This window comes from Mercenaria mercenaria, chromosome 13, assembly GCF_021730395.1.
Source record: "Mercenaria mercenaria strain notata chromosome 13, MADL_Memer_1, whole genome shotgun sequence".
Lineage (NCBI taxonomy): Eukaryota > Metazoa > Mollusca > Bivalvia > Venerida > Veneridae > Mercenaria > Mercenaria mercenaria.
Genome location: NC_069373.1, coordinates 74,993,025 through 75,117,441, shown reverse-complemented (window position 1 = coordinate 75,117,441; position 124,417 = coordinate 74,993,025). Strand labels below are relative to the sequence as shown.

Here is a 124,417-nt window from a genome sequence, read left to right as displayed (position 1 = left end):
CAATATTCCAAGTTTGAAGTCAATACCTTTAATAGTTTTTTAAGTTATGTTCAGGACACAAAATATAATGGACAGATTTGACCATTGAAATTTGTTACCTATCCTCTGACCTACCCACCCATTTCATGCGCTACAGTGAAAACGGCTATTGATTCAACGATCAACATACCCTATAATCCAAGATTTGAACCAATGACCTCCTGGTGAGGACACTCTTTCCCTGCGCCGCAAGAGGTTTACCTACTTTAGCTCAGGCGACCCCTATGCATAGGGGATTACAGCAACATATGTTACAAGTTATTATTTATTATAATAATGGAACATTTGGTATCAAAGAATGTATGTAGTATATATGGAAACATGGAGTTCGTATTACTGCACTCGCGACGCTGAACTGGACTCACACTCATCGGTATCCGGTGAAAACAACATGGCGGTTTTTTCCCGATCAACAAAGAAAATGTAAATTTTTCGTTGTATAATCCGTCAAAGACGAGGGCCGGTATTATTCAATAGTGATGTACTGATGACAAACACTTTACTCAATTAATGGAGTGATAAATGTTGGTAAAATCTTATTGACTGTAACTTTATGGCCATTTGTGATATTCGGGCAATCCGCCATTCAATCACCATAACTGACAAAAAACAGAAACCTGCATCTCCAAGTGCTAGTGAAGAGTGAATATTTTGAACCCTACGATATATCTGAATCTTACACTCAAGCTCCATGATGGATTAAAATCTCTCCGCTCAACCAACATTACACTTAATAACGATCTACAATAAACTAAATGGGAGCTTGACGAACAATTCCTGATTTAAATTAACCCAGGTTCATTATTATATTAAACTGAAATCTATTGTGTTTGGTCACTAAAAGAAAAACCTGTTCAGAGTACACAAATACTTTATTGTTCTTATAATGTTTTACTGTACTTTACTAATAATAATTATCTGAAATACAGTCAAAATAAAATCTGAATTATAAATTTAGTGAAAGGAAAGAAGGATAAAGGGAGAAATGACCAACCTGGCGACAACAGGTAAACGTTACCTTGAGCGTCTGTAGATCTGGCCAAAAGTACATGGAGAAAATTCAGTATATATAGTCAAATGTTCCCGCCAAAATTGGAAAAATCATACTTTGCATGAAATACTACATACTGATAAAGTTATCTGAAAAATGTGCCCTCATCCAAGCGTTAGTGATGGATGAGGGGCATTATTTGAGTAAAGCCGGAGGCCGAGCATGTATGAACAGCAAGATGTTCTGCCGATACGGTTGAGAAGCGCGCTTTAAAGTTATTGAAAAACTGTATCACGTGACCGCTCCATGCACCGGAAGCGGTGAACAGCTGTAATCATAGTTTAAAGCAAATTTTTGTTGACGATTACAATACAAGAATACAAGGGTTGGGAATCATACTTTACCATTATAATATATACACATATATATGAGCAAAAAAGGGAGGGTTCATACATGTTCGGCCTCCGGCTTTACTCAAATAATGCCCCTCATCCATCACTAACGCTTGGATTAGGGCACATTTTTTTTCATAAAGCCTTCAGCTCTCGCATGTATGAACAGCATCTTTAAAGTATCGTCAACAAAAGTACAATAACAAAGAGAAATAAGTATACTTTTACTCCAAGTAATATATATCAATCACTACATATAAAGGGCACAACACCTACTTTTTGCTCAAAACTGCTTCAGCGAAAGATAATTCTGATGGAATAACATTTCTAAAATAGAATTTATGAAAAAAAAATTTGCAAAGAGCATGTACTATATGTTGCTGACACTGAAGCTGAACGAAAGGAATGTGCCTTAAAGAAATCACTGTTTATCCCTGCTAATTCAAGCACTGTCTTAAGCCATCTGGCTATAGTACTTGTAGATACGGCTTTATAAGTCACGTAAGAAACAAGGAGTTGTCTAGAATTTCTCAAATTTTCAGTCTGTTTTACATAATAAGTTAAAGTATGCATAACACACAAAGATTCATCTGGGTAATGTTCCAGTTTCAATACAAAATTATTAGGTCTACCTGACCTTGTAGTTTTCAATAAATATGGAAAGAAGAACTGAATCTTACTGTCACCAAAATGTACATGATCTAAATTCAAGGACACCAAAGTTTGAGCTCTGGGAGCTGTTGTCAAAGCAATAAGTGCAGTGAGTTTAAAAGTCAACATTCTTAGATTTAAATCCTCTAAAGGAAAAAGGCTTTTAAGATATCTTAACACTACTGAAACATCCCATGTGAATTTATACCGACAACCAGGTGGTTTTAAATTAAATACTCCCTTCATGAATCTGGGTATCAGAATACTTGAAGAACACCAGGAGTTTCCAAAGAAAGGCAATGTCTGCAGTAACATACTTTTATGTGTGTTGATTTTACTGTAAGAAGAACCACTTTTCAGAAGAAAACAAAGATAATTTACTACCTTACTTTCAGTTGTTTGAAATGGATTGCAATGTTGTTTACGACACCAAATATACCAGAATCTGAAGGCCAAATCATACTGTTTCCTGGTTCCTTTTCGCCAGCCCTCGAGGATGATTCCAATAGCTTGTGATGAAATTCTTGCACTTTGCAGCGATTCCCTGATATGACTGCACCGATCAAGGTGATCTGCTTTGCCAGAGGATGAACCTCTCCACTGTGTGTCAGTCGCAACAAATCTTGATGTCTTGGTAGCCTGACAGGATAATCAATCAAAGTTGATAATATCAAAGGAAAATAAGCTTGTGATTTCCAATGAGGAAAAACAATAATTGCTTTATCTACTTCATCTTGTATGATTTTATTTACCACTTTTCCCAACAAATTAAAAGGTGGGAAAATGTAGGGCGAAAACTCTTTCCAAGACAAAGTAAAAGCATTGTTATGAAAGGCTCCTGGTTCAGGAAACCATGTGACAAATGTTCCCAACTGTTTATTCAATCTGGATGCAAACAAATCTATATCAGGTTGAAAGAAATGTTTACATAAACGGACAAAAATGTCTTTTTTCAACATCCATTCTGTTGAATTTGAGAAGTTTCTAGAATAGAAATCTGCCATAGAATTGTTTGAACCAGCGACATGAACTGCAGAAATAAAATACTTCTTTCTAGACACCAAATCCAAATCTGACATGCAAGTCTATCTAGTGATTCTGATGCAATACCACCCATGTCATTGATATAAGTAACTGCTGTGACATTATCACACTGGAAGAGTATATGAACATTCCTTTTATTGGAATACAAAGACTGCAAAGCATGGAAGATTGCTAATAATTCTAAAAAATTTATATGCTTTACACATTCAACACTATTCCATCTTCCACTTGCGACTTCACCAGAAAAAACATCATAACAACCCCAGCCTAAATTCGAGGCATCTGTGCTACATTGTATAGAAACTTTATCTGGCCTAACTGGCTTTCCATTTTTGAGGTGTATGTTATTTATCCACCAAAGCAACTCCTGTTTTCCAACAACTGGAAGGTACACTTTATTCTGGAAATTGAACCCAAACCTACAAGTTTGTCTCTCTCTAAGGCTCTATAGTGCATAGGAGCTTCTAAAACTGCATGAAAGGCATTAATGATCATGCCAATGAAGGATGCTAAATCTTGTACAACAACTTTTTCCCCTTTTAATAAATTATTTGCTTTCATCAAGATTTTCTGAACCTTATCTTCTGTTAAGAAGACTTTAAATTGAACTGAATCTAAAATAAAGCCAAAAAAGACAATTCTCTGTGTAGGAACAAGAACAGATTTTGATTCATTCAAAACAAAACCTAGAGAGGTCAATGTAGAACAAATTTTCAATGTGTTACCATGACACATTTCATAGATTTGATGCATATTCAAAGAGTCATCTATATAAAATGAACACCTGACACCTTGATGTCTCAGCCAAGCATAGATTGGTTTTAATATTTTGGTAAAAACCCTAGGGGCTGAAGATAAACCAAATGGGAGTACAGTGAACATCCATAGGATATCATCCCATTCAAATTTTAAATATTTTTGGAAATCATCGTGTATGGGAACAGTAAAATATGCATCAGTTAAATCTACTGAAGTAAAATAATCATTTCTCTGCACAAGATCCAAAACAATTTTGAAATGTTCTTGTTTAAAATGCTCATATACCACGAATTTATTTAAATGTTTCAAGTTAATAATTGGCCTAAACTTTCCATTTGGCTTTGGAACAACAAAAATATTAGAAACATATTGTCCTGGTTCCCATTCTGATTTTACAATTGCACCTTTCTCAGCCAAATTTTTAATTTCATTTGAAATAACTTATTTCTCTGTTAATGAAAAGGAAATCACATTTGGAACTGAATACTGGACTGGCTCTTGAATAAATTCTATTTCATAACCTGTTATTGTTTGAAGAATCCAAGGATCATTTGTAAACTTTTCCCATGTGTTCAGAAAAAATTTTAGTCTACCTACCTTAGGTAAACTGTTCAATTCTGTTCGTTTGGGGATGTGACTGTTGCACTTGGCCTTCCCCGACCTCTAGCACCACGCCTATACATAGCTCTAGACTGCCACGGCTGGTAGTATGTATCTGTACTCTGTGGCTGGTTAGAGGCATAGCCGCCATAAGGGTGAAAACGACGACCCTGTTTCCTCTGAAGGAGCCTCTACCCCTAATAAAAGGTCTACTAAACTGATCTATACGAGAAGAAATAGAAATACCAGCATCACAATTTTAATTTCTTTAGCTATGTCGTCTCCGAACAATTGCGATGAGATAGGCGTACTCTGACTGCACAGATTTCTATATTTTTTCTTTAAATTTGGTCTCAATAGATACCTTCTACGAAGTGATAAGTGATACTGAACCTGACCAAATAAGGTCAATGCATCAGATACAGTTCGTTTTGCATCATCATTTTTCGACATAACCTCTTTCAGTAAATCTACCAACTTTATAATAGAGGTAACACCTGTCGCAACCAGATTTTGTATCTCAACTAGCATTCTATCATAACTTTTGGGCTTCTTATCGAGAATTTTCCAAATTTCAGAATTTATCAAAGGTGGACACAACTTGTCACAATTTTGAGGGACGTTATATTTCAACATCGTATCCTCTACATCACACTGTGAGGTACAAGCAGTATTGATTAAAGAGGCTAACGATGAAACAATTGGGTCACCCTTGACCACAGATTTTAGTTTTGGCATGGACCATTCAGTATCAGAAGGATCAGTGTTTTCTTTTGAATCACCGCCAAACATTGCATTTAACATATTTTGTGACATGTTTTTATCTTGTACAAAATTATCTTGGTTTTGCCTGTAAGACAAATCAGAGTCTGAAACATCCTCCGCATCTATTTGTACCCTTAAATTTGGTCTAGGTTGATTATAACTGTCAAAATCGTCATAATCTGGCTGAAAAAAAGCTTCATCATCATAGTTTTCTGGGTGCATACCCGTGGACAAGCCCAGACCTAATTTTTTCTTCAAATTTGCAACGTCCTCAAAGGACAAATTATCTAAATCTATCATATTACTTTTCTTAGATTTTTTCTTTGGGGGTTTGCTTTGGGTTTTGGATTTTGGTTTTTTCTGTTTTTGAACACCTTTCTGATTTTGAACACCTTTCTGACTTTTACCACTACGAGTGGGTTGAACAACCTCTTTATTTTTATTTTTGCTACTTTTTGACACGGGTTCATCAACCTCGCATCCAATTTCTACATTAGCACCCACGGGCGGGATATCCTTATCTTCACAGCCCGAAACTTCCCTCTCGGATTCTGAGGGACTTTGGTCATGGCGGGGATCTACGTCCTCGCTTGAGCTCATATTTACAAGCTAAATGATATCACTCGGGATACTACGTCCTCGAGTAGCTCAAATAGATATTTATAAATGGAAATACTTACGATAGAAACCAATAAAACAACCGGAAAAATAAGAATTTTAGCAAAACACGTGAACGCGATGCTTCTCTCGCCAGCGCAAAACATCGAATGATTACAGCTGTTCACCGCTTCCGGTGCATGGAGCGGTCACGTGATACAGTTTTTCAATAACTTTAAAGCGCGCTTCTCAACCGTATCGGCAGAACATCTTGCTGTTCATACATGCGAGAGCTGAAGGCTTTATGAAAAATAATGGATAATACAAAAATACCTCTATACTGTATCAAATGACATAGATTTCAAAAATGCCAAAGAATAAAATAGCTGTATGATAGCTTACTGAACTGCCCTTCTTGTATTTACTAATTCAAACAAAATGAAGTAAAGGAAAAAAAGCATGAAATGCATGCTCTTTTCACTATAAAGATACTAAAATAGGTAGAAAAGTCCCAGGTGACTGAACATGAATTAAGCCAGGCTAACAATATCTTTGTTTTCGGCCTTAAAATTTACATAAGCTCAAAGTAACCTAATATGATTACATGTATTTAATAAATGATAACAGGTAGACTTGTTGGTAATTATTTCTGAAAATGAGCATATCCGTATGTGCGTGAAATTAGCCAGAGCAGCCAGAGTAGCCAGAGTTCAGCCAGAGTTCGGCCAGAGTTCAGCCAGAGTAGCCAGAGTTCAGCCAGAGTTCAGCCAGAGTTTAGCCAGAGTAGCCAGAGAAGTCAAAACTATGGTTACTCTGGCTAGCCAGAGTAGCCAGAGTTCAGCCAGAGAAGTCAAAACTCTGGTTACTCTGGCTGGCCAGAGTAGCCAGAGTTCAGCCAGAGAAGTCATAACTCTGGTTACTCTGGCTGGCCAGAGTAGCCAGAGTTCAGCCAGAGTTCAGCCAGAGAAGTCATAACTCAGGTTACTCTGGCTGGCCAGAGTAGTCAGAGTTCAGTCAGAGTAGCCATAATTCTGGTTACTCTGGCTAGCCAGAGTAGCCAGAGTTCAGCTGGAGTAGCCAGAACTCTGGTTAGTTACTCTGGCTGGCCAGAGTAGCCAGAGTTAAGCAAGAGTTCATCCAGTATCCAGAACTCTGGTTACTCTGGCTGGCCAGAGTAGCCATAATTCAACCAGAGTAGGCAGAGTTTCTAGATTTTTAACATGTTCTGGCTACTCTGTTCAGCCAAAGTAGCAACAGTAGCCCGAGTCACCAGGATATCATTTGCTCTGGTCACTCTGACTGTTCTAACATAGTAGCCAGAGTTCAGCCAGAGAAGCTAGAGTTTCTAGGATTTTAACATGTTCTGGCTACTCTGATCAGCCAGACTAGCCAGTGTAGCCAGAGTAACCAGGTACCATGTATTTTCAGTCTTAGCTAAGTTTAATTATGAAACTTAATATGTCATTTCTATCTAAATAGCGTATTTAGAACTGAATTTCAAGTTAATAACTATTTTCAAGTGGTTAATTAAAGTAGCTCTGGTTACTCTGGCTAGCCAGAGTTTCTAGGGTTTTAACATGTTCTGGCTACTCTGGTCAGCAAGAGTAGCCAGAGTAATCAGGTCCCGTGTTCGCAAAACATTTTCAGTCTTAGCTGAATTCGATCTTGAAACTTAGTATGTTATTTCTTTCTAAATAGCATTTTTAAAACTGAATTTCAAGTTAATAACTATTTTCAGTTAGCTATTTATAGTAGCCAGAGAAGCCAGAACTCTGGTTACTCTGGCTGGCAAGAGTAGGCAGAGTTCAGCCAGAGTAGCCAGAAGTCTGATTACTCTGGCTGGCCAGAGTAACCAGAGTTCAGCCAGAGTAACACGACTTTATTAGGATTTTAACATGTTCTGGCTACTCATACCAAAGCAGCGTAACATCAATGTTTGAAACTTAATGGCAGACACTAGAACATAGAAGAATACATGCATCCCGATTAATGTTATACAAATAACCATTAATCAAATCATTCACTTTCAGTTTTAATATTGCATATGCCATGTTTTTATGATTTACCTACATATCTGCGATATGTCACATGTTTAATTGTTAAGCGCCCTTGAACGTATATTTTATATTAAATGGGCGCTCAACAAATTTGGATTAGTAATAATAATAATAATAATAATAATAATAATAATGATGATGATAATAATCTCATATACTAAGTTTTTTCTGCAATGGATGCAATATGGTGTTACAGTATTCTAATTGTGGGCGAACGTATGTTTTTAGGCAGTTTCTTTAATATTATTGTTATAAAATTGTACACATTTTTGTATAAATCTGAGAGTGTTACTAGCTTTTGAAGATGTAATATTTCAGTAAGTGTTTCAAAGTTAAGACATCACTAAGATATGAAGCATTTTCTGTAGTTTTTAGGTCTTGATTAAGTAATATATATGGTAAGATGATATTTTTTTTTTTTTGAGATTCCTATTACTTCGCATTTATCAGGATTGAATTCCATAGACCAGTTACGTTCCCATTATTCTAATTTTGTCAAATCATCTTGAACTTTGTAAGAGTCTATTAACGAGTCTATGTTGAGGTATATGATAGTGTCATCAGCAAATAAGCGTATTCTGCCTTTAACAGAGTCAGGAAGGTCATTGATAAAATAAAGAAAGAGACAAGGACCCAACACTGAACCTTGAGGAATCCCCTGAAAGAACGGTAAAGTGTGTGAGCCTTCAATTACTACAGATTGAGAACGGTTACTAAGGAAATTGAATCAAGGATAGAGAGATTCTATCGACACAAAGTTTCACGATTTTATAGAGAATCTTGTCGAAAGTTTTCTAGAAATCCATTACAATGAGACCTGTTTGTTTCCAGATTGGATATTGTCAAAAGTTCCTTCTTTAAAGGATAATAGGTGAGCCTCACAGCTATGTTTGGAACGGAAGCTATATTGGAAAGGTGTGAGAAGATTGTTGACTATTTGGGTTCTCTCAGGGTTGGTTTTTTTTTTGTGTTTTATGTATCAAGTGATTCATAAAACGGACTTCTGCCAGAGTAGCCAGAGTTTCTAAGGCTTTAACATGTTGCGAAATGACCCTTTTTTGTACCCTCAGGGTTTTTTAGTGTTTCATGTATCAAGTGTTTCATCAAACGGACTTCAAAGAATAGTCTTATCATTTAGCAGTCCTATAACTGTTTAATCCGAACACAGTGAGTATCGTTTCATACTCATACACAAGTGATACCGAGTTAATACAACATGGAATGTTGATTGTCTGATGGCATAAGGTGACCACAATCAATTTTTGAATGGCATTTTGCGTTTTGATTTCATGCCACAGGTACCTACCTTTTTCCAAGGGTTTAGATGAAATACCGTTATTAAGCTGCTTTAAGTGTATGTGTTCACATGTCAACATTTCGTCAACTTCCACAACTTTAATATGCAAATTTCAGGAATTGGTTGTTGTCAACATGTATGAAAAATTTATTCTTCAATTTCTTTATATTATCGTTATGTCTTCAAGTTAATTTATTTGGTACAAATTCAAGGCAAACACTGAAGTTAAATAAATACAAAACAAGAAGCCTTCAAAAAATATTCTTTATTTTTACACTCAAAGTTATATGGAATTCACTGAAATTGTTTATGATATCAGTATAAACTACAGGACATTTGTGGTCCTGAATCGCTTACCTGGACTTTGTGGGATATGACAGTCATAGTAAAAATTCACAATTTGTAATTGTCAACTCTAAATTCTGGGTATTCTGGAAATTTTAAACTTATATTGTATAAGATTAAAAGTATACTTGATAATCCACAGAGAGAGACTTATATTGCCCCGGGGGTGGTGATTCAATCAAGTTTGAAAGAACTCCATTATAAATTTTGCTAATTTACATGCAAACTATTTCAGCTCTTACTAGTACCCTTGTGGCTCTGAAAGATGTTTGCTATGTAAGTATATCATGTTTTTTTCTATGTAAAACTTATGTAGGATCCATTTTGACTCTGGGGTATTGGTTTGAACATGTAAAATATCTTTACTCTTGTCATTGCAATTCTTATGAGAAGATTTTAAAAGATTTTCCTGAAAGACTTTGCAAGCTCATTAGCACAAGCGGGGGCAATTTTGATATCAGGGGACATGATTTGCTCAATTTTAAGAGAGGCATTCACTAGGCCATGCTACATACAAAATATATATAGTCTGGGCCTAAAGGAAAATAAGACTATTTTTATAGGATTTAATATATTACTCTATATGAAACTTATAGCCCCAAGGCAGATCCAATATGACCCCGAAGTCCATGATTTGAATAATTTTGAAAGAGATGTACTTGCCAATGCTTCTTGCAAAATACCTAAGCTCTGGATCTTGCGATACTTGAGAAGATTTTTAAGGTTTCACAATACAAAATGGAATAAGTACCGAGTTCAGTCAAAGAGCCTGACTCAATCTGATAGACAAGACAATAGTTGATCTTAAAACCTCACACAGTGACAAGAGCTAAAAAATTTAAGTATAGTGTATGAGGGTCACTCAATATATAATGGTAACTATTAAATATCATTTAATCTGACTTAGTCTTACCTATTAATTTTGTTCAGTAATGTAAATTGACTTTTCACCATTTTCACACTGTTACGTACGGCGTTCCGTTTGGACAATCGTGACTTTTTATTTAATACTAAACCGCAATGCACGATGGTACGATGACGAAAACGCGATGGCGCGATGACACGATTGATGAAACAACGATGGTACGATTGTAAAAACGCGATGGTACGATGCTGCAATCGCGATTTTGCGATGTCGATGTAATATCGCGTTTCAATCATCGTACCATCGCGTTTTCAACATCGTACCATCGCGTTTTCACCATCATATCATCGCGTTTTCACCATCGTGCCATCGCGTTATCATCACCGTACCATCGTGGTTTCACCATCGTGCCATCGCGTTATCATCATCGTACCATCGTGGTTTCACCATCGTACCATAGCCTTCCAGTTAGAAATGCGTAGTCCCGTACACATTTTTTGTCAACAATAGATGAATGTATCTAAATGTATTTTGAGAGAAGAAATTTACCATTTAGGTTGTTTTCCAAAATGTTCAGTGCTCTGTTCAATAAAACTGTAAAATTGCAATGTGAAAATGAGATTGTATCAAGCCTGTATTTTACTGAAACATGTATTGTACCACTGCGCATGACCTCCGGATGGTGACAATGCGATGGTACGATGATGAAAACACGACGGTACGATGACGAAAACACGACGGTGAAAACGCGATATTACATCGACATTTCACCATCGCGCCAGTGTTTTCACCATCATACAACCGTTGTTTCATCATCGTGCCATCGCGTTTTCGTCATTGTACCATTGTGCATCACGATTTAGTATTAGATAAAAAGTCATGACTGTCCAAACGGAACATCGTACTTATGGGTAAATATCTGTACTGTTTGTATGACAACGCTATTTACAAGGCATGCTCAAAACTGGACATTGACAAAAAAATTTAAAAAATTGTGCTCCATTAATCGTCGTGCCGTGCCGGGCTTAGCCTTTATTCGCCATGATGTAATTTTGACCCCAACATGGCAGGCACATATATGTCCGTTTCCGCCAGGGCTCAAACTCGCGACGGTCGGATTAGATGACAGACGCTCTAGTCACTGAGCTATGGAGGCGGAATTATTTAAACAAGGTTTCTCAAAAAGGTGCAACATCATACAAAATGGTATTTGCAATATATCAATTAGTAACTTGGTTTTAGCCATGGGCAACCGAAATGTAGCTATCGTGTGGATGGTTGACATCGTGTGTAATAAATAAGTTGCCAGGACCTGTATAAACTGTTAAAGGATATTCTAAGAACTTGTATCGAAAAATACCTTTTGACATGATACAGGCATATTACTAGTATAGAATAGCCTTGAATATCCGGACTCGCAATGTTTTTACGACTTCTTAGTTTTACATTAAGAGTCCTGAGAACAATGAATTTGGAAATGCATTGTATAAGCTTATAGAAAACTGTACAACCCGATTTGAGGTACGTTGAAACTAAAGTCATTTTTGAAGAAATTTGAAGGAATATCAAAATTTTGTTTTTGTATCTTAGTAGTCAATTTAATATTTTGTTAAAATTTTCAAAAGTAGTGGATTGAAAACGTCCAAAATCCTGGACGCCTACCAGTTCAAAATAAATTAGATGTGGGCTGTAATATCAAATATCAATGCTGATATATTCTGCCACAGACCTTGCAGGTTACTTTGTATAATTACAATTATAGAAAAAGAAAACATACCTAAGCATTATTTACAATGTATACTCGGCGTCACTGAAAAGTTACCACCTAATATATACCTCTTTACTTATTTATACAATATCGACGTCACTTTTTCATGGCCTGTGCGCGGTTTATTACTCATAGACCCTGTCTGATCATGTCTCCTAACCCATTTCATGACTGTCAGGTGAGAACAGCATATACGACGTGCAATTTCGCGACATGAAAGTTCGGCGTCAACCATGCCAATGGCCTGATGGCGTTGATCGTGCCTTAAACGTGGCATTCTTAGCAAGGATATTCTGGGTTTTTTGACGTATTCCTTTTAGTCTGTCGACTAACTGTTAAGTGCGATGAATGATTTGCGATAGAAAATTCGTACATGTCAACATTGCTGGAAAAAGTCATTTTGCAAGTGCAGCCCGTGCCTCAAATGGAGTTAATCGAATTTGACAAATATTTACACCAGTGACGTCTCAGCTGCGTCAAAAATGTAGTCGTGTTATACCTTTAACACAGTCCAGTGCGATTTTTAAAATATAAGGGTCATTATGGTGGTAACTTTTCAGTGACGCTGAGTATATATAAACAAACAGCCTTTGCATATACCCTGTTACTTTTTTTTTGGAAAGTGTCATTTTCTGTTTCGTGTTACTCTTAACTTTGTTCGAAAATCATGCCGTCTTACAGTTTCTTTGTTGTTGTTGTTGTTATTTTATATTTTTAGGCGTGTTTTAAAGACTTTCAATCTACCATAAATATATAGACCTGTCCGCTTTAATCTTTGTGAATTTCAGCCTTCATATACCACACACACAAAACGCAACAGGTCTAACTTTTTATTTACATTATAATTATATACAACAGTTAGTGCAGCCTAATCATGTATAATATGATTTTTATGAAAAAGGGTCATACATTTTAAAAATGGCTCTAGTTTACATGTTTGTCTGTATTTTCTCTGGCTTTTCTGGCCAGCCAGAGTAACCAGAACCCGTGCGCATTTCAGTTATTCCTGGTTACTCTGGCCAGCCAGAGTAGCCAGACTATGTGAAAATTATTAAACAGACTGTCCTGGTCAGCAACAGTAACCAGAGTTCTGATTAATCTGGCTACTCTGGCAACAGGTTTTACTGTATTTTCTTTGGCTATTTCTGATTAGCAGGGTAGCTTGTACCAATGGCCATCTCGAAAATTCTGGCTGTTCTGGCTAGCCAGAGTAGCCAGACCAAATGAAATCATGGTCACTCTGACTACTCTGGCTTACCAGACTAGCTAGAACATATTAAAATCCTAGAACGTCTGGCTACTCTGACTGCAGTCTAAAAGATAAGACAATTCTTTGAAGTCCGTTTTATGAATCACTTGATATATATAAAACACTCAAAATCAAACCTGAGAGAACCAAAAGGGTCATTTCGCAATAGGTATTACAGTATTTTCTCTGGCTATTCGGGCTAGCCTAGGTAGCTAGAACCAATGGACATTTCGGAAATTCTGGCTGTTCTGCCTAACCAAAGTAGCCAGAGCAATTGACATCCTGGTTACTCGGCCACTCTGACCAGCCAGAGCAACAGGTTTCTGGCTACTCTGGCTGAACTCTGGATATTCTGGCCAGCCAGAGTAACCAGGACTGGCTACTCTGGCTAAACTCTGGCTGAACTCTGGCCAGCTATAGTGACCAGAGTCCTGGCTACTCTGGCTACTCTAAATAGCCACTTGAAGATAGTTATTAACTTAAAATTCAGTTCTGAACATGCTATTTAGATAGAAATGACATATGAGTCGTGCCATGAGAAAACCAACATAGTGGGTTTGAGACCATAATGGATCCAGACCAGCCTGAGCGTTAGGATCCATACTGTTCGCTAACAGTTTCTCAAAGTCCAATACGCTTTAAAAGCAAACAACATGGAAGCTGACAAAACTGCACGTATGCGCAGCCTGGTCTGGATCCATGCTGGTCCCAAAGCCACTATGTTTGTTTTCTTATGGCACGGCTCAATTATTAAATTTCATAATCAAATCCAGCTAAGACTGAAAAACTTTTGTGAACATGGGACCTGGTTACTCTGGCTACTCTGGCTGACCAGATTTGCAAAAACATGTTAAAATCTTACAAACTCTGACTTCTCTGGCCAGCCAAAGTAACCAGAGCAAAAGGAATCCTGGTGACTCGGGCTACTCTGGATACTCTGGCTGACCAGAGTAGTCAGAACATGTTAAAATCCTAGAAACTCTTCCTACTATGGCTGAACTTTGGCTGAACTCTGGCTACTCTGGCTGAACTCTGGCTACTCTGGCCAGCCTGAGTAACAAGGGTTCTGGCTACTCTGGCTACTCTAGATTAACCAGATTTCTAGCTTCTCTGGCTACTCTAAATAGCCACTTAAAAATAGTAATTAACTTGAAATTCAGTTTAAACATGCTATTTAGATAGAAATTACATATTAAGTTTCATAATCAAATTCAGCTAAGACGGAAAATGTTTTGTGAACCAGGTTACTCTGCCTGCTCTTTAAATCATAGAAACTCTGGCTACTCTGGCCAGACTAACCAAAGCAAATAAAATCCAGGTGACTCGGGCTATTCTGGATACTATGGCTGACCAGAGTAGCCAGAACATTTTAACATCCTACAAACTCTGGCTTTTCTTGCTGAACTCTGGCTACTCTGGCCAGCCAGAGTAACCACAGTTATGACTTCTCTGGCTGAACTCTGGCTACTCTGGCTAGCCAGAGTAACCAGAGTTTTGACTTCTCTGGCTACTCTGGCTAAACTCTGGCTGAACTCTGGCTACTCTGGCTGAACTCTGGCCGAACTCTGGCTACTCTGGCTGAACTCTGGCCGAACTCTGGCTGAACTCTGGCTACTCTGGCTGCTCTGGCTAATTTCACGCACATCATATCCGTTACAAAACCAATATAGACCTTGAGTTTTCATGAGTTTAAATCTTTGTTCAAGTTCCCTGAAGCAGAGTTTCCACACATACCACATATGCATATGTTCGAAAAGATACTCGACTAAAAAGGCTTTGTCAATAATGATAAAAGGCTAGTCTCGACTACTAAGCTGGTTGTATACACACAAAATTGCTCAAATGGCGTCATTTAAGTTGACTAAGTCAATAATATAATTTCGTTGACAATTATATGCATGTACTGGTCATAAAACATTTTTGGAATATGATCTAAACTTTGATCTTGGACGCGTCCCAGGCCCTTTCTTCACAAAACAATTTTCGGTCTCAACTGGGTTTTAGATTGAATTTTTACAACTAGTTTTAACGGTACTTAAAGATTAAATTCCAGGTGAGACACAACAATCCTTACTAAATAGTTACTTGAAAATAGTCATGAATTTTGATATCAATGAAAATGTTTCATTATCAATCTCAGCTGAAACTCAAAATGTTTTGAAAACAGAAGTCTAGGAATTCAATCTTTGCGTGACCTCAGTCATTAAGACCGAGCTTGTCTTGATCATTTTTCAAAATCTGATATCAGATTATGTTTATACGAAGTGGCTCTTCTTTTTATCATTATTATTATTTTCAAGCATGCTGATAGGTAACTTATTCAGGATGTTGTTGCTAAATTATGGTAATGTATCAGATATGCTATTCTTTTTACCATTTTCAAAAATACATGCTGATACATAACAAATTCAGGATGTTGTCGCTAAATTATGGTAATGGTTCAGATCTCGTATCGACGGGGATGAAAGATGACTGTTTGAGAACTTCCTGTATGTTTAGACAAAATGTTGAACAAAATCCTTCAAGATATTTCATTAAAACTTCTATTTGATGGAACATTCTACAATTATCAAAATAAATGAAAGACAATGACCTTTTCCGTACAGAAGTCCACGAGACACTGATTTAAACTATGCAACAAAAATAAAACGGACGTTCATTTTATTCAGAATGTTTATTTTTTCACAATAATAGTTCGTACTGCTTTTTTCTTATCTTGTTGCTAGGAAAAACAAGTGTAGGAATCGTATTGACGAACACAAATTAAAACCAAACTGTTTTTATAGGAATCACCGTTATCTTCACATCCATTTTTCAAGTTGTTATTTAGATGACATCTGAAAATTGCGATTACGTGTGTTAAATGTAGCCTGATTACTATCCATATATTTTCAAACGCATGTATTGTATAATAGCAGATTATTATATCCCAATACACTAATTTCTACCATGAAGGCAAATTTTACTACACATATAGGTAAAAGAAACCATATCATAGGTATGTTATTTTGAGAAAACCCCTACTGTAAATACGCAGTCCGCTTACCGCAGTCCGCGTCGAAGTAAGTTGAAAATCTCTAAAATTATGGCGACTAAAATGGTAACATAGTTCGAATACATCAGCGGAGAATTCTATAACTTTAGATTGGTATCAACTTATATTGTTTTCTTTCTTTTTGATTTTAGCTTCTTACAAAATATTTCTGTTTAAAAAAATGTTTATTGGTGGATGTGTAGTCAAACTGAAAATGTGAATTTTTCATATTTAATGGGATATAAGTATAAAATGTTTTATAAAACCAATCTACATATTTTTAGTTTTATAGCGCGTAAGTTAACCGAGTAAAATTCACTTCAAAAGATGTTTTAAACGTGGGAAGAATTATACAGATGTAATATTTTGATAATTTACTGTTTCAATGTTTTTAAATATTCGTCTACATATTTCTTAAATATCATATATTGACACTTAAATTTCACAAAGGTAAAATAAGTGCGTGCTTTCTCCAAATCAAAACACGATTATTATGTACGCGGTTTACAAACTGGAGTTACGTAGCGTATTAATTAAACTGTTATTAAGACATTATCAGTTTTTTTTTCTTTTCTTTTAAGATAAAAAGTGAATAGAGAAGTAATGTTGCAGGCATTTTGTCACAAGAATATATCTTATATATATATCAATATCAAATTCACACAGAATAATTTACCCCGACCTCATATTGAAGATATCGAAGCACATTTTTTATTAACTCACCTCAAGCTTTATTCGGTAATCGGCATGTATATACATACAATGCCATCGGCTATTTAAATATGAAACAAAAGTGAATAAAACAAACTGACAAATAAGGCACAGAACATAATCATGTCCGTGGATGATTTGCTAGAGAAAAAAGTAACATTCGTGCCGATTTGTAAGTCGTTTGGCTAATTATTATAATGCAATTTTATCGACGAACATGATAAATAAGTGTTGCACATTTTTCTGAAAGCGTCCTAGTGCTAGCAGTGACATTTTAGTAAGTCCTACGTAGGACTTTCCGCCTACGAACTATTTCGCAAGCTAACATGCTATCCTTATTTCGCGAAATGAACACATTGCGTATTTATTCTCATAAGTCCTATTTTTAAACTTTCAGAATGCAAGTGATGGCATTTGGCCCTTAATTTTATCTTCTTTTTTTAAATTAAAAGTAAAGCCCGAATTTAGCTGAACATGTGGACCATCGATAAGCGCGGGCTTTTATGTTGCTCCATTACTTTGATCGCCGGAAATAGGTTTTAAATACTTTCAAATTAAGGTTTGGTTCATGAGGGTATTATACAATTTCATGAATACCGGATATACATTTCTGATAGGGATACAGCTCTATTCAATTTTAATATTTCCCAAATGATGTTATATCTTAGGATAAAAGGTTCTTTACATGAAGCTAGATCACTATTAGAAATTAATACCTTACTAACTGTTATGCAGTTGAAAAGCTGAGAATTTCTTGATTTGAAAACATTTTCTAGTTTTACATTTCCAATTAAAAAATGTCGCAATATTTTAGCAATCTGAATCAAAGGACAAGTTTTAACAATTCAAATTACTGACTTCAAACTTGGCATATAGGTAGGTGGCGACAAAACGATGTGTACATTACATAATCCAGGTTAGTAAGCCGAAGGTCAAGGTCACAAGTAGAGCTCTAAGATCATATTTGTCCCTCAGACTTCATGTCCAGGACATAACTTAATGACTTTCAAGATATTGATGTTTTGAACATGGCATAAAACTAGGTTGCGATGAGATGATGTGCAGGGCATATCCAGTATAAAATAGGTTGGTAAAATAAATGTCAAAGAACAAGATGCAATAATACAAACTTAGATTTTCAATGTATTTCGGCTATACGTGTTATTAAAGAGGCTCATTTTGACCAGTGTAACACAATCGACCTTAAATTGGTATCATTCGTGGCGCTTAGTATGTATATCAAATTAACACTGATGCCAAAAACCTTAGTTGGGCAATCAGCATAGAAAAATCAAATTTTGAAAGCACCACTAAAGACATTCAGCATTCAGCGAGTATAGAGAAGTGCAAATGATCAAATTTCGAACAAATTACTAACATGATCAAAAGCATATTAACTACCTATTAATGTGATTGACGACATTTAAATGAGAAATCAAGGAAAATCTTGTTACTGAATACGTGAAATTGTAAGATTACTTCTGTGATGGGTGTGTCTTTGATCCTGTGGTCTCCCCATTTCTTCCAGAGGTTTTTCGTTACCTGAAAATTATATATTAATGGTTTGCAAGTTTTATGTACATGTTACCTTTATAAAAAGCAAGGCAGATCGTTTCTATTGGCCTAGTAACAAACTCGAAGTTTTGGGAAAGAGGGGCAATGGGGACAGGCCAGCTAAACCTCCCCAAATTTCCCAAATATTTTATTACAACCAAGTTTTTGGGTGAAAAAAATGTGGAAGGGGTGGGGGAGGAACGACACCATATGCATCCCCCTCTCAAAAATTGGGAGACCCCCTCCCCACTGTCCCCTCCCTTCCAACTTGCTCCTATGCCTATGTGATCTTTCGAATTTTGATCTAAGTAGATTTTCCCGATATGCCTTATTTTGTCTGTCTTTCAATAGTTGCCACTTTCTGCGGTTTTCTGTTCAGTAAAAACTTCTAGCAGCGATTATCTTCACTAACGGCCGCCACCAATACTACATGACAATAAAAATCAAATTACCGTTGAAAAGAAAATTCAAATATTATTTTTGCTTCCGATTTATCGTATCGTTAAGATCACCTACAATAAAATTAATTCTCTGAAAACAATAAAAAATCAATAATTTAATATAATTACAAATGATAGAAATGATTTATCAAGGTCTTTTTATTATAAGGGGAGACAAATGCGTGGAATATTTATAAATTTCGATTCCAAGAATTTGTAAGGAAGAAAAGCATACGTTATATATGATATTTTGGCTTAGTATGCTAGATGCTCCACCAGCTTAACAATAACAACTTTCATTTGATTTACCTTTTAAAAGAAGGCAAGGATAAACGTCCAAGAAGCAGACTACAAGGATCTTACCTGCCCGTCTATGTAAGATAGTGTTTTCCCAAACCGAATGCGTGGAATAGAAATCCAAGCGCAAGCATGAAAATTAGGGAAACACTTGTCTTAATCAGGCAGACATGTCAGATCATTTGTCTCACATACTATCACTGCAACATTTTCAAGGATATTAAAAAACACTCAAAAACATGCATTGACGTCATAATATGCAAGAAGCCCAATTGTAGTTTATACCTGTCTAAACGCACAAAAACACCATTTAATTTCTTAAGTAGATATCCAGATCATTTGCTTTTGTTTACTATTGATAAACTATGTGACAATGATAAAAGCTATTGATTGTCAACAAATTCAAATTAACGAATTTTCACTATAATACTGCCCGATTACGAATTGCTGTCGTTTGAGAATGAGCGGTGTCGCCTTATTTTGAATATCGTCTGGGCCCGAATACTTTAAGCCAGTCGCAAGGATTTATACAACTCTAAGTAAGTTCGTCATACCATGTGTACGTGCAGAAAGTGTGGGTTTCGGAAGTTACAAAATTAATCCCGTGATGTTTGAAAATATTTGACGAATTGTCAGTGTGGTGAATCACATGATTAGAATGGCCATGTGCGACATTTCTCTCGCTTCGGATGAAAAATCGAGGTGTTTTGTGCTGAAAAACGTTGTTTTAAAATATCGTTAAATAGCTTACACGTGCCTCTTACCATCTGATTTAGTCTGGTGACCGTACTGTGCTCCATTAATTGATACTTTCTGAAAACACTTGTTATTTTGGAAAGGCAGTTTTCACGGACCTACAGTATTTATTGAAGAAAAACACATTATAAAGCATTTAAGAAAATACATTGCTGTGCAAAGACACGAATATTTGACTGAATATATAGATATAACATTTGTTTACATACATAAGAATTTATTGTATGAAAAGACTATACTGAAATTAATAAAATGGAGATAACCAGGTACATTGAATTTCCAACGGCAGCTTATCATTAATGAAAATATTTTAGGACCATTGCACATGTACACCGAACCGATCCAAAACGATGCGTGTTTTTCTTTCGTTTCAGAATCGGCTAGGGCTTTTATCTATATACGCTTAATTTTGATGCGAATCTCTGTTTGGAAATAATTACGCCACGTGCCGGACTAATTTTAACTCACCGAGTTGTAAACTGAGACAGACATAATCTGATTCAACCTCATGGTTGAAAATTTGAACCGAAATTGAGGCAACAAGACAACTGATAACTAAATATTGAATATCCTTAGCACAACATCGATGTTTACTTAACGGCATGATATTGGTAGAATAACCACCAAATCACAACAAAACACGCAACTCGACCGCGAATATGATTTAGATCTAACTGCAAGGAGAGCTTCAATAATTATGTATTTACGGTTGGTTTCTCTTGACTCTCTTGTAACCCATTTATGTATTTTTTGTATGTTTCCATAAATAAAAATAACTAAATAACTAAATAAATAAAATAACAAAAAAAAAAGAAATTTATCTTAGAGACTTACACAAATTGATTCATTTGATAAACACAATAAATCGAATTGACCATTGACAAATTTCAGAAGGTATGGACACAGAAATGCAGAAAGTTGGCCGATTCGTCAGGGCATGTATGGAAGGTCGTACAAGAATATGAGGCACATACGTTAGCAGAATATTTCGACGAGAGAAGAAAATTCAGGCAGACCGCAAATCGACAGGAACGTCGAGTAAAGTCTAGATGTTACGCACCATACACAGCGATAAAAACATTTCCTGCAAGTGCAAAAGAAAGCCGTCCCAAGACAGAAAACTAGGCCTATGTTTCAAGTTAGCCTGCAGAGAGCCACGAAAAGGCGCAGACAGATAAGTATGTACAGAAAAGTACACAACAACTTGAATAAATCTGTTATATCTGAAAATAAAAGTACTTCAGATATAAGAGAGTCTCCATATGGGAGTTTACAGTTGGCAAGAGGCTGAGCCAGGAACCTTCATTTTAAATGTAGTTTCGGAAGGTTGAAAGTTGCCATTGGTTTTGGATTGCACGCATATCAAGAAAAATGTCAGTGGAAATCTACACATCAGTCCTTTTGGGCAAGCTATTATTTGGGACACAATGGATGGTATACGGAAAGTTAGAAAAGATCGAGTGTGTAGGACAGAGCTATTGTTAGAGATTTTGAAAAAAAAATGTATGAAAGGGTGTAGTTTTATTTCCCGTGAAATTTTACATGTTTAACGGAACATTTAAACTCGATGACGACTGTTTTCGGGTTTGTTGCAAGGCTCAGAACCAGATATTTATATGATTGTGTCAATAGAAGAGCAAGCTGCTATGCGCCAGTCAAAATAAGCAGTGGTGCCTTTGAAGAACTAATCTTTTGGCGAGAAAATCACAAAAATGTAAGAGTGCCCGTCAGAGTCTGAATCAAGTGACACGGCGTACGTCTTTGTTGGCGCAGGTGGATCTGGAAATTGTAACTATGTCAATGTCTTTGTTGGCGAAACTAATTTGGATATCGGTGGTTATATACAAGGTAACACTGAAAGCGACATAATAGTTTCTTGGTTAGAATTCGAGAGCTACTTAAGTTCCACATAGCGTGAGCTAGAATCAGTGTACAGGGTAATACATTCTTTTGCTCCAAAGCTGCAAGGGAAAGCAGTCAGTTTTTATTAACACAGAAAATACAAATGTATGTACAGGTAGAGACAAGTCCCATTAACAGGAGATTGCTTTAAAGATAGATCAATTGTGCACCGATAATCACAGACGTTTGCACTCACGTTAGTTGCCAAGGAAATAGAAAAATTGATGCCGATTTTTCCAGCAGGTGTACAGACAGTGACGATTACTCAGTTGTTGAGTGGGTTTTCAAAGTTTTAAATGACAAATCGGAAACGTATTATTATGATCGTTTCGCCTGTCATTATAACACTAAATGTAAAAAGTTAAGTTCTAGATACTGGTGTCCTTGTCCTGCAGTAATAGACGTTTTTGAGCACAATTGGGTAGGCGAAAACAATTGGCTGGTTCCACCTCCAAGATTGATAGTGCGGAGCGTCAGTAAAATAAAGCATGTCAAATGCAGTGACACTTTGGTATTACCTCCTTGTTGGCACTCAGCATCTTTTTTGCCTTGCCTGTTTCCCGCAGGAACTCGAGCGAATTTCATTAAATATGTTTTAAATTTTCAGTTTCAGTCGTTCTTACCAAACGTGGTTGTGGCAGAAACGGCATTTTCGACGGAAGGTCGTTGAGTTTTAGTCAGATTTCTGTAAGATTTGGACAAGATTTGCATTTTGCTATATTTGTCATGTTACTTCAGGCTTAAATCTGATACAGCGCATAGAGGATGAAGCACTGAAGACAGTAGCGTTGTAAACAGTTCTTTTACAGACACCACATGGAAGTAGGCAGAAAAGTGACAGTAATTTGAAAAAGTATTATTCTTATTTTATTAAATGGGAATCTTATGTCAAATCAAAGGGAGGCAATAGTGTTCCAGCCTCATCAATCTTTATTTCAACGTATCAAACCGATTAAATTGTACTTAAATCTTATGCCGTTGTTTCAACTACAGTATACGGAATTAAAATAGCTTATTCACTTTGAAATCTTCCGGATCCTACTGACAATATGTTTATAAAAGATTGCTTGAAACTTCAAAACATCTTCATTCTAAACAAATCAACAAAAAGGAACCCGTTTCCCCAGAAATACTCACTTAACTATGTATAAAGTATGCAAATAGTAATGACAGTCAAAAGTTTGTTATTAGAGATCTTTGCATGATTGTATTGGGTTATGTTGTATTTTTAAGGTACGTCGAGATAAGAAATCTCCGTTGCAATGACATTACTTTTCATGAAGATTATTTTTCATTAAGAATTGAAAGAAACATGACTGACCAATATCGCTTAATCAAAGAAACCGTTATTGCCAAAGGGATGTCTTTAGCGCGCATGTCCATATGTAATGCTACAGAGATATTTAAGCGTATTGACACAAAGTGAAATTAAAGGTAAACGATATCAGCAGAAAATCAGTATGCAGTTAAATTATTTCATCCCCAATTGATACCTCGACAAGTTAAAACTACTGCCATGCGCAATGCTATCTTCATGCCCCGTTAAGACCAAATGTTGTTTGTAAGCATAGGTAAGGTATCATCATAAAACCTTGCATTATACAGCCTTGTGAAATAGTGAAGAACCAAGTATCCATATCATCCAGATGAGAAAATTGCGTGAATAACGACCAAAAAAGCGGTTATTTTATGTGTCCGGTAAAAGGTCTTGTCCGGATACTGGTTCCCAACCAGTATTGTTATACAATGCAGTTTAAGATAATTGCTTTTATAGTTTGTACTTCCGGCTGCAACATTGGGCAAATAAACGTTCATCTGGCCTTGCATACGGTGATATTAAACTCAGTTGATCGTATTAAGGCCATTGGAGTGTTATCTCATAATCCCATACTAAAGACTACGAAAAGGTTGTAGGTTCGAACCATACATGATTACATTCTTCCTGTATATTCTACTTATCTGACAGTGTTCAGTTAAGATACATTTTTTGCTAAAATCCAGTATGTCATAAAGATATGCCTAATAAAAGAATGTGAATTACCAATAAATCTGTATACATTATTTACTTATGTGTGCGTTATAAATGCCTCTGCTTCTTTTTATATACAGCACACTACCTTCGTAGTAAACGTTATGAGCAAAAATATAACACAGATATATCAATTTTAAAACCTAATGAAGAAAACAATAATCAGAGAAGAATTAAATATTAAAATAGCGAAACAAATGCAAAGAGTAAGTACGCACGCGACATCCATATGATATCTAAAAAGGTGAATATCGAAATTACTTAAATTACGTTATCTATTACACTCAAGAGTCACCACACAAAAATAATAGTTCATACTTCAGCGTAAGTCAGGCGATATCTTGAAGGGTGTTCATCTTTTGTCAAAAGAAAACAAATCCTTTACCCCTGATAGAAAGCAAGTCTCGTTACATCATGTTACTATATACTAGTATCAAAACATAAATGGGCTTTAAATACATGCATTCAAGGACGCTCTTAATAACGGAAGTAGGAAAACAATTTCAAGTACTTCGACTAAATACGTGTAGTAACATCATGTATCTAGGTATCATAACATAAACAAGCCCGGCCATCAATGGTTTTGTAAGAAGGAAGGTTGGTTCTAGGTGTCTAAATTTAAATCTGGCATATTTGATATGACTTTAATTGATAAATAAATGGACTAATATGCAACACAAAGTTCATATGTTCTATGTCATGTGTTTTTTTAATGTTTTTAAAAATGCATTTTCTTTCAAAAATATTATCAGTCCCTGGAAAACACCTTTAAAAATGACAAATGTTTTTGAAACTTTCCGAGTGTTCTAAGAAAACATGGCGCACATTACGGGTATCCAAATAAATTGTAAGGTAAGGGGCATATGATAGGGTATGTAACAATATCTAACACAATGTTAATCAATATAAAATAACTTGATTTTCATGCTGAAGCGAGAGAAAGTGTATGACATTTTTCCGTGCATGTCGTCATTTTAAGTCACGTGATTCCTCACACTGAGTACCTAGAACAATGATATTTCACAAGGTACATGGCAAGTATTCCAGGGGCCTACACAGTTCTGTTATCATTGGACGAGAAGAGGATCGCCGCATGGTTGGTACATATGTCGAAGATGTGATACAGGTGAAAGAAGCCTGAAGCCTTTCGAAAACTGTCGTAAAAATCACCAAAGCTGATGGAAGTCCGAATCCTTCTAAAATGACGTTTCTTGTATGAGTTCATGCGCTGTCACCCAGAAATAGATCTTAGGTCTCATGAGCAGTTTGGGTTTAAAGAGCGTGTGGTAATCCCAAAAGGGAAAGTAAAAGGGTTTTCGATATTTTGAACATTTTCAAAAAAGTTTTCCCAGCAGAAGCCAAAACAATATTGCGGGACACACCCCATGTACAATCCGGGGAAATCAAGTTTCTTTTTGGTTTAGGGAAAAGGGTAGGGTTTTGGTTTGAAAGTTCCCAAAATAGAAAACCCAATCGTCTGTTTCCCAAAAAGATCAAAAAAAAAAGTACTAGTATTTTTTTGCGGTCTATTTTAAAGGTCTTTGGCGTTTTTTCCCGGCCGGCGGTTCCCCCAGAAACATGCTGGGGGGTTTTTTGAAAAGGCAGGCCTGGCCGAATTGAAAGTTTTTTTGATGGCCAAGTACAATCTTCAACCCAACATTGAACAGGGGCAGGTTTAAAAAACCAAAACACTCTTTGCCCGGGGAAATAAAACACCTTACACTTGACGCATCGGGCCCATCCGCAAAAGGAAAATAAAATTTTCTTTTGTACTCCCTCCTTGAACAGAGTCATTTTTTAAATGCAGCCTTGTACCTACCCCTATTGGGAATTGATTTTATTAGCCTAATTATAAATGTTTACAAAAGGGCCCAGGGCCCTTTTTTTAAACCCTAGGGCAATAATTTGAACTTTTAAACGGTAGAAGTAAAACCCCTGAAAAACTTTTTAAAATTTTTCCACGGAATAAAAAATTGGGGAAAATGACCAGCCCTCTGGGGGCCAAATTGTTTTTTTTTTTTTGACGAATGGGAAAAAATTTTGAACAGTCTTTGAAAGAGGGTCACACAAGAAGCTTTTGTCCCAACAGTTTAATCCCAAGCCCAATTTTTACTGTAAAATAAAAGGGAAAAGTGCCCGCCCCCTGGGGGGCCAAATTTTTTTTGACAAAAAAAAAATTTGAACCATGGGGGTAGGGGGTTTACACGGGGGCCCAAATTTGTCCCAAAATTTAAATTTTAAAATGGGGCCAGCATTTTAAAACAAGAAAAATTTTTTAAATTGGTTTGGGGGGGATGTTTTTTTTAAAGAAATTTTTCGCGAGGGACGCACGCACCATTTCCGACGGACTTTGACGACGGAAGCAGCGTGACCCAATATTTCCCTTTGGCATTACTTGTGAGTTGGGCTAAAAACAGAAAAAATTTTTTTAAACCCTAGTAAGAAAAGTAAAAAAAATTTAAACTTTTTTAAAAAAAAATGGGGTGTTTTTTTGACCCAAATTTTAAAATTGTTCGTGACTTTCTTTTTTTTACCCCATTTTTACAATTTTTTCCCTTTATTAAAAAATGTTTTTAACCTTTTCCTTTAAACACGAAAAAAAAATTTTTTTTCCGGGCCCGAAAACACACGGATAATATTCCTTTGTGCCCGACGATGATGAAAAATGCCCAAATATAATAAATAAAAGCCCCATGAAATGCCAAAAAGAATTTTTTATAGTAAGGGAAAAAAAATAAATATTCAGATAAATTATTACCGCAATTTTTTTTAAATGATTTTTACAAAAAGTTAAATTTTTGATTCTTTTTTTGTTTCTTTTTCATTTTTTTTTTAAACACTTATTCTTTCTCTTATAAAAACAAAAAAAAAAAACCCATTATTTTTTTTAAACCCTATTTTTTTTCCATAATCGCGTCTTTAGCTATGCCCTTTCTAAAAAAGTATATATTTTTTGGACTGCGATTTCTCCAACTTTTTTTTCCTATGGGTCTTAAAAAGTGGAAATTTTTTTTGCTCAAAAAATAACACTGCTGCTAAATATGTCTTGAAGGAAAAAACTAAAATTTTCCCGCCCAATGGTGCGTTAGGATACTTTGAGCTTGTGAGTATCCCAACGTAATTCTGTAGTGGGTGTGGGGGGGGGTTAAAAAAAAAGGGGTATGACAGAAGTGAAAAATTTTGTTATGGTTCTTTTAAAATTTAAACAATCACAGAGAGTTTTCACACAAGAAAAACCCAAAAAAATAATTAAATAATTACTAACCTTTTTGTTTAAAATCCCTTTATAAACCAAAAAAAGAATCAAACAAGAAAAGTCCCCCTAAGAAAAAGTTTTTTGTCTACAGAAAAACAAAGGAAACTTCCCCAAAACTGGCATGTAAAATTTTGGCTGAGAAACATGTTCTTTAAGGGTTTGTCCAAAATTTATAAACTAAAAAACTCCTCGGAAGGGTTCCATAGATACAAAGTAAAAGATAAAAAACGAAAAAAAGCGTACACTGTTTTTACAAAACAAATAAAAAATATCATTTAACCCGGGAAAATATGATTTTTTTCTCTTACCGCAGTTATCGGCTAGCCCTAAGGTGCTGTTTGGGTTTATTTAAATTTTTACTTTTATACCTATGTTTTTTCTCAATACAGGCTGTATTTCATTCCCTTTTGAAAACTCCCCCCGTATCTGCCAATATCTTCCCCTTTATCAGAAAAATTTTAAAGGGTTTCTCTCCCCAGTTCTCATCCCAAGGCTGTTTTTTAAAGCGCACTTTCAGACTTGTCTAAAAAAAAAATAGTCCCATATCAGTATAGATGTCTTTTATATTTGAAAATTTAAAACAAACTGCACGGGAAACTTAACCTCTTTTCTAAATTGCCTCTATGTGATCTTTTAAACCCCTCCCGGGGAAAAGCCCAAGTGTAGGGAATTGAGTTTGTATATCCAAAAATACAGATTATTTAACTCTTCGTATATCTACGGAATCCTGTTTACCCTCATGTCTGGGGCGCGTATTGTTTTAGGTCAAAGCCCGACGCACAACACAAAAGCACCACCTTTGGGATGTCGCGTTGGGGATATCTATTGTCGCCGTCTTATCGGGTTTCAGTGGCCCGTCGCTTTTTTGCATAAAACTTTTGGGTTTTGTAATTTTTGTGGGTGAGATTTTCGCCCTCACGTGCTGTTTTGTTTCTTTTTGTTTATGCGCGTTCCGTGGAAAAACGTAAACGTATTGCGTCCCAAAAACGGATAATTAAAAAAGGGAAAAAACGTCATCCCTGAAAAAAAAATCAGATTTCCCCCGCATTTCATGAAAATTTAATTTTATGGGGAGGGGTAAGTATTCAATTTTTTAGGGCTTTTTTTTTGGGTTTTAAAGCTTGAATAGGGTTTGCGCATGCTCATTTCGTGTTAAAACATTTCAGAACCCTCGGGATACTTTGGTTCCCTCGCCCCCGTCTTCGGGCATAACCAAACCCCCCGGTTTTTCCCACAGTTTTTATCACGAAAAAAATGCGTTACCCCCACAATTTTCGGGGTCGTGTTGGTGTTTAAAAACCCTCTTCTTTTTCATGGCGGGGCACGACTTTTTGGTGATACGACGCGCGAACCCCCGACGCACGACTCTCCACACACGATACGGGCGCGCCCAAAACGACGCAAAGACGCTCCCCACACGTTCGACGCGCACACGAGCAAAACGCTCCACACACGAAAACGGGCACGACGGACGACACCGACATGAGCTTAACAGGGGTTCCGATCTTTCTCTTTGTGAATCAATCCTGTCCGTCGATAACATTAATATGAAAGGAAATGCATTCAACGTAAGTTTCTTGATTTTGTTCAGTATAACTTTAACTAAGTACTATGAAATAATTTGTCCTCAGACTGCAAAACTTAGAACGTTTGTTCTATTTTTAATCTGCAACTGCAACTATAATGAAGTCGTTCTTTTCAGTGTTCAGCGAGTCGTAAATATTCTTAAATATTCATCTTGTCCCGAAGTGCTGACTTGGCACTCCTGAATATTTCATTTATTTCCGTAAAATAATTGCCAGTGTCCTAACCTAAATAGCGATGTAACTATTGAAAATTCTAACATGGCTCGATTTGATTTCCGTTTAAAAAGTAGAAAAAACAAGCTCTGTAAAAATTCTGCGATAAACAAAGGTTTACGCGCGGGCCGTTAGAGAGATTATGACGTCAATTAAGATCCAAAATTTCCCGCTGACGTCCCATACATTTTCTCCTCGGGAAAGGAAGTCCAGTGTAATAATTTTTTAAAAATCTATCAAAAGGCATTTCAGAATGAAAAAAAATCAAGGCCCCCTTTTTGTGGGTTTATTGTCTTTTTTTCAACGGTTTTATCCTTTTAAGGGTTCAGTACTTAACCACTGGGCAAAAGCCCTCGTGGTTCAATTCCCCACCATCTGAATCCGAACCCTTTTTAAATTTTAGACGGGTAAACAACTCGAAGGCCTTGATTTTTGTTAAACAAAATAAGATATTTTTAAATTTACATTTTTTGTCCTTTTTGTGCAGATTTCTGTAACCCAATTTTTGCTGCCAACTTCGGGGGTTCCCCTTTCTGACCCTATTTTTTTTTCAAATCTTTCTTCAAATTAACAGGGAGGAACATTATTTTTGTTTTCGTTTGGTTTTAAAAAAACCAAAAAATCATTAATTTTTCATTTTCTCAAACATGTTAGTTACCCGTTCAAAGCCACCATGAGGGAAAATTTTTAAGACGTTCACTCTTTAAGATATTTATAATAATAATAATAAAAATAATAATAATAATAATTGTCTTACACTTTAAAAAAAAAAAAAATTTGACATTTATATTTTTCCCCTATATATTATAATGCAATTTACCTTAGCGCTGTAAATTTCCCCAAAATGATTTTCTCAGTTTTGTGTCTTCTGAAGAACTATAAAGACTGTCCGAACATCCTGCTTACATTGGAAACGTCGTAGTCTCTTTACAGATTAAAATCTTATTTCCCAAAAAACCAAAAAGCTAAATGCTTTACCCGCAAATCCGAGATGCCGCGAGAACCCACAATTTTTCAATAGGGTTTCCCCCCGCCGCTTCAACACTTTTTCTTTTAATTTTTTTGCTGACTTTTTTAATTTTTTTTTTTGTACAAATTATTTTTCACCCAAAAAAAAAAATTTTGAAATAGAAAACCCCAGCTTAAAAAAAAAACACTTTTCCCCTGGCTTGGGGGAACATACAGCGTCTGTATGGGACCCGTCTGTTTTATGAATATGCTGTATATAAAGGGGGGGAAATAAAAAAAGAAATTCTTTTTAAATTTGAGTTTTCAGGGCCCCCCAAAAAGAAAAATTTACTGGGAAATATTCTACCCGACCAGGGCCCAGTTTTTTCAAACTTTAACGGGGGTTAAGCCCAACGGGTTTATTAACTTTTTTGGGTTAAATTTTCGCCCTTTTAGAAAAATTAGAAAAAAAAAAAAGTATGGTTAAAAAATTAAAATTTGAAAAAACTTTAAAAAAACATCATACTGGTGTTTTCCCAAACCAAACTAGTGTTTTTTAATCAAAATTTTAAACCCGCATTTTGTTTAACACCGGGTTTAAAATTTTGAACAACTGGCCTCAGGCAGAAAAATATCAAGGCTGAATTTGGGCCCCCAAGTGTGACATTTTACCTTTAAACTAGGGGTCTTGACATTGTAAATGACAAAAGGGCCTTATAGGGATTTTTAAAAACCCTTTTATAGATGACGGAGTTATTAAAACCCGGGCAAGAACAAAAATATTGACCTTTGAAATTTGCGGGCCCGTTGGTTTTTGACACTTTTTGTTATGTGGAACATTTGTGCTAAAAATAATTTTAAATCCCTTAATGGAAAACAGGTTAGGGCCGGGAAAATGAAAAAAAACCCAAAAATTTTTGACCCCTTTTACCTCTTTAAATGTCACTTTTTAGCTAGGGTTCTTCGCAAAAGCCAAAAAGTTTTTTCATTATTGAAAATTCTGCCCGGGAAGGTTTTAAAATTTTCTGAAAGGCCCCAGCGTTATGGACCTGTTCAAAAACAAAAACTTACTGAAATTTGACCCCCAAAGTGTGACCTTGACCTTTGGGTAGGAATCTGTGTGTTTCACAAGTAATTGTTTTCATTGTGGGAACTTTGTGTGATATTAAAATCTCGTGATAGAAAGTTGGGCCGGACTGGGAAAAAAGCATACTGAAATTGACAAATAGAGTAACCTAGAAAAAAGTTATGGGCCCGGGAAAATAAAACAATTTAAATTTACCCTTTGACCTCCCGGTGTCATGACCTTTTAGCTTGGGGGACTGGAAAAGCCCCTTTACACGTGTCTATGGGGTGGGGAAAAATTTTTTTCCCAAGTAATTTTTATAATTAAAAGTTCTTGACCGGACACAAACAAACCCGATAATTTCCAATTAAAAAATTTTAAACAAAAAGTTGGGGCCCCTTAAACTAGGGGCTGAAAATTTGTGCACGGGGGAAACGCTTTCCCCATTGGAAAAAAATTTTTTTGCTAAGTTTATTAAAATCTATAAATGGATTTGTTGAGGGACGACCCAAAAGAAAAAAGTATCTGTTGAAACCCTTTTACCTCCCAAATGTGACCTTTATTTTCTTAAAATTATGGTCCCGGGGTTTTTCATTCAACCGTTTCACTATGGGGGAAAACCCTTGGGGGATGACCCAAATTATAGAACCGGGGACAAAACGCGAGGAAAAACGGAAAAAGGGGAGTCTATTGCCCCGAAATTGGCGCTTTCAAGAGCAAGAAAAGATAGCCCGGGGGGGGATTACAATCAGATTTTCTTTTCAATCTTTTTAAAAAAAAGCCCTTTAAAATTTTTATGTTGTTTCTGTATATTTATCATCATTCAAAATGTTTTACGATTTTATGGGCAACTGTTGTAGTATAAATGTTACATTATTATGGGCATTTTTAAATGAAAGATGAAAAACAATTTTAAGGGAAAAAATTTAAACCCCCGGCCAAAAAAAGGGTTGATACTTATAGTGAAATTCAAATACTCACTTTTTGTTCCAAAAAAATTTTCCAATCTTTTGTTTGTGCAAAACCCAATTTAACCTTTTTAAGCCTGCTGGCGGCAAGTTTACGTTTTTGTGATCAAAAAACCCAAATATCAGCTTGCAAATCCGGGCGGGGCCTGAGCAGGGTTTGAAATTTTTTCGTTTTCCGTAAAGAAAATTTTTCAGTGCCCCACCTTTCAAATAAAAAATGGCACCCCCCAAATTAAATTGAGGGACCAGTCCATTATAGTAATTGTCAAAAGAAAAGGGGTAAAGGTACTGCATGAATGCTTTTAGATTTCATGGGACCCACTCCGTAACTTTGGGAAAGTCCTTTTCCCAAAAAGAAAACAACTTTCCCAGATTTTAACAAATTTAATTTTCATACAGCTGTAAAATCTTTTATTTACAGAATTTTGAAAAAGACATGAAATAATTCTGTTTTTTTTCATTTTGGTCCTGACCATTAATCACGTCAGAATAATTTACTAAATAAATAGGGCAGGAATTTTGTTGGTGGCGGCGTTCTGTTGTTGTGGGGGGGGGGGGGGGAGGGGGGGGGCGGGGAAACCGGAATTTTATAAACACCAACGTACAGGGGGTGCCCCCAAAGAACCCGGGGGAAATTCCCCCCGTTTTAATTTTAACAATTTCCCCCGGGAAACCTTTCATTGAAAATTTGTCATCTTTTGAATTTGAGCCCATTCCCAAGGCCCACCCCGGGAGGGGAGGTTCTTTGTCTACACATCTCAAAAAAGAATTTTACCCCGGTGTTTATCCTTTTTGCCTTTTTTTTAAAATATTCCCCCCTCAAACCCTTTTAAAAAAACTCGTTAATTTCATAAAAACACCCAATGTTTTATTTTAGTATCAAAAAATATAACTAGTTTTTGGGGCATTTTTAGCCAATTGGTGAAAAAAAAATGTTAAAACCTAATTAATTAAAACAATTTAAAGATAAATTTTCAAAATTTTGCAAAATTTTCCCCCCCCTTTTTTGTTTCACCCATTTCGCTTTTTTTGGGTATGTTAAATAAAATTTTTTTTGAAATTTGGGGAAAAATTTAAAATTTAGATTTTTATAATATTTAAGGGGCATTTACTCAAATATACAGTTTATTTTTGAATATCAATGGATAAAATTTTTTCAAACTTTTAAATTAACGCCCACTTATTTTATTTATAAAGAAAAAACTTCAAAACTTTCACAAGGTTAGTGCAATATGTTTTAAAGATACACCACTGCCCTTACAATTAATTGTTATAAAATACGCGTTGTTACAGGCTGCGGTTTTTTTAAAAACTGTTAAACGTGCAAAATTAAAAGAAAATTCTAATTCCTCTCAAATTACTGTTTCTGCATTTGGGAAAAACGGGTGCAATTTTTTTTGACATTACCCCCTACGATGGTTTTAAAAAATAAGCTGTCACTTGTTTAAAGCCCAAAAATTTACTTAAATTTTAACGTTTAAAAAGACTTTGGGAAAAACCGAGATATTTTAAAAACCCGTTTTTTTTTTTTTGTATTTGTCCCAAAATTTTGAGATACAATTAAATACATTATCTGACTGATTTTATTATAAAACATCAAAAAAAATGAAAACAAAAACGTTGTTTTTTAAAAATGTTTAAACCCCGTGGGGAAAAAATTTTAAAAAACCTTTGGTCAACCTAAAAGGTTTCATTTATCTTAACACGGGATTTTTCCTTTCTATTCTTGTGCGGTTTTTTTTCAAAACCCCCCAAAGTTTAGAAATTTTTTTGGGAAAAAAAAGGGTTTCGAAAAAAGCATTTGGGCTATTTTGTGGGTTTTTTACATTTTCCCAAATTTAAATTTTAGTTAAATTTTAGGGTTTTTAAAAAAATTTTGGAAAGTTCGGCCCCCGGGTTCAAAGGGGTTTTGATCAAAATTTTTCAAAATAAAGGAAACCATTGGGCAAAAACTAAACACAATCACAGCCCAAAAAAAAATTCCCCATGCAAAATAAAAACCTTTAAAAAAATTAGATAACGGGCAGATGTACTTGAAAAAAAAAATTGGGCCCGCAGAATTTGCAAAACCAAGCAGACACTTTAAAATTTTTTAGTTTTACAGACCGTCACGAAATTTTCTATATTTTAAAAAAAGGCCCCTTTAGCTTTATAAAAATAAAACGCTTTTTAGCATTATAAAAATTAATTAATTTTTTTACACAAAAACGAAAATTTCAGTTTGCTGGGTCATTGGGTATATCAACTCTTATCATTTACGGGTTTTTCGTAATTTTTGTGTCCAAAATTTTTTAAAGCTCAAAGTCTCAGGGGGTTACTAAAATACAAAGGGTAAATTTTTAAAAAATTCAAATGCCATTTAAAAAAAAGGAGGGTTTTTTTTCTGTCACTGACATTTTCCATCTTTCAACAGTAAGGGATGAATATGACATACCTTTTTCTGCACATGATATTTTTTTTAAAATTCAGGGGCTGTAAAAAAAAGGTTTTTAAATTTTATCAAAAACAACGTTTTTTAGAAATTTTGTTTTTATTGGGGGGGGTTAGGAAAGAACTCATTTCATTTTTTATCTTTTTTGTTCTTTTAATGATTTTAATTTTAAAACCGACGTATATTGCGGTGGGATTTTTAAAGTGGGTATTTTTTGGGAAACAAAGGGGCGAAATTGGGGGTTTTGGGGCGTTTAAATTGAAAAAAAACAATTTAAAAATAACTAAAGTAGTAATTTTTATCCCAAGGGGTTGTCAGAAAAACAATATGTAAAAGCATTGTATTAAATTTCCATATTTTCAATAACTTTTCATTCATTTTTAAATAGATTTTAAATTATCATTTCTTTAATAGGTAATCGTTTAAATTTTTCTTGAAACGAAAATTTTATTGCCGTTGGTTTTTGAAGGATTTTTAAATTTAATATAAACCCCTTTTTAAAAAACCCTAAAAGACATTAATTTGTTTACAAAAGTTTCGATTTATTCATATTCCATTCATTTAAATGACCCAACACAAAATAAGACATTTCCCATTTGGGTGAACACTAAAAACAGTTTTTTTATGGGTTTCCCAAAACATTTATCTTTAGTTTTTTTAAGTGGGATACATTCTTTACGGGGATTATTAGCATTTAGGGGGGAAACACAAATATAAAATTTAAACATAAAATACTTACCATTTAAATTTTTTTTTTTACCTTCCTTGATCAGAATTTAATTTTTAAAACAAACTTCCGTTTTCCATTTTTACTTTTTTTTTTGGGAAAAGGGAACTTAAAAACTTCGATTGCCTAAATTCAGGTTTGCTCTTTTTTTTTCTTTCCCAAACCCTTTTTAATGTTTTTTTTATTTCAGGGGATATAAATTTTTCCCCCCCCCCATCCCCCAAATCCAGATAGTGTAGTGTTTTCAAATTTTAAAACATGTTCAGTTTTTAAAAGGAAAAATCATCACAACAAATTTGGGGAAAAAAAAAACCCTTTTTAAGTGTTTTGGGCTTCGAAAAACACGGCACTCAAAAATTTTTGAAAAATTTAAATTTTGTAAAGTAAAAATTCTAGTGCGCCTGTTTTCAAAAAGGATAAAAACAAAACCTTTTTAATTAAAGAAAAATATTGGTCAAAGGGTAAATTTTACTGGAAAAGCTGGGGTTTTAAATTTGTTTAAGTCTTTGTTTTTTTTTAATTTTGGGTTTTTTTTAGGGAAGAAAAAAACCCGAACTTCATGCCAAAAATTTAAAAAAAAAAAGTCAGGGGCTGCGTATAAATTTTCCCGGGGTTTTTTTAAAAGGAAGTTTTCCCCCATTTTTAATTCCTGGTTTTTTTAAAATACTGAACCTGAAAATTTATTTTCCCAATTTCGCAAAAAATTTTTTTTCTAAAAAAACGGTTTTTGTTGCCTATTTTCAGGGGGGAAAAAGCTCAAATAAAAAATAAAAACTTTGTCACTGTTTTTTCTTTTCCCGAATTTTTGGGGTGTTTGCCTCATTTTTATTTTAGTCAAATTTAAATTTCTTAGATACTTTTATTGGTTTTTGTCTTAACTTTTAACAATTTTTTTTGCCAAACACTCTCAGTTTTAGTCTCCTAACTTTGGAACGTCTTTTTTCCCCTTTTGTAAAACCCTTTTCTTTTTGAAACTTATCGTGGTTAAATAGCAAACGGTTTCACCGTTTTTAAAAAATGATAATGATTTCAATTTTAAAAATATTAAAAATACACGTTCAAAGTAGGGGGAAAAACCAAAATGAAAAATATAAAAAATGCTGAATTTTTAAACCCCGATTAAAGAGATAAACCCCCGTTTAAATTTTTCTGTTTTTTGTTGTATGCATGCTTTCCTTTAAACCCAATGGGGGTTTTTTTAAAAGGGGTATTTTTAAAGTTTTTGCTTTAAAAATGTGCTTTGGAACGAGTTTGAAATTTAAAAGGGAAAAAAAAACTGTCTGCTTAGCCCAAACCCTTTTCGAAAACCTAATGAAAAAATTTTTGTAAGGAAAATTTAAATTTCCCTTTTTTTCTTTTTAATATCGAAGTTCAACAGTTGCTGTAGGCAATTAAAAGTGACTTAAACATAAAATTGATACAACCAGATACTGTTTTGTGCTTTATTATGTCTCTGCACCATGTGTCTGGTTTGTTCTTCGATTGTTCTATGTCTTTTCACAAACAGTTATTTTAATGTAAACATTTGACATAGACAACTTTGATTGACTGTCGAATGATTGACGTACTACATGTTCTTACATACATAATATAGAACTTCCTCTATTAACTGACTGCCTCTGTGTTCGGGTGGTTAGAATCGCCGACTTAAAATCACTCTAATCTTACTGATTCGGGGGCATGGGTTCGATCCCTGCTACCGACCATGCCTCTTTATGTAATAAAGATGACAGTTTCTCACGGAGGATGAGTACTAGTGCTTGATCTTTCCAGGAACGATTTTTGGGTAAACTGTCCACCTGACATAACTGAAATACTGTTTAAAAATGGCGTAAAACCCATCAAATCAAATCCCTCGAATAACCTTTCTCATAATTATATATGGTATGTAACAGGAGCTTCCGCATACACCATTTTAATAGCTAGTTCCTCGTTTCAACTTTACACACGCACCCGTTTAGTTATACACTTGTACCTCATTTAGTCTTTACACTAACTCCCCGTTTTGTTGAAACACACAATTCCACATTCTGTCTATACACAAATAGCGGTTTGTTACACATTCACCTCAGTTGGTTTGAACACAAAATTCCCCGTTTTGATTGTGAAAAATCTCATTGCTTAACAATTGAAGATAGCTTTAACCTAAAGCCTCGGATAATTTAAAGATGATAAGAATAAGAGTTGATAGAAATATGACAACTGTAGCTTTATTCTAAAATTGGGCCTGCTGTTTCTGACAAGGTTTTTAGTTTCGAATATATACTTGTAGGGCAAAATGACCATGTCCCCTGGCGGCCATATTTTTTGACAATTCAAAATAATTTGAACAATCATGGAAAGGGTCACACAGGATCATTTGAGTGAAATCATTTTACAATCATGCCAGAAATGTTTCATACAAGACTTTTTTTTAAGTTTCCCAAATACACATATAGGGAAAAGTGACCATCCCCTGTGGCAGCCATGTTTTTTGACAAATCAGAAAAATTTGAACAATCTTGGAAGTGGGTCACACAAGGACGATTTGTGTGAAATAATTTTAAAATCGGGTCAAAAGTTTCTGACTAGATCTTATATGTATAAAAGTGACCACACAGCCACCAATCCCCTCTGCCCCTGGGGGCAGCCATGTTCATTGACAAACAAGAATAATTTGTACAATTTTCAAAAGGGCCACCAAAGGGACATTTATGTGAAATTATTTTAAAATTGGTGGCCATGTTTCTTGACATATCAGAATGATTTGAATAATCTTGGTAGAGAGTCACACAAGGACTGTCTGTGAGAAATTATTTTAAAATTGGGCCAGCAGTTTCATACAAGAATTTTTTTTACAATTTCCACTAGAGACATATAGGGAAAAGTGACCATGGTGCCCATGTTTTTTGTAGAATCAGAGTAATTTAAATAAAATTGGTAGCAGATTACATATTAAGGACTATTTGTGTGAAATTATTTCAAATTTGGACTAGCTGTTAAGGGAGATGTTGTTTGAAGATTTTTCTATTTTTAGCACTAGCAGCCTCTATATGCAGCCAAGCCGAACCGTTTCAACAATTTTGGAAGAGGATCACCAAAGGAACATCCAGGCCAAATTTCATCAACTTTCACCACACAGTTCTAAAGGAGATGTCGTCTGAAGGAAAGTGTGGACAGGCCACAGATGAAGGCCAGAATGAGTGATCACAACAGCCACTGAGCACTTTGTCTTCAGGTGAGCTAACAAAGCGCTGGCAGACTGAAGGAAGCATGTAAAGAAAGATACTGTATCTTCTACATACCTAACTTTAGGGGCATAAAGAGACAAACAAAAATAAATTAACGTTTCATCAATGTCTTGTTAATAACAGTATGTTCTTGTAAAACAAAATACATTTATGTAAAACCATGAACATAATCTCATGTTATGTTAAAATAAGATAAATATAAGTCTGAATCCTAACACTTGTTTATCTGTTCTAACAAAATCCTCTTTCCAAATTTTAGATTTTTCTCCACTGAAAATAAATTTCATAAACCTACTTATTTCCGTTTATAAAACTATGCTATCAGCTGCAGAGATAGCTAGAAGTATTTCATGAATAGTTTTTCAAATTTTTGTCCAAAACTATTTATAAATCATCAAAAATTTAAGCCAAGCCATATCAAAAACATATAGATTAAGAATACAGCTACAAAATCATTTGTTGTTTTGATGATAAATGTACTAAACCAACTAGAGTTTATAGAGGACCCTCTGCAGTTTATCAATTTATTAGAGCAGTACTGAAATAAACTTATTGTAAGAAAATAATTATGTCAGTAGAGAACAATGACCATTCCAAACATTCTAGCATCTGACTGGCTATTTCAGAGCATGCTCAGAACACTGACCAATGGCAAGAATTTATTTTAAGACAATTCTCAAGACAGTCTGAACAATCCTGAAATTGGCCAATGACAAGGTTCCCACAGACTATTTTAGGCAAAGGAAGTACTGCTATAATGTTCCTATACGCTTTTTCCAATAAATTTTAATATTACTGGAAGGGAAACTTTAGAAACACTAGGCTGACAGACATTACTCAAACTGACCTACATCTCCGGGTAACTATGCAAGTTTTATTTTATCAGGCAAAACCAAGTCAAAGTTCTACAAATATAAATCTGAGAACAAAGATTTAAGTATAAATTCACCACTAACCAGCTAACAATGGCTTTATAATAAGACTTGGAGGGATAAAAAGTTTCCGATTGTGTACCCGCAGTTACCAGTCTATCTGCCAGCTGGCGGTGGTTTCATCTTATTCTCATAGCATATTCAAACACAAAAATCTAGAAATTATACATTATCAACTTAATCAATCCTTTAATGACAGTACATGTACCTAAATTTCCATGTATAACAATACATTTTGTATCAATATTGCTTCCCTCAATTTCATCAGAAAGTGCAACTGCCACAGTAACAACCATAAAACAGTAATCTTACTTAAATCCATATTAAGACTGATAGAATTTGTAAATAAATGTGAACTCATTCGCTTTCGAGATAAAAGAAATAGGTAACTTTCTATCTGTCTTCTCAGATACCAATGAAAACTGACAAAATTCATATATACAAAAGTCCGCATTTGAACACTATGACAAAACTTTTTCAGTAATGCATTAATCCTGGTGTGGTCTTTTTTTATAAGTTTAAGATAAGCAAACAATAGTTTGTGTAAATAGACTTAATGTTTTAAAATACATGCAAATGTTTCACTAGCAAAATTTTAAAACTTCTTGAAATAAATAACAATGAGAAAATAATTTCCATGGTCATCTAAAGCAAAAATACACAGACAAAAATTATTCTTGTTCATATACATAGTTATATAATAAGCAAAATGTGTCTTAACACACTGACATTTAGAAGTCCCAAATGGTTCAATTAAATGAAAATTGTGCACAAAAAAATAATGATATATGTGACAGAAAATTCTTCCAGAAATAACATTACAAAAGCTGTTCCACAGAAAGATCTGTTCAACAGTAAATTAACACTCTAGCATAAAACTGCTGCTTTTATTGTTTTCAGAGGGTGTGTTAGCAGCAGATTATAGGTGTATTAACAGACAGATTCTTGTACTTACATGCTGTCAATAAAGCTTTTTAAATATGCACATTTCAGGGCAGAGTAATGTATTACCACTCTACAACAGTTAATTCAAAATGAAATGATGTAAACGTGATCAAACAACATCGACATTCCTGAATATTTCATGAACATTTAATGATGCTGACCTACAATATTTTCATTTTCTTTACTTTTCTATGTTTCAAGCAACAATAGTGGTAAGTCATGTTTATTTCATGTTATTATCCGGAAAGGCTACCAACATACCCCCGAGGGCTTCTGCTGATATTACAACATGAAAAAGCATGTATTAATACCTAACTTATTAATACCATGCAAAAGCAAACTGGAGAGATAGCTTATGTTTCAACAGTATTTTTACCATATTACAGGCACCCGCGAGAAATATTCATAAGCTAAAACCCGGTACAATGTCTAAACTACATCTACAACAATCCTTAACATCTCAACAATAATAACACACAACATCCATACTGTAAATCAGTAATATTTATGGGTGACTAATTTTCGTTAATTTCATCAATCCCAACAAACATGTAAAATTCTCATATAATTTATCTTGATAAATGGGAATCCACAAATTCATATCCATACAAGTTATTCATTTTTTGGGGAAAAAACACAAAAGCCTATGCCCACTAAATTAAATGATTTTACACTAATACAAAATATCACACTTGCTGTAAAAGCACATTGCATGAAATAAACAAACTTTTCATGTACAGTTGTATTATAGCTTTCAATTTCTAAATTGCGTTCAAGTCCTTGTCTGTACATGTTATTTTCAATATACAACAATTTCTTATTTAAGAGTACTTTTAACGAAACAGTGTACAAGGTAAACTTTGTAAGGTTATTTAGATGTGTTAAAAACTTAACCAGCAAAATTAAAGCAAAGTTAAAGCATTTTAATATGTACAGGGTTGTCCCCAGTGCTTAACAAACCCAGCCCACACATTTTGGGGATTCTAGCACACATTCAACACTTTTGTGCACCTTGAGTTTTTATATGAAACTTGACTTTCATAAGCCTAACAAGAACACAGATTCAAATAAAAAAAACCCTGTACCCTGCACTCATTGTGAACTATTGCATTTCTCCTACCATACATCAATTTTCCTGCTGTAAGCTTTTCCTTTGTTCTAGATAAGTGAGGTAATGAGGCCCCAAGTTAGTTTTTGAGGCCTTTAGTGAGTTTATGAAAGCTATTCCCAAAATTCCAGTTTAGCAAACTTGTTAAACTTATCTATCATTATATAATTGTCTAGTTTTCAGCTACATGTTCCAGGTTATTAACTGTATCAATGCTAAATATAGTTTAAACTCATCTATGTTAACACAGCACTGAACAATTCTAACACGACAACATAACTCTTATAAAATCATGTATAAATGCACAATAACATGCAATATTGTAATAAGATTCTATTAAGTAATTAAGATTCTATTAAGTTTAAGGGACCACTTAACACCTAGCATAAATGACATGTAGACAGTAAAACATTTACTTTATGAATGTGTTTCAAACTATAAATTAACAAAAAAAATATCTTTCAAAACATAAAATAAGTATAATCACATTTATCAATCCTTTTAACACAAATGCAAACACAACTATAATATTGTCTTTTAATTTCTCGTAAAATGCTAATTTTTCTTTAGCGCCTAATGAATAATAAGAGTGGCAAAAATGGTAAACTAAATTAGTATTAAACTTACTGAGATATCTATGTCATGTCGAACAAAAAGTAGTGCTGCAAACTAATACTGAAAAAAAATCTTAAACCATTCACTTTGAAACACTTTTTAAAAGACTATTTTACTGTGAAATCTCAGCAGGCATAGCCATTTTGAAATTTCGAATCCATTTACTTCCATTCCAAATTCCATTTATTTCGTTTCCAAGATCCATCTATTTCCTTCCAAAATCTATTGAATATTTCCATCTATTACTTTCTAAAATCTGTTTATTTCCTTTCCATTACAACCTTAATATAAGTTCAAATCTATCAAGTCTACTGATCAGTATGTTGCTGCCAGTTTTATCATAATGGAAAGTTATTAAATGGAAATAAAACTATATACTCAAAATAATGTGAGTGTATGTAAAAATTCATTCTATATCTTGAATTTATGTTATAACTTATAGCACTTAAGCTTCGTCCTAACTTCGGATGTCGCTGGAACGAGGTTCAAAAGTTCTTAAGAGTGCAAAAGTAAATTCTTCTCTAAAATTTTCTTAAAGAAATCAAACAGGATTTTCCAACCAATCAGTAACGAAATTCTACTAAACCTTCAGTTCTTCATATTTTTAAAAATCTCCACAAGACATACACAACACAGGCAGTTTCTTTCACAATAAACCATCAGAATTTTTAATTTTTCAGTCCAAAATCTACCATTCTGTCTAAGTCTAATTTGCTGCCAAAATTTTACTTAATATTGAGGACTTTTTTCACAGATCTTATTACATTAACATTTTGTGGTAGAGCATTTTCTTCTAAAGTTTTATTATACGGCATTGGAACATCCGCGCCTGTAACTCTGAGGATTGGAGCGTCTAAGAAATTAAAGGCTGGACCTGAAAATATGAAACGAAAATAGTAGTGTCAATAAACTTCTTATCTTGTAAATAGGTGACTACAAAGCACAATGTGATATTATTCTAAACACATTCTAAACAGGGAAATTTTTCCCATGGAAATAGCCTGTAAAAATAATGACCTCATTTGGAAAGCTGAGCAGCTCCCTCACATGATTTAATCCTAGCAAAACTTGAACCAAAAGTTACTAAACATTTTTTCATCCCTTTAGCTTTAATAATCTATAATATATAGAAAGATCATTAAAACTACAAATAAACTCCCCATACAAACAAGCAAGATAAAAGTTCTTTATGTCTTGAACAGATTCCCTCACATTTTTTCGATGGGTAACATTAAACCCTTAAAATTTGTTAACTTTGTATTTTATCATTGTGAACACAGGTCCTATGATTTTTTGCACAAATATCCCTGTAAAAAGCAAAAACAATGTTTTGAAAAAAGGTAAAGCACCTTAAAATGCTTTAGAATTGATGAACTTTCTTCTGTTTGGCTTTGAGTCATTTCAACTCGTGTCATATCATGATTTTTTCCAGCTTTTGACAGAGGAATACCCTAGCTTCCCCTCTCAGTCTGAGCACCTGGGTAGAACCAATGACCTTTTCTTAACCAGTGGGATGACTTCCTATATATGAAAGAATTTCTACTCCCAAGAAAAGAAAGTAGAAGAATTTTGATTTTATTTACCTTCTATAACTCTGGCACATACTTCTGCACCAACACCAAACTGCGGCCAGCCTCCTTCTACAGTCACAAGATGGTTTGTTTTCATCACTGATTTATTAATGGTCTCCCTCATCCATTGGACGAATTGTCCGCATATTGATTACCTTCAAAGAATTGAAAACAATATATTGTTTTCTAAGTCCAAACTATGAAAAAATAAAACTGCTGAAACTTATTCAATTTAATGTCAAATGCCCATGAACATTTTGGTTTGTTATGTTTGCACTGGGTTTGGAGTAACATCAACGCAATTTAGGTAATATGTTGAGTTTTCCTGATTTTGATTGTGAAGGAAAGCCCCAGGTGTCCTGTCCCTAGTCAACTTTTTCAGGCGTAACTGGGTAGAACGACTGACTTTCTATATGCCAGCTGGATGGTTTTCTCACATAAAGATTTCTACATCCAAGTGAGGTAAGGGGCTAGTGATTCAAAGTCAGCAATCTGAACCTTTAGCCTGCTGGCGGCAAGTGATTCTGCCTTTACGACCAGTGCAGACCAAGGCTGATCATAGTCTGCACTGTTGGCTATTCAGTCAGTAAATTTTCAGTGAACACCCCTTTGAATAATAAGTGGTATGGCCCAAACTGAATGATGGACAAGTCCATTTTAGAAATTTAGCAGGCTAAGGGTTAAGGGTAAACCACTCTAGCAGAGACGTCCCCTTGAATATTTTGGAAGGTTTGAATCTGCAGCATTTGATTTTTGTTCAGGTGGATATAATCATCATGCAAGCAAACAATAAAATAGTGATTAAGTCTTCTTTAATTTTATAAGATTTACATTCCCAACATGCTCTGAAAGATAGCAAAATACAACCTAGCAATTTTACATAAAGTGTTTTAGAATAAAAGTGGTTCATCAGCACAACATTAACACTTTCAGTACTTCTAAGTTTTATTACTGTAGGATAGAAAATATTTCTATGATGTTAATGGCTCATTGACAAGTAGTTTGTCCATCATAGAGACATTTGTCAAAGAATGCCTATTAAAATTATCTATTAATTTTGTGTATCATTTCATTTATTTGATTTCCTGTAACAACAGTTAAGGTCACATGACATCCTTTCAGCTTCAGTGATGGAGATTACTTGACATTATTTCAGATAAAGCCATGCTTTACATTAGTCATAAACCCTCCCAAAGACACTCAATTCCTTAGAAAAATATGAACCTAGTGACCTTTACTGCTTATCAGCAGAGGTCTCCAGGTAGTTTCTGAAGAATAAATAAATACATACCTCACATTCTACACCAATACCTGCCAGTTCATCTGAAGCACTTAGCGCTGTACCAACAAACTTTGAGTGGGCCACTATTGTACAATGTTTGCCTGTTCAAAAACATATCCAACATTATCTACTGACATACATTTATATAATATTGTACCAATCAAATCCTAAAACAACAATAAAAATAATGTAAACATAAATTATACTAGCTTTTGCATGTAAAAGATGATAATGTATTAAAAACTTGCTGAGTTCATTTTTTTACATTATAATTTTTTTCTGCAATTGTTGACTGAAAGGAAAGCTAAAACCTTTGACCTACTGATCCCCAAAATAATACATGCCACCTACTGACCACAGGCAATCATCCTATAAAGTTTGGCCACTGTGAGACTAAACATTCTCTCGTTATTGGTTGGAAACCAAATGTTCTACAAACAAACAGACCAGCAATAAGCAAAATAATATAAAACCTCTTCTTCAAAGAGGGCCACAGAAAGTTTCACTCAACGTATACAGGCTGTAAACATATCAAGTTTTATTGCTTAAATATTTCATCTACCAACAGGTAAGCCAGAAAATCTACACAGCTTCATCTGACCCATCAAACCTACACCATACATAATTGCAGAATAAAATTCTATCATTCTTACCTTGTCTTTCTACTTTGGCTTTTCCAATTGGAACTAGAAAATCTTTACTCATTGCTTCGTCGGACATTTCAAAACCTGCACCATACAGAATCTCGTTTTCTAAAACTATCACTGCAAACAAAAATATATAGTTCAATCATCATTAATCATAACTTATACATAAAAGCATCAATCTATAGGAAATGTCTTCCAACTATTTTAAAACTAGTGTTTTTCATACCAAAACTTTACTAACACAATCAATTAATAACTCAACTTTGGTAGCAATTTATCTGTAGCATGATTATTAGAAAAAAAGAGAAAAACAACAACCTAGATATGGCAATATCAAGTTAAAGGAGACTTTGTTAAGACATGTAGTATATTGCTGGATAAACAGATGAAAAGTAAGATTTTTTTGTTTTGTTGGGTTTTAAGTTACATGGTGGTGTTCCAGCTTTATATGGCAAAGGAAGAAAACCACATGCCTTTTCACACAATACTTCAGGCATAGATTTACACCTGAATCCTCAACAGTAGGGGTAAAGAATCTTGAGCGATGAGGGGTAAAGTACACTAAACAATGAGGGGCGAAGAACCCCGAGTGATGAAAGGTAAAGAACCCATAATAATAAGTGGTAAAGAACTGTGTGCAATGATGGGTAAATAACTCCAAGCAATGAGGGTTAAGATACAGTGTGATGAGGGGTAATTAATGTGTATAAGAATGCTTGTATGCCCACGGGCAGAATGTTGAGCCCGCCAGCTGTCAAGTGTGACCTTGACCTTGGATCTAGGGACCTGGTTCTTGTGCATAACACTCAGTCTCATAATGATAAACATTCATGCCAAGTTACATCAAAATCCCACAATGCATGAAGAAGAAATGCTCCGGACAAACTTCAGTTTGGCCTTTGACCTCCAACTGTGACCTTGACCTTTGAGATAGGAACATGGGGTTTGCACATGACATGCTTCTCATTGAGGTAAACATTCATGCCAATTATAAACAAGATTGGTCCATGCATGTCAAAGTTATGGTTCTGAAAAAATCAGACGAACACGCATGCACGGACGCACACACATCGAAAGTGGCGCGACTATATCGAGCTCACCGCAAGCGGGTTCGACAAAAACTAATCCAAAGTAAAACAATTTGTTCAACAAATAGTCTGTAATTATACCTGGGTTTGGATCTCTAATGGCAGATTTCAGCAGACCTTTGCTGTCTTCAGAGGAGTAAGGGGAGACAACCTTGAGTCCGGGACAGCTACCATACCATGCAGCGAAACACTGAGAATGCTGGGCTGCCACACCAGCTGACGCACCATTTGGTCCTCGAAATACTATTGGTACTGGAACCTGACAAATAATATCATAAGATTGAAATAAAGTATTTTAGCCAGAATAAGAAATGCTACATTCAGTCATCAAAATAACATCACTGTCTAGCAATAAGTAGATTTCCAAATGTACATTTGAAAACTCTCATTAAAGCTTTATATATAAAGCAATATAACATATACTTCCAGATCAATTATGTAACAACCTGACTTCAAGACTATCAAATAAGCAGGACTACCTTCAGAAAATCTGCTTACAAAACACTTTAAAGATCCTGTCACTTGTTGTTTAGGTCTAGCATCGTATTTTAATCATGTAATGGTGGGCAGTTAAATCTAACTAGTGTTCCTGTTCTCTGCATCTGTACAAGTCTGTTTGCCATAAGTAGCTGCCAGCTTCTCCACATGGATCAGAGGTGCAGGACGAATGAATTCAGGCACAATGTCATCTAAGAAATGGTTACAGAGAACATACCCCTCACTCATGACTGACCTCATGACCCTATGATCCCTATCATATACATATAATGTAGAACAGTGATCAAATAGCTAAAGAAAGTACACTTACTTTTCCAGCCGACATGTAGTATGTCTTTGCAGCAGAATTTATAACCTGAAACAATGAAAATTATTAATATCATACTGGTAATAACAAAACTTGTGAAATATGGAAGTAGTTAAACAAGAGGACCATGATGGTCCTGAATCGCTCACCTCTTCCCACATGACCCAGTTTTGAGTATGACGTCGTTTTTTCTATTATTTGACATAGTGACCTAGTTTTTGAGCTCATGTGACCCAGTTTTGAACTTGACCTAGATATTATCAAGATAAAAATTCTGACCAATTTTCATGAAGATCCATTGAAAAATATGGTCTCTAGGTTTTTCTATTATTTGACCAATTGACCTAGTTTTCGAAGGTACGTGACCCTGTTTTGAATTTTACCTAGATATCATCAAGGTGAACATTCTCACTAATTTTTATGAAGATCTCATGAAAAATATGGCCTCTAGAGAGGTCACAAGGATTTTCTATTTTTATATCTACTGGCCTAGTTTTTGACCGCACATGACCCAGTTTCGAAACTGACCTAGATATCATCAAGGTGAACATTCAGATCAATTTTCATGAAGATCCATTGAAAAATATGGCCTCTAGAGAGGTCAAAAGATTTTGATAATTTTAGACCTACTGACCTAGTTTTTGACCGCAGTTGACTCAGTTTCAAACTTGACCTAGATATCATCAAGATGAACATTCAGACCAACTTTCATACAGATCCCATGAAAAGTATGGCCTCTCGAGAGGTCACAAGGTTTTTATTATTTGACCTACTGACCTAGTTTTTTATGGCACGTGACCCAGTTTCAAACTTGACCTAGATATCATCAAGGTGAACATTCTGACCAATTTTTATGGAGATCCATTCACAAGTATGGCCTCTAGAGAGGTCACAAGGTTTTTCTATTTTTAGACCTACTGACCTAGTTTTTCACCGCACATGACCCTGTTATGAACTTGATCTTGACATCATCAAGATGAACGTTCAGACCAATTTTCATACAGATCCAATGAAAAATATGGCCTTTAGAGAGGTCACAAGGTTTTTCTATTATCTGACCTACTGACCTAGTTTTAGATGGCATGTGACCCACTTTCGAACTTGACCTAGATATCATCAAGGTGAACGTTCTGACCAATTTTCATGAAGATGTCATGAAATATATGGCCTCTAGAGAGGTCACAAGGTTTTTCTATTTTTAGACCTACTGACCTAGTTTTTGACAGCACGTGACCCACTTTCGGACTTGACCTAGATATCATCGAGATGAACATTCAGACCAACTTTCATACAAATCCCATGAAAAATATGGCCTTTAGAGAGGTCACAAGGTTTTTCTATTATTTGACCTACTGACCTAGTTTCTGACAGCACGTGACCCACTTTCGAACTTGACCTAGATATCATCAAGGTGAACATTCTGACCAATTTTCATGAAGATGTCGTGAAATATATGGCCTCTAGAGAGGTCACAAGGTTTTTCTATTTTTAGACCTACTGACCTAGTTTTTGACAGCACGTGACCCAGTTTCGAACTTGACCTAGATATCATCAAGATGAACATTCAGACCATCTTTCATACAGATCCCATGAAAAATATGGCCTTTAGAGAGGTCACAAGGTTATTCTATTATTTGACCTACTGACCTAGTTTTTGATGGCACGTGACCGAGTTTCGAACTTGACCTAGATATCATCAAGGTGAACGTTCTGACCAATTTTCATGAAGATCTTTCAAAATATATGGCCTCTAGAGAGGTCACAAGGTTTTTCTATTTTTAGACCTACTGACCTAGTTTTTGACGGCACGTGACCCAGTTTCGAACCTGACCTAGATATCATCAAGATGAACATTCTGACTAACTTTCATAAAGATCCCATGAAAAATGTGACCTCTAGAGTGGTCACAAGGTTTTTCTATTTTTAGACCTACTGACATAGTTTTTGACCACACGTGACCCAGTTTCGAACTTGACTTAGATATCATCAAGATGAACATTCTGACCAACTTTCATGAAGATCCCATGAAAAATGTGACCTCTAGAGTGGTCACAAGGTTTTTCTATTTTTAGACCTACTGACCTAGTTTTTGACCGCACGTGACCCAGTTTCGAACTTGACCTAGATATCATCAAGATGAACATTCTGACCAATTTTCATAAAGATCCCATGAAAAATGTGACCTCTAGAGTGGTCACAAGCAAAAGTTTATGGACGCAGGCACGGACGGACGGATGGACGACCGACGGACACTGCGCGATCACAAAAGCTCACCTTGTCACTTTGTGACAGGTGAGCTAAAAAGAGATCAGAATATCTGTCTGGAAAGCATAAATAAAACACTGATGAGACAGACCCGGAAAAGTTTCAGATACTAACAGAAAATGAGAACCAAATAATTCAATACAATGTGTAATCATTTACATTAGTAGGTAAACTTTTTTCCGGTTTTGCCTAAAAATGGCTATTTCGTTGGCATGTTATTGTGTTGATTTCCACTTACCAAAATAATACAATGGAAACTTTGCTAGTTTGTTGGAATTTCATTTCGTGGATTGATGCAATCACAAAACCCACAAAAAGTTGTCCAGAGAATGCCACTAATTTCACAGTACTTATTTTTTAGAACCCTTAAAGCAGAAAAAAACACAAAACCTACAATGCAATAGTATAATTTACCCTACCTGGTCTATAGCTTGCATTGAGAAGTTGAAGGTCATGAATTCACAGATTGGCTTTAGACCTGCCTGAAAAATGTCAAAGAAAAATCATACACTGATTATTTCACATTTAATTTCTGCATTTCTTCTCTAGCAAAACTATCTATAAAATATTAAACATAAATCAAATGTTGCTTTCAGGAAGAAATGTGTCAATAAATTCCTATGACAATATACAATTTTTTTTATAAATCTTTTATAAAAGTTGACACTAATGGTGAGAATATACTGACATGCTAAATTTTCAGAAGTAAATTTACATCTATTAGTAGGCAAAAATTTACATCAGATATATCAAAATAAAGTTGTTCTCTCTTCTGCCATTTACACAAGATTTATTTCAACACTGAACTACATTAATCTGTTTGGGCTGTTTTTTTTCAAAGTACTTTTAAAGGTATATTTTGGTTTCTGAGTTCTTGACACCTAAGTTTTAAACAAATGCCCCCGAAGCACTTGACTTTGACCTGGTGACCCTAAAGTCAGTACGGTGGTGTATCAATAAGTACTATCAGCATGTGAATTGAAGTCCTGGGTGAAGTGTTCGCAGTAAATGCCTTCATGCAAAAAGTTAACATGCCCCTGTGACCTTTGACCTGGTGACCCCAAAGTCAGTAGGGCTGGTGTACTCATAAGTACTATCAGCATGTAAAGTTTGAAGGTCCTGGGTGAAGTGGTTCGCGAGTAAAGAGCCTTCATGCAAAAAGTTAATGTTGGCCCCTGTGACCTTGACCTTTGACCTGGTGACCCCAAGTCAGTAGGAGTGGTGTACTCAATAAGTACTATCAGCATGTGAAGTTTGAAGGTCCTGGGTGCAGTGGTCTGCAAGTAAAGTGCCTTCATGCAAAAAGTTAACGTTGGCCCCTGTGACCTTGACCTTTGACCTGGTGACCCCAAAGTCAGTAGGGGTGGTGACTCAATAAGTACTATCAGCATGTGAAGTTTGAAGGTCCTGGGTGCAGTGGTCGCAAGTAAAGTGCCTTCATGCAAAAAGTTAACGTTGGCCCTTGTGACCTTGGCCTTTGACCTGGTGACCCCAAAGTCAGTAGGGGTGGTGTACTCAATAAGTACTATCAGCATGTGAAGTTTGAAGGTCCTGGGAGCAGTGGTTCGCAAGTAAAAGGCCTTCATGCAAAAAGTTAACGTTGGCCCCTGTGACCTTGACCTTTGACCTGGTGACCCCAAAGTCAGTAGGGTGGTGTACTCAATAAGTACTATCAGCATGTGAAGTTTGAAGGTCCTGGTGCAGTGGTTCGCAAGTAAAAAGGCCTTCATGCAAAAAGTTAACGTTGGCCCCTGTGACCTTGACCTTTGACCTGGTGACCCCAAAGTCAGTAGGGTGGTATACTCAATAAGTACTATCAGCATGTGAAGTTTGAAGGTCCTGGGTGCAGTGGTTCGCAAGTAAAAGTGCCTTCATGCAAAAAGTTAACTGGCCCCTGTGACCTACTTACCTGTGACCCCAAAGTCGAGGGTACTAATAAGTACTACACATTGAAGTTCTGAAGTCCTGGTGCAGTGTTCGGAAAGTGCCATGCAAAAGTAATATGCCCTTTACCCTGACTTTCCCTGGACCATAAAAATATACATCTAAAATATTTAAGAGTTTGCTGAATGGAAGGAAAACAGAGGCAAAATAATGACATACCATAGCTGCACCAACTGCTATTCCAGCAAACCCCATCTGTAATTACAAATGTATCTCTTGTTAGTTTTTACAAACTATAAATCTATTTCAGCTCAATTGTGAAGAAAGTTTTAATCATCATAATTAATAAATACTGCACTGCCTAGAAGATAAATTAAGGAACTTCTTTCAGGAAAAATATGTAGTTTCAGTCTATTACAGACATGAACATCGTTACTAAATTGTTCTGCATAGATCATGAAAGACTACCTCTGACAGTAAAAACTGTCTATGCATTCATGATTGGCACTACTTTTTTCTAAAAATAAACCAATAGAAACAAAGATCATATCTTTGATAGGGAAAGTAAGAATATCTTACATTTGTTACATGTATGTTTTGCAGTGGCAATAAACAAGAGGTGGAATCAACAGTTCACACTCATATCAGATTCCTGGCAATGTATGGGGAGGAAAACATTGGAATCCAGTCTGACAATTTTAAACTTTTTACTGTCTTTTTTTAAGATTAACTGAAATAATGGATAATACCTGAATCACAGTAACACCATATAACAATAATTAAGTGTGTTTAATGTACATAATTTTCTATATGAAAAAAAAAACAACACTTCTCGGGCTTAGAGAATGTGTTAAAAGATCTAAGGACACTGCCATTATGTAAAATATGCAGTTGTAACCAGACTTCTGTATTTTTTCCAACACTCTTTTAGTTTACCCGTGAGTGGTGTACATGAATAATGATACTGACACACTCCTGTAGGTCGCTCCTTTAAAGAACATCTATAATACAGTACAGGTAAAATGAAAATTCCCGAAGGACACCTATCACCACGATTTCGGGACATGTTCAGTGTATGATATGATTACCTCTGTGATAGGTGTGTCCATAATCCTCTTATCTCCATATTTCCTCCAGAGATTCTTTGAAACCTGAAATAAGATATATGACTGCTTATTTTCACTCATATGTAACTAACCATAATGAAGACATGACTGCAGATTGACGGATGTGAAGACAGACAATGCAAAAACAAAGAGAACAAGAGCTGTCGCAGGAGACAGCACGCTCGACTATTTCGATGCTTGATAATGAAACTAGGCACATCTGAGGAAACTGGAGCTGTCACTGGAATGTTTAATGACTCGAATCATTATGGTGGATGAAGATATTGCACAACAGACAGAGTCTGTGTCAAAAATATAGTAATAAGAGAGGTAAAGATAAAGTGTATCAAAACACTATATAAGTATATTCTAAGCAAAATGGGGGATTAATTCATTAAATGTTGGTGAGGAATGCATGTTATGTCATATGATGTGGGTGATGATGTAGAACAACTACTTAGTTTGAATAAAATGCATTTCATAATAACTGAGATATAGCGAAAATGCATCAAAATTAACCTAAAATTCTAAGTAAAAGGGGCGGAATTATTCATGAAAAATTTGTGCCAGACTTATGCACCTTGTGTCATATGGTGTTGGTGATGATGTTGAACAACAATCCATTCAGTAATAACAGAGTAGAGTGAAAGTGCATCAAGACTTTACCTGAAATTCTAAGTAAAAAGGGGGAATAATTCATGAAACAAGGAGCTGCGTTCAATAAACACTTGATGCCCCCGGTGGCATCCTTGTCGATACAAAGCAACCAAAGTCTAAAACGAGGTCAAGGTCAAACTGAGGTCAGGTGATGTTTGAAGATGAGGAATGGTCACAGGTTACATCTGTATTAGTATCAATTCATTCTTGTAAGCGGTATTGATGCTAGACGAAACGGTCCCATTTGGTTAACCAAGAGATGGCCCATATAAAGCAACCTAAGTCCAAAATGAGGTCACGGTCAAGGTCAAACTGAGGTCTGGTGATGTTTGAAGATGAGGAATGGTCACAGGTTACATCTGTATTAGTATCAATTCATTCTTGTAAGCGGTATTGATGGTAGACGAAACGGTCCCATTTGGTAAACCTTGTACGGACAGACGAACGAACGAATGGAAGGACAGGACAATCACTATATGCCTCCCGCATCAGTAGATGCCAGGGGCATAAAAATTGTGCCAGAGTTATGCACCTTGTGTCATATGATGTGGGTGATGATGTTGATCAACTATCTTAAGTCTGAATCAAATCCATTCAGTAATAACAGAGATAGAGTGAAAGTGCATCAAAACTTTAACCTGAAATTCTAAGTAAAAAGGGGGAATAATTCATGCAACAAGGAGCTGCATTCAATAAACGCTTGATGCCCCCGGTGGCATCCTTGTCGATGCAAAGCAACCTAAGTCCTAAACGAGGTCAAAGTCAAACTGAGGTCAGGTGATGTTTGAAGATGAGGAATGGTCACAGGTTACATCTGTATTAGTATCAATTCATTCTTGTAAGTGGTACTGATGCTGGACGAAACGGTCCTATTTGGTTAACCAAGAGATGGCCCATATAAAGCAACCTAAGTCCAAAATGAGGTCACAGTCAAGGTCAAACTGAGGTCAGGTGATGTTTGAAGATGAGGAATGGTCACAGGTTACATCTGTATTAGTATCAATTCATTCTTGTAAGCGGTATTGATGCCAAGACGAAACGGTCCTATTTGGTTAACCGATAGATGACCCATATAAAGCAACACAAGTCCAAAATGAGGTCAAGGCCAAACTGAGGTCAGGTAATGTCTGAAGATGAGGAATGATCACAGGTCACATCTGCATTAGTATCAAGTCATTCTAGTAAGGGGTATTGATGCTAGACGAAACGGTCCCATTTGGTTAACCTCGTACGGACGGACGAACGAATAGACCGACAGGACAATCACTATATGCCTCCCGCATCAGTAGATGCCGGGGGCATAAAAATTGTGTCAGAGTTATGCACCTTTTGTCATATGATGTGGGTGATGATGTTGATCAACTATTTTAAGTCTGAATCAAATCCATTCAGTAATAACAGAGATAGAGTGAAAGTGCATCAAAACTTAAACCTGAAATTCTAAGTAACAAGAGGGCCAAGATGGCCTTAGGTCGCTCACCTAAGAAACACACCATAACAGTGTAAAACTTGTTTGGCCTAATGATTTCATGGAAACAAATATTCTGACCAATTTTCATTAAGATTGGTCCAAAAATTGGTCTCTTGAGATTAAACAAGCATTTTCTTAGATATGACCTAGTGACCTAGTTTTTGACCCTAGATGACCCATGTTCAAATTCAACCTAGATTTTATCAAGGCAATCATTCTGACCAAAATTGATGAAAATCAATTAAACAAGAGCTGTCCGTAAGACAGCCAAGCTCGACTATTCGAAATATTGACCCAGAAGCAGGAAAATATTACCCAAAAAAGTTAAATATCAAAAGAGTTTTAAGTTCAAAAGTGGGAATAATTTGACCAAAATGCATATCAGTTATGGGACTTGATGCTATCAACTAGTTTTATAACCCCGAAGACACATGAGAAGTTTCAATTCAATATCTGCATTAGTTTTGGAGATAGAAACTTGCATGTAAAACTTTAACCAGAATTTTCAAAGTCCAAAAGGGGGCATAATTTGCCCAAAATAGATGCCAGAGTTATGGGACTTGATCCAGTGAGGTTAGTAATTGATCTAGAAAAAGAAAAAATAAGTTTCAAATCTATATGCATTTTAGTAATAGCTGTATGTACTTGCACGCAAAACTTTCACCAGAATTTTCTAAGTCCAAAAGGGGGCATAATTTGGCCAAAATGAAGGTCAGAGTTATGGGACTTGATCCTATCAACTAGTTTTATAACCCCGAAGACACATGTGAAGTTTCAAATCAATATCTGTATTAGTTTTGGAGATAATAACTTGCATGTAAAACTTTAACCAAAATTTTCTAAGTCTAAAAGGGGGCATAATTTGCTCAAAAAACATGTCAGAGTTATGGGACTTGACCCAGTGAGGTTGGTAATTGATCTAGAAAAAGAAAAAAGAAATTTTAAATCTATATGCCTTTTAGAAATAGTTGTATGTACTTGCACGCAAAACTTTAACCAGAATTTTCTAAGTCCAAAAGGGGGCATAATTTGGCCAAAATGAAAGTCAGAGTTATGGGACTTGCTGCTATCAACTAGTTTTATAACCCCGAAGACACATGTGAAGTTTCAAATCAATATCTGCATTAGTTTTGGAGATAGTAACTTGCATGTAAAACTTAAACCAGAATATTCGAAGTCCAAAAGGGGGCATAATTTGCTCAAAATACATGTCAGAGTTATGGGACTTGACCCAGTGAGGTTGGTAATTGATGTAGAAAAAGAAAAAATAAGTTTCAAATCTATATGCCTTTTAGAAATAGTTGTATGTACTTGCACGCAAAACTTTAACCAGAATTTTCTAAGTCCAAAAGGGGGCATAATTTGGCCAAAATGAAAGTCAGAGTTATGGGACTTGCTGCTATCAACTAGTTTTATAACCCCGAAGACACATGTGAAGTTTCAAATCAATATCTGCATTAGTTTTGGAGATAGTAACTTGCATGTAAAACTTTAACCAAAATTTTCTAAGTCCAAAAGGGGGCATAATTTGCTCAAAATACATGTCAGAGTTATGGGACTTGACCCAGAGAGGTTGGTAATTGACCTAGAAAAAGAAGAAATAAGTTTCAAAGCTATATGCCTTTCATTGATGACTGTATGTACTTGCATGCAAAAACTTAACCAAGGTGTGACGCCGACGCCAGGGTGAGTAGAATAGCAGACTATTCTTCGAATAGTCGAGCTAAAAATACAGCCTCTATCACATACAAAAGTTTTTCCTTTGATTTGACCAAGTGACCTAGTTTCTGACCCCAGATGACCCATATTCAAAGTCGACCTAGATTTCATTAAGGCAATCATCCTGACCAAATTTCATAAAAATCAACTGAAAAATACAGTTTCTATCGCATACACAAGATTTTTCTTTAATTTGACCTAGTGACCTAGTTTTTGATCCTAGATGACCCGTGTTCAAAATCGATCTAGATTTTATCAAGGCAATCATTCTGACCAAATTTAATAAAGATCAATTGAAAAATACAGCCTCTATCGCATACACAAGGTTTTTCTTTAATTTGGCCTAGTGACCTAGTTTTTGACCCCAGATGACCCATATTCAAACTCGATGTAGATTTCATCAAGGCAAACATCCTGACCAAATTTCATAAAAATCAACTGAAAAACACAGCCTCTATCAAATACACAAGTTTTTTCTTTTATTTGACCTAGTGATCTAGTTTTTGATCTCAGATAAACCATATTCAAACTCGACCTAGATTTCATCAAAGCAATCACTCTGACCATATTTCATGAAGATCAATTGAACAAGAGCACCGCCTTGCGGGTGCTGACGCTCATCTGATTTTTTTTGTGTAATAGAAATATTGTCCTACCCATGATTTTCTAAGTCTAAAAAGGGGCATCATTCTTGCAAAAAGCAGGATAGAGTTATGTTTCTTGATGTTCAGTGTCCACTTATGATGGTGAAAAACTGTTGCAAGTTTTAAAGCAATAGCTTTGATAGTTTATGAGAAAAGTTGACTTAAACATAATACTCAACCAAGAAAATGATTTTCTAAGTCCAAAAGGGGCAATAATTATTGCAAAAAGCAGGATGGAGTTATGTTGCTTGCTGTACAGGGTCAGCTTATGATGGTGAACAAGTGTTGCAAGTTCCAAAGCAATAGCTTTGATAGTTTAAGAGAAAAAGTTGACCTAAACATAAAACTTAACCAAGAAATCTGATATTTTCTAAGTCCAAAAGGGGCCATAAATCTTGCAAAAAGCAGGATGGAGTTATGTTTCTTGCTGTACAGGGTCAACTTATGATGGTGAACAAGTGTTGCAAGTTTTAAAGCAATAGCTTTGACAGTTTAGGAGAAAAGCTGACCTAAACATAAAACTTAACCAAGAAAACTGATTTTCGAAGTCCAAAAAGGGCAATAATTCTTGCAAAAAGCAAGATGGAGTTATGTTTCTTGATGTACAGGTCTGCTTATGATGGTGAACAAGTATTCCAAGTTTCAAAGCAATAGCTTTGATAGTTTAGGAGAAAAGTTGACCTAAACATAAAACTTAACCAAGAAATCTGATATTTTCTAAGTACAAAAGGGGCCATAAATCTTGCAAAAATCAAGATGGAGTTATGTTTCTTGCTATACAGGGTCAGCTTATGATGGTGAACAAGTATTCCAAGTTTCAAAGCAATAGCTTTGATAGTTTAGGAGAAAAGCTGACCTAAACATAAAACTTAACCAGGCAACGCCGACGCCGACGCCGACGCCGACAACCGCTCAAGTGATGACAATAACTCATCATTTTTTTTCAAAAAATCAGATGAGCTAAAAATACAGCCTCTTTTGCATACACAAGGTGTTTCTTTGATTTGACCTGATGACCTAGTTTTTGACCCCAGATGACCCATTTTCGAACTCGGCCTAGATTCAATCAAGGTAATCATTCTGACTAAATTTCATGAAGATCAATTGAAAAATACAGCCTCTATCGCATACACAAGGTTTTTCCTTGATTTGACCTAGTGACCTAGTTTTTGACCCCAGATGACCCATTTTCAAACTCTATCTAGATTTTATCAAGGTAATCATTCTGACCAAAATTCATGAAGATCAGTTAAACAAGAGGGCCATGATGGCCCTATATCGCTCACCTGTTATCATTGCACTTAAGGACAAGTCTTCAAGGTCAAAAGATCATAATAGAAATCAATCAAAAGAATTATGAGAAAATATAGTTGAAATTTTCTTTAAGTAACTTTAAAAACAAGATTTGAAAACTTTTTGTAGAGGTCCACTAGGCAATGCTACGTGTCAAATATCTAAGCTCTTCTGGTTTATTTTTAGAAAATTTTGAAGATTTTTCTATGTACAATCAAGTAACCCCATGGGGCAGGGTCAATTTGACCCCAGGGGTCATGATTTGAATAAACTTTGTAAAAGTCTAATAGGCAATGCTACATGTCAAATATCTAAGATCTAGGCCTTCTGGTTTATTTTTAGAATTTTTTTTTAAGATTTTCCTATGTAAAATCAAGTGACCCCTAGGGCGGAGTCAATTTTGACCCCGGGGACAAGGTTTGAACAAATTTTGTAGAGGTCCACTAGGCAATGCTACATGTCAAATATCTAGTCTCTACGCCTTCTAGTTTATTTTTAGAAAATTTTTGAAGATTTTCCTATGTAAAATCAAGTGACCTCTGGGGCGGGGTCAATTTTGACCCAGGGGGTCATGATATGAACAAATTTTGTAGAGGTCCACTAGGTAATGCTACATGTGAAATATCTAAGCTCTAGCCCTTCTGGTTTGTTTTTAGAAAACTTTTGAAGATTTTCCGTTGTAAAGTCAAGTGACCCCTAGGGCGGGGTCAATTTTGACCCCCGGGTCATAATTTGAACAACTTTAGTAGAGGTCAACTAGGCAATGCTACATGTCAAATATCTAAGCTCTAGGGCTTCTGGTTTTTGAGAAGAAGATTTTTTAAATATTTTCTTATGTAAAATCAAGTGACCCCTGGGGCGGGTCAATTTTGACCCCGGGGGCCATGATTTGAACAAATTTTGTAGAGGTCCACTAGGCAATGCTACATGTGAAATATCTAAGCTTTAGGCCTTCTGGTTTATTTTTAGAAATTTTTTGAAGATTTTCCTATGTAAAATCAAGTGCCCCCTGGGGCAGAGTCAATTTTGACCCCGGGGTCATGATTTGAACAATTTTAGTAGAGGTCTACTAGGCAATGCTACATGTCAAATATCTAAGCTCTAAGGCTTCTGGTTTTTGAGAAGAAGATTTTTTAAGATTTTCTTATGTAAAATCAAGTGACCCCTGGGGCGGGGTCAATTTTGACCCCGGGTCATGATTTGAACAAACTTGGTAGAGGTCCACTAGGCAATGCTTCACACCAAATATCTAAGCTCTAGGTCTTCTGGTTTTTGAGAAGAAGATTTTTAAAGTTTTTCCTTTCGGTTGCCATGGCAACCAGTGTTCTGCATAGAATTCAATTCTTTGAACAATTTTGAAAGGGGGCCATCCAAGGAACATCCCTGTGAAGTTTCATCAAAATTGGCCTGTTGGTTTAGGAGGAGATGTTGTTTAAAGGAAAGTGTGGACGGACGGACGGACGGACGGACGGACGGACGGACGGACGGACGGACGGACGGACGCCGGACGGTGAGCGATCACAATACCTCACCCTGAGCACTTTGTGCTCAGGTGAGCTAAAAAATACAGCCTCTATCGCATACACAAGGTTTTTCCTGGATTTGACCTAGTGACCTAGTTTTTGACCCCAGATGAGCCATTTTCGAACTCGGCCTAGATTTCATAAAGGTAATCATTCTGACCAAATTTCATGAAGATCAGTTGAAAAATACAGCCTCTATTGCATACACAAGCTGAATGTTGACGGACAACAGACAGACGACAGACGGACGACAGACAGACGACAGACGACGGATGCCGGACATCGAGTGATCAGAAAAACTCACTTAGGTGAGCTAAAAAGGGGGAATAATTCATGAAAAAATTGTGCCAGAGTTATGCACCTTGTGTCATATGTTGTGAGTGATGATGTTGAACAACTATTTTAAGTTTGAATCAAATCCATTCAGTAATAACAGAGATAGTGTGAAAGTGCATCAAAACTTTTAACCTGAAAATCTAAGTGAAAAGGGGGGATAAATCATGAAATATTGGAGTTATGGCCCTTCTGTCAGATGATGTGGGTGATGATGAGGAAAAACTATTTTAAGTTTGAATCAAATCCATAAAGTAATTACAGAGATAAGTAGAAAAAAGAGAAAGTGTAAAAAAACTTAAACCAAGGTGGAGACGCGGAAAGACGCCGACTCCGGGTCGAGTAGGATAGCTCTCCTTATACTTCGTATAGTCGAGCTAAAAAAAACTACCATGTTGCACAAAATAGTCTGCCATTAGGGAAAACAAGTGCTAACTCCTGGATTTTTGGTCTCTTCAAGCATTTCTTCCTTTAGTTTATATGAATCTGAACATCATCTGCCAAAAATTTACATGAAACTTTGTTTAAAATTAAGATACAATGCTTTTTATACATACTAAAACAGTATTCAAGAAAAAGATAGTATTCATGAACAAAAGAGCTCTGAAGGCCCTGTATGGCTCACCTGACCTAGTTCTTACCCCAGCTAACCTAGTAGCTTATTTGGCCTAGATTTCATTGGCTTAGACAGACAAACATTTTGAACATGTTTTATGGAAATCAGGTAGAACATTAACCAAGTTTTTCAATGACTTGACCAAGTGACAAAGTTGTTTTTATCTCAGGTACCCACTTTTGAACTTGATCAATATTCCATACAAACAAACATTTTGACAAAGATTTTTGATGATCAAGTTACAAAAAGTGGCCTTTTAAGAGTTAACAAGTTTTTTCTAAGATATAATCTTATGACCTAGTTTTTCCCAAATGACCAAATTTGCCATTTTTCCCTAGATTTTAAACAGACAAACATTCCAACCAAGTCTCATGAAGATCAGGGAGAAAATGTGACATTTTGAGCATTAACAAATAATAATCCTGTTAGAATTCATAGAGAAAAACAATTTGATAAAGTTTTATGAAGATCAAGTATAAAATGTGGCCTCAAAAGTATTAACAAGTTCTTCTACGATTTGACCAAGTGACCTAGTTTAAGACCTCAGGTAACCAAGTTTTAAACCATATATTTCAAAGAGACAAACATCCGGCAGATTTTTACAAAAATCAAGTAGACCAAGATGTAGTTTTTGACCTCAGATGACCCGGTATTAAACTCGTCCAAGGTTTTATTGATGGTAATATTCTGACAAAATTTCATTACAATTGGGCTAAAATTGGGACCTCTGAAGTGTTAACACTACAGTGCACAACACACAATGCACAACAACAGACACAGAGTGATCACAATTGCTCCTCGAGCACTTTTTCTCAGGTGAGCTAAAACAAAACGAATGTCAATTTACTTTGTAGGCACCATCATATTCAGCAACTTCTTCACCGAGCAGGAATACTTTAGGATCTCTCTCAATCTCTTCATCCATTGCCGCATTCAATGCATCTCTCACAGTCATTGTCTGAAAAGTAATAAATATTTATAAATAATAAACATGGCTTAGTTTAATCTAATCTTTTCTATATAAGAATGATTACAAAGAAAGCTTAAATCTAATTTAAATTAATAAACCAATTTAATGGAGAAACAAGTTCTGTCATATGAGATGCAGAACGGACTCCAGTGTGATCTCCATGTTAACCATAGAACATCTTACCTGTTAGTTATAACATTTTATATATAGAAATAACAAGTGTGTGTTACAGTTAAATGAGTTGATAATTTTACTACAGTAAAATGTTATATTTCTCTTAAACATGTTAAAATCCTGCAAAAGTATACATAACGACTATCCACATAAACTGAAAACAGGTTTAATGAAATCATATGCAAGAGATTTTTTAGAATTAGCCTAAAGCTGTCCTTTTACCAATTGTTTTTAACCTGTCACACGTGAATGAAATACATGGTCAGTGCACCATATATTTCATCTTTGGTTGATTTCAATATATAGGGTGCACCAACCGTGTAATTGTGCACCTGCCATAGTTTAAAAACATTGAAGAAAACAGATTTTCTGTTCAATTCTCCATTAAAACAGCTTCAGTATTTAAATTTCTTATACATTCTCAAACCTATTTTGTGTTATGTTTGAATAGGATACACAAGCCATAAGTTATTTAACTTTGGGCATGACTGTTTTCTGTAAACAGTTACTGATGTACTATCTAAGCTTTTTTTCATAAAACATGATTGTATAATCAATGTTAAGGGTTTACCTGTGCCATATTTTTTGCTGTAAGACTGAAACATCTTGATATCTTCTGCAGTGACTGCGGCTGAAATACAAAAGTTTAACTATGAGTTAAACAGTATGAGACTCAGAGTGACTTTCATCTTAACTGGTTCCAATTAAAGGTGAAAAAAAAAATATTCCTTAAGGAGGTAGGTTACCTTTATATTTGTATGTGCGCATGTCCAACCTGAAACTAACGTGACGATTTACGACGACGTTTACGACAAACTAAATGTGTTTGTATATTCATTATTCTGAAAACAAATCATAGACCTGTATTCGATCTGACGCTTTATGGTTTAATAATGCAGAAATAATGAATATATTGCCGCAGAAACGCTTCAAAACAATGTTACCTTAAAATGACGTCATTGACGTCATGACGTTACGTGTCAGTTACCGCGCAAAATTAATAGCTTTTTTCTTGAAAGTACGTAATTCTGTGCATTTTCTTTATTCAAACTATTTTCAAATAACCATTATTTGCTGAAATATGTTTTATGAGTCTTTTGCTCTGAATAATAATTAATATTTTGCTTCTTTTATGTAGTTATATTGAAATATTATGCGGAATGTAAGAAAATGGATGATGGTAACCAATGTTATTTGGAATATAGTTGGGAGAGAGGTTACTTGTTACGGCCATTTTCAAATAAAAAATCTAGCAGTTTGATTTGTAATACCTATTTCTCAGGTTCCGTTGATAATTTGTTACTTATATACTAAAACTAAGATCTAAAATTGTTCAAATTTCAGTAGACAATTGTGGTTTCTTGAATTGAATTGATGTTACCATGGAAACGAAGCCCGTGACCTATGTATCTAAATGTAAAATTCAAAAGCGTTGACACTAGTCTCTTTAAGAAACACGGCTTCGGCTTTTTATTTTCATTTCAACAATATCCATGAGAATAATAGTAGCAATCTGAACGATTTTTCCATGAAAAATGCCAGACGAGGGGTACTGCTGTAAGTATTCTAAGCTTAGAAATTTGTTTGAATAAATGCAGATAACACGAAAATATAACTTACGTTAGAAATAATATGTTTTAAAGCTACATCAACTAGAAAGATAATCTTATTCAATATTATTTTATAAGAAATTACGACAAAAAGCAAGATATAAGCCATTTAAACGTCTCTGTTGCCATGGTTACTTTAAACTTTAAGAAAAATAGGGTACCATGTATAGTGCTTGGTATTTTGCTAATAATATTACCCAAATATTCCATGTTGGTCATTAAAAGAATGGCACTGAAGCCGTCGAAAACCCCTATTTTTTATACATAGTTGTTTAAAAATGAGAGAAAATGCGTTACCATGGAAACACGAGCCCCGCGACATATACATTTTAAGCTTATATTAGAAAGCTAACATGCATACCAGTAAAATTATAGATTATGCTGACTTCTACGGATATCAATGAAACTAAAACACACTGAAAAGTGTTAAATATCCGTATTTTCCTTCTTCTTTTAATATGAAATATCTTTGGAGGGTCATGTTCTTCAAACCTGGATAAAAATTGAACTTGAAGAGACAGAGACAAACGAAACTGAGATTTTAGCAGTTAAAACTTCATATTACACGAAATACAAAAAGATGCTGCGGTTCAACTAATCTGAATTTACCCTTGAAACAAGGTAACCTACCTCCTTAAAAAGGCGAAACTTAGTAGGATATATAACTGTACCCTAAACTGTATATAAATGAAATGACTTAACCATGAAGAGTCTTTAAATCCCCCCAAAATACATCCCCAAAACACATTAAGTATGGCTATTTTGCTTGAAACTGCAAAAACATACATTGTAGTCAAACTTTTTATTGAAAAATACTTTTAAGTAAAGCTAAAAAAAATTCAATCCATTCTGCACAGGTATGAAACATCAAATCTTTTTCTATTTATTGCAAGTTACGTTAACTGAAAAACTGAATCAGAATGAGTAAAAACCATTTGTTTTCAATGCTCCAGATATTGAGATAAGCGTATTCGTGTATTTTACACTCAAATACTAGACTACACACATGATTTACAGTATAGCTATGCACTACTGTGCAAAATAACACTATTTTAAGAAATAACAGACTCATAGCACAAGAACAACAACTGAAAGGTGTATATTTTCCTTTTTGAAATTTGAAAACAGGAAACCTGTTTCTTCTATCTATCTATATAATAATGTCAACTCCTCTTTCGAGTGTTAAAGACATGGGTAGCGCGTCAGCTTGTTAGTTACGGTGAAAGAGTTTTAAAAGACTGATGGGTCCAACATCAGTTAAGGTGAGAATAGGCTAATGTCACCACTAAATGAACGTTAGCATGGTAAGTGTGATTAGCAAGAACAAGCATTAAAAGATAAAGATAAAAACATTGCTCTCTGGTCTAGTACTCACTACTGGGTGGTTGCCACAGCCACCTTGACAGCATCAAGGTCAGGGATAGTAACTATGTGGCTAGGCAGGTTATTCCACAATACAACTGAGTGTGGAAAGAATGAAAATTTGTGGTAATCAGATGTGACCTGCACTTGTCTGAAACTATACGTGTGCATCTGTCTAGATAATCTAGATGGTACTTGATTACTTGAATGTAAGTCGGGAGATTGGTGGCAACAAGATGAAGGTAGATTTTATAAAACATTACAAGGCGGGAATCCAATCTTCTTTGTTCAAGAGAGCGCCAACCCAGTCTTCCTTGCATTTCAGTAACACTGGAGAGAGGTGAGAAATCACCTGTGTCAGACCCATCGAAGTGCATGACGCTGAACCATTTCTATTTTGTGTGTGTTTGCTTGGACAAGTTGTGGTATGGGTGCCAGATGGTAGATGCATATTCCAACTGCGAACGGACGAGTTTTATGAAGCCAAGAGTTATATTAGCATTTGAAGATATTCTAGTGATATGTGTATTCCAACTTAGATCTGCGGTTAAGTCAACACCAAGATATTCTGTACTGGGAACTGATTCTAAAATATGTCCATGGAGTAAATATTTGGTTTTTATGACAGCCTTGTTTTTGTGATGTATAGTACCTGGCATTTAGAAACGTTAAACTCCATGTCCCATTCATTTTCCCATTTTTCTAGCTTGTTAAGATCTTCCTGGAGGATTTTTTCTTAAAAAATATTGAAATTTGTACCTATTCATGGTACAGTATAAGTATTATGTCTAGGGTTGGATATCATTAAGGACGAAGTAGTCCGATACCGATACCAATGAAACGATACAGTATTTTTAACGATACCATGCTATATAGTACATCACATAAGCAATGATTTGGTTAGTATTAAATACACCTATTTAAGTAATTTATATAGGAAAATTTGGTGTGATATATGAGTAAACAAGAGTGCCAGAATGTGACAATATACGCCCGTCACAGCAAATTTCTTTACTCTAGCACCTGTATTTGCAAATGGACTTTTAATTTTGTGGTTGTGTAGTAATCATTGTAAGTCTTTTGTTTTTCTAAGTCCACAAAAAAACTCCTTACCAGGTAGAGATACCTTAAAATACACCTAAAATTGGAAAGTAACATCTATGTTGTACCACAGAAAAGTGGTCTTGTTTTTTCCCTACGGTCAATTATAAAAATGTTACAATATAAGTTATTTATAGTAACAACTAAGGGAAGTTAATCTTAAAAAAAGTCCATACAAAAATCTTTATCAGGTAGAGATTGGTCAAAATACACCTCAAAATTGGATATAGCATGCATGTTGTACTACAGAAAAGTGGTCTCAATTTTTCCCTACGACTAGTAATGAAAAAGTTACAATAAAAGCTATTTAAAGTAACAACAAAGGGAAGTAATTCTAAAGAAGGGAACTGCGCATGACACTTCGTCTCATGATAGTGTATAATTGTGCCAAGTTACATCAAAATCCCTCCATGCATTGTCATTCTTGTATCTGACCTTTGGCCTCTAAGTGTGACCTTGACCTTAGACCTAGTGACCTGGATCTTGCGCATGACACTCCGTCTCGTGGTGGTGAACATTTGTGCCAAGTTATATCAAAATCCCTCTATGAATGAAGAAGAAATGCTCCGGACAAGGTTTATTATTCTTGTATCCTTTGACATTCATTTTCAAAGGGAGACAACTGTTCCCGATTATTTTAAGTACAAATGGCATTCATTTTCAAAGGGAAACAACTTTTTCTGATTATTTTAAGTAATCTTTGAGAAAAAGTTGTCTCCCTTTGAAAATGAATGCCATTTGTAAAAGAAAAAAAGATAAACAATTGCTGAAAACTATGTTCCACCTTGTTACGTGAAATTTCACCACTCGCACGCTATTGCAAATGCATCAAAACAAACATGTGTAACAGTTCTTTGAAAATAGTGAGTTTTTAAAGGCGTTTAACTGTCCGGAAGTGGAGCCCCTTTACGCAGCCCTTTTCCGCAATTCAATGATTATATCAGTATACTGACACTTGTTTCGTAAAGTAATATACATGTTTTACATGCTGTTCAATTTTCATGTCAAACAACTCTTTCTTTCTATGATTTGGTGTTGTTTGATTTTTGTTTCTCAAGGCCTCCTTCGAAACCTTAAAACTTTAAACCCACTGTCTGTTATAACTTGCAAATCATCTTTTTTCTCAGCCAGTGGAGAATGTGTAAAAAACAACACAATAAAATGTCAGCCCTATTTGACCTACTTTAACAATCTCATAGTTCTCAAATATCGCGGTATTTGACTTTTACAGCTGCGGGACATGGCTACTTGCGTCATCATGTGACCGCAACAATTTCATTCATAAAAACAATGCATCAGACGAACTTTCTGAAGCTGTCCTGGTTATGGAATGTGGATCTAGATTAATTTAAATAAAAAGCGTTTTTGGAGGGAAGGGGAAATGAGCAGATGTATAATTTTGAGATATTGAATGGTTGCGATAAAACTAAGTAATATCCTGGATGTACCAATTACCGATGTATTAATGATTGATATTCCACAATGCATGACATTTGATTCATATGCTTACTAAAATTAAACTCACTTTCAAGAAAAAAGTATTTTCTTTTCATTGAAAGTTAATTTTATTCACCTGGGAACAGAATTATCGTCAATAATAGGTCATGTTTTGACCTACCATGGTCGCCATCTTGGATGTTTACAGCTACCTATTACCGGTGGAATTGTGGGAAATAATGCTACTGCATTAAACTTCCATCCAGAAACACAAAAATAACAAGTAAACACAGCTTAAAGTTCTGGCTACTGGATTATTTAATCTGCTGTGGAAAAGAACAGTATATTATAACATATAACATGAATAAAATAAATGAATAATATCACAAACAGCACTTTGTCCCTTTTTTTGTCAAAATCACAGATAAACCAGAATTATCACATTCAGTGGTGATTTAAAGAACTCATCATGACTCCTTAAAAACTTCACAGCACAGCAGTATTTCAGATGTGTCCAATGACTAAACTTATCACACTTTAGCTTGTAACTGTAATGAAATAAACAAAAAAACTTACCACATGCATAACATGCACACAATATTGAATGAAATTTGATTTCTCAGTTCTTAACAATGAAAAGTCGGAAGTTTAGTCCAGTAGTATTGTTCATCAAAAAGGGCGCCAAAAAGCGCATGTGTGAGGCAGTGCTTGATGACGTCATTTACAAGAGGAAACTCCTTCTGTCACTTATTTTCTGGGGAATTATTCATAATTCATCGAGTGTTATTGAAGTTTATCAGTAAAGTACACTGGAAAAACATATTTTCTATCAAATCATATAGAATAAATAAATAACTTACCCTTAGGAAGGACATATTTCACGGAAAATACAATTGACGAATAGTCGTGTAATTTTGTAAACAAAGGATTCCGGAAGTGCTCTTCAGGAAGTAAATATTCGAGAATTTTGGATTGCACCGGTAATAGGTAACCACCGGTAATAAGTGATGTGGGGATACTTCCCATTTACGATGGAATTTTGCAAAAAATGTTTATAAACAAAATCTTGTGGTACCGGTTTACAAATGTAAGTCACTGCGGTGCTGCTCGGCGAAGAAATTCCGGCAAAGGGAAATTACCGCGATATGAGGGAACCCGCGATATTACCGGACACCTACCACTATACAGGTACTTTTTGAAGTGATTATTTGGTACTGTACCAATACTGGTGTCCTTCCCTAATTATGTCTTATTCCTACTTATTTCCTGGTTCCTATCGATTCATCATGTTTACAAGAATCATTGCTTGTTCAACCACAGAGCATGTCCAAAATCCATGCACATTTTCCGAAAGTTACCTGGCCAAAAAATGTAGTGGGAAGACTGGTATTTCTTAACTCCTTTTTTGTTCATTCAGGGGACTGTTACCGGATATTGCCTTTTACCTTTTATTTCGAAAATATAGGAAATAAAATTATTTCTTTCACACCATATGCAGTCGGGTACGAAAGTAAATAGAACGAATACGGTTTTCATTCACGATTTTATGTAATTTTCTCTTCCACCAAAGATTGCCGAGTAATGTTTACAACTGCAACAGTTAAAACAAATATCATTTGTGTCACTAAAATCCAAAATCATGCGATCACATCAATTAACAAACCACAATTATCAAAAGACTACCTGATTGAGATTTCTGAAGATCACAGTCGCCATTTTGAAAACACCAGAATGACCTTTGCACACGTTTAGGTAAAACACCACCAATAGGTGACAACAGAAATACATATAAACAGTGTTAGGGCAAAGTGATGGCTGGCGGTGGTCAGTATGTAATTCTGTTGCCTCTGTCCCATTTTAACTGTAGCATACTGTCTTTTTTAGCTTTTATTCTTTTAACATTGTAACATATCAGTTCTTTAACAACTGTTTCTCTGACAGCGCCGCCCAGTGATAGTCGGAAATCGACGGTTGGGTGAAAGATGTAGATGTAGATGTAGATGTGATGCTGTTCGCAGATGATACGACAGTCTATGTAACGGTCAAATCTTACAGTACCCAAACTCTACAGGAAGACCTTTAAGCCTCGATACCTGGGAGTCTGAATGGTCCTTGGAATTCAATCCAGACAAGTGTGAAGTCCTCAGAATCAGTCGCAATTTTCGCTGCATAACATCGAATTAAAATTCTGCCAAATATCTAGGTGTAACCATCAGCAAAGACACATCATGGACCAGTCATATCAAGAACATATCCAAAGCAAAACATTCCTTCAGATTCCTTAGACAAAATGTCAAAACCCCAATTCTAATATGCTTGTCTCTGTTAAAACACTCTTACGCTAGAATGACGTCACGTTAACGTATGCTGACGTTAAAGTTTTTGTTGCGACCAAAAAGGGGCGCTTCCATATTTTATCTACTGTTTTAGATTAAGGGCATATTAGAATCAAAATAACTTTTTATAGCAAAAGAGTATTTTAACACTATATGTACACTCGGTAATTAATACGTCGTACAAATAATTTCACTCGGGCTGCACCCTCGTGCAATTATTACGCCCGACATATAACCGCCCATCGTGCATAAATAGTGTTGAAGCACTCTTCTGCTATTAATTATTTCTTAAATAAAAGAGTCAAGGAGGTTGCATATAAGACTTATGTTAGACCCCAGTTAGAGTGCTATTCCACCATATGACATCCATAGCAAAAATATCTTACCCTCAAAATAGAGCAAGTCCAAAATCAGTAGCAACATATGTTTACAGTGACTAAAGTTACACCAGTAGTGTTTCCAAAATGTTGAATGAACTAAACCGGCAAACCATAGAACAACAAGATCAATGCAGTTACAATGTTGTATAAGATCCAACACCGCCTTGTTTTTGTTGACCATAGGCAACTTAGAAGAACTAGAAACATGAACTATTTGATACCGTATTCAAAGACACACTATCACGCAAACTCCTTTTTCCCAGAAGTATACGTCTGTGAAACAGTCTCGCTGTGTCTTTGCAAGCTAGTCCCAGCTTAGAAATATTTGCTGGGCAGCTGCCACCTTTCTATCAAGAAATTCAACTTCCTGCTTTTACTTTTACCTAACCTGTAAAATAGGCTTTTACTCTATCTTTGTGATGCACATACTATCTGTATTTTTTACTGTTTTTAACAGCTGTCTCTGACAACACGCCTGCTAGTCATAATCGTAAACGATTGCTAAAAAGTAAAACATAGACACAGCTAGACATTAGTAGAAATAAAAGTATAGCGGGACAGTAAGTAGGGTAAGGAAAATATAATAGTGCTTTAAAAGATAAAACCAGTGGTAATAAAAAGTCAGATTATGGTGAAAAATGTAGCAACAGCACTGGTGCTACCTAAATGGCATATCTCTCTGGAAAAACCGGAAAATCTCCAGTGCCACAGAAGTGGTGTTATCACAATGGCAATCCCTCCTTTCACGAAAAAACTTAAGTAATTGCTTAGCTAAGTTTGTTATTTATACATCTTCAATGTTAATTTATTCCTCTATATCAGTACCGTATATGAATATTTCATATATCAAAACACAACAATTCTGAATTTTACAGGAAATGAAAAAAGAAAAGAAATAAGAAATATACTTAAGCAAATACTTAAGTTCGTTATATCGTGCTTAAATAGAAATATCATATTTGCGTGACTGAAATAATTAAGTACTGCAGACAAATACTATTAATTACATAATATAAATTAGCTATAAATACATTGTTATAGAAAAAATCAACATTAGATAACAATAACTTATGCAGTCGAACGATTTTAAAGTAACAGATTTAACTAAGTAATTACTTAAGTACTTTCGTGAAACTGGGGCCTGGTATTATGGATTCGTTTTAGGTATTTTATGTTCTATTAACACAAATATTTGCAATAATTAGAGATTAATACACAAAATATCCGGACCGGGAGATTATAATCGGCCCGAAAAATGAATAATTGCCCGAGGGCTGATTATCACCTCCCGGCCCGGCTCTGTCGTGTATTAATGTCTTTAATACATATGTTTGGTTTCACTACTCAAGGGGAGTAATTATAACTCCTGACGCTTGTTTCAATGGCTAATTAGTTTGAGGTACTTTTGTCTCAAAATTTGTGTTTAGTCGTGAGGAAAATATAAGTGAGTGCACTAAACTTGAAAGCGCACTGACCATGATGACGTTTTATGTGGCCATTGTTTTCATGCGCACGTGTTCACCGGGCGGATTATGATTATGGGTTTTCGGCGCGGGCCGATAAGTGATAATCATTGCGTGGAAGTAATAACCTATCAAAAACACATTCATTTTTGTTACTATATATAGTAACATATGTATTAATTAATGATAATCCATATTTCCTGAATGCAATATGAGTTTCGATAGCATTCATTTTGAGACATGAAGTTATTTGGAAGAAGACGGAGAAGAATCTTAGACTGCACTAAAATTAGATCCCAACATTTAAAAAATTGGTAAGTATTCTAAACAAAAGGAAGTACGGTATCATACTGAAACATACTGTACAGACAATTAAGAAATGAGTATATATTTTTTCGGTGTTAATTCGAAATGAACGACATTAACAGGATCGGCAAATCCATGAATGACGATTCATGTTTAATTTGCCGACCGTATTCTGTCGTTCATTTAGCACGAAAACCAAAATATATATATATATATATATATATATATATATATATATATATATATATATATATATATATATATATATATATATATATATATATATATATATATATATATATATATATATTTCATTTCTTATATTTACATAATGACATATTATGTTTTCAATGCAAACTATCCACACTGTGAAAACACAGGTTAGAAACAAACATTAGCAGTTAGAAAGGTAAGTCCAAACCGTAAACGTCCAAAGAGACTAGGTTATCCAAACCGACGTACACTTGTTATCCAAACCGGTGTATATCTATTATCCAAACCGTTACATTCATGTTTCTTCACTCAACGTTTTGCGTCCATTTGAATATTTATATGTCTTGTACATATCACAGTTGATGCATACTTATACAGAGATTATCATCAAGTATATTCACACACATTAAGTCATAATAGTTTGATTTTACAAGAATAAAAACGAAATTTTAGAACACCTGTCACGAAACTGCGCAAATAATATCTATGATTTTAGAAGACATATCTTAGCAACATTTATTCAGATCACAATGTCACAATGCTGGTGTGGTGATTACTTCTTTGGGCATTACCAGGGTTACTGAACACAGTTTGGTAAAAGAAATGTACAAGACTTATGAAATTTCATATCTTCAGAAACTTACATGATGTTCCATTGCTTTTTGCTTTGAGCGTCTATATTGGACTGATCGTAACACGTGGTCACCGCTGTAGTTACACCTTACAGTGTTGATTGAATGTATGCGAATGAGACCGGTTTCGATTCATAGCGGTGATAACAATTGCCGCTCTTAAAAGACATTTTCAATTATGCGATTTTCTTCACAAAAGTTGCATGGTCTGTGTGACGTAGAGACTGTATGTAGAAGTATTCCGGCGACAAAATATAAAAATTTTGAATCATTGAACAATTACTGAATAAGCATTTTCTTTTAATTGATTTGGACTCGCTAATGAAAATATTAACTATACTGTCTTCTCATTAATGATAACGTGCTGTCAATTCATACAATGCGACGTTATGACAAGATTTGCTATATTGTAAGATAACAGTGTCTACACGGTCGTCTTCATGAAGTAAAATTCGTCCAAGTCTCACCCATTGGGGTCTAAATTTCACGGGAAATAATTAACGAAAGTGACTCCAATATGGCGAATAAGTCCGAAAAATAGCAATCATCTTGTCTAAAGATTACATGTCTAGTATAGCTGAAAAAATAAATTCTTTGAGATCTCACATACGAAAAACTCTAGGAATTCACTGAACGAGTTAATACCCTTCATATGCCCATATTCAAGACTTATCATATAGCTATTTCATATAGCTGTCTTCACATTTTAACCGTCTGTATTTTTGAAATGTATTCTATAAAATACTTGTTTTTGTTTGTTTTGGGTTTAACGCCGTTTTTCAACAGTATTTCAGTCATGTAACAGCGGGCAGTTAACCTAATCAGTGTTCTTGGATTCTGTACCAGCACAAACCTGTTCTCCGCAAGTAACTGCCAACTTCCCCACATGAATTATCAGAGGCGGAGGACGATTGATTTCAGACACAATGTCTTTTATCAAATCGTCACGCAGAACATACCCCCAACCCGGGGGTCGAACTCGCGACCCCGCGATCCGTAGACCAACGCTCTCCCTACTGAGCTAAGCGGGCGGGCTATGAAATTCTTGATAACTGAATAAATATGAAATGTGTGCTATGTAAATGAGGTATAATAATGATAAGATATTTTCAGTTTTAGCTTCCTTTGTTTATGTTTCATGAAGCAATCTAGCAACTTAAACTTGACTTCTAAATTGTGGTACAAAATTGCTCTAGATATGAACTGATAAGATATGAAATAGCAGTCCAGGCCAATTACACTTATTATTTTGTAAGAACAAAAACAGATCACATAGGCACACATATTGAAATATGCGTCCAATTGCAAAAGTTTTATACCTATGGATTGTTTACTGTTTGTCGTATGCTGAAATGGATCAGCGGCGATTTGTTGCGGAAATAGACATTGAGACGAAAATGAACAACCTAGAAAACGAACTGACTGCGCTTAAAGCGCTAGTTGGTCACACTTACATCCGATGGGGAAGAACGATATGTCAACCAGTTAACGGTACCGAGCTTTTATACAGTGGTTATATGGTTGGGGACAAGTGGGACCAGTCAGGCGGAGGATCGAACAACCTCTGTATCCCGGAAGTCCCAACATGGGGACAATACGTCGATGGGTATAATGGTGGGGCTGAAATAAGAGGCACAGAAATTGAATCCGATGCCACCGTTTCCAACTTGTTGTTCGGAAAAGCTGTGGATAATCATGATGTCCCTTGCGCTGTTTGCCGATCTAACAGGGCTTCACATGTAATGATTCCAGGGAGAACTACTTGTTATCCTGGTTGGACGGAAGAATATCGTGGCTATGTTGTTGCTAGTAAGCCAACTTGGGCCTCAAACAGTGATTACATATGTTTAGACTCAATGATGGAATTCGTCGCGCATGGTGCAGGTATGTTATGTTATTCAATAATTTATAAAATCAAACGTCACTTAATTAGTAAGCGTCTGTGCCTTTAGTCACAACAATACATGTATGTAATTTAACTAGAAAACGACCATTTTTGGTTTTGATTTATTGTATAGCATACGTACTTGTAGTAAACGGATATCTTATATTTGCATAGTGTGTAATGGCGACGACTGTCTAGTTAATAATTTTCCGCTAAATAAAACATTTACATCACAAGGCGACAATCACTACAGCCTACAGCCACACATCAATTAAATTCAGCTCATATTGATAAAACTATGGTTCCGGAACCCCAAAAAGACACTTATATGCACCGTCAGTCAATTCCAATAAGTATCAAAACGTCAGTCGCTTTAATGGCGACAGAATATACTTAGGTACATTTACACTGTTATCATTTCATTTCACACATATTTTCCTTAATGTCTATGTGTTATCTTTTCAGGAAACGACAATGAGCATGTAGTACGGCCTGCAGAAGTTCGATGTGGATCGATTCCATGCCCACCATAAGTGGACGGTCGGGAATTGGCTTGTGTCGTCTGTACAAAGTAAATGATCGCCTGCAACACGCCTGATTTTCCTTGCATAATAAAACAAATTTGTTTTTGAATGCCATTTAGTTGCTTTTTCCTGATCTTCTTCTTTTCCTGAAACGTTTGTTATCTATCAAAGTACACTCCAGGTTTCAATATATGGGCTGTCTGGAAGTTAAAACTAGGCCTGGAGAGTTTAATGCTTAAGTAACTGTAAGAATTAAAGACATTCAGTCTGGCCCAGCTTATTTAGAAACATGCATAATTGTAAAGTGTTCTAACGAATTAAAAGCAATATGTTTATGTAAATCGTTACATACATATAAATTCAAAGATGCCTTAATTCCAACTTACAAGTAAAAAAAATACCAATCTCGTGCATCAAAGGTTCGTCATAGGGAATCATACGCCGTTACTATAACAAACTATGGCGTTTAACAGAACAAAATTAAAATAATTCATAGGGTATGCATCATTGAGAATTTGAATGATAATTATACGCCCGAATGGACGTATTATCTTATGACGCTGGTGTCCGTCTGTCCGTCTGTCCGTCCGTCTGTCCGTTAGCAATTTCGTGTCCGCTCTGTAACTCTTGAACCCCTTGAAGGATTTCAAGGAAACTTGACATAAATGTTCACCACACCGAGACGACGTGCAGAGCGCATGTTTTGGATGTCTCACTTCAAGGTCAAGGTCACACTTAGGAGTCAAAGGTCATATCAGTTTGTTTCGTGTCCGCTCTGTAACATTTGAACCCCTTGAAGGATTTCAAAGAAACTTGACACAAATGTTCACCACACCAAGACAACGTGCAGAGCGCATGTTCCGGACGACTCGCTTCAAGGTCAAGGTCACACTTGGAGGGTCAGAAGTCATATCAGTATGTTTCGTGTCCGCTCTGTAACTTTTGAACTGCTGGAAGGATTTCAAAGAAACTTGGCAGAAATGTTCACCACACTGAGTCGATGTGCAGAGTGCATGTTCCGGATGACTCGCTTCAAGTTCAAGGTCACACAAGGGTCAAAGGTCATATATGACTTTGCTTTGTATATTGCTCTGCATTGCTTTGCTCTTGTTTTTATTTGGCAGGTCTCTTTTTTGTTCACTTAAAATAATTTATTTTTTGAATTACTTCCCTTTTATGTTACTATAAATAGCTTATTTTGAAACAATTTTATTATTGGCCGAAGGGAAAAACCGAGACCACTTTTCTGTTGTACAACATGGATGGTACCTCTAATTTTTAGGTGTATTTTTACATACCTGTACCTGATAAGGATTTTTTTGTGGACTTTGAATATTTTTTCTGTTGACTTAGATTTGTTTTTTGAAGTTTTCCTTTTGTTGTTCTACTCCTTTTGGCTACCAGTCAAGTTCTTTAAATTTTGCTCCCATCCTATGATGTAATCCTTCGGGTGTATATTGCCCCGCTTGGCGGAGCTCTTGTTTTTATATAAATATATAGCCCAAAATGTTGTCATAAATAATAACACCCTAGTAAGAAAAGAACATCCTAGCATTAAGGCCATTGAAACTGTAAGTAAAAATGTAAATTTTAATTGTTTACATGTACCAGAGGTTAAGATGAGAAACTGCATCAAAGAAACTCAACTGTAAGAAAGCCACTGGTGTAGGTGCCATACTCACTAAAATTATAAAGGCTGGTCAAAGCAGTCTGGTTAACCCCATTAAGGAAATAGCCAATACTGTTATAGACAAAGGGCAGTTTCCAGCCAAACTAAAACAAGCAAAGGTTACTCCTATATTTAAAAAGATAACCCTTATCTAGAAAAGAATTGAAGGCCTATTAATATCATACAATTTTAATCTTAATTTTGATTCTCAGATTACAAATTTATGTAAAAATTCAACCAAACAACTTAACGTCTTACAGAGATTGAGCAAGCTTTTTTCATGAAAATACAATACTAATCATTTTTAAATCTTTTATTATGTCAATTTCTAATTAATCGCCCATTGATATGGCAATTCTGCAGTAAAATTAGGGAAGGTTAGAGACCACCAATTGTTTTCCCATACACTTCCATTGTAACATTATGGCGTGTGCGGCGTTCCATAAATCGAAACATGTATATCTAATCGCAATTTTTTAGTTCCACCAAAATATCGGACGAAAAAAAAACATATGAATAGTGATACTCTATTTAAGTAATTTTCATGTGAATAAGATGACCCCGTGTTTACATCGTTGGCATGGCAGGAGAAATTCATTTGATAAAACTTTTTTTCAATACACATAAAATGTAGTTTTTTTCAAAATGTGTCATAAAATATTGTAAAAGCAGTAAAATTCAATTTTGAAAACATAATCACGTCTTGGGTTTGTTTACATGACTCGCCAATCAGAGCGGACAAACATCACCTTATTCCCAAGTATATAACTTACCTTAGTCCCAGTCAGTTCCCTGTACTTTTTTTAATTGGTGGTTTCTGACCAGAAGATACAATTTAGAGCCCTTAGAATTGTTTTTAATGATTTTAACTCTTCTTAAGAAACTCTTCTTAGTAAAGTAAATCTTACAACACTACACTTAAGTTGACTACGTACCAGGGTCATTGATACTTTTAAATGTATACATAACTTAACTCATCAGTATTTACAGTAAAATCTTTTATTTATGATTTCTGTTAGAGATGCCACAAGTCGGAACAACAAAATACGGCAAGAACCCCGTCATGTTTGCAGCAGACAGAGTGTTGAAAAGCCTGTCAAATCTTTAATGACATGCGCACCATAGATAAGTATATAGATTGTGCCAGGCTGAACCGTACCTGGACTTGCCCTGCATGTAAATGTTCTATGTGCCACTGATTTCTGCTTAATGTTGCTGTCCTGCTTGCATTATCAGTTTTGTCATTTCTTTTAGTTACCTTTTATGTTTTCTTTTGCTTGTAGCAGTGTCTGTGTATTACTAGTTGCTGTAGTTCAGCATGTTACCCTCATGATGTTTTACACTTTGCTTTTTATGTGCTGATTATTTAATTAATTCTATATCATTGTTTTTACAGTTGCTTTACCCTTGTTTTATTTATACTAAGTTTGTAGGAAAATAGCTCTTGAGCTAATGTTATTTTGTTATTTGGCATCTAGCGGAAAATAAAGCTTTTTGTATCTTGTATCTTGTCGTCATTGCTGTAGTTAAACTGGTGCCAGCAAATCAATGCAGAAAAAAACTTACTCTTGGCCATAGAATTTAAGCAGACGTAAGCCTCTGCTGGTCACAAGTTGTCCAAAAATAAATAGTGCTAATCTTTCTCCCTTTCCTCGTGCCCTTTCTAAACAGCATCGCGTTTTCTTTTACTCTACCGCATTTTAGTATGTATAGCATTCTGTCGAAATCGGCATGTTCCTATCGCATACAATCTGGATAAGTGTGAGGTATTGAGGACTACTCGAAAGAAAAAGCCCATCATCTACAATTATACACTCCATAATATACATTTGTAGCACTAAAAACTACAGGGAAGCTGCCAGATACCTGGGTGTCTAACTAAATAAAGATCTCAGTTGGTCAAAACATATTGATAACATCACAAGCAATTCACTTAGATCCATCAAAAGAAATGTCAAAATAAACAGAAAAGTAAAAGAAACAGCTTACAATCCCTATGTCCGCCTACAGCTTGAATACTGTTCATCTATATAGCACCCTTGGCAAAAATCCCTCACATGTTGGACGACCTGTGGTTTTCCTCTTTTTTTCTTCTTTTTTTAACAGTCTGTCCCTGACAAGCGCCTCGCGGTTATAATCAGTATTTACTGTTGGGCAGTACACCGTAGATGTAGATGCTATAGGTAAAACTGGCGGCGTAAGAATTTAATGTCTCGAAAAGAGTAATAATAATAATAATAATAACGACTTTATTTTATGAGGCTAACACATTTGGATTACCCAATCTTCCATGTGGGCCTCCAGATACTTGATATGTTACAATATTTACAAAGGATGTATATACAATGAGAAATGCAGTAACACAGAACAATATTGAAAGGTATTAAGAAAGATATAACATAGAATAGAACTATTTCAAAGACAACTCTACAGTAAAGCACTATCATTCAGTTCCACCAGAGAACTTCCAGGTTAAATACATCTTCTTAAATGAAGTTAAGTTTTCTGCTGTTCGCACCTGAATTGGAATATTGTTCCAAATCTTCGGCCCAGCATATGCCAGGGACTTCCTAAAGAATTCAAGTTTGGGCTTAGGTAAATACAGTAGTTGGTTTGTTGTTGATCTAAGAGCTGTATTGGTACTTCTTCTAAATTTATCTGTCATATATTGTGGGCTTAAGTTATTAATAGATTTGTATACCAAAATTGCTTTTTTATATTCTACTCTGTCAGGGAAAGTCATCCATTTTAATTGAGTGAACAGTTCTTCAGATGGAGCATCAAATGATTTATCAAGAATAATACGTGCAGCCCTTTTTTGAAATTTTATCATTCTGTTCTGAAGTTCTGAGCTACAGGAGCCCCATATTGTACAGCAGTAATCAAACTGTGGAAGAATGTACGCATTGTAAAATAGCTTTCTTGAGTGCAGATTTAGACAGTATTTGATACGCATTAAAAGATATAAAAGGGAGTTGCATTTCTTAAGTGTTTGGTCAACATGTTTTTTCCAGTTCAAGTTCTCGTCTACATGGACGCCTAATAATTTTTCTTCAGTTGAGTGACTCAAAGCCTGATTGCTTAAGAAAATTGTTGATTCATTAGTCTGATTTAAATATTTTTGTACATGATGTGATTTAGATGAAGAGAGATACATTACTTTAGTTTTCTGAACATTTGGAATCATCGCATTTTGTTTGCACCATGTTTCAGTAATATTTATTTGAGACTGAAGTGAATTCTTGATTTCATTGATTGTTTTACCAAAAGCTGATATTGTTGTACCATCAGCAAACATATCGATTTGTGCATTATCATTGATATGGAAAGGAAGATCATTTATGTAAATTATGAAAAGTAAGGGTCCTAGAACTGAGCCTTGTGGCACACCTGCACATATTTCTTGTGCTTCTGATAAATGACCTGACATAATAACTTTCTGGTATCTGCTAGTGAGATAAGAGGAAACCCATTTGAGGGATTTAGAACAAAATTGATAGCATTCAAGTTTCTTAAGCAGAAGTTCATGATTAATAAGGTCAAATGCCATTGTCTCGAAAAGAGTAATTGAACGAAGCGAAAAGGAGTAAATTCAGTAGGTCGTATTTAACGAACTGTAGTTTTCTTATATAAAAGTTAACACTCCCTTTTCTTTTTGTTTTACTAAAGTAGCGATATAGTTCTTTATGGGTGATATAAGCCTCTGAAAATCTGATATGCTGGAAAATGTCGAAAAACTGTTATAAAGTAAGTGTATTTTATAGGACTGATTACACCAAACAGGAAGTGACTACTCAGTGTTATGTGAAGTAGTCCAAAAGGTAGTTCCATGCTGTTGAAATCTGGTATAATGAGTGATACGAGGATGTGGCAGTTATTTTTTTGGTTTAGTTTTATTGCTAATTGTATTGAGAAAAGATCTAGACCATTTTCATCGTGAATTTGGAAGTTTTAGTTTTATTCATAGAGAACATGTCTACATGCGCTTAATTGCTCAATGGCTATTTTCATGGGCGCATTTTCAGGGGGTGATGTTTTTCAGAACATATTATTTTTCTTATGTAACATAACATGTCAATATTTTTCTACTTTTGATAAGAAGACATGTCATACTAAAGGACCATATATGGTTTTGATATCATTGAAGGGGCCTCCTTGGCCGAGTGGTTAACGTGGCTGACTTAGAATCACTTGCCATTCACCGATGTTGGTTCGAGCCTCAATCGGGGCATTGAATTCTTCACTTGAGGAAGCCATCCGGCTGGCATACGAAAGGTCGGTGGTTCTACCCAGGTACCCGCTCGTGATGAAATAGTGCACTGAGGGGCAACTGGGGTCTTCCTCCACTATCAAAGCTGGAAAGCCGCCATATGACCTTTAATTGTCCTCGGACCTTGACTTTTCCTTTCCTACATAAATGATCTGCCTGAAAGTGAGGCTGTTCGCAGATGATATGATAGTCTACTAAGTATGTTACGGTCAAATCCAACAGTGATGTCCAAGTTCTACAGGAAGACATTTTAAGTCTCGCAACATGGGAGTCTGATTGGTCCATGGAATTCAGTCCAGACAAGTGTGAAGTCCCAAGAATCAGTCGCCAAAGAAACCCTGTAATCTACCCTAATAAGCTGCAAGACATCGAGTTAAAATCGGCCGATTCTGCCAAATATCTAGGTGTACCCATCAGCAAAGACATATCATGGACCAATCTTATCAACAAAATAACATCCAAAGCAAAAAAGTACCTAAGATTCCTCAAACGAAATGTCAAAACCCCAAATAAAAGAGTCAAAGAGGTTGCATATAAAACTTATGTTAGACCCAGTTAGAGTACTGTTCCACCATATGGCATCCGTGGCAAAAATACCTAACCCTCAAAATAGAGCAAGTTCAAAGATCTGCAGCAAGATATGTTTATAATGACTACAGTTACACCAGTAGTGTTTCCAAAATGTTAAACGAACTAAACTGGTAAACCCTAGAACAACGCCGTAAGATCAGTGCAGTTACAATATGTTGTATAAGATCCAACGCCATCTTTTTGTTTTTGTTGACCACAGTCACCTTAGAAGAATTAGAAATCTGAAGTATTTGATACCATATTCAAAGACACACTATCACGCAAACTCCTTTTTCCCCAGAAGTATACGTCTGTGGAACAGTCTAGAGCTCCCTGTGTCTTTGCAAGCTTAGAAATATTTGCTGGGCAGTTACCACCCTTCTATAATTCAACTTCCTGCTTTTACTTTTAACTTGGCCTGGAAAATAATTCTTTTACTTTATCTTTGTGACGCACATAATCTCTGTGCTTTTACTATTTTTAACCAAAGAACTATAAAAATATATTATACTTCTTTGTTTTAACAGATATCCCTGACAACGCGCCTGCTAGTCATAATTGTGAACGATTGCTAAGCAGTAAAACATAGACAATTGTGTCGGTACAACATTAAACACAACACTAAAAAAATATCATTGAAATGCTTTAAAGTACTGAAAATGAGGAATCAAGATTCCATTGTTTATTGGTTAAAGGTCAGTAATTCAAATCCTTCTTTGTTTCATATAAAAAAACGACAACTTCATGTCGTCTTTACGTATCTTTAGAGAACATCACTTTTTCCTACACCAATTTTTCATGAAAGTTCTATCACAAATTAACGAAAAAATGAAAAGAAAATATGGGGTTGAATAGTTCCTAGTGAAATGCCAGTCAGTTGTGGTCTGCTACCCTAAAAATGGCGCATATTTGCTCTCCTCCGCGCAATAAACACCTACTTCCGGTTTCGATCTGCATAACTTGCCATGTGGGTTGTATGAACATGAAAACCGTCTCATTTTATGCAGAATGTATTCTAGTAGCGAAAACGTGTGATTAAAGCACTCGTTCTACACGAATTTGCGCAGAAAATGGGAAAATTAGGATCTATTTATTATGGACTTCTTTCGACTACACCACGGAAGCACATTTTCGACCGAATTACTGACCTAATTCCTATAAGAAATGTTTCTTATCAAATTTCACACCATTTTCATCTCTATTTCCAAGAACGATGTAATACCAAACATACTGCCAAGTTTCATCGCGAAATTTTGAGATTTTGGAGAAATATAGACATTTAATAGGAGCCACCCCCTACCTATTTACAGGGCTAAATTTTGGCCTTATGGACCTTTCGGTTGTATATGTTGGTAAAAGTTCCACCTTTTTGCATCATTTTTCACTGGCATTCTGAAATAGCATTCATTCCGTCATAAATAGGACCCAGAAGGATGCACTTTGTGCATTTTCTGACACTCTGGAGACAACGTATTGGCTTTTAAATCCCAGAAAGCGCTGCTGAAATAGGCGCATCTACATCAAATAAGGTCAAAATTCAAAAATTTTCAAATTTCATTATTTTTTTGCATTGGAAACACACTTTTATATCATATACAACCGATTTATGGCTATAAAGACTAATTACGATGTGTTTCGAGAATTGTCTTATTTCAGCTCTTATAGGTTAAAGGTCAGTAATTCAAATCCTTCTTTGTTTCATATAAAAAACGACAACTTCATGTCGTCTTTACGTATATTTAGAGAACATCCTTTTTTCCTACACCAATTTTTCATGAAAGTTCTATCACAAATTAACGAAAACATGAAAAGAAAATATGGGGTTGAATAGTTCCTAGTGAAATGCCAGTCAGTTGTGGTCTGCTACCCTAAAAATGGCGCATATTTGCTCTCCTCCGCGCAATAAACACCTACTTCCGGTTCCGATCTGCATAACTTGCCATGTGGGTTGTATGAACATGAAAACCGTCTCATTTCATGCAGAATGTATTCTAGTAGCGAAAGAGTGCGATTAAAGCACTCGTTCTACACGAATTTGCGCAGAAAATGAGAAAATTAGGATCTATTTATTATGGACTTCTTTCGACTACACCACGGAAGCACATTTTCGACCGAATTACTGACCTTATTCCTAAAAGTTCCTTCTCAAGAGAAGGAACAGTTATGGTGAACATGTCACACTTGACTGAGCATGTAATGGATGCAAGGGTATCATCAAAGGAATCCGATTTCCCGTAGGGCGCCGCCATCTTGGACTCATGCATATTCATTACAAATAGCCTCTAGCCCAATATGTGTTTTCGCATAATCAATCTTTATTTCAGTCTTTATAGTGCAATATAACTGCTAAAATAACAGAACAACAAGACACAATAATAAAGTTTAAATCATGTAACTCCTCAACTGAATATATTATAGTAAAGATTCGAGATTAATGAAAGCTTCTAAAGTTTCGGATCTGAAGATGCTTTCTTTTGCGTGCTTGTTTTTAATCTTCCTGATTTGTTTTTCGAATCGTAAATGCATGTATTAAATTTCTTTGTATTAAGTGTGCAGGTACTCGCTGGTGTAGTCGCGTGATGAAAATATCCGGAACACAGACTGCAAGACAAATGCTTCCAAATAGCAGAATATGTACTGCACTTGCTTATATTAAAAAAACAATTTTGGGTTATGATAAAACTGTTAATACATAGATTAGTTCTTAATTAAGTTTGCACCAATAATGACAGCACATATTTTTCTCCTTGCATTATTAAACGTTTGTAACATTATGCTAAAACAATATCCCTTAAAAAGAATATTTTATATGCTCTAGAAGGAACCTTTTGGTAAGCTAAATCTTGTATGAAATAAAGAAGGAACTGAATTGGTAGAATGTAACCAAAAGAACACTGCCGGATTTAGTGGTGTTCAGCCTTTATAATCTCCCTTTAATATTCTTTCGACGCACATGCGCAAAGTAGGAAAACAACCGCCATCATTTGAAAGCGAGAAACTTGATCAGACTTGATCAAAATATTGACATCCGATCAATTTTAAGAGAAAATGACAAGTGCTTTGGTAAGAATAACTAGATAGACATAATGTACTAGTTTCCAAATATGATCTTATATACCACATATGCACAGTTCCTTACTCAGTCGCCGGAAGAATGTTACTGCCTTTCCCAGGCTGGTAACACCGATCGGGCCTACGATATAAAAAGTGATATTTCTTGAAAAATAATGAAGATGTTTCTTTCAAACTTGGTCCATTTATTAAGCATAACATAAGATGCATATCAAGATAGAAGTAACTTTGTTGCCTTCAGTTTTGTTAGAATTACTTCCCTTTTTCAGATTTTTATGATGCATAATTTTTGAAGTCCAGAAAAGTTATGTTTTAATGCAATGTTTAAAACAGAAAAGGTTCTGTGGCTTTCTGTTTCTCCAAACATGTGCGCCAATACCTTTGTTCTATATATTTAGGGTCAGCATGCCCATTCACGCACTGCAGTACATGAATCACGTACAAAATATCAAATGCACGCATAAAAATCACTTGTTGGGGGTACATGCACGCAGAGATTCGGAACTCCAGTTCAGCTGCAAAATCGCTGTTTATTTCATCGCGCACTTGCCAATTGTTTGGTATGGTCTAAAACGCAGATCCGGTCCACGAACGTTATAATTTCGTTTCCATCACCGAATTCTCGGCGTAATTGTCAGCTGTATAGAGGGGTTTGGTAAATGTTTTAGTCGGACGTCACACGGGTCGTGTGCAAAAAAAGAATGGATACGAAACGCAAAAACGCATTTTAGCTTTAATAAACTCAGCAAAAGGTTAACAGTATTTTATTTTTCGATATTTAACTGCAATTTTGATACACATTGCATATCTGTAATAGTTTGGGCATTTATTATTGATGGACGAATTTTACCAGTCTTCAGTTGACTGTATGTTATTTCGGACGAATCGTGTTCCGTTCACGAAATTGGGAATACATGAACCTTGCTGAAAACTTATTTATATATAGGGAGGGGTCTTTTGATTCAGAATTTCCTATCTTAACTTTGGAAAAACATTTTACATTTTCTAAAATTATCTCATCTGTTATACCCCACCCACGAGTTCTGTATAAAAAAAAAAAAAACAACAACAAAAAAAAACATGTAATATACAAATTTCAGTAGTTAAATAGAAAATTTTCAGATCTGCCATGTAGTGTACCCCCAAAATTTGAAGTGTACCCCTATTTTGCAAAAGCAGGGGGTACATGTACCCTCAACTTTAAAAATGAGTGGGCATGCTGTAGGGTTAATACTTCGTTTCTAGTGCAGATGTATGAGCAATTTTTTTAGAACTAACATTTTTCTATAATGTTGTAATGAAAGCAGAGTAAAATGTATACATTCATGTACTAGCGCAATAATTTGGAGCATTAGAAAGCCATTGAACCCTTTTTTGTTTTGAACTTAGCATAAGAACATATTTTTTTGGACTTCAATGATCATGCGTCATAAAAATCTGAAAAGAGGAAATAATTCTACCAAAACTGAAGGCAACCAAGTTATTTTTATTCTAATTTGTATCAGTTGTTATGCTTAATAAATGGACCAAGTTTGAAAGAAATAACTTCATTAGTTTTCAAGAAATATTTCTTTTTATGTCGTAAGCCCGATCGAGCAATGTTACCAGCCTGTTTCCCATCATTAAGTTGATTAACCATTAATTCTACATAAGAATGACAAAATAGCAACTGCTAGGCACCAAAAAAATAACTTCTTTGCTTTTATGTATATGTGTACTTTATATGTTCTTGAAACTATCCGTAATATGAATCTAGTTGCCGTTGATCCTGATCAGAAATAGTGTTTCAGATAATTTACTCTAAATGAAATTGGTGTTTTAAACCTGTAAGATACGTTACTGCTCTACTTAAGTATGTTTTATATACATATAGAAAGGAAGGTACCTATTTACAGAGCACAATATCTTGTCATTCATATCTATATAGTATTTTCTTTACCCATAGGTACTGATTTAAACTTTGCTTCTACTGAAAATATTTTTTAGAAACGTTTGTTGCAGATATTATTTCAAAACAGTAGACATATTTACAGTTAAATTTATTACTGACTTAACAGTTAAACACAAGCTAAATTTCTGACATCAGCTGAACTTGAAACACCCAAATTATCTCATAATAAAACCAGTATGTTCAAGTTTAACGATAATTTTAACACAAATAAGCTTAACTGGAACACGAGTTAATTCTAAACTAAAGATATAAAATGTAACGTATCTTGCCTTGTATTCGAACATTGTACTGACAAGTCAAAAACAGTTAAATCTCAACACCTGATTAACGTCAAAGCAAATGTCATCTGCCGGAGCCCTAATTACTTATACTCAGACCGCAGATATACTGGAAAACAGAAACACTCATTGGTAACGTATCTTGTTTACGCTAGTTGCGGTCAGCAAATTTTGTTTTCAATAACATTAACTGCTTTTTTGTCTAAGCGAAATGATCTCCCAAAACGTCCAACTGGCACGGGTTCATTTACGGCGACTAGAATATCAGCAAAGGAGACCCACAATTCGTCTATAGGGCGTGGCCATTTGTACAAAACGCCATCTCTTGATTTAGTTTCTGCCATGAAACTAAGGTGTGCCTCCTCCCCGTCGGTGTCCAACACTTTGGCCAAGTACCACTTCCCATTGTATGTTGCGGCCACAAATGTCCCAACTTCGGGACGCTCGATTTCTGAAAAACACAGACAAATGCACACTGATGTGTGTCAGTTTGCGAAAACATGATTATTGAGCTGTAAACAATACAGATCCGGATCAGCCGCCGCTTTTCTAGGTCTACACAGTTTGCAGCATAATAACTGTGGTTATTAACAATCAAGTACTTTTGTGACTTTTGACACTTTGTTTCAGAGAATGATTATGAAATAATAAGGTATATTATAAGAATAAAAATATAAATATAGATACTTAGATGTCGACTATTGTTGCCTAAATCTGATTAGAGCATGTTTGCAATTATTACTATGGTCATATACAACTAAAAAGGGGTATAATACCTTTCTCGGAATTATCGCCTTCACGTTTGTTACCGTAGATCTGGTGAACCTTCCACGCATCGCAGATGTCTCCTTTGATACAGGAATGGCAGACACATGAGAGATCTTTGACATATACGGAATCTTCGTCACGTGGAGTCACTGCATGTATTCGCATCGTCCCTGGCACTGATTGAATTGTCCTCTTGTTTAATAGCTCCTCCGCAAGATTGTATTCATCTTGCGAGTAGAACATGTAGCTAATACTCTTTTCATTAGCCTTTGCCCATTCAAAAAAGTCCTGAGCATCCTGAATGGAAACCTTTTCTTGTTTTACAGCCACAGAAGCCTGACGCTTGGCAGATCCTCCTATGCCATCACACGGACCTTTTCCGTGGCCGCTTTCGAAGTAGTTCCATGCTGCACTGATACCAAATAGACTTTCATGCCGACAAAGAAAGTCAAATATATAACGATTTCGATACTGGGAGGTTGGGGAGTCCGTCCAGTAATGTATTTTCTTTACATCAGGAAGAACCGACTTGATATGAGGAACCAATTTCTGCAAAATAGCGATGACAGCTCTGGCATTGTGAAAATTTACGTCTGAAACAAAGACAACGTTTTGATGCTGCAGATTTCTATTCTCATCGATGTGGTAAAAGACAACAGGATGTAATGTAACGCTCGGATTGTTCCAATATGCGCTTTGTATTTCGTCTGCTGACTGGCATGCGAAATTTTCTGCAAAGTCCATCTGGCAAATGACTTCATTTTCAGGAAGATTCTCCTTTAAGAAACTTATTGCTCTGTATTGCATGCGTACTCGGCTGACGTGTTCAAGAAAGGACTTGTATTCTTTGACCATCAGGCTGACAAACTCGTCTCTTGGCAACGTCGTCTTTACAACACGCATTCTCTTTTTACCATCTTTGCACTCTACCCTTTGCCAAGATTCAAATTCTACGTCGTCGGCATCAATCTTAGACATCATTTCCGTCAGTTCAGCCTCTGACAAGGATCGGCCAGCAACTTCTGGATTTGGAGTCACAGTTAGCTTCAGTGCTCTAAGACATTTCAGCTTTAAGGCCATATTTTGGTGATGAGTGCAGAGACATGTATTCCGTGAGATTAGAGTTGTAAGTTTCACGTGTTTAGGCCGAAGTTTGCAGAATAACGAAAGACTGCATTTCACATTTGTGTTTTCACTGCAGAATTTTTCATAGAGATTTGCAAGGTAGTCATTTAGCACTCGCGACTGCTTCTGCACACCATCACATTTCTTCACATCTTGTTTTCCTGGCATACAACGGCTAACATCATCCCTTTCATAAAAGCTAAGCAGTTTCTCTCGCAGAACTTTTCTGGCTCCCATTTGTCTCTTATAGTTTACAAATGTCACTGTTTTGTCATGTATGCCTCCTTGTTTGCTAGATTTCAGACCAGTTGCCCTTTTGAGAGCAGATGCGCACCTGTATTTCTTGACAATTGATCAACTTATCAGTCTGGTGATGAGATTTCTTTTTCTTCTGTGGATTTTTCGAAGTGGCTTCCTTTATTTCTTCTGACATGACATTTGCCAATTCAAGTTTTTTCACAACAGTCTTTGGAACTAAACTTGGGGTTAAACCAGCTTCTTTTAATTCGGCTCGGGTTTTACTTCTCGGTGTTAATGTTGTCGTCTCAGACACTTCAGCACTTTTTGTTGTCTTCTTGATTTTATTTTGCGCTGGCTCATCTACTAGATTTTTTAATCTTTCATATCGTTTCTGGACTCTTTTTGCCGTTTTCGACTTTTTCTTCAATTCTTCTTCCAGGTTCTTAATTTTCCATGACGCTTTTCTGAGAGCACTTGAGCGTTTCTTAGAATTTGGACGTCTGCTGAAATCTAGCCGAACTAAGAGTGGCGAATCTGAATCTCTGCGACTGATTAAAGATGGTCCAGGCTTTGGGTCTTGGGTTGAGCTGCTAACTTCTGCAGACTGAACTTGTGTTTGCCTTTGCTTTTCTTCTTCGGCCTTTATTTTCTTTATCATTCGGTGTTTCTGGCAGTGGATTTTGTTAGCATTTCTCTTCTTCTCTAGCTGTGCTGCTGTCATATTAACCACCTTTACTCTATACTTCTTCTGACGCTTTCTTTCTTTTTCAAGAAATGAAAGACCTTTCTTCTTTCTTTCGCGGTAATCCTTCTGGATCTCGGCCCTGGATTTTGCCATTCTTAAAACTGAAAAATATACCAATAATTATAATTATCTTTTATATTTATCATCATAATTATTAAAATATAGATATAATACAAACCATTATAACAGTAATAATAAAGAATTATTATTATTATTATTATTAGATCTATATTATATTATCGTAATTATTATTATTATTATTATCATCATCATTACATGTTGTATTTGTATTGTTGTTATCGTGTTGTTGTTGTTTGTCCAGCAAAAGCAATATATATACTGATAGAATTGCATGATATCAATCGTTCTATATCAGCAAGATACGTTACCGTTACACATATAGTCTAATTGTTAGCATTGGGTTAAAACAATGAAACACATTAACTAGAAATACATGCTCATTTTGCAAGTGCAAATACACATCTGCGACATGTAACTCTTATTTAATGAAAAATGGAAAACATTTCTTCAAAACATCAGCTGTTCATTTGAGAACTGACTATTTCTACATGATGCATGAAATGCCTATGTATGAAAAGGCACGATACTTGAACAAACCATTTTGTTTTAAATCAGTTGTGCGTAAGATGCCTCAACTATTGTTAAAGAATATGTTTCCTGTCATTGAAATATTATTTTTACGATTTAACTAGGCATGCGAGGACAGTATTCAAAACAGCAAGATACGTTACTGTCCATGCAAGAAACGTTACTGTAACTGCACGTCTACATGACACAGGCATTTTATTCTGATTTCTAAAATTGTTGTTTCTCGTAGTAAAACAATTTATTATAGACATGATTCAGCATTCAGTTAATAAAATCTGCAAATAATGTCCTCATTTTAACATAAAATTGACTTACCCCGATTCCAGATGATGCAGAGAGCAATATTCCGACACAAAACAGTGGTAAAATGGCTTCCAAAAAATACGAACTTACTGACACACTGAATTACGTCACTGGTACTGTCAGAATCGATGCGATGACGTCATAATTATATTGATGTGTCTAAGTGCTAGCTAGACTGTACCGTATCTTGCAGTAACGTATATTGCGAGATTAAAGTTGTTTAAGGTTTTATGAAAAAAAAAATTTTGTATGATCTAAAATTTAGTTTCCGTTAAATATCATGTGAACGACGAGTCAGCAAGACTTTTAAATCTAGACCATTCTGCTTAATTCCAAAGCTTTAACAGCTTTAACTGGTAACGTATCTTGCAAGTGTTAAAGTAACATTGCCGATTTCAATATTTGACTCGTCTTAAAAAGATCAGGTATTATTGGTGGATGTACATGATTTTAATTCGGGGTAGCAAATTGATTCATTAGTTCGGAAATCACTTTTGGAGGCACAATAGATCGTTCTTAATGATTTTTTTGTACTGAGATTTCTTTGTAACGTATCTTGCAGGCATTTTGGTGACAACATGTTTACGATTTTATTACACAAGATATAAATGAAGTATTTCTTTGGTCATTTTTGAGTCGGCTAAAGGCTGAAAGCCTTTTGACGAGTCCTTGCTGTTCAGCGATTCTCTAAATGGACCGAATAACACGTGAAGGGATGTAGTTCCATTAGATTTCTCAAACTTCAAACAGTTCACTGCATGAATGAAGTTAAGTTGTGTCAATTCCCTTTGCTATGACCAATATATGATGTAATCTGTCATATTTATGACTTGTAATTGTGCAATACTCAAATGTAACTCATTAAGCATAAATGTGCATTTTAAGAATTGCGCAGGCTTACAAAGCTTGGGTAACATCCAGCGAAAGACAAAAAATAGTTCCACAGGGCTCCAGATAAGATGCGTATTAGCGTAAATTACGTATAGAAATAATGCAAATACGCATGTCTAATAATTTCTAAGCGTATAAAAACGTATATAAAATTACAGAAACGCACACAATGCTTTTTTAAAAACAAAATCTGAATCGTCTGGATGCGTTAGGTAACATAGCCGATCAGCCTTAATTCTCCCACATTGAACATAAACACGCATCGTATGATTTCTATAAACTTTGCGTGGGTTGAATTTTGCAGTCAGTAAACGGATAAATTATCGGAAGAAGAAGCTCTTACTGGTTTGTTTAGTTACTACTGATATTAAAAATGATTTTAATTCTTATTTTTCGAGAAATAAACAAATCGGCGAAACATTAAATTATATTTTCTTGTAGTTTTTGAAATCGAAAGTAGATCGTCTATGTTTGGCTGCTTTCACGAAACGAAACAACTTTTTTATGAAAAGATTTAAATAAGAGGTAATTTAACCGTAAACTTCAATGTCAGATACTGCCAATTGCAGCTAAATGTCTTCGTATCATCACAATTTGTAAAATATATTGTTGAAACTGGAGAAAAGTGTAATCGTATCCGGATATAATATTTTGGGTAAATATCGAGCTGTGTTATGAAATTTTTAGAAAAAAACTAAAAACAAACTGAAACTGGTAGACTATACTGTCAGTACATCAATCATTAGCTGACTCAGGCCCTTCAGGCCTTTGATTTTATTCTTTCTCTGACATTGCTAAATACAAAAGAAAACTAAATAGTGTCAGAGATAAGTTTTCTCTGTTATTTAAACATAGACTAATGAAATATATTGAAGTGGCGACATGAACATTTTCATTATTTTATTATGATAAATGGAATATCTCAGCTAATATTTACATCAAAAGTACAAAGTAAGTGTTTGTCTGCATAGATATACTGTTGTTTTGCATAACGGAGCTCCAGAGACCCAAGAATACTAGTCAGATTATCCTGTACTTGTCTGAGACACAAAATAAGGACAAACTTATATTCTTATTTAGAATTAATGTAACATGACATTTTTACTGATTTGTCACATGTTTAAAATGTTTTTGCTAGGCCTGTTCCTCTTGGTGCAGAGTGAAAAGATTCATATGATGCCCTTGTGTGCCACGTGCACTTTTGCCTTGTCAAGACTACTGGATTTCCATCTTACTTAGAAAGGCCTGTGAGAATGTTGCGGCATATGCATGAACTCTCCTTCCGTCAAGTCCATACTGAAGCAAATTGTTTCAAATACTCCTTCTTCCCTTATACTGTTGTGTTGTGGAACCACCTGCCTTCTCAAACTGTACTCCAACCTGACCTTGAGGGGTTCAAACGATGTCTTGACCCCTCGGTCCTCTCTTAACGCCCCTGAACTCACAAAGCGGAAGTTTTTAACCCCGTTTAACTGGTGAATATTTCATCTTACTTAACACTTTCACACTTTTATCTTCTTTCTTACTATCTTCATTTTTGAAGCCTTCCTTTCACTGCTTTAAAAGCAACTTTTATCTGGTTGTGACGCGCAACCCGGCTATTATACCCGTGAGGGGAGTCCAGTCGTATACAAAGATAGATAGATAGGATTGAGAGATATTCTCGATATCGACATTATCAGGTCGGAGACATCCCCTGGATTGAGAGACATTCTCTCGATCTAAACATTGTCTCTCGTTCGAAAGACAAAATGTCTTTCGATCGAAAGACTCAAATTAGCTTAAGCAATAAAAAAAACATTGAAAGAGTAATTAAAACTCTCTTTTTATAATGCGCAAATTTATTTCAAATATAGAAAATTATCTTTCTTTTATCAAATTTTCAACATCAAAATTATTTTGGGAATTTTGTTTTTAAAAGCATTAAAATGCTTAAGCAAACTTCTATGACAATGTGTTTCTTGTAAAGTTTACTTGAAATAACAAGTTGTTTCAATGAATAAATAACGCGACTGTAATGAAATGATTGTTTCAATAATGATTTCATGTTTTTTCAACACTTAAGCTAAATACAGTCTTTCGATCAAAAGACATTTTGTCTTTCAAACGAGAGACAGTGTTTAGATCTAGAGACTGTCTCTCAATCCAAGGGAAGTGTCCGACCTTGGGCTGTCATCAATAGAAATGATATCGATGTATCAATGATATTTTTTTGTCGATCAATTCCCATTTTCAAAAATCGATATTTTACAGAGAGAAAAAACTATCCAGATAAACACTCAGACCCTCAAAAACATTTAAGCTTACAAAGTTGTAAATTTAGATAAATGCAAAAGAGAAGTGAAGGCAAAATAAAAATGAAAGATTTTATTAATTTTTATTTGTTTCTTTTATTTTCATAGATACAAATACAACACAATCAAACAGTAATATGAAAAGTAGGCAGTAAAACTAAAAATAGCATTTACAGGAAGGTATATAGTATGCATATGAACAAATAGGTTGTTAATCTAACTTAATAATCGATGTATCATCGATAATTGTCTTCTGATATATCGGTATCGTCGATATGCCTAATACCCAATCAATGACAGCCCTACTCCGACCTGATTATAGGATAAATCCCGTTTTCCGGTATTATCCACCAATAAATGCCCGTTCCCGGTTTTACGGGGAGGGGGGTATCAGCCATTACGCTATATAGCGGTAGTGTTTAAGTAGCTATTTCAATGACATTTTATAAAAAATACATTTCCTGTCTTTCAAATTATTACTTCATTCCTTAAGGCAATATCTTTCTAAAAATGTTAAGAAATTAGTTGAATTTATTGCAAAAAAGATTCTGCTTCATAAAATTGTTTCTCCTACAAACTTCCGTTGCGCATGCACAGTTAGCACTTTACGATTCGAAGTTTTGGAGGCAGATCGCTTGTAAATGCGAGTTGATTATGATTTTATTTCTGCAGTAATAAAATACTTGTGAGGTAATCCATCATGTGAAAGAATTTCTTTTTGTTTGCTGCTGTATTTATGAAAATTGAAAATCATTTCCAACTTTCTAAGTTACTAAATAAAAGCAAAGTTTCTCCGCCGAATTTGTTCTTGAACAGTGTATTTATGAATTTTCAAGCAGGTGGCACTTTCTACTTTCAATCGACAACTGCCATATTTGTTTACATTAAAGGTCAAGGTCACTGAAATACCTAGTTTTAAGATTATCCTTTTTTCAAGGTTTTAACAAAGAAAATGAATAAAAAAGTATTGCAGATTATGATAAAATATTGTTGTAATTAAAATGTAGCAAAAATATCCTCAAAGTTTACTTCATTTTTAGCTCAACTGAGCAATGCTCAGGTGAGTTTTTCTGATCGCTCAATGTCCGGTGTCTGTCTGTCTGTCTGTCTGTCGTCTATCGTCTGTCAACATTTGGCTTGTGTATGCGATAGAGGCTGTATTTTTCAACTGATCTTCATGATATTTGGTCAGAATGATAACCTTGATGAAATCTAGGCCGAGTTCGAAAATGGTTCATCTGGGGTCAAAAACTAGGTCACTAGGTCAAATCAAAGAAAAACCTTGTGTATGCAATAGAGGCTGTATTTTTCAATTAATCTTCATGAATTTTGGTCAGAATGATAACCTTGATGAAATCTAGGCCGAGTTTGAAAATGGGTCATCTTGGGTCAAAAACTAGGTCACTAGGTCAAATGAAAGAAAAACCTTGTGTATGCGATAGAGGCTGTATTTTTCAATAAATCTTCATGAATTTTGGTCAGAATGATAACCTTGATAAAAATCTAGGTCAAGTTGGAAAATGGGTTATCTGGGGTCAAAAACTAGGTCACTAGGTCAAATCAAAGAAAAAGCTTGTATATGCAAAAGAGGCTGTATTTTTCGATTGATCTTCCCGAAATTAAGTCAAAATAATAACCTTAATGAAATCTAGGCCGAGATTGAAAATGGGTCATTTTGGATCAAAAAGTAGGTCACTAGGTCAAATCGAAGAAAAACCTTGTGTATGCAATAGATGCTGTATTTTTCAATTGATCTTCATGAAATTTGGTCAGAATGATTGCATTGATAAAATATTAGTCAGGTTTGAATATGGTCATCTGGGGTCAAAAATTAGGTCACTAGGTCAAATCAAAGAAAAAGTTTGTGTATGCAATAGAAGCTGTATTTTTCAATAAATCTTCATGAAATTATGTCTGAATAATAGCCTTGATGAAATCTAGGTCAGGTTTGAATATGGGTCATCTTGGATCAAAAAGTAGGTCACTAGGTCAAATTAAAGAAAAAACTTGTGTACGCTATAGAGGCTGTATTTTTCAACTGATCTTCATGAAATTTGGTCAAAATGATTGCCTTGATAAAATCTACGTTGGGTTTGATTATGGGTCATCTGGGATCAGAAAGTAGGTCACTAGGTCAAATCAAAGAAACACCTTGTGTATGTGATAGAGGCTGTATTTTTCAACTGATCTTCATGAAATTTTGTCAGAATGATTGCCTTGATGAAATTTGGGTCAAGTTTGGCAGTGTTCATTCCAGGATTTTTTTAAGTGGGGTCAAAGGGCCCCATGATGGCAAAAAATTGGGGACATTTGAAAAAAAATAGGGGCCATGAAAGAAAAACTGATTTACATGAAAGGAAAGGCTGTATTTTTAACACTTTTCTTACATGGAGTTCAAGGTATTATTTTCGCGGTTCGTAAAACATAATTACAAAGAGAAAAGTGGACACTTCACAGGCCGCTCAACACGACAAAAACGAAACAAGTCATAATATTTTGACCGTTACCGTAACTTAACCACGGAAAGTCCGACAGCCATGAATGCGGATTTACTACGGAATTAATGTTTGTCGCCTGATTTTGGCTAAGCGGTTAGGCTGTTGAGTGGTCTAGCGGTCTCGAACATGTCATCTTTCTTTGGAAATTTGTTCTCCATCGTCTGCTTTTTTTAACGGTTAGAGAAAAACGTAAAATTGGATTTCTTTTTTCTCCGAATCGCGACTGTTTTTTTTTTTTGTCCGCCATTGCATAGCAACATTGAAAGCTGTATGTTGTTAGGCGACCGGAGACTGGCTACTATTTTAACATCGACCAATGAAAATGCGCGTTACGTCATCGGAAGAGTCGTATTCGATTCACAACTTCTGGAAGTCATTGTAAACGGACTGTTTTCTGAAAAAGTGTGCGCCCGACGGGCGCTATAGGGCAAACTTTTATGCGCCAATACAGTAAAATACGCGCCTATGGCCCCATGGCGCGGCCTGGAATGAACACTGAGTTTGGATATGGATAAGCTGGGTTTAAAAACTAGGTCACTAGGTTAAATAATGGAAAAACCTTGTGTATGCAGTAGGGGCTGCATTTTATACTGGATTTCATAATATTTGTTCAGACTATTGTTGCCTTGATGAAATCTAGATCAAGTTCGAATATGTGTAGTCTGGGGTCAAAAACTAGGTCACTAGGTCAAATCAAAGAAAAACCTTCTGTAAGCGATAGAGGCTGTATTTTTCAATTGATCTTCTTGAAATTTGGTCAGAATGATAGCCTTGATGAACTCTAGGTTAAATTTGAATATGGGTCATCTGGGGTCAAAAACTAGGTCACTAGGTTAGATCAAAGAAAATACTTGTTTATACTCAAGATTTTTGCTCCAATTTTAATGATAGTTGGTCAGAATGTTTTTTCCATGAAATCATTAGGTCAAATATGTTTACACTGTTATGGTGTGTTATGGTGTGTTTCTCAGGTGAGCGACCTAGGGCCATCTTGGCCCTCTTGTTGAAATTTTATCTTTTATTCTATACTGCCGCTTCCGTGGCTCGATACCGATGGTGTGAAAGTATTCGCATTTTTCAATGTTAACAAATTATTTTTGCAAAGATTTTGTTGCCGAGGTCGTAAAATAGTATTTTCATTGTATGAAGGTAAGAACTTCCCTAAAACCTTATCTTCTGGCAAAAAATAATCGCTAATATTGTACACGGTCTTTATATCGCATTCGGTTAATCTCGCCAGCCCCATTGACCCTATTTACAGAAATACCGGAAGACTGGATTTATCCTATAATGTCCATATGGTCAATGCATATATGGATACTATTTCTCCACCAAACCAATGACGTTAGACAATGTCTGGCTACCATAACTTAACTGACGCTATTTTTATTTTCTGATGGTCGCGTCCATTAAGTTATGGCGAAACCCCATTTGGTTCACTAACCAGTATCAAACCGCAACATCTCAAACAGTCTCTCGTGAGAAACTGATGACATCATGCAACAGTTCAGAGCATGTGGTTATTTTTGAAAACCAAGATCAAAATATTACCTATTTACAGGGCTCCAGATAAGATGCGTAATAGCTTAAATTACGCTTTGAAATAATGCATATACGCATGTCTGCTGATTTTTTAGCGTATAAAAACATACATAAAATTACAGAAGCGCATGCAATGACTTCTTACTAGCGTAAACAAAATCTTAATCGTCTGGATGCTTTACATAACAGAGTATGATCGACATTCATTCTGCCACATTGAACATACACAGGCATTGAACAAACGTGCTACGCATTCTTTTAACCAGCAATAAATGATTCCCAAAACACGGTTAAAGGTATATTGAATAATCTATTGGATTAGGCAGTGAGTGTTAAGCCAAAGCAAGTCAATGGAGAAAAAGAAGCAAAAACTTGAATGCTGAATTGAAACTGAACTGCAAACAATGTCATGGGTGTTACACCCAATAAATATGTTATAAAACTGATTTCTGTTCTTTTTTCTCATTTACAAATTTTCAGGAGTAAAATCACTCCTAGTCAATTTCAGATTTTAACATTTTACTGATTCGCAAGAATTATGATCAGTAAATACTCATAGGCCAAAAAAATTATCTGGAGCCCTGTATTTATGAATTATGAATCATAAACGTAACCATTTTCGATAAAATTCATAGAAAACATACCTTACAAGGTTTAAATTCTCAGAAAAGGTCAATAAATAACGATTCTAAACTGGCTATTGGTTTTCAAAATGAAGAGTACCCTGATCAGGTGACAACTGCAATGGCAGACAAAATATTGCAGACAGGACCCATTTGAAACTTAGGTGTATAACTTGTGTTCAAATTAGGTTGCATGGATTATTATGTCTCCCCCAGGAGACATATTGTTTTTGCCCTGTCCGTCCGTACGTCACACTTCATTTCCGAGCAATAACTGGAGAACCATTTGACCTAGAACCTTCAAGCTTCATAGGGTTGTAGGGCTGCTGGAGTAGACGACCCCTGTTGTTTTTGGGGTCACTCCGTCAAAGGTCAAGGTCACAGGGGCCTGAACATTGAAAACCATTTCCGATCAATAACTAGAGAACCACTTGACCCAGAATGTTGAAACTTCATAGGATGATTGGTCATGAAGAGTAGATGACCCCTATTGATTTTGGGGTCACTCCATCAAAGGTCAAGGTCACAGGGGCCTGAACATTGAAAACCATTTCCGATCAATAACTAGAGAACCACTTGACCCAGATTGTTGAAACTTCATAGGATGATTGATCATGAAGAGTAGATGACCCCTATTGATTTTGGGGTCACTCCGTCAAAGGTCAAGGTCACAGTGGCCTGAACATTGAAAACTATTTCCGATCAATAACTAGAGAACCACTTGACCCAGAATGTTGAAACTTCATAGGATGATTGGTCATGAAGAGTAGATGACTCCTATTGATTTTGGGGTCACTCCGTCAAAGGTCAAGGTCACAGGGGCCTGAACATTGAAAACCATTTCTGATCAATAACTAGAGAACCACTTGACCCAGAATGTTGAAACTTTAAAGGATGATTGGTCATAAAGAGTAGATGACCCCTATTGATTTTGGGGTCACTCCATCAAAGGTCACAGGGGCCTGAACATGGAAAACCATTTCTGATCAATAACTAGAGAACCACTTGACCCAGAATGTTGAAACTTCATAGGATGATTGTACATGCAAAGTAGATGACCCCTATCAATTTTGGGGTCACTCCGTTAAAGGTTAAGGTCACAGGGGCCTGAACATTGAAAAACCATTTCCGGTCAGTAACTTGAGAACCCTTGACCCAGAATGTTGAAACTTAATAGGATGATTGGTCATGCAGAGTAGATGACCTCTAACGATTTTGGGGTCACTCTGTGAAAGGTCAAGGTCACAGGGGCCTGAACATTGAAAACCATTTCCGGTCAGTAACTTGAGAACCACTTGACCCAGAATGTTGAAACTTAATAGGATGATTGGTCATGCAGAGTAGATGACCCCTGACGATATAGGGTCACTCTGTTAAAGGTCAAGGCCACAAGGGCCTGAACATGGAAAACCATTTCCAATCAATAACTTCAGAACCTCTCGACCCAGAATGTTGAAACTTCATAGGATGATTGTTCATGCAGAGTAAATGACCCCTATTGTTTTTGGGGTCACTCCGGTAAAGGTCAAGGTCACAGGGGCCTGAACATTGATAACCAGTTCCGATCAATAACTTGAGAACCACTTGACCCAGAATGTTGAAACTTCATAGGATGATTGAACGTGCAGAGTAGATGACCCCTATTGATTTTGAGGTCAGTCTATTAAAGGTCAAGATCACAGGCCTGTTCATGTAAAATCATTTTTTTGGAAATAACTTGAGAATCACTTGATCTACAATGTTGAAACTTAAAAGAATGATTGGACATGCAGAGTAGATGACCCCTATTTATTTTGAGGTCACTTGATCAAAGGTCAAGGTCACAGGAGCCTGAACATTGACTTGAGAAACACTAGGCCAAGAGTGTTGAAATTTAGCGGGATGACTGGACATGCCAAGTAGATGATCCCTATTGCAGCCAACCATCAGTGTCTCTTTGACTTTCGCTCCTGACCCCTATTGACTTCTTGCCTATAGGACTTTGCATTGGGGGAGACATGCGCTTTTTTACAAAAGCAATTTCTAGTTTTATCATGTTTATGCCAGATCAAAAGAAAAATGGATTAGAAATATTTTAAAGTAAAAGGTGAGCCCATTGCATTTAATTTGGTGAAATTATAGTGTGACAGACTTCTGGCACGATTCCAGGTAAGGTTTCAGTTAGGTTTCGTTTCAGCTCAGAGATCTGTAACAGCATATAAACATCTCTGAGCTGAAATTTTTTAGCTATCAACACAGTGGTTGTGCTGATTATTTTCTTATTTGTGCAGAGGTCATGCCGATTGGTTTTCTTATTTGCATGATGGTCGTGCCGTTTAGTAGCCTTACTCATTTGCCTTAAATCGGGATGACTTATGATTTGTAGCCTTACTTATTTGGCTTATCAGGATGACTTTCTGTGAAATCATTAATATTCGTGGGATCCACAGCAGATGACAGAAACATGTTTTCGAACAATTTTGTTGAACGGTTTATTGTATCAAGTAATGTTAAGGTGTAACTGGTTTATCAGATAAATAATATCGAAAATTTGGTCTCTAGTGCATTTGCGCCATCAGTGATGCATTAACAATCATTCTGGGAGTCATTTGCAAATATGGTGTGCTAAAACGCACAAAAATGTGTGTCAAGGAAAACCCTGCAAAACTGATATTCTGAAAATTTCAAGTGATCTGAACACAGATGGATGAAAATATTTATATTTTACTGATTTTCAAGAAAGAGTCCTTTTTTTTTTTCTGGTTGGGCAAGCGAAAATTGTCTTAAATTATTCATTATGCTATTAATTGTCATATTTCTTGATGCATTTGCTACAGAATATATCTCTTTTACTGCACCATGGTATTGGTAATTCAAATGTTTTAAATTCTGCAAGTTATTTGTGCTGAAAAGTCAAATCTAAATCCATGTGAACACTATAAAACAACCCTTTAGGCCCCTGAGAATATGATAAAAGGTCATATATCGTAGTTAAAAGACTTGGCTGCAGTTGGCATCATGTTCAATGTTTAAGATATTAAATCAGTTGGCATTAATGGCATTTGCCGTTGTGATGATAGCCTCGGCTTTGACATTCTTTTCTGGTTGAAAAACTCAGGACAGCTTAATTGTTTGAAAGCAAGTCTTCCTGCTGTACAAAATGCTTAGAATTTTCACTTCTTCTGCTGCAATTTGTACTCTTCTACAATTACAATCATTCTGACTTCAGAGATAAATAATTCTTCCTGCAGAGATTGATAATGCTATACTTTAATGGAATCTGGAACTGATTAGATTAAAGGTTGTCAACAATAGATCTACTTTTCTTTTCAATTTGCTGGGATGTAGGATGAGTAAAACATTGAATTCCACTTGCCTGAAAGCATTTCCAAGAATCAGATACCTACTAGTATTTTGAGGGGACAAGTGTGTTTGTCGAGTCATCTTATTTCACAGACAGATCATTATGCTTTTTTTTTATCAAATTAACAATATCCAGTGGTGTGGGAGACATATTGATTTACTCCAGTCTGTGTGTCTGTGTCTGTCTGTCACAAAGCTTGTCCGCACTCAAAGTCAAACATTTCTCATCTGATCTTCACCAAACTTGAACAAAATGTGTTTGACCATGAGACCTCGGCCAAGTTCGATAACTAGCCAAATCGGTCCAGGCATTTTAGAGTTACGGCCCTTGAATTACCGAAAAAATCTGTCTGTTTACTCTTGTCCGCTCGCTAAGTGGAACATTTCTCATCCGATCTTCACCAAACTTGAACAAAATGTGTTTGGCCATAAGACCTTACCCAAGTTCGATAACTAGCCAAATCGGCCCAGGCACTTTTGATTTATGGCCCTTGAATTACTGATTGGATCCACTCATCCAGACCATCTATTTGGATCCACTCGTCTAAAACATCTAGAGAAACTAACATTTTTCAGAGAGGCAGTTGTGGGAGACATGCGCTTTTCTCAAAAGCATCTATAGTTCATATTCTTTCACATTCAAGTGAAAAGCATAAAATAAATACAGCAGGGTATTCGGTAGCTTTTGAAGAGCTGAAATACTATGATTCCTAGTTTTAAATGGGCCCTTCGTATAGTGCTGGTGCTAAGTGTTCCTGCTGATAAAAATAGTACCTACAAGTATTGTATAACATTCTTTAGTTTTTCAGAGTCTCATACATTATTATTTATTGTATTCTTTCAGGAGGACCCGTCGCTTGAGCGACATTTCAAGGGTCATCGGGATACAGTTACAAGTGTTGATTTCAACCCAAACATGAAGCAGCTTGGTAAGTCATTTTATGTGGTAAGTTATGGCATAAGTTATAATCAGTGTGTGTGTGTGTGTGTGTGTGTGTGTGTTTGTGTGTGTATGTGAAGGGAATGCAATGTTGAAAACCAGAAACAAGGGAGTTTGCAAGAATCTAATTTCCGTACCAGCTGAGATTTCAAAAAGCGAAAATGTTTTCAAAGCTTTGTATTTAACATATATATATAACAACAGTTACTGTGATTTGATGCGAGTGTTTAGGATACATATAATATACATATCTATATTAAAATTAAATGACAACTCTGTGTAATAAACATTTCATATCCTATCTGTTTCAAATTTTGTATTTGCTTTGTTAAATTGTGATACTTTCATTTGTCAAATAGAAGATTCTCATTTTCCATGTTTTATAGTTTAGATGATCAGAATTGTATTAAATACTGTAGATTTGGGATGTGTTTAAAATTAATTGTACTGGTTACTGCGTGTTTGTGAAATTTTCAGTGTGGTGCAAATACATGTAGTGCTGTTACCAAAACTTTTTAAATATGTAAGCTGTTACCAAGTTATGGTCACATGGTTCTCTTGTTTTACCTATAGCTTCTGGGTCTATGGACTCGTGTTTGATGGTATGGAACTTCAAACCTCAGATGAGAGCTTACAGATTTGTAGGACACAAGGTGAATTTAAACTATTTGTATTAGTTTTTGTACACTGTCAGTAAAATAATGGTATATATTCTTAGTCTCTGAAACAGATTTTTCTGCCTTTTTGAAGAAAGTTAAATACATGTACAAAAATTTAATTATCTGTACAACTATTCCATTTATCTTGAATATGAAAAATATTGTTTTTGACATTTTAATTGATGCATGGATTCCTAATTGCTTAAGAAGAAAAGTTGGCTTGGATAAATGAAACAACTTTCCCATATATCCTCTACAGATTAAAAGATGTGAAAAGTTATTTCCAGAATTCATAGATCGGTTTGTATTTATGCTATTTTAGGATGCTGTAATGAGTGTATGTTTTTCACCATCTGGTCATCTAGTCGCCTCTGCATCCAGGGATAAGACTGTACGGCTCTGGATACCTTCAGTGTAAGTTGAACCATTGCCTTGGTGAGGAACTATTGTAGTTTCCTGTCATTTTGCTTATAATCAGTAATTATTAGTTAAAATAACCCAAAAATGTTGAAAAAATTCCAGTAATTGTTCCACTTGTGATAGAAAATCATGTCCTACCTGAACTCAGCATAAAGAGCTTTAGATACCTTGGCTGAGCCTTGAACTGTCTAAAGATTTAAAGCAGAGAGTTACCATACATTTTCAGGATTAAGTAAAACTGTAAATGCAACACTGACAGCATGCATTAAAATAACCTGATAATTGCATTGATTGGAAAATGTCAAGTTAACAAGATTTAATCTAGCCTCATATTTCAATAAAGGTCTGTGAAATATGAACTAAACATGAATCTTCATTTTTTCTTACAGTAAAGGAGAATCTACAGTGTTTAAAGCTCACACAGCCACCGTGAGAAGTGTTGACTTCTCCAGTGATGGACAGACATTGCTCACTGCCTCAGATGATAAAACAATAAAGGTACATAACTTACCGCAACTTTGAAGGCATAATGATTTATAATATTGATCATTACTATCCAGTTTCAATTCAGTAAGCCTGCCCATATCTGTGTTGTCTTTTAAGAACCATCTTTGCATAGAAACTAACTGTTTAGAAACAGTATACGAAGTTTGACATACACACAAAGCTTAGGATGATCACTTGAATTGAATGAATACAGTTACTTTCAGATACATGTACAATATTCTGTACAGTAAAATTAATAGATTGGTCTGCTGATGCACAGTCTGTTCTCTGTGATGATTGGATGGAAAAGCGTGTGTCTAAAGTCGTTATCTTCAACCTGTGATTCATAGTTACCTGCTGAGAACAAGTCAGTACTGTTGCAAATTCCATGAGTACTGGTTGGGTAACTGACTGCCTTTACCTGACTAAACTTCTGTTGAAAAATGGTGTTACACCCAAAAAAAAAATGTAAACTTTAAATCGTGATAATATAATTAAGATAGGCTTAGCTGACAGCTATAACATACATGATAGGCTTAGCTGACAGCCATAACATACATGATAAGCTTAGCTGACAGCCATAACATACATGATAGGCTTGGCTGACAGCCATAACATACATGATAGGCTTGGCTGACAGCTATAACATACATGATAGGCTTAGCTGACAGCCATAACATACATGATAAGCTTAGCTGACAGCCATAACATACATGATAGGCTTGGCTGACAGCCATAACATACATGATAGGCTTGGCTGACAGCTATAACATACATGATAGGCTTAGCTGACAGCTATAACATACATGATAGGCTTAGCTGACAGCCATAACATACATGTAATTGAATTGTTAATTTGTTAGCTTACATTGTTAAAAGATGTTTTTCACAATTATTTCTAGCGGACAGAATTTTTTTGTAACTTTGCATATTTATAGATTGATGTATGACAAGTTCAAATAAAAATTAAAAATGATAGGTACCCATGCTTCTTTTTTCAATATTCAAAGTTTATTCAGAACACCAAATCGGTATTTTTGTCTGAAGAAACAATACATACATGTCATAATAAAACTACTGCAAACAACTATTTATTCAAAGTTTCACTCTGATGTTACTGTTTATGCATCACAATTAATGAAACCACTATAACTATGCATAAAATGTCAACACATAGATATATTAACTCAGAAAAATTACTCTTGACATGTCGAAAGTATCTGAATCTGAGAAAAACACAAAGTATTTCTTAATGATATGAAAAATCTAGCAGACAGAATTTTACTAAATTTTATATTATGTAAGCTAGAACTAAGACAAATAAATCTAAACCAAAAAAATAATATCAACCCGTGCTTGTTTTCAAGAAAAATTAAAAAATATTCACTCCACCCACAAAAGTATTTTTTCATTACCCCACCCACCTAAAAATTATTTACTTTGTTTTTCTTACAAAACAAACTGCACAATGTTATTATCAGTTTCTTAACCAATTTTCTTACTCACATGCGGAATAATGCTCCTTTAAGGTTACATGCCTCTAGGTCAAATACTTTTTGAGATACATGCTACACAAGCTTTCACATGCCATTTACGTATATAGTTGACCACGTCAAGGGACATAAATCTGTTTTTACTTAGTGAAACCTCAAATAAAAGCACTGGTGCACAACTTCGCATGCTTGATTTAATTCTTGTGTGGTTTCATGACTCTTGGCGCATATACTTTTGAGGTATATGCGACACAAATGTTTAGACCGTTTATGTACAATTTGACTGTCAAGGGCCATAACTCTGGTCTTACTACGTGAAATGCGGGATGGGGCACAAAAAGTATAACAACATTTTTAGGAAGTCACATTTGAACTCGAAGGAGATAGATCTACGTTAAAATTTTCTGGATTTTTATTTGACTTGGAGTCAGCTGCATCATTACTGGACGAAACAGTTTACTTTCAAATTGGCTGTCCACAATGTATTTAATTCGAGCACTTCCTACGACTACTCCTCCAATAAAACACCATCTCTTTTAAAGGTGAAATATGGATGCACGGCCTATATTGTCAGTACATACGATATTTTTTGCGCGAGTGCACTGCATATCCGACAATTATGCACTTTAGGCGGCGAATCCTGAACTTTACAGTGGTTATCGCTTGCTGCGCGATTGAGCTGCGCACAAAATATTGTGATCACTCCTTTAATTGCATAGCAAGTGGTAGATGCAAAGAGCAGTTGTTGAAAATGAATGACAAATATAAAAACATTTGCACATTTCAGTTATGGACAGTGCATAGACAGAAGTTTTTGTTTTCTCTCAATCAACATATGAACTGGGTAAGGTCAGCAAAGTTTTCGCCAGACGGTAGACTGATTGTGTCGGGCAGTGATGATAAAACTGTCAAACTGTGGGACAGAAATAGTAAAGAATGTGTGCATACATTTTATGAACATGGAGGGTAGGTTCTTGTACATGATTGTAATGTTCTGTTTTATTACATTTCATTAAGTTTCAGTGGAACTAGAAATGTCAATAGTTTTCTATGTTGACGTTCCGATTTCATATTTGATGTGTAACCTCATTTGTGATGTCAGTTTCATGTATGTTGTTGCATTTAAAACGACGATATTTTCAATTTTACTCAAGCTTGAGAACAAATTTATATCATTTATGTACACAGATCTAATGACCTATAAATATACATTTTGATGAAAAGGCCAAAAAAAAAAAAATATGTATGTTTCCTGTGACATGCCAGAAAAAAATAGGGTAGGTAGGTCGATTTTTTTTTTTTTTTTTCTTCTTCTTTTTTTGTTTTTTTAGATTACACATCGTTACAGTAGAGGAATTCCCTTGTCTTTGCTTTTGCCTATTGTCTTACCAATACATATAATTATGTCTTTACTAGATGGCAGATGCTATACACTTTAAATACACTGCTTTTTATATACCCTTTGGCTTTTAGTCAAATTTTTAAATACATGCCGTCAGAATATTTCAACAGATGCACCTTTGGGTTTCCGTTGGTTCAAGCCTAGCTTAAACTCATGATTTTTTATGTCAAGGCAGGGGTGTAATTTTTTTTCAACACCACCTGCCCTGCAGGACTACTAACCACTAAAATCTGCTTGCCCTTAGTGAACAGTCACTTGCCCTTATAATTGACATGTTTAATATTGTCACTTTTATGAAAGGAGTATTATACAATAAGTAAATTTCAAATGTAACACTCAGTAGACAAATACTATTCTCTTGTACCCTACATTTCCTTTTTAAGGTGGCATATTTGTTCTTCTTAAATTTCCTTTTTACAGCAGACATTTTTATTTTTCTTTCCTGTATTTTTGTCAGCAGCACCAGCCAGTTGCCCACCAAAATAACTGCAGCGATAGTAATAATAATTAAAGTCTATCCCCTCCTGTATTTTCCTAACCTATTAGGACAGCATAAAATATTTAGTTATTTTCATTTTCTCAAGACTTATTTCCCGAAAATAATTATTTTGAAAAGTGTCCCCAAAATATGGACATAATTATCATCATCCACACACCCTTTGTGAAAGCGAGAAAAAAACGATTATCGGAAATTATTCAGTTTATAAGCTAAGTAACTGGCCTTGTTTTCATCATTAATTAACACCGGCCAAAGAGCTAACAGAAGTGTGTCGGTATCATGGCATCTGAAGAGAAGATCAAAGCGGTATAGTTGCCCGAGATTGTCATGGCATTACATCATGTTTCCGCGCCATGTGAAACATTACTGTTTGATCGTACCGCCTCGCTTCTTTAAATTGTTGAGAAGAAAACAATAAAAAAGTTTCTTCTTTATTTTTTTTAAAAGCGAATGTACAACATCACGAATGACCTCTGTGACCTGTTTGCCCTCAAAGAATTTACATTATTGTTAGAGAAGAATATCTTACAAAGTGTCGTGTCAAAAATAATACTTGTACTAAAAGATTCATTTAAAACTTAATTAAAAACCGCAACAACATCATACTGCGTTATTCTAAAGCCACATTTCTATTTACATTCACGAGGTCACGTAACCTATTCTGCCGCGCTAACAGAAATCTGTTTGCGAAAAATCGTTTTACTCCATGTATTTAAATTGCTGCCGCTTTTTCATTATTTAAGATTTTTTAATTCTGTTTTTTATACTTTCTGCTCAAAAGTCTGAATTTTATGACCATATTATGTATCATTTATTTACTTTAAGAAAGAAATAAGTAATTAAGATCGCGCTGTTTGAAATGTTACAAGTGATTACATGAAAATTCGGCCATTTTTATAGAATTTTGCCTACATTTTTGTCAGTGTCTTATTAAAATTATTATAGAATTTAAACTGTATTACTTCTTAAGCGGTGTTGAAAATTTGAAGCGATTATATCAAAAAATGAATGCACCACGCGCGTTTTTTGTGTTCGTGTCGATGAACAAAAGTAACGGCGAGATTAGTTATTACGATAGGTCGCACGTGCTCGTGGAATGGAAAATTACCGGCATGACGTTTTGATATCCTTATGATTCGCGGGTTAATTCCAGTCAATCCAGGTATTTTTTCGTGATATAATTTCTGAATTTGGTAAAGTTACGACGTTAAAACCACTCGCCCGATCGGTCGAGTATACAGCGAAGTCCACTCGTCCAAAGAGCTATAAAAATAAATATTCTTTGACTCGTCCTATCCAGAATTTAACTCGTCAATGTACGATGGAGGTGAATATAGAACTGTCAGATCCTTCACAAGAAACTGCCTGTCGGCGGGTGGACTTGTTCAAAAAGCCCGGTGAATGTACATCGATCCGATGTTCCTAAATGAGAGCATATAATTTTTTTCGTACCCGCAAATTTTCGTCCGAAAAAAAGTTTAGGGTCGGGGGCTAAAATTAGGGTCGGTCGGGTCACCGGAAACATACATATTTTTTTTTTACGCCAAATTCCATATATACCTCATCTTCATACCATTGATGAGAATTGAAACGTACTGATGGAGAAATAATAATTTCATAAACTATATTAAGATTAAAATTGAACTTTCTCTCCAGACCTTCTGTCCATAGCCCCTGACTTTGACCCATAGATGATGGTAATGATGTTCATGACACATGTCATACAGTACTATCAAGTCATTTGCTCTCCACCTCATGTGGGGAAATTGTTATATACTTGCAAAGTGTAAAGTTATACTGGTAAGAAATTGAGGAATGGCTTTAGGTTAAGTTATGGTCTTAATTTTACTTTATAATTTAGTGCTGAGGAAAACATAACAAATTACAAAGATGACATATATATAATTGAACTGTGTTACTTCGCAAATGCAAACAAAAGTCTTGATATGTACATTTGATACATAATGTTCAGCAGAATACTGTTTTGGTGTATACATTTCAGTTTTGTGAACCATGTAGAATTTCATCCTAGTGGTACATGTATAGCATCAGCTGGGACAGACAGTACGGTGAAAGTTTGGGACATACGCATGAATAAATTATTACAACATTATACAGGTATTTCTTACTTTTGTTTCGTACATTTGAAATGCGTTGTACAGGACAAATTTATCTTTCCTGTAATCGCTCGACCTTCTTCTCAGCAAGTTTGAGCCCTGCTTTTTGTGTCTTGTGAGAAAGTAATCTATCTGTTTTGTGGAGGGCTAGTAGTGCTATTCTGGTGCATGCCATGCCTGAAACAATAAATTTAGGGGATCTTAGGTTTTTTTCTCTACTACAGTGACTGGAATGTTGCTATACAATGTATAAAATGAATTGTGTCATAGCAAAATCGAGCTAGGTGGGCCCTTGTGGCTGAGTGGTGAAATACCTACTTTGGAAGTAGAATTACATGTTCATTTAGCTTGTAAAAGGTCACTAGTGTTATCCTGGTGCCTACCTTTTGCTAAAATAATGTCTTGGTGGGTCACTGCCATTAAAGCTATGAGGTTTAGCTAGCATATGAATTTTTGTGCTTGGGTAACTTAAAATCCAACAAAAGCAATGTATTGGTTTGTTCTATGAAATTACACCCCACCCCCCACCATTAAGCTGCTTTTAGAGAATGTTTTTACTATGGTGAGAATATATTTCACATTTCATTTAAGGTAATATATTTCAGTAAAATAACTGTGAATGGCTTGCAAAAAGATAGTAGAAACAGAAGACACAAGGAAGATGGGTACATTGTATGGAAAATTATCTTCTAAGCCATTTTGTTTTGTTTCAGCACATTCAGCAGCAGTCAACAGCCTGTCATTTCACTCTAGTGGTAACTATTTATTATCTGGTTCTGATGACGGTCAGCTAAAGGTGTTTGACTTGTTGGAGGGACGGTTATTCTACACATTACACGGTCATCAAGGTCCAGTCACGGCAGTCTCGTTTTCTCGGTCAGGGGATTACTTTGCATCTGGAGGATCTGATGAACAGGTGAGACTAAAAATAGGTTCTTTCTTCTGTCTGACTCTTACTGGGGTCAGCCATATTAGTCCAGTAAGCATGCATCTTTGATTTGCAGAATTATTTTGGGGAATGAAGGAGAATGATGTGTAAAACATATAGGCCTTTTGCTTGAAAACTTGGTAATTTCAGCCTATGTTGGATGCAGAGAAATGAAATCTGTTTGTCTGCTGAATTTCTATGTTATAAAGTGGTATCAAAGTAGTCACTCTAACACCAGTGAGTTATTTCCCCTCTGATGAGGAATGTTAAGATTGGATTCTTGAACATTTCATTTACTGAATCAAACTGACAACCTGATGCTTGATAGTTTTGTTGATTGTGTATCAAGGAGTAATTCAAGATGATAATAAAATGTAATTTGTTTACAGTCTGCATGACAATGTTGTGGATTGTAGTATCATATGAATACAAGTTATACATGACTATAAAGTGTTGCTGTATATTTCAGGTATTGGTATGGAAGACAAATTTTGACCAGATGGATTTCAGTGAATTATTAAAGACACACAAACAGCGGGCAGAGACTGACTCCGCCCCTACAGTCGCAGACATTCCCCCTAAAATTCAACGCCCATCATCTTCATCAACCTCATCATCTAGAGCAGCAGCGAAGGTACATGATTATCATATTTGTTTTTTTATGTAAATAGTGAAAGTAGCATGACGAAAATTTATTGATAGGAGAAAACCAAACAACATTTCAGGCAGGGTAGGCATCAGTATCGTTTACTTCCACAGGCCTGCTGCCTGGCCTCCTGAATTAAAAAAAAACATGTTGACACAACAGCAATGGGTGTGATACAAACTTGTGGAAAATATGAATAACTGCGTAAAGTTTCAGATTTAAGAGATTTAAGTATTGCCTCCCTTTAGTTTGAAATATATACCTTGCTTTTGTCAAACCTGCTTTTGATCTTTCCCTTTATAAAGGGTGTTGTACTTAATTTCTAGTTGAGCTCAGCTAACAAATATCTCTGCTTCGCTGTGCATTATGAATGTCTTTTGTCATCCCTTCACATACACTGTATTGTATATTTCTTGGCATGCCTGTTGGTGTAATGGTTTGTATGTTTTTTAATTTAGAAAAAAAGTCATTAAATTCCACCAAACATAATCGGACTATTTTAATAGTAATTTAAAATATTTAATTAATGACGACAGCGCCTTGTATTTAGTTCGTCCATACCTTCTAATTTATTTCTTTCATCAAGGTTCATTGGTCAAGCTACATGTATAATACGGTCAATTTCATTGGTCATCATTACGTATTTAAGAGGCCCGCCGGGGTTTTCGCGCCAATTAGTAGTTTCTTTGTCAGAAGTGTCACAAGTAGAAAAGTTTTATAGTAGTAGTTAATCAAATTAAGAAAAAATTATAAAGGACTTTTAACTGGTTGCATTTATAAAACGAAGATAATGTAGTACAGAACAGGAGGAAATTGTGGAGTGTTATTTAGGGAACGAACATTGATGTCCCAAGAACTGTAAGACCTTTTGTTTTAAATTTGTGCATTGTGCAATATCTGTTGAAAATCACACAACGATGAATAGTGATAAGTTGAGAAAAGGCACTAGAAAAGACTATAAACGTATGCAAGAAGGCACCGTAGAAGACGAGTTGTCGTCTAGCAGTATGCAAATGTCTACCGGCGAAAACGAAGGACGGGCCTTACCGGCTTTTACATCACCAGGAAAAATCGGTTTGATAGCAGAAATTCCTGAAGGTCCAGAAATCGCTTCAGGATATGAATCCGACGATGCGGAGACGATGAAAAAGAACTAGCACAATTAGAGCAAATTAACTCCCGGCTTAAAACTACTACTCAGAAACAACAATACCAAAGATATTAATAAATTTAATGATCTTAAGATGTGTCACAATTCAAAATATATTTGATCAAATGATTCAATAAACAAAGACAGATTATAAATAAGCTACAACTGCTTCCTTAGTAATAATCACAAGTTCAACTTATGAAAAAAAGTCAGTAAATTCCACCAAACATAATCTGCAGTTAGATAATTTAGATTAAAACTTTTTTTTTTCATTTTCCACTTACATGTAAGCAAAAACTCCAAGAGTTGTGTACAGAACAAGGAGCCGTAGTTACCACCATTCAGTTTTATAATACACTGCAGTTTTACATTTGATTTGAGACAAAGAAGAATATTAATCTAAAAGTGCTTTTCTACCAACAGGAGGGGTAACTCTGGTCTTATGCCATGGAAAGTTGGAAACTTGCCATATAACCTATAATTATATCGTTTCGATATTAGACCCAATCCAACCCAACCGCCTATACTTTACAGGTCATTCCTCCCCTACCCCACTTCTACCTTCGTATGTTACATAACTGCTTACTGGATAAAGACAATGAGGCCAAAAAATTCAAACAACAGTTCTTTCTTGTAATGAAGTATATAATATGTATCTCATCACCTCAGTGCAGAAAGTGGGTAAGTACTTCTGTATGTCATTGCACTTACCCTCTTTTTGCGCTATGGTAATAAAGTATGTTATCTCTTTATGTATATAAAGGAGGTAGATTACTACGCACTACGTACATGTATTTTGACTAAAAAATTCTTGATTTAAGATGGTAGTGTGTGTATACTGGCTATATATGACTGACAGTTCAGGTGGTGGGAATCTGCATGTACTAACAGCATGCCTAATTTTGTTTACAGGGAATTCGTAGTGACATCAAAAATATGGATGATGAGGTCCCTGAAGTTACAGAGGTTGGACCCGCAATGTTCTCTTCAAATGAGGTAAAAAAATGGTCCTAAATGATGTTCAAGGAGATAAAATCTGCATTTAAGAATAGGGTTCTCTAAAGTAGATCATTATCTCAAAAACATGCATTTAAAAGACTGGAGTTAAATTGAAAATCACAGATATCAAGGACACATTGTTATGATAAAATTGTAATAAGAGGCTGTTTGGCATGTACTATAAAATCACTTAGTTTCATGGCAATGAATGTTGTCAGCTTTTTGTTTGTGCAAAACCTGCTCATTTCATGGGGATAAGAATGCTGAATTTCAAGTTTTAAAGATGAAATGTACAAATAATTTATTCCATTAAGAGGGCTGTACAATGAAATCAAAAAAGAATTATCCTCTATGAATATTTATGATTTCAAATTTCTTAGAGAACAGTGAGGTTTTAGGTTGGATCTGGTGGGACCTGGAAGTAGACTGCAATCACAATATTTTCAGTGATTGTACTAAAAGAGGATTGTGGGAAGTTACAAGACTGTCTAGCCATATGAAAGTCTACTATACCAGCAATGTGTAATCCTTCTCAGAGATACAAGTTTATTGGTAGTGGGAGAACATATAGCAATATTTGCACAAAATCAGGTGGCAAGCATAATGTTTATTTTATTGCAGTGAATACAAGTGAACACAAAGAGCAACTAGATTAACTGATTATTCATAAGATTAACAATTCCCCTGTAGTGCTGTAGGTTGCTGGTTACTTTCTGCTTGAGGCATAATCTAGTTGTTGTCATAATGTTGGGTACCATTTCCTTAGGGACCAACACCATTATCTGTGGCTCATATTGTACTGTGATAATTAAACACACTGACAGTCAAATGTAGTTGTTTATAGAAGTCAAAGTCTTACACAGCTAATTCTGGGATCTTGAGACAACCCTGTTAAACTTGGTAGTTAGAGACTAATCACTACCAAAATCAAATGTAAGTCTATGCTGGTAGTCTAAATATAAATAGTCCTAATCTTTCTTCCTTTTCTCTTGAGTTTTCTCTATAGCATCATGGTTTCTTTTACTCTACTGAGTTTTGGTATGTATACACGTGTAGGATTCTATCAAAATTGGCATGATCCTATCGCATGCTAGATAAAAAATTCATAAACTCTGTCTCTCTTGTATTTTAATATATTGTGTCCATTATATCAACATTATATCGATAGAAGATAACATGGTGGTCAATAAATGTGTAGGGATATGTTATCTATAGACTTAATGAAAAAATAAATCACAGATGTTTATGGGAATTCAGAGATACATTCATTTGTGTTGTGCATTGAATAAATTTGCTTAGTGGAGTTCATGCTTTGTTTCATGCTTTCGTCCGCCCGCTTAGCTCAATAGAGAAAGCACAGATCTACAGATTGCTGGGTTGTGACTTCGATCCTTGGGCAAGACATATGTTCTCCTTGACAATTTGATGAAAGACAATGTTTCTGAAATCATTCGTCCTCCAGCTCTGATTCATTTAGGGAAGTTGGCAGTTACTTGCGGAGATTAGGTTTGTACCGATACAGAATCCAGGAACACTGGACATGTTACTGCCCACCGTTACATAACTGAAATACTGTTGAAAAAACAGTGTTAAACCCAAAACAAACAAACAAATTCTTGCCTTCAGCAAAGTGTATCACATTATCAGATTAATATGTAACAGAAATGTACCATGATAAATTCATCATCTTGGCATTGCAACGATTATGACACTACATTTAAGATTACTTCTTTGTTTCATTTCCAGCCACTGTCCACTAGTGATGATGTTGAAATGAGGTCAGCAGATTCACGGCCAAGGTCACGCGTTGATGATTTCCAACCAAAGTCTACGACACAAGCCTTAGAAGAGAGAACAGCCATGCCCCCACAGCTTGCAGGAACCCTAGAACATATTGTGGGACAGCTAGATATTCTTACACAAGTAAGGATGAAACTTCTTCTTTTTTCGTCTGTCATGGTATGTATGGTAGAGAAGCAAGAAATCCCAAGATGAACCATTTCTAAGATAATCTGTCTGTCTGCCGCTGGTCAAGTTGTGGAGATTTCTTCTGATGAGAGGGATGTTTTGTGATGACATAACCAAAGGCATATACATATTTTTTTTTTTTTATTATACCACATTTATATAGCACTCTTTTCATGCATTTGTACACGTTCAAAAGTGCTTTATAGAATAAATTGCAAACAATACAATCAAAAAATGCATTCCACATTAACAAAAATCATGATACAAAATATATTTCATTCATCCTTTGCATTCACTTGTAGAGAAGTTGTCATTTACTTGTGAAGAATATGGTGTCTTTGATATTTTTTGCATTGTATTTGTTTCATGATTTGATCATAAACATTTTTAGCTCGACTATTCGAAGAATAGTCCAGCTATTCTACTCACCCTGGCGTCGGCATCGGCGTCACACCTTGGTTAAGTTTTTGCATGCAAGTACATACAGCTATCATTTAAAGGCATATAGCTTTGAAACTTATTTATTCTTTTTCTAGGTCAATTACCAACCTCACTGGGTCAAGTTCCATAACTCTAACATGTATTTTGAGCAAATTATGCCCCCTTTTGGACTTAGAAAATTCTGGTTAAAGTTTTACATGCAAGTTACTATCTCCAAAACTAATGCAGATATTGAATTGAAACTTCACATGTGTCTTCGGGGTTATAAAACTAGTTGATAGCACCAAGTCCTATAACTCTGACATGTATTTTGGGCAAATTATGCCCCCTTTTGGACTTAGAAAATCCTGGTTAAAGTTTTGCGTGCAAGTACATACAGCTATTACCAAAAGGCATATAGCTTTGAAACTTATTTATTCTTTTTCTAGGTCAATTACCAACCTCACTGGGTCAAGTTCCATAACTCTTAACATGTATTTTGAGCAAATTATGCCCCCTTTTGGACTTAGAAAATTCTGGTTAAAGTTTTACATGCAAGTTACTATCCCCAAAACTAATGCAGATATTGAATTGAAACTTAATATGTTTCTTCGGGGTTATAAAACTAGTTGATAGCACCAAGTCCCATAACTCTGATATGTATTTTGGTCAAATTATGTCCCCTTTCGAACTTAAAACTCTTTTGATATTTAACATTTTGGGTAATAATTTCCTGCTTCTGTGACAATATTTCGAATAGTCGAGCTTGGCTGTCTTATGGACAGCTCTTGTTATTTGCATTGATGATAATAGTTTCAGATAATACGCAGGTTAATATTTGCTACTGCTTTATAGGTATTATTGTTTATACTGTAGTAATCCTCAGTTTCATATTTGAAAATATGAACAAATACTATTTTATTTATATATCTAGTACAGTTAAATACATTCGATTAGGATATTCTACATTTGAAGTAAATATCTAAAAATAAAACATTTTAGTGAAAGATGTGTATTGGATATCTTTGAATTCACAACCTGGACAGGTGGCAGATACTTGCAAAAAAAAAACAGTGAGAAATGCCACTAAGTACGCTGTTAGAAATCTTATAAAAAAATCAGTAAAACAAAGTGATGATATTAATACGATGTTTCAAGGCTTTCATAAAATACTTTGATAATCATCTCAATGTAGAAGTTGCTTGCAGAAAAACATTGACAAAGATTCAGTAGGATTAGCTGTGTTCCAAGAATACAGCCCAATTAAGGCAATGGACCAGTTATAGCGTCTGTTTATATCTGTAGGATAATGTATTTTCCTTAACCAATTTTGATATTCTCTGGTTGTTAGGAAAAGTCATACTGTATAAATGGAAAAGTTTTCAACATTGAAATGTTAGCGAAATTCATGAATTCAAAAAATTTGCTAAAATATCAGCCACTAAGAATTTCTAACCAAGACATGTCATTATACTCAAGTAAAGATAAACTAAGCGTTTGCAGTTCAGTTTTCGGCAGTTTGTGAATATTTCCGCTTGCAAAACACCTAGAAATGGCAATTCGGTAACTTTTTTACCTCCGAATAAATCCGCTTAAAAATACAGTATATCTTGCTATGAGTGAAGTGGCTGATTGTCATTACAGTCCTTTACCTTAAAACCCAAACTTCACAGCAGTGTATAAATTGATGTGTATACTAGCAAGAATGATAGGTTTTCATTTATACCTAAACAAAGTAAATTATACAGCCAAGGATGAAACACAATGGGGCACCGACTTTGAACAGTCGTGGCTAAAAACACCAACAGGGAGTTTAAACCTCTAGCCTGCTGGCGGCAAGTGCTTCTGCTTTTGTGAACAGTGCAGACTGCAGACCAAGATCAGCCTGCACAGATCATGGTCTGCACTGTTCGCTATTCAGTCTGTAGATTTTCAGTGAACACCTCTTTGGATAATAAGTGGTACTGCCCAAATTGAATGACGGACCAGTTATTTTTAGAAATTTAGCAGGGTAAAGGATTATGCACAGAGCCTCAGTCTTAATCATCACCATGTTTCAAAGTTACAAGACAGTGCAAATTGAATTTTTCCCTGCCAGAAGAATATAGAAAATTTGCTAATGTGGTTAATAGATTCATGAACACTTCCAAGATAACTTATATCAGCTGGCATTAAATGAAATAAAAGAAAAGTTGAAACCTCAACTTGCAAACTGGCTCCAGTTTCAAGATGTCTTTTTGATCTGGTGTCTTAGGGAGTGTAATCTGTACAAGAGAATGTTATTGTCAGTTTTATTACGGTATGTCCTTTTGTTGTTTAATAAAAGACATTTTATGACTATGTTGTCTTGAAACATTTGTCTCAAATGGCATTGTGATTAAACTTAATCCTTTGAAAATAAACCCATCCTGTAATGTTTGTGTGAAATTAGAGGGACTGTTCATTTTAATGATTTTGTTTATATTCATCACCAGAGGAACTTGACATTATGTTTACCAGAAACATTAGAGTTAGAAAATTTTCTAATTTTTGACACTCTTGATACACAGTCAGATCTTTGCTAATGACCATCTGTATTCAGAGACCATCTGTCTCTAAGACCACTTCTGGTTTCATTTTAAGCATTGGCTGTAGGACCTGTGAAAGGTGACCGCTTTTTAGCTCACCATGAATCTATGGTTTATGTTTCTTATACAATAATATTGTTTTACAAGCTAATATTTGTTACTTTTTATTTCAGACTGTATCATTACTGGAACAACGACTTACAATGACAGAAGATAAACTACGAGAATGTCTCGATAACCAACAGAAAATTACAGTTCAGATAAATCAGAAAGATTTGTAAATAGTGAAAATGTTGCGTTGTTTTATTTATAGTAAAATTCAGAGCAAACCTAGAACTACTTGCTAACAAGAAAAAACATCACATTTAGTGACACTATTGTAGCAATAAATTGATAATGCCAGTTTCACGGATGATAATTTACAAGAGCTTAACAGAACTTGACAGAGTGCCAATGGTACTTAAAATATTTTATTGAAATAGATTCATCACAATATTTTACTTGAATAAGCTTGCGCAGTTAGCTCAGAATCGAGGTCAGTCCTTAAGTAAGGCAAATCGTCCTCTTCCTTGGAGTCATGTAGAGAAATTGTCACTTACTTGTGAAGAACAAATCACTACTGGTATAGAATAAAAATTTAGATTGAATGAACACTTTTACATAACTGAAATACTGTTGAAAAATTAGCATTAAACCAGGGTTCAAAGTTTTAAAAATGAGTTTGGAGACCAGGTCTCAAATCTTTAGTATCTGATTGGTTGATTTTGATCTCAGATTTGAAATTGACCAGTGGTAGAGCAGCATTGTTAGACTTGTTTCAAATCTCTCTTTTATAACACTGGGCTCAATATCAAATCAACAAATTGAATTGTTTGAATCAAGCAAGATTCAGGATTGTAAATGATGTGAATTGCATCACTTGTTTTTACAATGTTAGGAAATGGAGAAATAGAAAAACGTCCGCCAATTAATATTGTCTTTAATTGAATGAATGCCAATTCTCGGAAGATTGCTGGATCTGAAATTGGGAAGATATTTCCCAGATTGTGGCTGATAGATTGATTATGTCTGGTGATCAATAAATTTAAGATAATTTGATATTCGTCAAATAGTGATCTGACAGCTGTTTAAATGAAGTTCTTTTTTGCTGTCAGTGTTTTAAAAAGTTGCTGTCATTTTTTAAAGGCATTGTGCTACAATGGTAAAGTATATTGTAATATTTTTATATTTTGGCCATTGTGCACTGTATTGACTAATATTTTTTTCTGAGGAGCTTAAGTCTTTTAGATACATGTCTTAGTTTTGTATGGGAGTGTTAAAATTGAATCGATTTAAATAGTAAATGAATGTCAATGACCTACGTCCTACCATTGTTAGTAGTTTTATTTCTTACCATTTCTTTCTTTGTGATATTGTGGTATTGTACATCGAAACAACATACCTTTAACTCCAAGAGGGTTGTAGGATCATGTATGTTAAAATTTAAAGGTTGTATTCATCATGGACTGTAGTCATATTAGGAACAAAGTAAGCCTTTTTAACACCTTGAATCATTTGAGAGATCTCACAAGGTCCACAGTCATGAATGTGTTTGAAAACCAGTCTCAAAATGCTTCCATTGGTCAGTTTTAAAATTATTTTTAGAAACAACCAATCACATGATAGAAATTTGAGACTGGTTTCCATAACCTTGGGCACACATCGGCATGACCTTCCTCAGGTTAGAGTTGCAGTATATAGTTTGAAACAGATTTATTTTGTTGATACTATTCATTTTCAAGCTTAATTTGTGCATTACGATGAACAGTAAATTTCAATAAATTACAAAGCTTATGACTGATGAATTTGAATTTGGTATCATTTTATTGTATTACTTGGTATACCAGGCATTATGTTGTTCAGGGTTTAAATGAATTTTGAGACTCAGGCTACTAAATGTTTCCCGCCTTGCCTTGTCAGTGTTGTAATGCTTTGCCTTCTTGATAAAAAATTGAAAAGTCTGGGAATTTATAGTGAAGTTGGGGATATATGTATGAGGCACTTACAAGAATGTAAATGAATGCCAGATGAACAATACGAGAGATGTGACATTTGTAAGGAATAAAAATATCGATTGTACACATATAATGATGGGGAGGGGAGGTAATTATGAAGTAATTTAATTATAGTTTCAAACACTGTTATTTGCAAAATGTCTTTTGATCTACACACAAACATGCTTTAAACTGTAGGAGGAAAGCTAAATGTCAGTGACTTTTAGTTGAGGCAAAGTGTGGGAAATCTGACAGACTGTAGAAGTGTGAATGTTGATTGGGTGAAAATAAGAATCTCTTCCATCCTAACTCACGGACAAAATGTTTGCCACTATATTACAGTTATTTTATATTTTCATAGACACACTCCACACATTTTCTCAGTCCACAAACCTCAATGTTATGAAAAAGAGTTTTTGAGACCAGTCAGGAATATCTAGCATCTGATCAGTTGATTCTGAGTTCATATTTGAAATTAACCAATGGCAGGGCAGCATTGTTAGACTGGTCTCAAATTTCAGTTTTACAACCTCGGACCAGGTATTTTCCATTTTGATTCCATTCTTTTTGTATCCTTTTAAAAGTAGATCTGTAGTGTTTAGAAGAAGAAGCTGAGTTGCCAGGATGTTATTTTATTTTATTCAATTTTAGTTTTGCATATTTTACTTTTTATTGTACTAATTTATTGACATGTTAAGCTGATATTCTGTGATATTGTGTCTATATTGTACATCTTTATAAATAAAAGATGATGATGTATGTGTGTTCTAGTAATTTGTTTTGCTCAAAATAGACCATCGACAAATAGATAGACCTGTTCTTCAGTTTCGGCATCAGATTTGGCATGCAAGTAAGTACTGATGAGAATGGATTAAAACCTTAAGGTTTAGGAGTATATCACCAAAACACAGAAATATTTTATAAATGAATAACATCGTTACCAATATTTTACTTAACCATTACATGTTCTGCCGTACTGTCCCGTACTGAAAATATTCTGAAAAAGTTGTCCCCCTTTGAAAATGAATGCCATTTGTAAAGAAATAAAAATAAACAATTGCTGAAAACTGTGTTCCACTTAATTATGTAAAATTTCAACACTCGCATGCGATTGCAAATGAATCAAAACTAACATGTGTAACAGTTCTTTGAAAATGGTGAGTTTTTGAAGGCGTTTGACTGCCCGGAAGTGGGTCCCATTTAGGTAGTCTTTTTTTCGGAATTCAATGTTTATTTTAGTATACTGACACTTGTTGTGTTGTTTTTGTAATGATAGTGTGTATATTACTTATATTACTCTACAAAACAAGCGTCAGTATACTGATATAAGCATTGAATTCCGAAAAAAGAACTGTTTAAACAGGCCCCACTTCCAGACAGTCAAGCGCTTTTAAAAACTCACCATTTTCAAGGAACTGTTACACATGTTTGTTTTGATGCATTTGTAATAGCGTGCGAGTGTTGAAATTTCACATAACTAGGTGGCACACAGTTTTCAGCGATTCTTTATTTTTATTTCTTTACAGATGGCATTCATTTTCAAAGGGGGACAACTTTTTCAGAATATTTTCAGTACGGGACAGTACGGCAGAACATGTAATGGTCAGGTAAAATATTGGTAACGATGTTGTTCGTTTATAAAATATTTCTGTGTTTTGGTGATATACTCCTAAACCTTAATGGACCTCCATGATGTTGATGGGGTTACGGTCATTTTGTTTGAATTGTTTCGCACAACCTTGTTTAGGGTGTAGAATTCTTTATGTGAGGAAGCCATCCTGCTGTCTTGCAGAAGGTCAGTAGTTCAACCTAGATGCCCACCCATACCTGAAACAATAACCAAAAGGACATCTGGGGTCAAATGCTGGAAATAATGCCATATGTCCTAAATTGTGTCTCTGAGACCCTACAGCCCAACAAAAAAAATTACTAAGATATGCCAAGTCGCAGAGTTAAGTTCATGTACCTGTATGTAAGCTTGTATCTCGGTAACCTCTTATGGAAATTGAAAATTCACACATTATTTTTACTATTATACCACAATGTGAAGTTCCCAGAGACCAAGGATTTATTTTGAATAACATCAAGGTGTGACAATTGTTTTGAATATCACTTGAATGGTGTTATTTGTTTCCAAACATCTGTACCAACAATCGTCTAGGCAACTGACTGTAGATACTTGTAAAGTATTGAATAAAACTGATACAGAAATGAATAAAAAAGTTATTTGTGATTCTAATGCTAACTTTTTAGGTGGCTAAATATCTCGAGAAGAGGAATTTAATTTGATTTGATATGATAAATAACATGGCCTGCCTGGTGGATTCTTCATAATTCAGCCTTTGAAAAGTAATAACACCTGCATCTGGCACCTTTTCTTACGTTGACGATATCTTGTATTACGATCACTGAACTGGGTTATTGATATAATGGCACCAAATTCATGAAAAAACAGGTTCAAAGGTGCTTCAAATTCATATGTATGTATACTTACACAACTTTTCTAAAGTGATGACATGACCTTGAATGAATATTATTCCATTTTTAGCGCACCTGAGCCAAAGGCTCATGATGAACTTTTGTGGCCGCTCAATGTCCGTCGTGCGATGTGTGTTGTGTGTCCGTCAACATTTTCTAAAAATATCTTCTTCTTTAAAATCACTGTGCAGAATTACACCAAACTTCACAGGAATGATCCTTAGATGGCCCCCTTTCAAAATTATTCAAAGAATTGAATTCCATGCAGAACTCTGGTTTCCATGGCAACCGAAAGGAAAAACTTTAAAAATCTTCTTGCCCAAAACCTCAAGGCGTAGAGCCTTAATATTTGGCTTGTGACATCATCTAATGGTCCTCTATGAAGATTGTTCAAATTGTGCCCCTAGGGTGAAAAGAGGTCCCGCCCTAGGGGTCCCAAGTTTTACATAGACTTATATAGGTGAAAACTTCAAAAATCTTGTCAAAACCACGAGACCTAGGCCTTTGATATTTGGTATGTAGCATTGCCTTGTGATTCTCTACCAAAATGTTCAAATTATTACCCTGGGGTGAAAAGAGGCCCTGCCCCGGGGGTCTCAAATTTTACATAAACTTATACTGGAAATAAACTTTAAAAATCTTCTTGTCTTAAGCTGCAAGGCATAGGCCTTTGATATTTGGTATGTTGCCTCGCCTAGTGTTCCTCTACCAAAATTGTTCAAATTATGCCCCTGGGTTGAAAAGAGGCCCTGCCCTGGGGGTCCCAAGTTTAACATAGACATATAGGAAAAAAAAATAAAAATCTTCTTGTTTGAAAGTTCAATGCCTAGGCCTTTGATATTTGGTATGTAGCATTGCCTTGAGAACCTCTAACAAGATTGTTCAAATTATGCCCTTTGGGTGAAAAGAGGCCCCGCCCTGGTGGTCACTTGTTATATGGCTTATATAGTAAAGATTA

The 124,417-nt window shown here is 35.3% G+C and overlaps 3 protein-coding genes across 4 annotated transcripts; 2 read left to right on the top strand and 1 right to left on the bottom strand.

The window, feature by feature from the left end:
• Window positions 1-42,567: 42,567 nt before the first annotated feature.
• Window positions 42,568-69,461, bottom strand: LOC128548045 (pyruvate dehydrogenase E1 component subunit beta, mitochondrial-like). Its single transcript, XM_053522344.1, is given in 13 exon segments — window positions 42,568-43,041; window positions 43,751-43,856; window positions 43,858-43,893; window positions 45,030-45,121; window positions 45,674-45,784; window positions 46,837-47,014; window positions 47,564-47,608; window positions 50,245-50,307; window positions 51,929-51,964; window positions 52,798-52,860; window positions 61,919-62,029; window positions 62,787-62,846; window positions 69,409-69,461. Coding segments are annotated over 13 exon segments (1,083 nt in total). The 5' UTR covers window positions 69,442-69,461; the 3' UTR covers window positions 42,568-42,892.
• Window positions 69,462-74,297: 4,836 nt separating this feature from the next.
• Window positions 74,298-75,567, top strand: LOC128548047 (short-chain collagen C4-like). The gene is made up of 2 exons (XM_053522348.1): window positions 74,298-74,939; window positions 75,406-75,567. Exons 1-2 carry the CDS (start codon window positions 74,348-74,350, stop codon window positions 75,471-75,473), a joined length of 660 nt encoding a protein of 219 aa, XP_053378323.1. The 5' UTR covers window positions 74,298-74,347; the 3' UTR covers window positions 75,474-75,567.
• Window positions 75,568-84,935: 9,368 nt separating this feature from the next.
• Window positions 84,936-121,743, top strand: LOC123529967 (POC1 centriolar protein homolog A-like). Of its 2 annotated transcripts, XM_053522342.1 has the most exons (12): window positions 84,936-85,036; window positions 103,099-103,183; window positions 103,768-103,847; window positions 104,176-104,267; window positions 104,663-104,771; window positions 107,040-107,218; window positions 110,156-110,271; window positions 110,984-111,186; window positions 111,668-111,832; window positions 113,907-113,990; window positions 115,740-115,916; window positions 119,122-121,743. In XM_053522342.1, exons 1-12 carry the CDS (start codon window positions 85,022-85,024, stop codon window positions 119,227-119,229), a joined length of 1,413 nt encoding a protein of 470 aa, XP_053378317.1. In that variant the 5' UTR covers window positions 84,936-85,021; the 3' UTR covers window positions 119,230-121,743. The 2 variants fall into 2 exon arrangements, with proteins under 2 accessions (XP_053378317.1, XP_053378318.1); XM_053522343.1 differs by lacking the exon at window positions 113,907-113,990.
• The last annotated feature ends 2,674 nt before the right edge of the window (window positions 121,744-124,417 follow it).

Coding starts and splice junctions, on each gene's coding strand:
- LOC128548047 (XM_053522348.1), top strand. CDS start 74,348: ATGCGTCCAATTGCAAAAGTTTTATACCTATGGATTGTTTACTGTTTG. Junction 74,940..75,405: donor ATTCGTCGCGCATGGTGCAG/GTATGTTATGTT, acceptor TTATCTTTTCAG/GAAACGACAATGAGCATGTA.
- LOC123529967 (XM_053522342.1), top strand. Junction 103,848..104,175: donor ACAGATTTGTAGGACACAAG/GTGAATTTAAAC, acceptor ATGCTATTTTAG/GATGCTGTAATGAGTGTATG. Junction 107,219..110,155: donor ACATTTTATGAACATGGAGG/GTAGGTTCTTGT, acceptor TATACATTTCAG/TTTTGTGAACCATGTAGAAT.